The sequence below is a fragment of the Periophthalmus magnuspinnatus genome, chromosome 19 (genome assembly GCF_009829125.3).
Source record: "Periophthalmus magnuspinnatus isolate fPerMag1 chromosome 19, fPerMag1.2.pri, whole genome shotgun sequence".
NCBI lineage: Eukaryota > Metazoa > Chordata > Actinopteri > Gobiiformes > Gobiidae > Periophthalmus > Periophthalmus magnuspinnatus.
In genome coordinates this window covers 3,607,925-3,729,820 of record NC_047144.1, presented here as the reverse complement: position 1 = coordinate 3,729,820, position 121,896 = coordinate 3,607,925, and the positions used below count along the sequence as shown (strand labels likewise).

Below are 121,896 nucleotides of genomic sequence, written 5' to 3'. Positions count from 1 at the left end.
TTTTTATAACTTAAAACTAAATCAACCTATTATTTAGTTTTGAAATGATAAAATAGCAGCACGGTTATTTTCAGGAAGATACTTTGCAGTGGAGTGAATATACATCGCTGAGGAAGAAAAATACACCTTTTATAAGTGAAATGGTTTGATTACTTTGTCTAAATGTAAACAAAAATGTGTTAAAAAAACAAAACAAAAAAACACACAAAAAACGGTAGTATTTGTGATGTAAAAAACATTATATCATAGTTTTATCCAGATTATAACAGTGTTCTCTCATCATTGGATCACTCTCTATAAACTTGCTTCTTCTCCAAAACTTGTGACACATGTAGGGCTTAAAAGTGTTATTCAGTTATTCATTTTCAACAATAAGTAAATGAAAATCTGCTGCTTGCTACAGTGAATGAAGTGAGTGGCCCTATATCTACAAGTTCTTCAAGGTCAATATCGTGGTTTACTATGAACAAAATGTACTTTACTTTACTAGTTACCATAAATACACATGTAAAATACGCATAGAAGCAGAGAAAATAAACCAAACTCCACGTGTTCCTGCTGCAGTGTCATTCTCCCAGTGCGCATCTCTTCCTCCGGTGCTTCTCCTTGAGCACGGGGACCCACACCAGCCCCACCATCACAAACATGAGGCCGACGGACAGACACGCCGAGCCCACCTGGGACACGTGCAGGAGGAGCAGGACGACCCCCGCCGCGGACATCAGGGACCCCATCACCATGGCGATCACCGGTTTGTGCAGGTAAGCGCAGCCGGGAGAGTCTAGATGGAAAATAGTTATGGTTTTATTGCGGTAGACAACACTTAAAGGGGCACTATGGAACTTCTTTTTTTTTTGGACATGTGCTTTTCTCTTTTCTTGATGGATTATATTGATCTGCCTTGACCCTAGAATTTCCCACTGTATTGCATTAAATGTGTCCATCAAACATTTATTCAATTACAGCTGTTTATCATTCAAAAAAAGGGTCCCTTCTCCATAGATCTGACCTGTAAGTTGGCTCCATGGAGACCAGGAGGCGATCCCTACACCAGGAAGTTACATATTGCACCTTTAATAGTAAAATTGTACTGTAGAAATGTCATGACCAGAGTTTAAGACGATTGTAATTGACATAGTTGAAAATATTAAAGCATATATTTTGTTAGTAGCCCTTTTTTTCTTCATGTTGAGCACTTTGAAACTATAATGAGTTATCGTGGTGGTCTATACTTGCCTTTTTTTAACACGTCCATACTAAAAATGTAATGATTTTTCTAATTTCCATGAAAATAAATAACTTTATGCTACTTAATGCTAAACGCTTCATGATCGGTAAGGCAAGGCAAGTTTGTTTGTATGGCTCAATTTGTACACAAGGTAATTGAAAGTGCTTTAAAGAATAAAAAAAGACATTAAAATCACAACGCAACTAATCGAAACATAAATAATCACAAATAATCATCATAAAATTACCATTAAAGGAGAAAAGTGCAGAATAAAACCTTTCAGTCGTATGCACAGCTAAGCAGAACTGTTTTGAGTCTGGATTTAAACATTGTCAAAGTAGAGGCCTGTCTCACATCTTCAGGAAGAAAACTGAAACTCTCATTCTCCATGTTTAGTCCCGACTCTGGCACCAGCAGGAGGCCGGTCCCTGATACTAAAATGTCAAACTCAGGAGGAAGCTTCAGATTTCAATACAGCTTTTGATGCCATAAAATGTAACTTTCAACACAATAAGAGTATGCATTTTTTAATATTTTCTTTTACTAGTTCTGCTCTAGATCAAGACCATTCTAAAACAACTCAGGAAAGGTCATATTTTAACCTCCTGAGACCTGGCGTCCTCATCTGTGGACGACACGTTTTGGGTTGTCTAGGCCACAGTGCAAATTTTTAGAAGAACAACAGCAACAAGAACATGTTCAATTTTGAATATTTCTAAGAGTTTAGAATATTTATTCATTTATTTATTTTTATTTATTTTATTAGTTATTTAATTTTTTTTATTTTATGTATTAATTTATTTTTAATTTTATTAATTTATTTTTAATTTTTATTTATTTATTTTTATTTATTTATTTTTTATTTACTTATTTATATATATATTTTTTTTTTTTTATTTTATTTTACCTGTCAGCAGCACAAATGAGACACATTGTTCCAAGAGGCAAAATTGTTGTTTATTTTGTTTTTTTTACACTGATATGTGAAATAATGTGTGTGTTCAGGCACTTAAGAGTTTTTGCAAATAAAATCATGCAAGAGCTCGGGTCTCAGGAGGTTAATATAGTTTTGTGATTTCTTTTTAATTATTAGTACTAGTCTAAATATCTGGTCCCAATACTAGTTTTAGTCTGAGTTATCGTCTGGATAAACAGTAAATGGTCACATATACGTATAGTGCTTTTACATCTTCAAGTACTAACCACTAACCCATTCACACACACATTCACACACCAGTGCACACAGACACTGGGGGACAGGTGGGGTTACGTGTCTTGCCCAGCGACACAATGACAGTATTCATCTGTGTGAGGTGAAATCGCACTGCCAACCTGATATTTACATTGACAGCGGGATTCGAACACCAACCTTCAGATCGGTGGACACACACTCTACCAACTGAGCCACCGTCGCTCCACGTATCGACCCTTTCGACGACTCTATTGACGAACTAAAGGCAAGCGATAAATCTGTCATGGAGAACGTGTTATAACTTGATTTGGATAGACGAAATACTATATTGTGTTGTGTTGAAATTGATAAAAAAAAATCTCACATTATCACACAGCTGAAATAATCACAATTCACCAAAAGGGTCTACTCGTACCTCCGTAATGATCATCATCTAGGACCAAACTCTGTCTCCCATCTTCAAAAGAATCTCCGATGTCGTCCATGTCCTGAGTTAACTTTCCCCTTTAAAACATGAATAATACAGTGAAGCCGCAGGACACCCCTCACTGTCTGCTAAGTCTATTGTACAATTAGTTATCAGAAATATCCAGTGTGCATTGAGACTGAATACTATCTGCAGTTCTGGTATATATGTATTTGTATAAGCCAGTGTAATTCTGCCTTACCTCAGCGCAGACCCACCCCACCTGCTGATACGACACCTCTCATTGGCTGACCACCTGGACCATATTGCACCTGTGAACCAAATACAGCATAGTAAAGTTATAGTAAAGTTCAAATGCAAAATATGACAGTCAAACAGCTTTGGACTTTTATAGCCTTTAAGGTTTTGTCATATCGATGTGTATAATTTGAATGGGAGCAGCAGCTGCGCTATAACGCCACTGACAATAACAATGGACGTGTCATCTGACCCAGCTGGCAGCCATGCACGGGGAGTTTTGATGGATGGGTTCCCTGTGCGCAAACAAGGTCTCGAGGCTAATGCAGTGGACCTATCGCATGTCCCATAAACTGGCTTTACAATGGCATACAAGAGACTGAAGAGGATGAAGATAGAAGTGTTGGTTTTACACAAGTTATTGCAGCCAGACGATGTAAATCAAGTATTGTATTTAACTGAATTGTGAAAAAGGAATACAATTTAATGTAATATGGATGCCGAATTTTGTGTTATATTTAAAAGTATTATTATTATTATTATTATTATTATTATTATTATTATTATTATTATTATTATTATTATTATTATTATTATTATTATTATCATTATTATTATTTATTTAATTTATTTATTATTTATTTTTATTTTATTTTAATAGTAAATCTAATCCTAGTTCCCCGCCAGATTTTTGGCATTTGTGTGTAATTTTTGCTGATGTGATGCTGAGTTTGTTCAAATCAATTACATTAACTTGAGTAACTTTGCTTCTCAGAGTAGTTTTATACAGGATTGTACAAGTAATGGAAAGTATTAGAAAGCAGAAACAAAATACTCGTTTTCAAGTATCTATACTAAACAAATCTGTATATTTACTGTATCATCAGGGTTTTTTTTTATCAATATCAAGCCACACGTTTTATCTACAGCACTGACCTCTGATAAGATAAGTTTGTTGCTTTTATCTTAAACATTAAACATTAAAGTTGCTCTGTGTAACTTTTCTACTACAGGGTCTGCCGCCATCTTATCTGTGAGGAGATGTCATCACTTTGGATTCAATTTAGACGTGTTTATTACATTTCACGTGCGTTTAAAGACGCGGCAAGTTTATTTGTATAGCACAGTTCGTACGCAGAGTAATTCAAAGTGCTTTACGGAATTAAAAAAAGATATTAAAATCACAATACAACAAGTCAAAACGCAAATAATCACAAATAATTATTATAAAATGGACATTAAAAGAGAAAAGCGCAGAATAATAAAAAACCTTTCAGTCATGTGCACAGCTAAACAGAACCAGTTTAACATAATAAACATATATTCGTTAAGCTGGGTCACCTGTGCACAGATCTGACTTATAAATAATAATAATAATAATAATAATAATAATAAGAAGAAGAAGAATAATAAGAATAAGAATAATAAGAATAAGAATAAGAAGAATAAGAATAAGAAGAATAAGAAGAAGAATAAGAATAAGAATAAGAAGAATAAGAATAAGAAGAATAAGAAGAATAAGAAGAAGAATAAGAATAAGAAGAATAAGAAGAATAAGAAGAATAAGAAGAATAAGAAGAATAAGAAGAATAAGAAGAATAAGAATAAGAAGAATAAGAATAAGAATAAGAAGAAGAATAAGAATAAGAAGAATAAGAAGAAGAATAAGAATAAGAATAAGAAGAATAAGAATAAGAAGAATAAGAAGAATAAGAATAAGAAGAATAAGAATAAGAAGAAGAAGAATAAGAAGAATAAGAAGAAGAAGAAGAATAAGAAGAAGAAGAAGAAGAAGAAGAAATTATTCAGAAATAGTTCACATAATTTGTTTTTACCAAGCTCATTTTTTACTCTCCGATCTTTCTTCTTCTTATTTTTTATTTTTATTTATTTATTTTTTTTGTATAGCCCTTTGAGATGCGACATGTTGTGGGAAAACTGCTGTGTAATTTTATTCTACAGTATTTAAACCTGCCAGAACCTTAATAAAGTTGCAGGTACCACAGACTGGCAGCAGGGGGCGCAAACCTCCCTCATGTTTGGTCTGGTGCACAGCTGTAGAGGGCAGATGGTTCACACAGCTGGCACAGAAAATGGAAAAACACAAAACAGGCTGGACAGTACTGGACTAATCTAATCTATTAAATAACTGAAGTACATTTTTTCATGTGGTACTTTTACGTGGATAACTATTTACCTCTATATCTGTACTTTTACTTTACAAAATAAAGTACTTCATCCACCACTACTGCATACAGGTTTACATAATACAAGCAATAAGTAAAGGTGCACTCTGTAACTTTTTTGGAATGATCCCCGTGTGGACTTGAACACTTTGCTGCCTGCTCGTCTCCATGGAGATGGTATAGCTTTGCCTGGAAGGTTCCAAAGTGTATGGTATTAAACTTTTTTTTTTTTTTTTCATAGAGACAAGCAGCTGAAAGTACAAGGCCAAGTTACAGGTCAGATCTCTGGAGAGGCAATCCTGCTCACAAACAGTACACTGATATTTCAAGGTATTTAGTAATTAAAAAATGAGTAAATACTAGAGAGTTTAGTGCCATACTGTGGAACATTCTGATCAAAGCAATAACGTCTCATACAGTTGACACAGTTATTTCTATTTGCTAAATAGAGAAGGATTTTTTAGACAATTTTTCATCATTTTCTTCAAAGTCATAAGTTACATACATTTCATTAGTACTTGGTATCATTGCTTTTAAACTATATGGCAGTTGGCAGCAATTTTGGCACATTCCTCCTGATGGAACTGGTGTAACTGAGCCAAGTTTGTAGGCCACCTTGTTCACACACGTCTTTTCACGTTTGCATATACATTTACAATAGGACTGAGATCAGCTTTGTGATGGCCTGACTTTGTTATCCTTAAGCCTCTTTGTAACCACTTTGGCAGTATGCTTCAGGTCATTGTCCATTTGGAAGATCCATTTGAGCCCAAGCTTTAATTTTCCGGCTGATGTCTTGAGATGTTTCAGTATTTTCACATAATGTTCTTTCTTCATGATGTCATTTATTTTATGAAGTGCACCATGGACAAACAGTTCAATTTTAGTTTCATTAGATCACAGGACATATCTCCAAACATTAAGGACTGTCCCTGTGTGCATTTACAAACTATAATCTGGCTTTTTTTTAATGTTTCTTTTGGTGTAATGTCTTCTTCCTGCAGAGTGGCCTTTGAGCCCATGTCAGTACAGAACTGGTTTCACTGTGGATAATGACACACTCACATTTTGGACTAAAGAACATTCATCTTTGGGACACAGAACTCATCTCCTTCCTGAGCGATATGATGGATGGACATTTTATACTTATACGCATCTGCACGATTTATATATATAATCTGTAATTGGATTTTACTGCACTGTGATTAGATTTGCGATTTGTTTTAATAATAGGATTCTGAACTGAAAAAAGACTGAAATATTAACTGACAAATTAATACAAGAATCACTTTGTGTACAGATCAAAACTACAGAGTTTACAGTTTATGCAGAATGAGACAGGATATTTTGTTGTTTGTGAAAAAAAATGATGGCACTTCAGAAATTCAGCCTGTGATTTGCTATAACCCTATGACATAATTAATAAAACATGCACACATTTTTGTTTCTCTCTCTCACCAGATAAAAATGCAAAACTGTCTTGTAGTACAGATGTTATTTTTATTACAATAATATAGAGCAGATTATAACAACAGATTTGAATCACTGATGAACTTCCAGAGCTTTCAAACCATTCTAATATAATTATGTATTCAAAGCCTATTATAAAGTTCCTGTTTTGTATAGACATCACTTCACCTTGGGCACTTTCCTCTTCACCGTGGCATCGCTCTTCTTGCCGAGTCTGTTAGCAGTTTTAGTTTTTGGTGCTACAGGAGGCTTGGGGGCCTTCTTCAATGTTTTCTTTTTAACAGTTTTCTGCAAGACAACAATTGATTAGGATGTTTTTGGCTTGAATAAATATAGTCTTAAGTAGCAGCTGTTGAGCACTGACCTCCAGTTTAGGCTTTTTGGTTGGGGTTTCCATGGGAACCAGCTGCGGGATTTCCTCCTCCTCATCTTCCTCCTCTTTGCCGTCGTCTCGAGGCACTGCTTTATTTTTCTCGTTGTTTGGCTCCTCTGTATCAGCTTGTTTATCTTCGGTCTCCTTGTTTTTCTTCGCAGCTTTCTATAAACATTTTTGTTTATAAAAAGTATAGTTATTTTTACTATACTTTGACACATTAAAAAAAACTTTTCTCATGGAGGGTTTTCCACCCATTTGTCTCATGGAGATGTCATTGCTTTGTCAAGAATATTCCACAGTATAACATTAAACTTAACCATCTTTATTGAATTGTAGCTTTTTAAATCCTTTATAATATCTTGAAAATCATGATTTACTGCATATCCCCAGATCTGACCTGTGATCTATGTGTGATCCCTGCTTGTCTCCATAGAAAGTGATACATTTAATGTCAATATGTGGAACATTAAAAGATACACTATGTAACTTTCTGGAGGTGGCATGTCACCTGTATGATTCCATGGAAATAAAAAGTTAAAACCATACATTGGAACATTCTCAACGAAAATGAGGACGTTTTAAGCCATACTGTGGTTTATAGCAAAAGGAATAACATTTCCATGGAAACAAGCACAAATAAGAATCAGATATGTGGAGATGCAATCCCATTTGCACTTGTAAGGATGCATGTTTTTCAGTGCAATAAACACAAAAAAAACCCAAAAAAAAAAAATCTGCCCCTATGCCTTTAATGACCTCTCTATGAAGACAAGTAGCGAACCGTCCACCAGAAAACAGCGCAACTTTATTTTTGCCCACCAAGAAGCAACCAAATAATAAAAAATATCTGGTTAAACCCACCTCTTTTTGTCCTCTCTTAGTCTTTTTTTTCATTTCTTCGATCAAAGTAAGATGACTCAGGTCTGAGGTGTAAATGGGCAGTGCCACAGAATTCTGGCTCTTCAAATGGATGATTTTGATCATTGGTCCTTTCTATAAACACAAATAACACAAATGGCTGTTTTTGTAACGCAATGCATATCACATTTGATATCACATTAAAACACACACATTATAAAGCAATGGTAATTTATAATTTGTTAATTTATCATTAATCGTTAATTTATCATTTATAATATCATAATAATAATAATAATAATAATATAATACTTACTATTCTGATATCGACCAAGACCATATAAAACTACATATGAAAGGTCAAGATGTGTCTTATTCATGTCATTTTGTATGTATCTATACTTGTTCAAATGAGTATCTCGTTTCAGTACTAGTTTCTGGATACACATTTTTTCTTGACAATCCAAAATGGAAAACTAGAATAATGGCTGACAATGTTGTCCATTGCTAAGGCTAAAAACAGTTTTGTTACTTCTCTCTTACTATCCCTTTAGTTTTAATTTAACACAGCATATCCAGTAACACCATCTGCCATAACCTTATTTAGTTAATCAAGCAATGTAGTCTGGCACTAGCCCCTTACCATAAACATGCAAATAATCAAGCCAATTGTGGTCAATACAAACATTTCTGACAAAAACAAAAAAACAAAGCTTTTTAATCTCACCGTTCGCATTTTTTCCATTACTGTTAGGACTGTGGCCTCGATGTTTTCTGTCACCTCATCTGCCGTCATACCGGAGTGTGCCACACGAGCCATGCTGCACAGGGAAAGAGTTTATACATGCTACATGTGCTTTTCGTGAATTATATTTTATTTATTTTGTATCCAACAATATAGGATTTACCAGCAGCTGCCTTTGTTGGTGACTTTCAAAGTTGTTCCTTGGACTAGCCTCTGGACGTCTCTGGCCAGGTTCTTGCTCTGTAAGTCCACACACAAAGGTTCTCTGCAGAAAAACATTTTACATTTACAATTTGCAATGACTTATAGATTTATTTTTAGTTTTATGTTACATAAAATAAATTGAAGTTCTTACTTTTTCCTCTCATAGAAGTGTTTTCCAATGTGGGATGGCAGCAGACGGCGAATGCGGTCGTCAGACAGAAACAGGTCGAAGTTTCCCAGAAGGCGGCGTTTGGCCTCATAAGGCTTGTACTCCTTCTTTAGTGTCTTGAACGGGATGACCTGAACAATACAGGGATATGTTTAATAGGAAATAATGCAAACACAGACTGTTTTGACTGACAGACTGACCAGTGGAAAAAGTTAAGTACCTCAGAGATGCAGGTGACCCCTCTCTGCTCCAGCAGCTTCTTGTAGAACCTCTGGGTCTGGTCTGGGGTCATGTTGGGCTCATCTCGAGTGAAAAGGCACACTTCATCTGTGTCGGACCTCTGCCCGTGGGGCAAGGGGCTGCAAAACAACACATATAAACATTTTGTTTAAAACAGAGCCGGGTGATTGGAAAACACCAGTAATTGACTAATTGCTCCTCACATGCGGATAGTCTGAGCAGTTTTGGGAATCTTCCACAGAGTGAAGAGCAGGCTGATCTGTTGGGTTTCATCCAGTAGCAGGGAATCTTTAGTCGACTTGGTTTTGAGGAAAGCTTGTAACGCCTGAACTGCCTTTTTCACCTGATATACAACGTTATTTTAGAAAGAGAAGCGATCAAACAAAATACAGAGCCTGCATTATAGCTACGAAGCTAATGCTAGCTGCTATATCATCACAAGTTAGACCATTTTAACAATAGGTGTCATGGAACAGAAAGGGGTGAGTGTATTACAATGATTCTCTAAAGCTGTTAAAGCAAAATAAAAACGTACCTGGGCCCGATCTAATACAACGTCTTTATTTTCCATATTTACAGCCATGCTGTCCGCTTCACGTGGAGCTCCCGGTGGCGCATGCGCAATCGCCGTATGCGTACCACGTGACACACAAACTAAACTTTATTGGAGTTTTTTTCAATTATAAATTAAAAAATTAAAAATTTCAATTATTTAACAATTATATACCCTATATATAATTCTAGCAATATAAATTTACTCTAGTAAGATCCTGCTATTTGTTTCAAGAACATTGAATGGACTCGTCGGGACTTAGCAAAGTTTGCTCACTCAAAATTAATATTTTCTAATGTTGGAGTGGAGTGAGCTGAAGGTAAATCTAGAAATACAATTTTAATAAAAATGTATTATTATAAAAAAAACACTTTTTTGCAGCTTGATCATTTATTTTCAGTTCTGATTATGTAACAGCCACGTCTGTTTATCCAAGGGTCATCAGAGTAGTATGTGAGCTCAAACTATTTCCGATAGAGAGAGACCAAACTAAACATTTTGTGTTGCATTCCCGCACTTCTTAAACACAAATCAAACCCCACTCATTCTAAAGGGAGGTGTAGTTGGTGACTATCATTAATATAGGCTAACCCTGCTCTGTTGCAGAATATGAGATCCATGTGTTCTTTTCGATAGCTTTTCTTCCCCTGACTCAGGACCACAGCATCCATCTCCATTCTAAAAACAAATGGCATGGCTAGCCAACAGCGCTGTTAGCTGTGGGAGTACTGAAGGGGGCGCTACATTAGTGGCATAGCTGAGCTCTCAATATGAGAAAGCTGACACACTGGAATTGGTCTCTGCTTTATATTGTTCATAATAAAAACTGATTCAGTCTTGTTTTCTTCATATGACGTGATGCGTTCTCCTCCACACAGGTCTTCTCCTCTCAGCATAGTTGTGTGTGAGGAGAGCAGCAGGTTGGGTGGGCTCCAGCAGCATCTCTCCTCTGATAATGAGTGGAAGATCTCCATGCATGCTGCCACTCGCTTTAGTCCTTTTCTGCCACCAGCTTCAGCACTTTACCAATGGCGATGGTCTTGCCTACACACATAGACAGTAGAAAGGCATTGTTGATATGACTCAGGTTGAATAAATGTACAAACCACCTGTGTTCTTACCCTCGTCTCGCAGTGTGAAGCGTCCCATCTGAGGGAAGTCCTTAAAGGTCTCTAAGCAAATGACTCCTGATGCCCGCAGCCTGGCGATGCACACCTGGTCCTGTTTCACAAAGCGGGGGCGCTGTTTGCTCTTCTCTCCCGTCTTCTTGTCCACCAGACAAATTAAGGCCTGGAAGAAACACAGTATGTTATCAACAAACTCCAGTTCTGCAGTTAAACCAGTGATAGAGGACAAGGCAAGTTTGTGACTTACTGCAATTTGCACTTCTTCAATGCAGGTGTGAATGTGAAGCACTGCATTGTATCCAGGACAAATGATTGACTTGTGCTCAATGATGACGATCTGAGGAAAAAAATATAAATAGTTTAAATCTGTAATTATGATATTTTAATATTATGTACATGCTAGTATATTGTTTTGCTGGTATATTGCATAGTGTGGTCCTCCTTTGAGCAGAGGTAGGTAGTACTAAGTTACATTTATTCATTACCTTTTTAAGGAAATTGTACTTCTCTGAGTACTTTTCTGACACCATACTTTTACTCATACTTGAATAGTATTTTGTTTGATGTAAAAGTACTCTTATTGGTTATTTTTGGTTGCTCTATCCTAGATTTTGTGTATAATTTGTTTTGACCGTCCAATTAAATTCATTTCAAATTATAAATCAGATGTTTCGAACTGTAGTCCTATTCTAGACCTCTTTTGGGTCTAGTTCAGACCTGAAATAGTCCTGTGAGAAATGTTTGAGAGCCACTGATCTAAACTGTTTTCCTGTGTCAGATTGAGCAGCAGATGGCGCTGTGCTGACCTGTGCGTCGAAGGTGCGCCCTGAGTGGCAGAGGTTGTCGGGGCTACAGAGGATGAAGCCCGGCAGGATCTCTTCTTCCTCGATGCCCTTCAGACGCAGTTTCAGGTTCTCTCCTGGAGCCGCGTCATCTGTCTCCACATCATCGCTCAGCAGGCTCAGCACCTCCACTGTGTGCTGAGGGCGATGAGGATACAGTCATGACAAAACAGACGGATTAGTTTAAATGCATATGAACAGCAGCTGTTGTGATTGATCAAAGATTACACACTATGCTTGCTCATAGTTTTTATGAATACTGCAGCATTTACATAAGGATAGCTTTTACAATGAAGGGCTTTTTCATTTCTACTTTTTTCTTTAGTGAAAAAATTGGACATTCAGCAAATTGTTAGAGCTGACACAAAGTCCACCATAACACAACATGACTTGATTGTACTTATTTTAATAGGTTAATATGTGATTTGACCTCATTATAAAAAATATAGTTAGTTATAGTATAGTAAAATTAACTACGTTATATTCAAAGTACATCTTCCAAGTCATCTCGCGACCCCTAGCTCTGTGCCTTGCGACCCTCACTTTGGGAACTACTATTAATGTCAGTACATTCTGAGCACACTCCAAATCTAGACAGTAATACAATCTAGCAAAAGACACAAGGCAAGAGTTCACAGTTATTCATTTTGATATGATTCAGTTATACTTTTATCACTACTCACTACTTGCTGTAGTTGTCAAATTAGCACTGGGTGATTTCAAACATTTACCTCATTATAATTGATTTGTATTGTTATAGTAATGCTATTGTTTATTTTTGTTTTGTGGACGGGTTCAATTGACGTGAAAATAGTTTATTTTTTCATATTTATCTCCACTTTGACAGGTCATTTTTTTTCTTTACCAGTAGAAGTGTAACAAGAGTTATGTGTGTCTTTGGACTAAATCTTCCTCCTTAAAGAAACACGAGCCTTTGCTGAAACACAAACTGGTGAGGTAACAGAATCCTCTTTTTTCCACCTGAGGGGAAGAGCTGGTTTGGTTTGGTCTGTAGGAGCCTTACCCTGTTTGGCATCATGACCAGCTGCTGGGCTTTGCTAATGCATCCTGACTCCAGTTTCCCAAGGACCACTGTGCCCATGTCCTGTAAACACACAAACGCACACAATGTAAAGAGTGTACACACATCTTCTGCTCCAGTAATCTGGGAATGTGTCCTGTATCTAATAGAGGAACCATGTCCAGAAATAAAGAAGGGTTTGTTTTGCATGTGTTACTACAATTAGCATGCAAAAATCTGATATGGACACTGGACTCAAGTCTGTAATGTAAACCCATCGTGTAGAAAGAAGAAATTGTTCATCTAATGGAGTGTTTTGGTGATAAAGACACGATTACATGTTTTTATTGCTTTATATCAAATCCTACTACTACAGATACAAATATACAAAATACATTACTTTTAAGAGGGAGTTACACTTATCAAAACATATTTAGATCACTATGTTACATTTTATTGTTTTGAAAATGCTATATTTGCCAAAAACAACATATTAACCTGTTTAATAAGTTTAATTTCCTTTGCTCCCAGACACTCCCATTTCAGAGCACTATCGCAACACAATCAGCATGTATTTCACAAATGAAACTACTGCACATCATATCAGGTTTGTGAAGTTGTAGTGTATTGTTTTGTATCCTTTTGTATATTTATGGAAAATTTCTTAGTGGGAGCATGGATGACTTGTAGGCATGTGTTTGAAGAGGGAACAAGATTAAATTTTGCATAATACTCCCTCTTTAAGATACACAGCTTGTATCTATATTGGCATGGCGATAATTAAGTAAAGCAATACTGTATGTTCTAAGACAATTGTATATTCACATAAAAAAGATGATCCACTTTCAGGTTTGAGTACGGCTGTGTATAGGTGCTTCTCGTGGATACTATGGATAAAAATTAGCATAGCATCCAGTTAGCCATAATCCTGTTACATCAGGCCAACACCAGTGGGGGCTTCTTAGTCATATAACACTACATAAGGCTCTTATGCAACCGCAAGACATGAGCATATTAAACAAGACCACGAAGGAGACGTTTGACAAAAAGTGAAAGAACCAAAGCAGCTTCGTGGATAACAAAAATAAACTGCATTCAGCTCACCTTATACTTATCTACAATTGGCAGTCTGACAGGCCCATCGCTGGATCTGGTGAAATTTGGCAAACTGTCCAGGTGGGGTATAAATGGCAATCCCCTGATGACAGAACACAATCTAATTATATCTACATTAACAGACGTTGTTACACATTGCATGTTACAGGTTTTCATTTTTATAAAGACGTCATTTGATGGTATAGTACCTAGGGTAAATATTCATCATGTCTGTACACCAGTTAAAGCTACCGCTGTAATGAGATTGGTCGACCCAGCCCTCACAAATCACCACTAGATGCTATCTACGTTACTTTTGTCTGATAGAGCACAGGTGAGCGTCAACAAAGGCCAAGTGAGGGCAGGTGAGAACAAGTTTCACAGCTGCCATCTACAGATAAAAGGAATAAATAAAATAAACGTATAAATGGTAGCTTTAAGTGACAAAAAAGTAATTTAAGAACAAAGATTAGGGAAAAAATTGTTCAAAATAGTGGAAGTTCTGATGGGGAATCCTTCTAGCTATGTCATCAATACACAAAATTCCATCCAAATGCAGAACAATTTGCACACAAGGAAACATTTCTCAAATAGTTTAAACCTTCATTTAACAAAATAGGGATGGTGTAATTTTTTGTTAAATAATAACTACTGTGTAAATTTGGCCCTTGTTTACAGTATGGTTGCTAGGTAACATTTATGGAATTGCTACGACATAAAGCACATCTGCTGCCCATATCCAACCAGGAAGTAAAATTATAGACCTCACCAAAAGTATAAAACTAGGAAAGAAATCTAATCATACTTTAATCATACTGACTACATGTTCAATACTACAGAAGACACAAAATGGCTGACTTTCTGTTGATTTAAAGGCGGACTTACGTGTACCAGGAGCAATCTGGCACTGGGTCTTTGAGGTTGGCACCAGTGAGTCCAGAGCAAGGCATAAAGTGGATGTCTTTCTTGGGATTGAAACCCACTTTTTTCAAAAATGGCACCAGCTTTTCCTTACATTCCTCGTATCTTTAAGGCAGAAAAAGTATTCTTATTATTATTACATTTCTGGAGTTGTCTGATTATTAAAATTAGGGATGCACCAATCTGATACTGGTTTCAGATATTGGTGTCGATACTGAAAAATTTACTGGATCGGATATTGGCTAACAAATATTGGTTCAACCGATATCCTGGTTGGACACATAAATTTATGTAATAAGACAATTTACTGTTTGAATCTGTATTTATACAAAGCTATTGTGTAATTATTTGAGGGATAAATAACAGCTACATAACACATTTGGATCAGTCTTATTTTATTTTTGTTTAAAGGAAATAAATTATGTTTTCTGTCTCTGCACTGGTATTGGTTAATATCAGGTATCGGCAGATACTTAAACTATAGTATCGGAATCGGTATTGGGACTGCAGAAAACTGGATCAGTGCATCTCTAATTAAAGTCATATGTAAACAGTGAAAATCTGATGCGAGTAATCTGCAGTACCATGAACAGAAAGAAATTAGATTACCCGCATCAGATTTTGTGGTAATAATCAAATTTTTGTGTAAACAAAGATAGTCACATCTGATGTAAGCCATCTGATTTCTTTTGACTGTCTTTGACCTGTGCAGATTTTAAGAATAATAATGAAAAATCAAAAGAGAAAATGTAAGACTGAAAGAGCTTTTTAAAGCTCATTGTACTTCATCTTCTAAATACAACAGTTACTCTAAAAATACATTGATTAATTGTCACATGTCACCAGGTGTGTCCAGATTTGTAAAAAACACACTAAGAATCAGATCTAGATTAGGGCATCTGATTAGTTATCTGATTTTTACTGGTCACGACATTGGACCTGTGCTTTCTGTCAACCACCAAAGTTTTTTTCTTTGTATCGTCAGTAAAACTGTTAGTAATACTAGTCTGTGCACCTCTCCAGACTCCAGTTGACAGTGGGGTCATCCATCTTGTTGACGAGGACAATGAGATGTTTGACTCCAGCGGTTTTAGCCAGCATGGCGTGTTCCCGTGTCTGCCCCCCCTTCTCAAAGCCTGTCTCAAACTCGCCCTTTCTGGCTGAGATCACCTGAAAAAATAAATACAAAAAATAAATATTCAAATAGAGCCAAAGGGACATTTCCATGACATCACAGCTTTTCTATGGTAGAAAATGTCTTTAAAATGCAAATGTTTAGTTTATGGTTTATGATTCATAGTTCTTTTTAAGTGGGCCTACTCTCATAAAACAAAAACTGGCATAAAGTTCAATGCATTCTCTGTGAATAATGAACTATGGTAATTATTATGGTGGTATTATTCAAACTTTTTTTCTGATGGAGGGTACATGATCTGTTTGTCTTCATGGAGATGTTATTGGTCTGCCTGGCATGTTCCATAGTACGACATTAAACTCTATCTTCATGGAAAAAAGCAGGTGTAACCAACAGGCCAAGTTACAAATCAGGATAGGTGTGTGCATGATTGGTGGGGGTTGGGGGGGACGATGGCACAAACTGTCAGTCTAAATCAGGGCAGCTATGGCTACAAAAGAATCCACGAATGTGGATGAGAGGCTTTTGACAATCAAGTGTAAGTCACTTTTATTATTAGATAGATATGTTTCATACTGGAACATTCCAGGCAGAGAAAAAACATCCCCATAGAGGCAAGCAAGTGGTAAACACTTGGTCTCAGTCTTGATCCTGTTAGATCGGAGTGCTGCCTTTGACACTGTCAATCCTCTTGCAGAGACTAGAGGACTAGGGGTGGGCATCTCTGGTATGGCACTGAACTGGTTCAAGTCCTGTCTAGAAGATAGGGAGTATACAGATGACACTCAGATCTATGTCTCACTGCAGCAGGTGAATATGGACCAGTGGATTCACTCTGCCACTGCATCCAACAGATCAGTGTGTGGAGGAAAAACAACTTTCTCCAGCTAAACTCAGACAAGACTCAAGTCATCATCTTTGGCCACAGAAACATAGAGAAAGTGTCAGCAGTCACCTCCAGTCTCTCTCTCTAAAATTTTCAAATCAGGCTAGAAATCTAGGGGAAATAATGGACTCAGACTTGAGCTTTAACAGCCACATCAAATCAATAACATCTGCAGCTTTTTACCACCAAAAAAACATTGCAACCTTGCAAAGGTATACTGTCAAAACCAGACTTAGAGAGACTTATCAATGCATTTGTCTCCAGTAGCTTAGTCTACTGTAACGTCCTGCTCACTGGCCTCTCCAAACGAGCCTTAACACAGCTGCAATACATCCAGAACACTGCTGCTCAGCTCCTGACTAGAACTAGGAATTACGAGCACATAAGTCTCTGCTCTGGCTTCCTGTAGCTCAGAAAATAGACTTTAAAGTAGCTCTGTTTTTGTATGAGTCTTTCCATGGACCAGCACCAAAGAACATCTCCCACATGTTAGAGCCACATGAACCATCTCACACTCTGAGGACTTCAGGGACCGGCCTCCTACTGGTCCCAGAGTCAGGACTAAACATGGAGAATCAGTGTTTCAGTTTTCTGCAACTAAAAGCTCGAACGGTCTTCCTGAAGATGTGAGACAGGCCTCTACTCTGACAATATTTAAATCCAGGCTCAAAACTGTTCTGTTTAGCTGTGAATATGGCTGAAAGGTTTTTATTCTGCCTTTTCTCCTTTAATGTTAATTTTATGATGATTATTTATGTGTTGATTTGTTGTATTGTGATTTTAATGACTGTCTTATTCTGTAAAGCGCTTCAAATTAGTTTGTGTACACATTGTGCTATACAAACAAACCTGCCTTGCCTCGCCTAAACACTCTACCAGAAAATTTACATAGTGTACCTTTAAATACCCATCTTCCCTCCATCTGAAATGATCTATCTCTCAATTCTCCCATTCTTGAATGTTGTGAATACACGCTATTAGATGTTGCCATATTTATACCAGCACGGCGAGATCGGCCTGTGACGCCCCTCCGATCATGTTTGGTACGAAGCTCTTGTGTCCGGGTGCATCCAGGATGGTGAAGTGCTTTTTCTCTGTCTCGAAGTAAGCACGTCCCACCTCCACTGTCTTCCCCTTGTCCCTCTCCTCCTGGTTTGTGTCCAGGGCCCACGACAAATACCTGAATAAAAAAAACCAAAACAAAACGTGAGCACTCTAAATAAAAGGGTGCGTGGGCGTGCAGTCTTTTAGAACATGAAGCATATCAGTGGTTATTTACTGTCAAACAAAAGAGAAGCGCGCTCACCAGGTCTCTCTGTTCTTCTCTTTAGCTTCTCTTTCATATTTCTCCAATGTTCGCTTGTCCACCATTCCAGTCAAGTACCTACAGAAGATACAGACTTAACTAATAATGCATAATTTACAAGTGAATTTATAAGTGATCAGGTTTATTTTCTATCACAACTATCCGGTCAAGGTTAAAACTACAATTAGAATCTGAATGAACCAGTTTGTCTGCTAGGTTTGTGCAACAGGTGACTCAATGCTATTACAACTACGTACCTAAATATAGAGTATGAATGTGGCAATAATTGGACAGTGGAACATAGAACTTACATGATCTGTCCTCCAATAGTTGATTTTCCAGCATCTGAAAAAGGGAAACTTGATTAAATACATGATTAACACATATATAAAAAATTAAGTCTTGTCTGTTGAGACTACATTCCTCAAAACCCTACTACATGTTATTTAATGTAATTTAATATTTCTTCATATTTTTCATCAGTGTCAAGGTTTTACTGACTAAACAAAATAATGAGTACAATTACAAAGATTTTGACTAAAATTACTCACTTTGTTTGTTGAAAAATAAAACTAGACATAAATGAATGAAGGAATAAGTGGAGACTAGATCCGAGTACCACTGTTCAACCTCAGAGCCCTAAACCAGAGCATTTACAAACATCCAAGGAACAACTTACCAGATAACTGATCATACTGAAAATAAACTACAAAAAATATTATATATAGTCTGGTTATATGTACTAAAGTATAATATAGTATTATTTAACAAACCTTGACTAAAACTAAAATTATTTTTATCCAAAAGACTAAAACTAAGTTAAAAAATTCAAAATGAACACTAGTAGATTGTTGTTCAAACTCTTCAGATTTTTTTTTTCTATTTAACTTTGTAGAGCAAGAGGTAAGAAAACAGCCATTGTTAGATTTGCAAGGCTTGTTGATACAGGCTCAGAGCTGACGTCCATTTTGAATTCCTTATGCTAATTTAAATGTAGAAGAAAACTTTCTATTATTATAACAAATCCCAACTCTATGTGTACATTACGTTCTAGGGTTGTCAACGGTATCAAAACTCAGATACCATTCGATACTAAAACCTGCTACTCACCTGAGCAGATATTGATACTAAAAAAGTCACGTTGGACCTTTCCTGAATAGTTCCATCTCGAGCTATCAGAACAAGTATAAGACACATAGACTAGTATACAACCATTGTCCACTATGGAACCTACCTGGACGACTGAGGGATTACACAGATATAACATCACATGGTAATATAATAGAAAGTACTATTATTGAAAATCACATTCTTTTGTCTAAATAAAGCGATTTCTATTATCAACGTGGTAGCAAAATTTATATTGAAGATCAAGTCTATTCCTTCAAAATCTGGCATGAAATTGTAGTATTTATAGAGTAGAGCCACATACCGACATGTCCGATGAAGACCACATTGACGTGTTCCTTTTTGGGGGCGTCTGGAGGAGGGGGGGCCACTTTGGGCACGGGCATCTCCTCCTCTTCCTCCTCCATCATCTCCTCATCCTCCTTCCCCGCGGCGCCCCCCTGCCCCCCACCTCCGCCCCCTCCACCGGGCTCCTCCTTCTGCTCCCACGTCTCCTCCTCTGTGGTCATGTCGGCCTCGGTGCCTCCATTCTCCACGGGGGCTACAAACAAATGCAGGAGTCATATCGTGAAAACAGCTACAATTGGGACTTGATGGGAAAGCAAAAAAAAAAAAAAAAAAAATCAGGTGGCCATGTTGTTTAGATGATTGACATGTATTGATTTACCAAAGTAGCTGTTAACTTTTCAGTGTTCTCTCAAAAGGTAAAAGCTCCTCGATGTGCACTGATAAGCGTCTTAAAGAGGGTGTATTTTAGTTCTCTGGAATATTAATTGCTAACACATAACATATTTAGATCACCACGTTACCTTTTATTCTTTTGAAAATGCCACGTGCCAAGTGACTTCCACTTCAAAGCCCTTTCACAACACAACTGGCGTGCATCCCGCTAATGAAATTACTGCGCATCACATCAGGTTTGTGAAGTTGCAGTGTATTGTTTTGTAACATGCTTTTGTATATTTACTGAAAATTGTTGTGTGGGAGTATGGGTGACGTAGGTTTGTGGGCTAAGCATTGGACAGAATCTTACAGATATTTGTAAGGAGGGTTCCAAAAAGGCCCGAGGCATCGCTAAATTACTCAAACATGCATGGATTACATGTAAAACCTCTTCAGGCATGTTTTGATGAAGAAACAACATGGTAGAGAGTTCCAAAAAGTTGATTTTGTAGAAGACCCACTCTTTAATAAAAGCAAATCTAGTTGCAATTGCAAATTTGTCATCTCAGGAAGGCCATGATTCCAAAAAAAACCTAATCTAATACAAATTTTATCAATGTTTATGAATACAGCGTTAAATATAAAGCCGGTATAAAACATTTGCGGCACTGTCAGCTCCGGAGGATAAGATAGCGGTGCTAAGAGGTTGCGCTCATGTTCTAGAATTTGATTAACTCCAGATTGAGGGTGGGGCCTGTTTAACTCTGATGGAGATTCATAGTTTTTGAAAGAAATATCCAATCTCATGAGCCGCAAAACCTTGTCATTATTTGTTTAGAATTGGCTCCACAAACTTGCCATATTAATCTTGCAATCAACAGCTATCACATCTTTGGAGGTGAATAATGGCACCACTCTCTACAGGTATTATGGAAAAAAAAAATCACTTAATAATTGTTCATTTGTGCTCTCAGAGACGACTTTGAACTTAATGCCAGTTTTTGTTTCAAGTAGATAGGTCCAGTAATTACAGAGATATTAAAAATAAACCAGGTCAACAAATCCTCCAGCTCATATTTAAACTAAAGGGTTTTTAGAATGTTGGGATTTCATATTCATGCTTCTCATTTTGATATCCGGCGATGTTTTCATATATATTGTATTGATATGATATTGAGAAATTCACAAATATTTAGCTACAATATTTTTTTCTGAACTGCTGCAGTCTCTGTATATCAATGAGTCATTCTCAGTTAGTCTTCAGTGCATCAGAAGTGTTTTTTTAAACAGACTAGACAGACTTATAAGACAAACCGAATGACTCGATATAGATTCAATTCATTCAGTGTTCTAAAGCAGCTGACATAACTTAGAACAGGCAGTTCCCGACCAACACCACATGCATAAAGAAACTAGTTAATTATGCATTCACGCTAACAAGTACAATGGTGTTTAATGTTCTACATGCATTACTCCTCATTTAAAACTAGGACAGATAACAGCTATCAACTTTGTCTTTTATGGTACTAATTTGTGTGGACCTGTGACAAACCACCACCTCTTTTTTATCTTCGCGTGGCATTGTAAATCATAGACGATTATTAGATGGATGAGACACAATTTCCACAAGACAAGATGAGACATGAGATTGGGTTCACGAGAACGAGACAAACAAGATTTGGATATACTTAATATTAAATAAATGTTAATGCTGCAGTTATGGCAACAATAACATTTTTAAATATTATTTAATATTTTAGTTGTAATTGTAAACCTGTTTTGAAACGACAGTGATGTAACCCTTTTTGTTCAATCTAAATATAAACTAAATGGATAAAAAAAACCTTAAAAGATCATTTTCCTCATGTGTGCACAATCTTGTAGTAATGTTATCTTACGAGATCTTGTCCCATCCCTAATGGTTATCAATAACATGTCATAATGTAACTACTAGCTCTATGGAAGGCAAACATGCCACCAGCTTTATATAACTTTAAGAAGAAGACAGCATTTTTTTCAATGGATGAAATTCGTGAAAGCCACAGCCTACTAAACTGGGAATGCTCCGGAGAAACCAAACCCTCTGGATGTCTTTGGAAACACAGTGGTGTGCATATCTGAGGCAGGACCTTGGAAATGCACTGTGACAGTACACCCGTCTGCCAATGGGAGATCTATTTTGAGCTGTGGAGCAGAGTGGCGGTTGCATCATGTTAAATGAAGGCCCACGAGTGCACATGAGTTTACAAATGCCGGGCTCTGAATATGGTTTAACATGGTTTTTGGTGTTACAAATTATCTCAAGTGCTTCAGATCACGTCCTCTTATGTCTTCCAAAGCTTCACCTGCTCTGTTAAAAGCCCGCGTATGATCAGGCTGCCTTAATGAAAAGCACATGTGAGGAGTGGACGCATACCGGCTGTGTCTGCCACCTCCATGCTGGCCACGGGCTCTGCGTTACCTTTGGAAGAGACACAAAGCACATCAAACTTTCAGCACTATTAATACACAATGATGATGCGGCTTGTCTGACAGTCGTGGCCGATAATGTGTCGTAAATATGTTTATTACACGGTGATAATGCGTCTCTAACAGCCACAGTGACTTGTTGATTAGTGAAAAGGCGATAAAACCATAGACAGGGAGTACTGAACAGCGAGTTGGCACTGAACAGGCTAACTTAGCTTCTTTAGCACAAGCGCTAGCAAGTTAAGCTAACTTCCACCCAGCTGTCGGGTAACGGTATTCACCCACCCTCTGAAGCCGGCATGTCCACGGTACTGGTCTGGAGGAAGCTGGGCACAAACACCGGAGCGTTCACGTTGGGGACAAAGGGCTTGGCGTTGACGTTCAGAGAGGCGAAGGCGGCCGGGAGCTCCGCCGCGGCAGCCGGGGCCTCGGCATCCTCCTCCAGCTCCCACGAATCCGGGGCGTCTGTCGGATCCATCGCTCCTGTTCGAGAGTAGAGTTTTCCCGCAGTAGAAGAGGATAGTGCCCGAGTGAGTCCGGAGAGGTGCGTGTATTTGCTGGTGTGTTGGTTCAGACTCTTAGCAGCACGTTTGAACAAGTTCCCATTGCTTTGTTAAGCCTGGCTTTGGTGAAGCATATGGATCTCGCAGCGGACGAGAAGTGCTCTACAGCCGCTGCGCCCCGCCCCACCGCTAGAGGCCACCACTGTACCGCCACCGGATAAAGAGAGAGGAGGAGTAATACTGGTTTAATAATAATAATAATAATAATAATAATAATAATAATAATGATAATAATAATAACAATAATAAAAATAATAATAATGATAATAATAATAACAATAATAAAAATAATAATAATGATAATAATAATAATAATAATAATAATAAAAATAATAATAATGATAATAATAATAATGACAATAATAATAGCAATAATAAAAATAATAATAATGATAATAATAATGATAATAATAATAACAATAATAAAAAAATAATAATGATAATAATAATAATAATGATGATAATGAAAATAATAATAATGATAATAATAATAGTAATAATAATAATTATAACAATAATAAAAATAATAATAATGATAATAATAATAATGATAATAATAATAACAGCAATAATAATGATAATAATAATAATAATAACAATAATAATAATGATGATAATGAAAATAATAATGATAATAATAATAATGATAATAATAATAGTAATAATAACAACAACAATAATGATAATAATAATAATGATGATAATAATAATAGTAATAATAATGATAATAATAACAATAATAATGATGATGATAATAATAATAATAATAATGATGATGATAATAATAATAATTACTGCACATGGAAAGTAGCAGTAGCTAAATCTGCTTCAAATCATCTCCATTTTCTTTGTAAGATTAATGAATTTGTACATGGCCCCTGAGAAAGAAGGACAGATAGAAAGAAAGAAAAAAAGAACAGTACAGATATTGGACCTCTGTCAATGACACAAAAACTCTAAAGCAGGATCACGATCAGTAAACCCTTTTCTAATTTTACTACATGGTTACAAAGCGTGAATTTAACAGCACAATAAAAGACACAAGAGTCGATAATGACTTACTGACTTATTTGGCCCTCAACCGATCAAATCTTACACTACAAAACTTCAGAAAAAGTTTACCACAAGCGCAAAGTAACAGTACACACAATATGCCCCCAGAAATATGCAGCTTTCATATATTGAACGATTAGCAGATATATTAATTATCATGACAGGCCAACATACAAAGACAGAACACTGATTGAAAATGTATACAATATATTTTATAACAGTTAAACAACATGAACAAATAAAGAGTCAAAAATGACAATAAATAATGTTATAATAAATACACGATAATAGTTTAAAGATATGATAATTTGTTCTTCACTCCTTGGCGTCAGCAACACCTCCGGCAGTGATGGCAAATGTAGCCTCGTTCTCTGGCATGTCAGGGCTACGAGAAATGGGAAAGAAATATTATAACTTTAAATTTCACAGCTACTGGGCTTTTCCAAATGTCCTACATAAGCTCTTTAATTACCTGTCAAATATCTTCGCAATTCTCATTTCGCCTCGACCTTTCCTCAGGCTCAAACGAGTGGTGGAAGCGTGAGCCAAAATGTGTCCTCCAATCGGCTTCTTCGGATCAGCCTGGAATCTGAAAAAAATATATACAGAAATATAAACTAATTTTCCAATAAAATTATAGTTTTTGACCTACTACTATGCATACGTCATTCCAGCTCCAGGATCGGCGGTCATTTGGTTGGTGACAAAGACGGCCACGTTGTACTCTGAAGGGAAATGAGAACAATAAACTCAACAAACACCATATAATTATGATATCGTATGACTCTGCCCTCGTCACAATTACCTTCTGAAATCTTTTGCAGCCTGGAGAGCATCTGAGCTAGTTTTTGCTGCCTCTCTGCGAGTTCTCCTCTGCCAGAGAAGTCCACACGGAACAAGGCCATGATGGAGTCTATTATCTATTACAGAGAAAAGATACTGGAAACAGGGTAGCCAAAAGTTTCAAAAATCACATACTAATCATACTCATTTGAGCAGGTATGGATACAAAAAAGTTACATTCATATTCATATTCTGAATATCTTTAGAATGATCTTGAGCTTTATCAGAACAAGCATAAGACACAACAGCTAGTATACGCACTTGGACCACTGTGAACCTACTGGACACTGAGGGAGTACACAGATATAAGGCCACATGGTAAAATAATATAAAACTATAACTATATATACATAGTGTGGAGCCATATTAATACTATATTTAGTGTTTAGTCCTTCTGCCAGGGTGTGGCAGTTCATGTATTTGTTATTGGCTGCCCTATAAAAGCAGAGGAAAAGCTGCACTCAGGTGTTGCACTGTGGAGGTAACAGTCTTTTGACGGGCTAAAAGGTATGTCAATAAATATTGTGGAACACAGTATTTTCTGGACTCTTATGGAAAACACGCATTCCAGACACCAGACACACTGTAACCAAGTGGACCTGGCTAAAATGTATACCAGTAAATACTGTGAAACACAGCATGCAACATTTTCCATTCAAATGATGTAATATTGAGGCGTATAGATATATTTTGTTTTAAGCTGTTAATCACTAGGTCAACGGTTGTAATTTTTCATCAATCTGAAAACTATGAACCGCATTTGCCACCTTAATTCATTTGTGCTGTTTTTGTTTCATACTTCCACGCCATGACTCGATATTATAGACTCAATTTAAACTACATGGTCCTACTCTATGACACCACATGTACTCATTACTATGAATATTTTACTGTAAAAATGTAACTGTAAAAGCAGTTTCTGTAATATGTATTTATGTATTTACCAGCAACTTGAACACTCCACCCTCCTCATGAAATTTTGCCGCTACAAAGTCCAATAGCTCCATCTGGTGTTCACCTAAAAACAAAACCTGAACTCTAAGTAACTTTATCCCAAATTAAATACATAATAAATGATAAGCTCTGACGCACTTGTATAGGCGCGGGCATACAGTACATTGTCCAGAACTGCATCATGGTCTACATTGAACCTGTCAGCAATATCCCTCAGTCTGTCAGGGCGACTGGACACAGGCTGAGTCAAGGATACAACTATTTGACAAAGCATTATCCCTAAAACCTACTTGTTCATATTTATAATCAGAGGTGGGCAGTACTCAGTTACATTTACTTACATTTACAACTAACCTTTTAATAAAATTGTACTTTTCAGAGTACTTTTCAACAACATACTTTTACCCTTGCATGAGTAAAAGGTTTGGTTACTCTTCCCATTGCGTGGAACTCTACAAGTGACAAAACCTTTATGTTGACCATATGACTATGAGTTTGTGCATTATTTAACATTTTGTCCTTCCAATTACATTTATTTCTTGGACCACTACTTTGTACTTGTACTAGAATAGTATTATTTTGAAGTACTGTTTCTCTTACTTACCGGTAAGTAAAATTTTGGCTACTCTACCCATCTCTGTTCAATAATTGTGAAATATGACTGAATACAAAGTGTTCTCAGTATCAATAAAAATTATTTTCCCGCCTGTATAGCCATCCTCTCCAGGCAGCTGTGCGGTGACTGTAAGACAAAATACCAAAATTATCAACAAATAATAATATTGAATAGTAACATTTATGCAATACCTACGAGGCCTGCTACGCACCGCAAAGTGTGTGAGATAGCTGGGTTTTTCCTGTGCGGAACTCTACAGTAAAAATGTAAAAAATCCAAAAGTATAATACACACAGAGCATTACATAACTTTTCTGGTAGAGATATTATGTTGCTTATCTATGTGTCCATAGATAAGCAGTTGTTTTGTCTGGAATGTTAGACAGTGCAGCATCAAACTCATCTAACTCGCATTTAATAATAAAGTCTTACACTTGTAATGTGCTTTTTCAAAGCCTCTCAAAGCTCTACACAATAGTCATTATTCATTCATGTCCACACTTGGTGATGGTAAGCTACTATTGTAGCCACAGCTGCCCTGGGGCAGACTGATGGAAGCGAGGCTGCCAATCTGCGCCATCGGCCCCTCCGACCACCACCTAACATTCGCGCACACACCACTTTCATACTAGGCAATGTGGGTGAAGTGTCTTGCCGACACGACAGAACTTGGTCTGAGCCGGACTCGATCCTACGACCTTCGGGTTGGGGGACCAACACTCTAACCACTGAGCCACTGTCGCCCCCATTTAATTAACTACCCATGATTTTATTGTTCAACAATATATATATATATTCTCATCAAGGGTGGAGTGGGGCTCTGAAATCTGCCGGAAGCCTTTGCAATGCGACCCATCACACATCAATTCACTAGTCCTCATTTTCAGCGTGGTTGTTTAAAAAAAATACTAATAAAATAGCCTACACCCTAATGTGTAGGGGGGTTAGGGAGTTTGTTCTAAGGAGAATTTTGAAAAAAAAATTAAACAAATTGTCATTTTAAAACCTTTTCACAATAAGGTCCATTCTACAGTTCGTCAGTGCAGAGGGTTTATTTTGAAGGGCCACAGCTAACGGCGCACTGACACAGCAGTATGTGCTGGAGGAACTTTTCTGAGGTTTTGGGCTACATGGGATAAAACAAAGAAATAAATGACGCATGGGAAGGGTTGGCCACATCCCGGTACCGGGAAATCTCACGCGTTTCCATATTGGCACTCCACTTATTCTTACAGTGAGCAGGGTGTCCTCTCCACAGATCTGACCTGTACTTTGATCTGTTAGAGTCATCTGCTTGTCTCTATGGGAATAGATAAGTTTAATGCCATACTCAGGAACATTACAGGCAGAGCAACTACTCCATGGAGGCAAGCAAGAGCATTGGCAGCCCATTCACTAAAAAAGTTACTAGGTGCACCTTTAACATAGGACACTTAAAAAAAAAATGAAATAGCATTTCCTCACCCCCAAATGCCTCTGTAATGGCCATGCTTTCAATTCCTCCACCCAAAAGTTTACTGCAGAAATAAAGAGATGTTAAAACAACTAGTCCACACCATGAGAATAAATATGTAACAGTTGGTGGTTTGCAGATTCTAGACGGGGATGATGTCATACTGATTTCTCTATTGAACATTGTACTTTGACATGACTTTGACCTAGCGACTAGACTGTATTACAATAAAAAAAACTGCATTTGCACAATATTCATTTTTGCCACACCCCATCTGTATTAAATATTATGGCCTGTACAATATTGTGACATCATCATTCACTTGACATTCCCAACAGTCTAGAGCTGGACAACAGGTCAGAATTGTGGTGGAAATTGCAGTTTACCCGTCAGATTGCAGATTTGTTGACTTGGGTTATGGTTAATATCTAATAATTACTGGCCCTATCCTCACGAGACATAACCTGGCGCTAACATTTCTCATAAATCTCTCATAGAGTAACATAGGCCCCTGCGTTCTGTCTGGAATTGTGAACTCCTCCAATTCTAGAAAACAAACACAACCTACAGATTATATGTTAAAAATCTTTACTCAAACTCTTGGCTTCCAGTTGTGATGTGGAACACTTGCTTTCTCTTCGCACTGTACTCAAAAGCAGTCTGGAAACCGACAGTCTAGGTGTAGTAAAGATGGTCAATCATTTCACATATACTACCAGAAGTAAAGTATTAGCCAAATACAATTCAAAATAAATATCTTACCAGCATTTTCCCAGCAGCCTCCTTGATTTTTTCTACCTTTGCCTCAGATAGACCTTTGATATTACACAGAGCTTTTCGTGTGGTCATCTGGATACCTTTGACGGTGCAGATTCCCACTGATTTAAGCTTTTTGATATCAGCCATATTCTGAAAGAAAGAAAGGACAGTATTTTTTTTAGAGCTGGAGAGATTTTAAAATAATATAAACAAAAATTGGAGCAACTTACAATCCCATGTTTTTGTAGCAGATCAATATCTTGGAAAAAGGACTCCTGTTACATGCAGATAGTGTTTTAATGAATTAGCTTTAAAATACATGAATCATGCTAATATATTTTACCCATGGAAGTATAATAAGATCTTGTTATAGATCCATGATTTTACCTCATCATCATTGTAGCCAGAGTCATCTTCAACAACTTGATCTTGATCTGTTGTCTTCATTCTGGTTGGTTCACTAGCCTCCTCTTAGCTCTGAGATGCTAGCGCTTTATTTACTTCAGCTAATGCCCACCTAAAAATTCTAACTTTTTTTTTTTTTTTTTCGAAAAGGCACATCCGCAGCTATCAAATCTCTGATGAATACCTAAACGAGACGAAGGTCAAAATAAAGATGGTACCAGATTATAGAAATAATGTGAAATAAACTTTCGCGGGTCGTTTTACTGGCGGGAGATGTATTTACGGGTAAACTGAAATAATAAATTGTGAAGCAAAAAATTGGCAAAACCGTAAAAGCTAATATCATCGTTTCTCGTTATGTATATATATTCATCAAACGTATTTGTATCATTAAGTTTTTTGTGTTTGTTTGTTTGTTTGTTTTATTTTTATTTATTTTTTAACAGCACTTTTAGTGATTCAACTAAACTATACAAATCACCATCATCTTCGTGTTACCATTGAAAGCCACTAATCACGAATTTGCTCTTACTACACTACAGGCGTGTCAAATTTAATGTTTTATTGGTCCTATGCTGTAGGAATAAAGTTGCCAATTTCAAATAAGCTTTTCTATTCGACCTGATGGGCAGTGTTCTCCTATTTAATTTCCAACCTGACTGATAAAATATTATTTATATCAACTCATCGATATGAACTACCGGTACTAGTTTGTTATGATTATATGTGTTTGATTTGTATTGTGATTTTAATGCCTTTCTTATTCTATAAAGCACTTTGAATTATCTTGTGTACAAATTGTGCTGTACAAATAAACTTGCCTTGCCTTTATGTAAAATTCTTCTATGGATATTACATTTCAAAGTATCTTATTCAAAACTATTCTGTGCAGAAATTCCACTTTTTCTATTCCCGAAGAAAATACCATCATAAACAAACACACAAATTTACAATATTTTTCGAATTGGTGTTTTATTTGACAAATAATTGCAAAATGCACAAAAGACATGGTCCTGTTTCATCAGTAAACCGGAACTCTTGAGGAGAATTGTAATTACCTACAGCAAATAATTTATTTCAAGCACTGGATGATTGGACCAGAATAGTGACATGTTCTATTTGGAAATGCTGTGTTCTGATTTTTAACTTCCAAACATTCAGCATTTTTCTGTTTAACTGTATTCACATTTTATACTTTATCTGATAATGGAGATATTGAACAGCTTTAATAACAGTAGTTTTTTAAGTCCTTGGACAAAAACACAGACACAAAACATCCATACCATATTTTGTCTCATCCATTTGATTTTGCTACTACCTAAACATATTTATGATATTTAAAAAAAAAAAAAAAAAAAAAAAAAAAGACAAAACCGTGAAGCAGTGCTCCTTGAAATCAGTCTCTGCATAATGTTGACTTGAGGAGAGACAGTAAGATACAGAAGAACACGTTCTTTCTCCTTCAGATTAAATTAGAGATTAGCCCAAAGGATTCACTTCATCTTGATCCTGTGTAGTGCAGCTCTTCCGTTCTCCCTGGTCTCCCTGTCTCTCCTTGTGACCAGCTCCGTGGCCCAGAATTAGCAGCAGATCTCAGGTCCATGTAGGGCCCAGGACGCACTTAGATTTTGCTCGGAGCTGCAGGCATCATCCCGGACATTCCTCCAGACATCCCTGTGTTGGGTCCCAGTAAAATCTAAATACAAAATGGTAAAAGTAACACATTTGTTGGTGATTCTGTAAGATAACTAAGTAAAGTGAAATGTTTTTGAAATGACATGTGCACCTGTCTCTGCTGCTGAAGCTGCTGCTGCTCCAGCTGTAGTCGTTCTGTCTCAAACACAACCGGCAGCACCAGGATCATGAAGGACGTGGTGCCCACCCACAGCGCAGCACGGGAAAAACTGGAGGAATTTAATAGATCATTAAAATGCCACAGGATACCAGTTGCACAGATATTTAGACTAGCTGCACTTTCTTGTCCCACATATTGTGACAGGAGAAGGTAATATGGGTCAGGTGTCTTGTTAAAGGACAAAAGAACAGTCCAGTAGCCTCTAATTATTTGGTGAGCAGGACTGTACTACTGTGCCACTGTTGCTTTACTATTGCACATTTAATATTAAGGATATTAAATGGACAAAATGGGATATTAGATGATTGATGGATGAATTATTTCAAGCTTATAACATACGTTATGATATTCACCTTATTTTTAAAAAGCAATACAAAATGTTTACAACTAGTAAAACGAGATAAAGGAGGTTAAATATAATTCTGCAATTTTAGCTCAAAAGGAAGGGAAGACTTTAAAACTCCCACCCCGTCTAATATTAAAGATTACTACATTACAACATAATACTTTTAAGTGAGGATAAAATCATCACAAACATACCTATAAAGCTTCTTGGCCAGTGAGACGGAGCAATGCGCAGACACCTCAGCTGCAGTCCGCACTGTGTCTGGGAACATCTCTGTAAGGCCCCACAACCTCTCTGCCAAAGTCTCATCCAACTGTAAGGACAAACCATTAAGCTTAACAAAAACACTAACCACATGATGAAACCTGGAGAGACTGTATCAATAAACCATCCACTGAAAATGACTTTTCCTCTTAATAATCTATTGGCACTACTGCAAATGTGCCCTGCAATGTCTGAAGGAGCTCCCATTAGCTTGCATACAGTTTTAGCCTAAGCTTAGCCGTCATAAATGAATAGAACACGCAAAAAACAAACAAACAAAAAAACGGCCAAAACGCGTTTTGGGGGAACTACACTCCGTCACTCACGTCTTCATCTTCGTCGTCATCAATCTCGTCCTCCGGGGGCCGAGTAGACACCGGGCCCGCAGCCGGGGACAGCTCCTCGATCCCGGACATGTTCCTACTGTGTGCTCCTCTGCGGTACCCCGTGTGAGCCCGGAAAAACACCGACTACAGTCCGGGAAGAGAGCAACCACAAACGGGATCTTGGTGAATAATATTATTATTTAGGGGGAAATTAAATGAATTCTATGTAAAATCGGAGGTCACAGTGCGAAAACGTGAGGCTCTTCAGGGTCGATGACGAAGAAGGGCAGAGGTCATTCTCTATAGGGATTAGAACAAACAGCGCCACCATGCGGAGCGGCAGAGTAATAGCAGTTTGTAGCAAGTGCATAATATAAAAACTTTTTTTTTTTTTTTTTTTTTTAATTGGTGGCTTTCGATTTTTAGAATTTTTATTATTTTCTCTTGAGATCTCAAAAGGGCCATTTAAAGCCAGTTACTCATGCATAATTATGGGAGATAGTCTTCTTTTTTTTTTAATTAAAGATGAGTTACATTTCAAATAGATAGATAATATGCAATTGATATATAAGAAGCATTTACCTGTACATATGTAGATAAGTTAAAACTGTCATTAGTTACCTAAAAATTACTGTCACTACCTCCACATAGTCTACTGCTACTACATCTGCTGTGAATGCAGAGTGAAAGCAATGTTTTATTTTACACTGCATCACGCCAATCTTTTTGTGAGAGCAGTGAAAGCACAGACAGTGGAAAAGTTGGACCTAGGGAACCCTTGTTTACATCCTCAGAGTACACCGCGGAGGCGGGGTTAGCTCCGCCCTCATTCTTTAGACCTGACGTCATTGTAGCTTGTGTTTTTTATGAATGAAAGAATCCAACCTCAGAAAGCAGCGGAGTAATTCCGGGAAAAGGCGGACTGACATTTTGTCGCCAGCTTCGCTTCGGCTCGGCAGGTAAATATACACGTTATCATTATGATACTATAAACGCTCTATTCTGTAGCTTTGAGGTCGTGATAACGATCGAGCCTCCGGGTGCTTCGGCGCTGACCAAGGACAAATAAGCAGGCAGCTGTTTGCGTTAATCTCCTTAGCAAGTCACAAACCGCCGATGCTAAAGGTGCTAATGTTACTAGCATGTATGGATTCTGCTGGATATATGGCCTCTAAACGCTCACATTTATGCTTAAAATGCTTTCAGACTAATACACAGTTGCCCTCTCCGGTCTGAGTGTTTACTGATATTTAAAGGTTGATTAAAAATGTTATGGCTAGCACATGATGATAGCTGTTTACTACAGCGGAGGCGTTTAGCCCCTGTACTCATCCAGACACAGCGCTGGACACACCGTGGGAACAGCCACGCTAGGGATTACTTGTTTTACCTGAATGTTTTTGTTAAGTACATTCCTTCATTACTCTCGTTTACCAGTACTGTTGTCACTGTTGTCACTTTAAGTGTGCTTTAAGGCGAGCGGTTTCTTATTTTACTGTATTGTAGCGTGATATTTCTGGTAAATGTAAAGGTGGAAGTGGCGTTTAGAGGAATGCCCTCGTCATGGCGGAGGGTGTTTTTCTTGGATCATGGGGCAGACTGGGCTGAGGTTGTTGGAGCATGGCTGAGCGTTTCTTGCTGAATCACCCTGACTTTACGAAACGGGAGGCGGCGGTGTCGGCAGTTTACGGTGGCTGCTGCTGGACAACCTCATCCCACGCGTTTCGGGAAATGCTGTGCAGGGGTCATCAGACTGGAGGGCACAAGGGGCAGGTGTTTGGACTAGGCCTGCACAGTACCTGGGCCTTTAACTCTTATTAGGGAAGGCACGATTCGTACACAAAGTAATTCAAAGTGCTTTACAGAATAAGAAAGACATTAAAATCACACAAATCAAAACATAAATAATCATGATAAAATTGCCATTGAAACAGAAGAGTGCAGAGTAATATCCTTTTATTACATATTATACATAGTACATGTTTCTTATGTCTGAATATGGGTAACCAATAACCTTAATGTAAGAGTCTGTGCAAAACTGAATCTATCTCTCATCTATCTCTAGGATGGAATGTTCAGCTGTTACTATGGTGACACAATCCACATATTGGTAAACGCTGTCAACAAAGATAAGATTGTCTGAAAACTCAAGAAAAAATACTAAATTGATTTAAACAACTAATTTTCAGGAGCCTGCGATCACTACATCACACATGATCCTGTTCAGGTGATTGATTTTTAACAATAAAAGGTGAGAGTGACTAAGAGGAAAAACTGTTGGCCAATGCTAGCTAGCTCATGACTGAAATTTCATGAGAGAGAGAGACTTGTTTAACGGCACGAATCATCTCACCAACTAAACCAGCTCCTTTTGGTCAGACTGTGTTAAAATAAAGCTTAGTTTAAAGTCTAACAAGCCTCAGATAGAGCAGTGCTTACAGTTACTAAAATAAGTATTACATCCATAAACCAGAGGGTAACTGGTTTAAATCTGACATTGTGTCCACAAGCAAGACATTCTGCCCAAATGGCTAATTTCAGAGTATGGCAGAACTGCCACTATTAATCAAATAATCGTGACTAGTGGACTATTAAAATAATTGTTGTCATATTTTGATTCTCATTATCTGGACTATACAGGCTGTAAAACATACACCAAAAAAGCGCTACAAAATAAAATCTAAATTTCAATGAAGAATAACCTCTAAAAGTCTGTTTCTACCTTTTATGTGATTAGGATGTATTTAAAAAAACCTCGGTGTACAATAGAAATGACTAATTGTGACTAGTCGACTAAGCAAAAAATAATTGCTGACTAGTTGAATATTAAAATAATCATCAGCTGCAGACCCAGTGTGTGGCTTAAACGTGTCAAAACAACATAGAACTAATTTATTTTCTACTCCAGTAACATTTTGTCTTCACCGGGTAAACTTTGCACAATAATGATAAAAAACAAGCACATTAAATTGAAAGACCGGTGTTGTCTAACTTTTGCTTTATTTATATATATATTTTTTAAAGGTTTTTTGAAGGTGCACTATGTACATTTTATGGTAGCGGGTCCAGCACATGATTTTTCCATAGGAATGCTGTTGCTTTGCCTGGAATGTTCCACAGTATGGCATTATCTATTCAATTGCAGATGTCTTTATTGCTCAAAAATGTTTCGAAAAACTCAACACATCTGACCTGCTTGTCTGAACGAAGATGGGGAGGTTTAATAAGATATTTTAGAACATTTCAGACAAAGCAACAACATCTTCATGAAGGCAAACTGATGCTTCTTAAGATGGTGATTTTTAAAACTGTAGACAGCAGAAAAATACACAACACCTGCCTTTCAGCCCTTAAATAGTTATTTTTCCCGGCAATTACCAAAATCATAATATATTGTGCCACTATACATCCACCAGAAAGGTTCCGTAGTGTGCCTTTTTAATTAAACCCTACCAAACCTCACATATCCTTTCTCTGAATTACACCAGCTAAGAAAACAGACCCTCTTTGGAAGGCTGCGGTCTGGACATTTACAGAGGGAAAGAGTCTGAAATGATGGGAAACAAAAATAAACCTCTAGACCCGACACTAGACTGCAGTGGAGAAGTGTGGACATATTTGTGTGAAGTTAGCTCATCAAAAGGCCAGCCGTTACCTCAGAGAAGACATGGGACTGTGGGGGACACCAATCATGTTACTCCATTTAACAGCTATGGGTGATTAAATTGTCTATTTGGTCAGTTGAGAAAGTCCAACGTTGCAAAATAAAGAAAGTTGCCACAATAGCTAAGAATAAGTAAGCTGGGAAAGCACCTCTGGTCTGGTGACTGCTGTGTGTGACTAGGGGAAGAAGGTAGTGAATTATGTCTTGTTAAGGCTTTTGTAATAACAACTTGTGTATAATGCTTTAAGTAAACAGGGAGAAAGATGCAGATTTCCCAGATAATATTTGGATTGAATTTTTCCCAGCAAGATTAAAACATTTTCAGTATAATTCTTGGCATTTTTTCATTGGTTTCAGAATGATGAAAAATGAGGGGTGCCATAGTGAATTGAGTGGTAAAAAGTCCCCAAAATGTCACCTATAACAGGAAGCTTCATCTCATGCATAGCAGGTGATATTTTGAGGACTGTTGCCCATTCAAAACATCATTTTTAGTTGTCAGATGATGTTCCACAAAGTTTCTATTTAGTACCCTTTTGGTTTTTCCAAGGTCATTGTTTTTAGACGGGAAATGATCTATAAACAACATGGATTTTTTTAAAAGCTACAATATGTAACCTTTTGGACTAAAATAAAAGCATGTTTTTTCATTGTAGATGGGTTTTATTGGGGAGTCTCCTCCTGCTTGTTTCCATGGAAAAGTTGTTCTTTTGGCTATAATATTCCACAGTATGGCATGAAATCCATCTCCATGGAGAACATTCCAAAGTATGATCTTTTTTTTTTTGATGTAGTTGACTTTCTACCTCCAGAAAGTTACATACTATCACTTTAAATCACAGAATGTATAAAATTATGAATAACAATGAACTGGAACACAATGAAAATTCATGTTAAAATGTGCATTTTTATCAACTCAACTCATGCAATTAGTTTCAAGTTACCCAACCTAATTTCACTTTAGCACACAAGCTTCTCATGTATGTATGTACAGTAACAGTTGAAAACAATCCACCTGGCCCCGTTTTCGTTCTATAAAGCCCTGAACCGTTGGTGTGGTGTCGACAAGAGGAAGTGTGGAGGGGATTGGTTGGGACACCTGCTTTTAAGTAACCAGGGGGCAGACACATGATAACTTCCTCCTCTGTGTTCCAGCGAACGCACAAAAGGCCTGGCTCCTCTTTTCTATCGCATCATGACACAGAGTCTAATGAACAGGCACTTTTTTTTAGAGAAGCATGAATTTACTGTTACTTCTGCTTTTGATGTGTACAATAAGGTGTCTTTACACATGTCTCACACACAACATTCAATGGATTTGATAAAGTTGTGTGAAAATGTTAAAGATGAATTCATTGCAAAATATTCTTCTGTTTTGTGTTTTTTAGAGTGTCTGTTTGTTCGATTTGTGACGTGTGAACCCAAGACTCAAGATCATGACGACAGAAAGAAATAGCAAAGCCCTAAAGGTAACATGGTATTCTCAAATCACCTGTGTTTACTAAAATACATTATGTTATTATTCATAGATTGCATTTACTCCTTTCAATGGACTGTCTATGCAATCTTTTTGTTATGAAATGCATAGTACAGTGACATCAAGTTGATAGTTAACAGTTAATCAATATAATTATTTGATAAAAATGGTCTAGTCAATAACATGTATTTATTAATCAGTCTTGACCTGTAGTCTCACTGCCCGGTCGTAACAGTGCACTACATAACTTTTTTTGGTGGAGGGTCTGCTATCTGCAGCTCCATAGAGGTGTTACTTTGCCTGGAATATTCCACAGCATTAAATGTCTCCATGGGGACAAGCAGGTAGCACCACCAGGCTGGGTTAAAGGTCAACTCTGTGGAGAAATGACCCCCCCTCACAGTCAAATGCATCTTTTTCCAAGTTTTTTTCCCCTTTTGCTATTAAAACAGCTGTAACTGAATAAATAAAAAAATGGACAAGACAATGGCATACAGTGGAACATTCTAGGCAATTTCCTCCATCAGAAAAGTTTCATAAAGCATCTTTAATCATTAGAATGCCTATGTAAGGTTGACTATCTGCATAAATAAATCTGCATTTGTAAAATTGTATTATAAATGGCATATTACACTACAGCTACATTACTGCTCTGATAAACCAAAGTCTCATGTTGTTATTGTTGTGCCCAGGTGAAGCAGGAATGCGGCGAGAACGTGCCCTTTCTGTCGGACAGCGAGCTCATGTCTCTGTCAGTGCGCGATCTCAACATGCACCTGCGAGGCCTGTCCCGCGACGAGATCCAGAAACTCAAGCAGCGCCGCCGAACCCTCAAGAACAGGGGCTATGCGGCCAGCTGCCGGGTCAAGCGCGTGTCCCAGCGTGAGGCGCTGGAGCAGCAGAAGCAGGAGCTGCAGAGAGAGGTGGACCGGCTCGGGGCGGAGAACGCAGGCATGAGGAAGGAGTTAGAGGGCCTGGGGGCACGCCTGGCAGCACTGCAGAGGTTCGCCCGCGGCCTGGAGGCAGGTGGGGGCAACCTGCTAGCCACTGCGCCGCGACTCAACACTGCCTCCGTCATCACCATCGTCAAGAGCCCCAACCAACAGCAGCAGCAGACGCACAGGGAGCACGAGCCATCCTAGGACCGCCTCAGGGAGAGAGGGGGAGGAGGGGAGGGAGACAACCTACAATGCAAACTCAGACATCCTGTTCAGAGATGATGTGATCTATAGACTGTAGTGGGATCTGGAGGCTACAAGAACTGCATGCACATTTTGGACACCTACCAGCACTAGAATACTATTTGGTTACAAAGCCGGTGTTGGCATTACCACCAAAAATGGGTCATTGTTCTTGTTTTTTAAACTCGCAACTAACAAAAAATTGTGTTTATTCAGTTATACAGTAGAAGACATTAGTATTATTTACAGTTTGTCCCTAACTGGATTTAATATGGTCAGTGTTTCTCAAATTGTGGTGCGTGTTCGGCCTCTGGTGATACAGAGTTCTGCAGTTTTGAGTATTTGCTTGATTTTTAGAGACAAATTTATTCAAGTTTTTGTTCCCTTTGGGTAAATTATCACCTAGAAAACCTCTTAGGTCTGATATAGTCCGGGTTTAGATCGTGGTGATACTCGGAGAAACAAATCTTGTCTTAGGTGGTACTTTGTCTGAAAAGTTTGAGAACCACCGGTCTAGCTCTCAAAATGTGCATGCAGAATTTGTAGAAAGCAGACATGGATGTGTTGGAAATCGCATTAGGACAAAAGCTTGCATTACACGTATCTTCAATGTGGAACTATTCTAACTACAAATACAGACGATAAAGATGCATTACTTTGTCCAATGCAATCTCCAATGCTAAACACAATTGGACAGAACAGAATTTAGTTTCAATTTTGTCGACTCTTCAGTTTTTGTGACTGAACTTAGCGATATATGTCGGACTAGAGACTACACGCAATGCACTTCAACTGGTTCATGACAAACGCCTGCAAAAAAAACAACTAAGTTACTGTCCGTGTTCACTGTGATGTCACCGGGCCACAGCATCCTCACGGCTTCTCACAGCGCTGCGTTCAAGTTCCTCAGACATTTTATTATGCCGTGCCTTCAGTCTACGTCAGTGTATGCAAACGTAAGGGGGAGCCGGTTCTCACGGACTCCCCCCTGAACACATCCTTCCATTTTGTTTTGTTTTATTGCGAGTCGGCTCCTCACGCGATGTGCAGTAACCTCGCGGCTGCTTGTTGGTTTTTTCTATGATAATGTTCGTGCGTGTTATAATGGTGGACTTCCAAATGCAGATGTTGGTTGTTTTAGCTCAATGGGTGTGCATCTGGTAGGAATCGCCACAGTAGATGCAAGTGTATGGAAGACAATTTGTTTAATCGGGTTTTGAATTTTAAATGCTGCTAAATTTCTCAAATATTTCTAACGTGTTTGATTATTTTCATTCTGAATTTCATTTGCTGAATTTTTACCTTTTTTCAAGCCCTTGTTTTTTCAAAATTCAGAGGGTAAATTTTGCAGTGAATAAATTCGGAGCAACGATCCACGCTGCCAAGGCATAACCAATTGATTGTGCGTGACTGAGGCCAGAGGCAGACTGTTTCCTACTGGCCTTTTCTCTTCTCTTCTCACAATCTGGAGAGCTTGTAGTTAAGGAAGAGATGAGGGTTTTGATTAGGCTAATTTTGTTCAATCAGATCGGTTCCCTACAGTATTTCCTGGTTGTTACTAAGCGGGATTGACTCAGGATTTCTTGCTTATGCCTTAACGTCTTGGATCTTTGCTGCAAATTTGACAGTTTACATTTTGACTGTTGAATTTGAGGGCTTGAAAATAAGCGCTGAATATGTAAAAGGTTATTTTTTGAAATTTAAACGTGTTGAAATGAATGAATATATACTTAAAATTTCACCAACTGAAATTCAGAATAAAAACAACTCGAGTAAAAAAAAGATTCAAAGCGAGAAATTAAACAGCATTTAATATTGAAAATCTAATGAAACACATTATCTTCCATACAAGTCCTCTACATACATTCCTGTTTTTTGCTCTTATTTGTACTGTTTGTATGTGCCGTTAAGAGACGAAAATGTTCGGTGACATTTATCAGAGATATATTCTATATTTTATTTGTATTTAAAGGTAGATATTGAGAAGACAAGCTAATGAGTGCTGTGACGTTTCCTATGTTCCAAAAGTACTTACCTATATGACTAGTCTGGGGGTATCTCCTCTGTCTAATTAATTATTGTATTGTGAGACGATGATTACAAATGTTAATTATTAGCTAAAACAAAGTAGGAATATATGCTCAAAGCCAATGGCCATAATGCTGTAATATGACTCGTGTGTTTGTAAACGGCTTGTTGTAGTGGATCCTTGGAGGGACATTATTTTTCTATGCTGATTTGTATGTTAAACGTCTGAATTGTCAGGGGAGGACGGAGAGTGAGAGAGGAGGGAGATGAAGAGACTAAAGAAAGTGCGGCAGAGACTTGCGCGTCAGGGTTTTGTTTTGAGGGAGACGGGAAGTAGAAGTTGGATGTAGAAAGAAGGGGGGGGCGGAGCTTTATTCACTTGAACCTCCAGCGGTCGTAGGCCTGTTTATAGACGAACAGCCTTAAATTGGTGGAGTCTAGGCCACTGACAATGCTAGCAATACAATATGATGTGTGTGTATAAGCAGGCATTGTGACAGAACTCCTATAGATATGATGAGGCATATATTTAGCTATATGAATATATGTGTGTCCAAGCATTTATCCTCAATATTGTATGTCTGTCTGATTGTGCTGGATGTTTTGTAATACTTGCAAAACAAAATGGTCTTTGTATTTATTACTTGTATTTTTTCTATTGTGAAAATTTAAGTACATTGTCTATTTTATATATTAATTATAATAAATGTTGTACATATTGTACATACAACGGTGTGATGTGGTTTCCAGTAGAATAGTTTCAGTTTAGGGTTAGTGTTCTTAAAAGAAATATCCAAACTTATGATCCACAAATGTTGACGTTAACATTTGTCACGGGACTACAAGAGAAAAGTGGCCGTTTTTGTCCTTAAATAATTATTTTTTAGGGACTGGCTCCACAAACCCGCTATAATAAACTTATTTTTCTAACACTTTTGTTTATTTAAGACATTGAACTTGTTAAGTTTTTGTTCCATGTTCATAGATTCAGGTCAACAAATCTGCAACAGTTAAAGGTGCAAAACGCAACTTTTCTGGTGGATGTTATTGCTTTGCCTGGCATGTTCCACAGTATGGCATTAAATATTTCTATTTCTATGGAAACAAGGAACACTGACAGGCCAAGTTACAGGTCAGCTCTGTGGAAAGGCGACCCTGCTCAGTGAAAATGCATGTTTTCTGTGGTATTATTGAGCAATAGTAACGCCTATAGCTGAATAAATACAAATTAGATGTGTTTAATGCCATACTTTGGCACATTCAAAGCAATATAATCTCCATAAAGACAAACAGGACAGGCCCTCTACCAGAAAAATTACACAGTACATCTTTAAACTGCAAATTCTACTGTAGAGTACCATACAATTTGAAACTTTTATGCACACAAAATTCAAGTAGTATTGTAGAATGATGTGTGAACGCAATCTAATGTAGCTGAAATTTGAGACAACCATAAGATTGTTGGAAATAATACTTTCCTTTCATTTTCCTATTATCCAAAACTAGGTTAGAAACGCCACACATTGTTCAGTGAATCATTTTGACACGAAATGCATGTGCTATGTTCATTATTGCCCAATTTAGTAACTGTAACAGACGGTGAGATCAGCATTTTTCACAACCCAAGGCTCAGACGAAATACATTTTATTTTTTCTTCTTCGTACAGCGACAAATGGAAATAAAAAAATACAAAACTATTTTCCTGCTTAAACCATTAAACATACATATATTTTTACTATAGCTGTTGTCGTCTGCGTTTATTTACACATCGGGACATTTACAGTATATTGAGCAACAGTGCAAGACAAGATGGAAAAAAAAAACATTGAATTATGTCATTAAAGTGCAGAACAAAATGTACCATGTAATTGTACAGTTATTAAGGCAAATTAAGAAACATGCCTTGAAATGTAACAGGTAAAAGTATGAGCGACTCTGCGTTAAGAGAATATATTAAAAACTAGATTTGGTGGAGTGACGATAAGCATTTGTAAAAAATTGTACACCATATTTTTACCCGGGGCGGTAAGAGAAGTAAGTTAAGAGTCAGGGTCTGTTGAGAATGTAAAGTAAAGCATTAGCATTTGAATAAGACTTGTAATATTGTTCGTGTTACTCTTTGCAGGTACATAAGTCAGGCCAAACTGACAAAACCTCCACACCACAATCATTCACGTCTGTCTGTGTCAAGATAAGACTGTTTAAAAAAAGAAAAGACTATAGAATTACAGTGTTTCTGCTGTCTCTGTAGCGTCCCCTGCTGTCAGTACCGAGCTACAGCACAGAGGAGAAAGTGGCCCCATAAACACGTCAGCACATCGGGCATGAGTCACTCCTGAGTCAGGGACGAGCAATTATTTGAAACCGCAGCAAAACACGGGCTTGCATGAAAATAAAATATTGACTGGAAGGACTTAAAAATGTTCCAAGTCTAATTCTGAATAAACTGGGTCATTGTGTAAAAATGGAAATAAAAAACTAAATGTACCAATCTAAGAATAGAAACACTCATGACCAAACAAAACAAAACCTGGTGTTGAATTTTATAAAAGTAATCCCAATCTTTTATGGTGCTCATATTACTTTTGTGAATCGCATCTTTAAAAAAAATACTAAATAAATAAAATACAATATAGTACAAAAGTTTCTTGGATGTCGCTGGATGATTCTAAATATAACCGTATAACCCATATTCCACTTCTGTTGTCTCTCTATCCTCATAACCTACATTGTGAGCAGCCAGACTGGTGGAGAGCTGGACTTTATAATCCCACTCCGATAACGCCCCATTTACGACCACATAATCCCACTGCCCCTGCGTCCTGCCCCTGCTGGACCAGATGTGGCGGGGCTAATCTATAATCTATCAGGTTTTCATCTCCACTGGCCGTATTGACAACAGCACTGAGCCATGTTAGGCCTAGCTGCTCTGAAATACTACGGCTAAGACAATAGAAAAGCAAATTGGGCTTGGATTTGCGTAGACAAGTCTTGTAAATGTGTAAACAAAACGTGTGAAAGGCTATAGGCCGACACTAGCCCGACCATCTTAATACTTACACCATATATAAGTTAGTTTGGTTGCTATTGGTTACAGTTGGATTTCCAGGCACAAACAAAGCAATTATTGAACTACCGGTACGTCTGAATGCAAGTTAATAAACCTAAAACAATTCTGAATATATGACAAAAGTAACAAAAGTAAAAATTTACTTTGGATTTTTTAAAACCTTTTAACTAATACAGAATGCATAAACGGCAGCTTTAGTGTAGCTAGCATAAAATTAATGAGAGCGAAAATAAAACTCCTATCCCAAAATATAGGTACAAATGGTACAAAACTTATCAAGTCATATTTTTGTTGCCCCTCTTTACATTTTGAGTTGTGTTGCTGCCACAATTGTATATAAACTATTACTTTAATTACAATAAAATACTAAAATGTTATATATTAAAGTAAAATTAGCATCTCTCTGCATTTTGTGGCAGCAGCAGTCCCTTCTCTGCCCAGATGAATCCTATTTATTCTTGATTTGAAGGACTTTGTGAAGACCTTTTCCCATTTAAAAGATATATTTTTCTTTAAAAATTGCTTAACTGCTATGACCAGAGGATGGTTGCCACAGCTGAAGCCCATGAATAGAGAAAAAACTGACGATTCTCTAGTTATTCTCTTTAAAAGTGCTGTACCAAATCTAAAAATGTGAAAAACGTAAACATATTGCAAAGTTAAGTCCAAAGTTATTCTGTACTTCCTAAGGCATTCCTAGCATCTTAATTATTATGAGTTTATAAGCACTTTTCCCAACTTTCAGAGGCCAGTGTTTTGCTGTTGCTGTAATGCTAATGCTAACAACAACTAGCATTCTAACGCAGCATCAGCATTATACCTCCTAGTTTGCAGATGATAAAACTTGTCCTTTTTGTGGGGCAAGACATATTGCTTACATTTAAAAAAAAAACAAAAAAATGGGTATCATATTATATCATTTTAACACCAAAAATTAATTTAGTCTTTAAAATTCATCGTCGGAGCTCAGGAGCAGAGTTTTTTCGGTGTCCCCGCGGGTGCTTAGGCTGTTCAAGGTGCGGGACACGGGTTGGGGGGCACCCTGCTCCAGCGTGGACTGCTGGGTATACTGCTGGTAGGCGGGGGAGAAGTTGTGGATGGCGTCCTGGACCATGTCTCCGGGGCTCATGGTCTCCTTTAGGCTGCTGGAGATGCTCTTCATGGGGGCACAGCGGCCTGCACAGAGGGGGCGGAGAAGTTAAGGATAGAGAGACATGGCGAATGAGAGAACAAAAGAAGAAAACAGAGAAAGAAGGAGAAACAGAAAACAAGAGAGCGTAATGTAGGATGGAGATGAGAAGAATAGAGTGAAATCAAAGACTAAAAGGCAAGAACTACCACTGGGGATTTACAGGTTTAGCTTCACAAATGGGAGGGAGATTTAGAGAGGGCAAAAAAGTAAGGAGCTTACAAAATAAACTGTAAAAAGAAAAAAAAAGGCGGAAAAAGTGAAAAGTTCAATTGCAAAAACAGATATCTCCATTTTGAAAAACAGTATTATCAAGGAAGGATGGAATTATAGTTTGATTGCAGTAAAAAAAAACAAAAAAAACAAAACACTTTTGGCTTTTGAAAACATTGCTAAACAGGGCAAACTGCCGCTGATGACTTTTTAAAATGGCATTCAGTATCTGTTTTTGCAAATGAGTCTTTTGGGTATATTTAAGAAAGACTGTGGTGTTTTGGGGTTTTTTTTCAAAGTTTTTAGGGATTAATTACATCAGCAGTGAACCTACCAAACTCTCCATATGTAAGAGTAGGTCCTTTAGAGCGCAGCAGAAAGAAGACAGAAATGCAGATGGGCAAACAGTAATAGAGACCACAATGTAATGGATTGTAAACACAATAGTGGGACGGGGAATATTAATAATGTTGATATTTGTCAACACTGTCAATGTCAATAAAACAGAAATGGACGATGCAGAAAACCCTACTTTGAAGTTTACAACATCATTTGTCCTCCCTTTTCATTTTTAATCAGCTCTTTTGGCAGCATATTTTAATTATAACTACGCAATTTTGTAATTTTGCATATCTTCCAAACAACATTTACATTATTATCCATATTTCGATAATCTGCCCACCTCTGCTCAACAAAATATGTTCTTGATATGCATAATATCTAGATTTCTATGATTTTATCTAGCAATTAAAAAAAAAAAAAAAGACTAAAAGCTAAACATTGACATAACATTTAAACAAGCCAACATATTTTAGCTCATCTTACCTTGCAGATCTAAACTTTTGTCCATGTAGACCCTGTAGGTGAACGCGTGCCTTAAGGCCAGTGCTGCGAAGAACATCTCTATACAGATGATAAAGTTCTGATAACCGGCAGCAACAGTCCCCTCCCCCACCGACACTTCCACTGAATTTATCTGAGGGATGGCTCCGCACTTCTCCAAGATGGCCAGCAGCATGCCTGACCAGAAATAACAACATCAATATGTGCCAAAATCTTACTTTAAATGTGTAAAACTGTGAATAAATCGGACATACCTTGCCAGAAGGACAGGAAAATGACAGATTTGACCATGAAAAACTTGAGCATGGGGCTGTAGGGGCTAAGCAGTTCTCTCGCGGCGAAATAAAACAGGAACAAAGCGTAGAGAGAGAGGCTGACTGAGATGTTGTTGATGATGGTCACGTACAGGTAACCGCTGGCAACGCTGTAATAAAAGAAAGGAGGACAGGTTAGGTTTCAGGAGGCCGGGGACGCGATGGCGGTTTGGGTGTGATGACGCGATGTCACAGGTCATTGACTAACGAATCCACATTTAGAATTAGGATTAAAATGTGAGCAGTTATGTAAGGTGATGATGAGAGGATAAGCAATTAATAACCAAACTGAAACGAAGAAGCAATTATTTCAAGAATGGGTGTCAACTGTAGACTGTAAATATTTTTAATTATACAAAATCTCTTGTCTACGGAGATAAGCTTTGCCTGGAATGTTTCAAAATATGGCAATACAATTAAATTACAGGTAGAATAACTTGGAAAAACATCTTATTCTGGTGTCATATGCTAACTTTGCTGCGGCAGCCACTCTTTTGGCCATAAAAGTTACATAGTGCACACCTTTAATTTTTGAGCTGCTCCCTTCTCCAGTTTATCATTTTAAAGCGAGATATTCAAAGTACTCTCCGAATATCAGTGTACAATTCTAATATGAAGTAGTGTAATGATGTTTATACGTTGGTCAGGACATATGAGCATGACTGAAGTAAAGTATTTCAGTTTTTGTCAGTAGCCGCAGTCCTAAAACAAACACATATAGATCAGTAGAAGTGCGTACTTGAAGTCCCCGTCTTTGTATTTGCCGTAGGCCTGCAGGACGACAGTGATGATAGCCATAAGGGGTTTGACCACGCAGAACTGTAGAGTGGCTTGTTTGCAGAAGCGCAGGAACCCGATGGAGTAGGCCTTCCCTCGCAGACAGCATGTACCGTACATACAGCTGGACCTGAGAGAAACACCACGACGTCACAGGTGTTAATTTAGAGGAAAGACAAAGAAACTGAACGGGAGATGAAGACTAGAGGACCTACTCGATGGATTTGCCCCTGATCTCTGACATGATGACGCTCTCTCCTCCCAGGTATTCGTAACACAGGCTCAGGAAGTTGTAAATTACAAAAGCTGGAAGAAAAAAAAATGTAGACCTTTATTTACTTCTACTACACTTTTATACTATACTTGAAAACGTGAGTGAGACATCATGCATCAGTAAATGTATTTTATTTTTGTCTCCTCTAACGAACTGTGTAATATTAAGATGTGTCAGTCTTCACTTCACCAACTGAGCTATGAAAAAGATTTGAATTAAAAGAGAACACATATATATAGCTGTCATATTACATTATGATCTTAAGATTTATCAGTGGTATGTGATAAATGCGATTATATGATAGTATGAACTATAATCAAGGCCGTTTTAGAAGCAAAATCATGTCTATGCTATGCAATCTATGCTGAAAAAAACAAACCTACGTGCTCTGAAAAACTGTCCAAAAAAATCCATCTTTCATTATTCTGGCATTTAGCAAATAGAGATAATTTTGTTAATCGTAATTGACCTAAAACAGGAAAATTTGATGTTGTTGTTTCATGTCAGACAGTGAAGAAAATAAAGCATATGTGTCTTCTTCTGATTTCGACTATAGGTGCAAGAATATCCCAACAATATTACGCTGGTTTCATTTTGCCTTAGACAGAAATAGACAATATGACTTTGATGTGTTTAATGTGTGCTGCACTGATGTGGCCGGGGCTTGTAAAACAGGATATTTCCCGTGTGACCTCTCTGGAGCGGTCTCTGGCGCACAGGTGGATTATGGGTTGTCTCTGGTTTGAGCTCATCAAAACAACAGTGGGATAATCCTGTTAGCCTCAGGGGAGCTAGCTAGCCTTGTGTTGGAAGTCCCTGTTTACGTGTAGAGTGAATGAGCTTGTGTAATGGTGAGACTGAGGTAGACTGAGGTGACGACATGTTGTGAGCTGTATTCTGGTGCTGTACAGGTTTTGTGTGTGTCTGTGTGAGTGTGTGTGTCTGTGTGTGTGAGGAGAGAGAGAGAGAAGGGTGCAGACAGCAGGAGAGTGAGTGTGTGTGCCTGTGTGTGTGTGTGTGTGTGTCTGTGTGAAAGGGAGAGGTGCTGGAATCTAAACTCTAGTGTCTTTCAAGCATTTTTAGCTTGTTGCAACTGCACATGTGTCAGCAGGTTTGGCAAATAGTTGTTTTATTGCCAGATATTCTAAGTCTATAAACCGCCTTGGAAATGACTAGAAATAGAAACTAACCAATATGGGTTTTTCCATGTGAGGTGCTGATACAGATATTTTAGAATACAGACTAGCAGATGGTCAATAAACTTTTATTTACCGATAAAACCGTTTGACAAGATCATTTTCTCAAAAATACAAACTCAATTACTGTCTATACCAGACTTTACTAAACTTTTTAGACTTAGGGTAGCCCTTTAGAAGCTTTAAGTTGTTCAAGGGCTATCAGTTCATAAAGTTAACCAAAAGATTCAAAGTGATTCTGTTTAATTGTAGGGCCTTAACCACTATCATGTCACAGATGTGTGATTTTAAAAGAAACAGTGAGTCACGAGAACAGAAACCACTGTGTTTTTAAGAATCTGATATTCTAAAAATAGAAAAGTATTTTTTTTCAAAGTCTTAAAAGCTACTGGGGCAGCCCCAAACTGCACCTGGGTGGCTGCAACACCTAGTCTATACAATGCATTGCTCTAGATAGTAACAGTATGGCAAGGAAAATTATATCAAAAGAATAATTTTTACACATCCACAATCCTGTTGTACTTGCTACTAACACCTAACATGCGCAGAGCCCTCTTCTCACTCAAGCATTAATATAAAGGTACACTCTATATTTTAGGGTGTAAGAAGTCATAGTTTGTTCATTATCTGCACTGATGGGTGTATTTCGCTTCCACAGAGCCTCAGCTGTTTACTGCCTCATCTCTCTAAGGAGCCCCAGTGGCTGCAGCGGTTTCCACGGTGATACAGTAGGCCTACACACAATGAGACCGGAGCTAGTTTGTATCAAGGAGGCCTGAATGATGCCGTTAGTGTCGGAGATGGGCAAGATTTGTGAACGCTGTTGCCATGAGACAAGTTCATGTATGCTAGCTAAGAAAGCACTCGGAAGAAACAAGAATGGAAAAATAACATAACGATTCAAGTTGGGAAAGGGAAGGGAAAGTGACAGGAAGTAAACTCGTAGGAGCAGTCTAAAAGGCATTTGTCTGTGGGTGGGAGTTCCTGCTTCGGGAGCGTCTCTCCATATCAGTCCATATCTGAGGGAGGACCAGTTTATCTGACGCACGCACGCAGGAGTGTCGCCATCATCTATTTCTGTCACAGCGTCACATACAGGACCAGAGGTGGGAGCTCAAAACTGTAGTGTGTCATTGTTAGAGTTTAAAATAGCTTTTCCAAATCGATCTCCAAATACATACTGAGAAAAGCTGAAGAAATCCCAATTTTCAATGGCTGCTCACATTTCCATCATCCACTGATGAGCGTAGCATACTACAAGAATTTATCCTTTTATTTAGATTGTAAGGATTTATATGACAGCAGTAAGGAGCAGTGAGTGGAGGAGTGAGTTAATTGAAGATTTTAATTTTTTTGGTTTTAATATGTAAAACGGCAGATTAAATTCATCATTCACAAATTTAATCTATCTTTACATAAATACATTGTTTCCTATACTTTTTTCTGATTTATTATTATTATTTTTTTGCATGAATTCCTGTGTAGGTGTAGTTTTGTGAGTGCAATTTCAGTCAGATACATAGAGATACATAATAGTTTTGAGAGCTTTTGCCACGCCCACTTTTTAGTCGACTAATCGATCAGCTGGACGTATCTTTAGTCGATTGCAGCACTATGGATAAGTCACATGATCGATCCACAGGTTGGTGTTCTGGTTCTGGCATTAAATTGCCCTTGTATCCTTGAGCACGGTACTTAAAGGAACATACCATATTTTAAGTGTTAAGTGTTACTGGTGGTGGAGTGGTTGTGGCTTCATCTATGAGACTGAGGAGCAAGGCTGCACGATTTCGGGAAAAAAAAGCAATTTGTAATCGCAAAGTATTAAGATTCAGTTTGCAATTTATGTTTAAAAAGTAGGATTCTGGTCATTCTAGTATCGAAATGATTGCAGCCATTGCAATTTGTTTATTGTCCAATGAATGGACTGGGAAGATGTGTCTAAACATTTGCTTGGTAAAAGAAACAGTTTACATTTCCTACACGAAGCAATAAGCCATCACTTTGTATTTCCAAGACGTGAACACCTCTTCAGAAATGTATGACATTTGTAGTAATCTGCGTTATCCAAAATTGCTCACTGATAGATCATTTTCATAACTTCTCACACAAACACATATCTTAAAAAGGACCTCACCCTCGTAGCAGTCGCGCACCGTGCCGAAGTACACATAGTACTGATCGTTGGTGAAGAAGAGGAGGCTGAGCCAGGAGTCAAAGGCATAGATGGGGACGATGAAGAGGATACGCACAATGTGTCTCTGCTCGTGCGGGGAGGTGTAAAAACGTAGGTGCATGTAGATCTGTAACAAAATATATAGTAATGGTCAGTATTTATTATTTGCAATCTAATAACAGTTTTGTGTTCTAAACCAAAAACATTAAGAGGAGAGGTGGGCGATATATTCTGAGAGAACGTCATTTTTGTCAGTATCACCCACCCATATCTGCTGATGGCACTTGACAGATGTAATGGAACGCCACGGTTTCATGCCATTTTGTGGAACATTCCAGCCAAACAACAATATATCCTTGGAAAATGAAAAGCTTAGGATCCTCCAACTAAAAATCTTACATAGTGCCCCTTTTCAATTGTAGGTAGCATCATAGTGACTCAAAATAAACTTGTTCTTATCTTGTTTATCTGACGTAGGTGGGCAAAGTCTGACAGTGTGAGGGTCAGTGACCGTACAATCAATAAGTGACATAATTTTACTGGACTCGGTGAGAAAAATCACACCTTTGCTCTTGTTTATTGCCTGTAGCTTTGTCATTGGTGAGATCAGGTTTCGCCTTTGTGTTTGTGTGTGGGCCAATGGTGCTGCATTAGAGACACCTGGTGAGGGAGGGTTACCAAGCAACCACTGCACCTCCCCAAAAACTTAGCCTAAATGTACGTCATAAGTATTTCTAAATCAGGCTGCCTCAGCTGTGTCCAGCCACCTTTGGGTATATTTATATATTCACATAACTATAGATAGACAATCTTGACTAGCAATTTTCAGATTGATGAATGCACAAAATAGGGACTGTACCAACAAATGAACACTTAGTCAGATACTAATCGATATTCAAGTGATTATTAAAACTAGATACTCATTTGAACAAGTAACAATATTGAAAGAAATCTCATACATAGGTCCAAATGGGAACTCCAGTACTACTATAACACCACACGTACAAAAAGACCTTTATTTGTTTCTAAATTGTTAAATTCATACTATTTATTTGATTTTGATACCACAATGATAATAAAAAACACTTTTTTGACAATTCAACAGAAAGCAACTTATATATAAATAAAGATAGTTTCATACAGCTTACCGTGTGGTTTTGTAGTTCAGGAAACTAGGTATCGGTATCAAGTTTCAAGCCTTTTCCTTAGTAACAAAATCAAGTTTGTAACTGTTGTATAGTGATACACTACTTGCTAACAACATATTGCAGTTTTTAGGTCAGTAATGACAAAACGTATGAGACCTAAAACCTACCAGAGTAATGCCAATTGCCAGCCTCTACTGAACAAAAGGCATAAAGGTAGCTGTTAACCTGAAAATGACCACTTCATGAGATCGCAAGGTGGAAAAGAGCATTTTGATCTTTGAAGACTAATAATCAAGGGTTACTCAAACATGTGTGAAACAAAATACAACTCCAACACAAGTCACAAGAGTAAATTCTGCATATTATAGGGCATATAAGTACCATGAATTTTGTCTGGACAAAATAAAATTGAAAGTATTATAAATATCTAAAAATTACCTGATGGCACGTGAGAATGAGCGCCGTCCAGACAAAAAACCCTGACAAGGCCTGGGCAGCAGGGGTCATGAGGAAGATGGGAGGGTCCTGGCTCAGTAGAGGGGCTTCTGGGAGCCACGAGATGTTGGGGCCAGTGGGGGGAGCTGTGGGGGGAGGTCCAGGGGCCACTTCCATAGGGGCGTCCTCTCCCAGCCGCTCCGCAAAGGGCACATCTTGCGGGAGCAGTGTCAGCATCTGAGCAAAGAGACAATGCGGCTGAGATAAAGACGGCATTCACACGCTGTTCCTGTTTACACAGAACATTCTGGAAATCAAACAGTGACTAATTGACAGCAGCAGTGTATTGATGTCCATTACAAATAATTAACTTAGTATATACAGCAGATATGGTTTGTTATCTGGTTGACGTTTGTATAAGCCAGTAGTTCAAAGTTTGAGTCAGATATAGCATTTTCTTGATTGGAGTAAAATTACAGTAGATATCGGGGAAACGTGTGTTAACTTGTTATGGGCTGTCAACATTAAAGAGGCACTGTGTAACTTTTCTGGTGGAGTATACGGTGCCTATCTCTTTCCATGGAGATGTTATTGCTTTGCTGAGAATCTTCCACAGTATGACATTAAACTTAGCTGTCTCCATGGAGAACAACAGCTGGTACCACCAAGAAGGTTATAGGTCAGAAATGTGTAGAACCACGTTTTTCAATGTATTTTTGAGCAATAAAAACACCCATAAAATAATTAGTCAGCAGCTGGACAAATATGGCATAACATTCCTGGGAAATGAATAGAATCTCCACAGAGACAAGTAGAAAGCATACCCTCCCTAACAGAGGAACTTTTAGTTGATGAGGTCTAGCTGCTACCGCTAACACTGAAGAATATTGCAGTTTAAAAGATAATATAGGGAAAGTAAAATAAAGTAACACAATTTACATTCATGCACCGTTTAATAACATTTAAGATATCAGTTTACTTTATTCTAATTAAATATTCATCCTTTCCTGACTCTGAAGATGCATTAGTAAAAGGCTTTGATAATAAAGTATGCTATTCATACCACTTCAATGATAACTGCACTATTAAACTGGCAAAAAAAAACCAAAAAAAAACAAAAAAAAATAATTGGCAAACCAAATACCGTATAAGCAGATTTTACAGACCAACTACCAATGACAATCCCAATCTTTTATTTCTGTCCCATGACTGAAATTAGAGTCCATGGCCCACAACAGAGACAATGTTGGGCGGATGACAAGATAAGATGACATATTCAGAGCTCTTTACACTGGGAGGCAGCTACTGAGGCAGAACTGAACTCAAAGTGGCCAGGAGGTGTGTTACATAAGGAGCACTGGCCACTGTCTCAGGCTATGTTTGTTCTTTTAACCTGACTGACAGATAGACATCAACCACATGGCTCAGCCTGGGGTGCATGAAAACCTTCATGTTTTATGTCAACAACAATGGAAGGATGTAAAAATAAACAAGACTGGATTAGAATTAGGGCTGCCTTATAAAAAAAAAAAAAGAATCGTTCACAGTAAACGCATCCACGACATTTGGGAAAAGACATTTGGGAAAAGACATTTGGCCTACTATTCCAAAAACAGCTCAAATAAAACATTTTGGAACATGCATGTGGAGGGTGTCACAAGGACTGTGTTTTTAATATAAATGATATTAAAAAATTGCATGGTATTTTGTATGCAAAATAGGGCTGCAACACTTAATTGAAATAATTGTGATTAGACAACTTTTAAACTTAACATAATTGTATTTTTAGAACTGTACATTGTTTACTGGACTATAATACAGGACTATATTATTTTAGTCTTTTTTTGAAAAAAAGTTACAAAAACCAAAAACCAAAAGGTTTTAAAAAATGTATTTTTTAAATCTCAATGTGCAATAAAAATCATCATGACTAGTAAACTAATCAAAACAATAATTGCTGACTAAAATAATGTTGCATTTGTTGGAGCCCTACTGCAAATAAAAACATTCTAATAGTATATTAATAACTATACCCTTGAGATTGTCCTGTTGCACTTTTGATTTCATTGCAATTCAGTTTATGGTCCAAATTAGAATCGGGTATTTTTTTTCTATTTAAAAATCCCATCCTTATCTGATTGCTGTAGTTCTTAGATTATTGCACTGTCACGTAAACAGTTACATCTGATGTGAGTAATCTAATTTCTTTCTGACTGTTCTCACTGCGCAGGTTTTCTTCTAAAAATCTATGTATTAACTGACACGGCATCACCAAGGGTTTTTGATGACACACACCAAAAAACAGATTTAACTATTGGGTTATAAGATTATTCTAGCTATCTGATGTTTACTGGCAAAACATCTGACTGAAAACATACCCAGTGGCAGTTTGTAAAAGCTCCATTAATTCTACTAAAGCAATAACTTACATTTACTTAAACTTGTGTTGAGACAGAATCACAGAGTCTCATTTATATTAGTTTAAAAGCCATCAGCGTATTTAAGGAGGACAAGTGAACGCAGCACGAGGACAGAAAAGCAGACAAACAATGCCGGTGACAGTGAAGTTTACAAAGGACATCTGTGAACTGGCTTCTCTTAAGAGGTCGTGAATAAAGCAGCAGATGGATGGGGCGAGAGAGCAGGCAGGGGTGTTAGTTGATTATTTAAAATGGGTATTATATAGGTATCACATCAAGAGGGATTATTTTATGGGTGAAAGCAACAGCAACAACAACAACAACAACAACAACAACAACAACAAGGGAGGGTCTTATTACCTAGAGGCACTGATCCTGAGTGTGTTGTGAATCTGATTAAATCTAAGAGAAATTTATTGAATGTATTGAACTAAATTACAATAAACAAAAAAAAAATATGAATAACTAGGGCTGCAACTAACTAGTCACACATTTATTCCTATTTCTTACACATTTTTTGACCATCTAAACGTTGAAATACGTGAATGAAGGAGTTGATTATTCTGATAAATCGCTCTTGCCCTAAAAATAACATTATATAAAAACAAAGTGCACAACTCACCTTTTGTGTAGAAGATCAACAACGGTCCTCAGGCGAACTTGAATATCCACTCTGCAGTTTCAACACACTTTTATTAGAGAAAAATATGGCTGTAATGAAAGTAAATTAAAGTTTAAGTGTATTAGAGGGTTTACTCACCGGTGTGATTGCTTTGAGGGCGTTAAAGAACAGGAGATGACCGAAAATAACCCAGAAATGTCCTTAATTCCTGCTCAAAGACGCACCGCTGCTCCCCGAACATCCATGTTTGAAGAATAGCCTTGGGTAATCTTTCTGTCTGTCTCCCCAAAAACTTACCTTAAAAGTTTGCTTCTCATGATTAAGAAGAAATACTATCATCTATTTGTTGTAATATGACACTTTTGAATCGATAGTATTAACGGTAGAGTTGAAAAGATGATAATAATAAAGCTCGGATCTCCACTCGAACCCCTCGCTCCACTCACTCCACAGAGTTAACAGTTGGATCCCCGTCGGATTACTGTAGATCAGACAAACCCCGCCCACTCTGAGCTACGGACCAATCACAGAGGATGAAAACGCCTGAACTCCCGCCTACGTGGAGAAAATAACCAATCACGTGACACCTGAGAGATAACCAGGGAAAAGAAAAGGTGGAGCGTGTGCGCATGCGTAAAGGGGTCTATTCTGGGCTGCAGCAGCGTGAGCAGCGTGAGTGTGGGTGATGTTCTAAACAAGGTTAGCACGACTCCTACTGTGATTTTTGTGTCGTACTTAGCTTCCTGTCCCAAATACGGAGTGAGAGCATAAATACATTTGCTGTTATAGGATTTTATACACGTTTGCATAGAGATTATAAGGCAACTCTACAAATAATTATATAAACTATAGCAAAAGCATACTCTAAATAGATAATAAATGATTAACTTAATTTAATTGACACGTAATTACACCTTAACTGTTTTCACCATTATTATTATTATTATTATTATTATTATTATTATTATTATTATTATTATTATTATTATTATTATTATCATTATTATTATTATTATTATTATTATTATTATTATTGTTATTATTATTATTATTAGGCTTATTCTTATTGAAATACCACTAAATCTGGGTTGGATAAATGCATTTTAGTTTATACTTAAGGAGAGTACTGTACACTCTTGCCACCTGCTTGTGTCAATCGAGATGATATCCACTGACCTAACGTTCCACAGTATGGCATTTAACTTTAACTCTATTTCCGATGTATTCACTTAAGAGGTGTTTTTATTGCTCAAAAATTCCTTGTAGAACATGCATTCTTACTGTGAGTGGAGTCGCCTTTCCACAAAAATGAATGCCATACTCTAGAATATTCAAGAAACCAATAATATCTCTATGAAGACTTGCAAGTAGGCCACCTTCTTCCAGAAAAGTTACCTAGTGCGCATTTAAATAATTACTGTATTTTGAAATCTAAGATGCTTAGCTGTAAACTTCGACTGAACTGTCAGCTTTCATTATTGTGCGCTGATATACATTAAAATACTGAATTAGAATTCCACAGTCAGACCACAGCCAAACCCATGTAAGCTGTGTATATTTTATTGATTGAGAAAATATACACAAATAATTATAGTAATAAAGATGAAGCATGTAGTACAGGACATCAGCGGATCGTCCCTCTTCTTCTGTAGCGACATCCCTCCATCCTGACCCCTCCCACGCCCACCTGTCATTGCCTGCCCCCACACCACCCCCTCCTCGCCGGGCAGACTCCTCGGGTTCATGGCACCACTTCCACGTCTCTCTCTCTCTAGCAGCATCTTCAAGTAACAATCTTTACCAAATGTGTCTATTTACATTGTACATATACAAAATAGCAAAATTAAAAAACAAAAAAATACAAATGGATATTTCCATTACATCTGTCATTACAGCTTTTCTGGCAAATCTGTTCTAAGGCTTTGTCTTTAGGGATGGGTCTGATACCGATATCCGATATTTGTCTTGCTGCTGCGGCTGATAACGGATATTTGTTGATACCAATATTAATATTTTAAAATCACAAATTTAAGCTCTCACATAAACTTACGACTTTTGTAAAAAATAATAAAACGTTCATCTGGGTTATAAAATGATTTGTTGCATGAGTGTGTAATTTACTGGTATTTTTTGCCCAGTCCCACTTTTACTCATTAGTCTGTTCAGAAAGGACAATCTGGGAATGACACAGGAGCAGCTTTAAAATAAAAATATTGGTGCCAAATATCGGCCAAGTTTTCAACATTGGACCTATGAGAATATTTCTTCTCTGTCTCATATTGTTAAAACAAGTGTAACAATTGTTTTAGCAAGAAGTTGTAGCATCTGTGTCCATTCATTAGTACTTCTGCAGCTTATAATTAGCTATTCATGGGTTTCAGCAACATTTTGAGGACTTTTATATAATATTTAGTTTGAAATTGTTAATCGCTATGGCAAACCTCCAAATTTTTCTATCATCTGAAGCCCACGGATAGCAGCCTGCTCTCTCTTTCTCTCTCTGTCCTACCTTTTCCTGAAGCAAAGCTGAAGCCAAAATAACACACGGACAATAACACAGACGGACATTGACGTTTACCGACAAAAAGCAGCCTCACTCGCATCCAAAAATCTCTTCCGCAATCATAACTTTCTACTCGTAGGCTCTCTTGAGTTATAATTTTTTAGTCATCCGTTGGTTGTTAGTTGAAGTTATTGATCTCCACACGCAGAGAATGGACCACAGCAGATCGATGGCATTTTGATCAAGTGTAAACCTCAAAGGTACAAGTCCATTTTGTGCATGTTTTGTCTTCTTCTTTTTTTTTTTTTTTTTGCAAGTTGAGTTTCAGAACTGATGTGCAGGTGAGTAAGATTGAAAAGGGGTGTGATTTGTTTTTGACCCCTTTTGTCGCGTTTGATTAGCGATCGATTCCCAAAAAAAACCTGCTAATTCCAGAGTCTTAAGTCCGACTGGTTTCTACGAGCGTCCATTTTGGCTCCTCCTGAGGTTCACCGAGCCGCGGACAAACACACGGACATTCCCCCAAATAAGGGTCCAGCCTTCCTCGTCATCTCCCCCACTCACGCGTTTAAAGTTCATTCATCCATTTGAAAAGTCTGGGGTGTTTTTTTGAACTCTGATGCTGCTGCAACAATCAAGAATATATAGATTAGACATTACAATGGCAAGACACTACAGACATTTCACATATTGTGCGCTGGGCATTATTCACATGTAATTTGCCACATTCATTCAAACATTTTAAAGTTATATTACTTCCAAAGCTTATTTCTCTTTTTATTATAAAGCGGCACCAACTTTGATTATTTTGTTGTTATATTTTTCATATAGTCTGCTGTATTAGACAACAATACAGATCTTGTTTTGCAGATGTTGCGGTGATATTTTACTATTTTACTTTTAAAATAAGATCCCAAATCAAAATAAAGCTTTGAACCTTGCTCCAGCCTTGATTCAAATGTTGTTTTTTTTAATGAAAGTGTACACAAATGTGCACAGTTATATAAGTTTATGACAATCTAATACATTTTCTCGATCTTACCGTTTCAGTAACCTACACGGGACTTTTCAAATCGATACGTGAACCAAAAAAATCACCAACATTGTCTTATTTTACACTTCTAAGCTACTTGCACAAGCATTAGCCGTCCGTGTGTGCGTTTGCGCGTGTGTGTTTGCACTTTAAAGGCATGTCTGTACCTGCTGTTGACCTGCAGTCCAACAGGAGCGTTTCATTTGGCCAGATGTTCAAAGGGCACACTGACCTAAAGGTAAAGGGAGAGGCTTGAACCAGGACAAAGTCTATGGACACAAACCTGACACACCCGCATTGTGTTTGATGATGGCATTTCTCACTTTTATCTTTTGTCTAATACTGACTGATCTGACCAACTACTGATGAAATTACAGCCTATGGATAGAATTACAGCATGTAGTGCCTGAGCATTTTCTCTAAGCTGGGGCACTGCACACAATAGCCTAAATAAAAGTTTAAATACGACGAAAAAAAATCACCCCCGCTTCAGTTTTTTTTTTTTTTTTGACAAACTGCACCCTGCACATAGGAAAAGACTTTTAATACTATCTGTTTTTGAATGATCCGTCTCCCGCCCTGTACCTGTGATGCGGTGATGCGTGATTGGTCAAGGCGTGCGGTGAGGTCAGACGAGGACACGTTGGCCGGAGCTCCGCGGTGCAGCCTCATGGCCACTTTCCTCTCCCTCTCTGCTCTCTCTGCTCGGCCTGCCTGGGGGGACCGGTTACCTACACACGGACACACACACACACACGGATAACTGCAATTAGCAACACAAGCTAATTAAAGGCTGCAGATGTTGAGGCAAAAAAAAAAAAAATCAGAATTAATAAACTGTTAAAGCAATAAACTGCTCCGAGATTTGAATTATAGGAAGTCAGACACGGCCATATAATTGTTTGGTAGCTACACCTTTACGTTTAGAGATAAGTATAAGTATTCATTGATCGGTAAATACACACTGCCTGGATATATTTAGGGTGATACTGTTTTCGGATGAGCCACTTTGTTTATGATCGTACGTGTTAGTGAGACTGTGGAAGCTGGATAGGCTTTAAATATGAACGGTGCAGACGTAAAGGTTTAGTTAAATATGTCATAAACGTGGCCTATGATTGTCCACAGATATAAAGAAAACATGTAAAAATGTTTATACGTCAATGTTAATTTGACTGATAACAATGCTGATCTATTCACAATAAAAACATTTAAAAAAAACAACAGCAAAAAAAACCCCAAAACAACAAAAAAAAGAAAAAAAAATCAGCTCCTCACTTTGGCTTTCTACTAGATGCTATATCTCTTTCATATTACGTGTCCTCGGTATATGCGTGTGTGTGTTTTTATTAGCAGGAGCACATGTTACACCTTCTTCCTTTAAAGAATAACATAATTAAACATATTGTAAAGCTTAATTATATTTTGGTAACATACGTGGACAGAGCTCATCATACATTTTCAATTCACTCATTGCTGCTCACTACTTCATCTTGGCACTGACCCGACTGCTGGACCCCGCGGCTGGCTGGGTTCGCAGGCGCAGCGTCCCCCTCGTTCCTGGCTCGATTGGCCCCTGAAGGGTTTAGACCAGGAGCCATGGCCCGTCCCCCGCCTCCTCTCTGACCTCCTCCTGCCCGTTCCTCTCCATCTTTCCCTTCTCTCCTCTCCCTTTCTCCGTCCTCTGTCGTCCTACTGGCTCCCTAAAACACACCAAAAGAGATAAGTATTTGACCAGATTTAAATAAGCAGTAAATAAAAGTTGGAGTGGGTTGGGTGTTACGTACAAATTTGAGCATATTCCAGTCAAAGACGTAGTCGTAGGAGAAGCCCTGTCTGTGGAAGAGGTTCCTGAAGAGCTGTCTCAGATACGAGTAGTCAGGCTTGTCGTCAAATCTCAGTGAGCGACAGAAGTTTAGGTATGTGGAGAACTCGGCTGGAAAATAGAATGAAGGTTGAGTTTGTGCAAATACAGATCTCTAAAATATACACGTTTTAATAAATTCTGTAATAGAATCCGGAATAATTAGCAAAAGATTAAAATAAACTGGTAAAAACTCATGAAGCATATTTGTTTAGACCGGAATAAGTGAATATAAGATTTCACATAACTTTGTTTGACAATGGGAGAATGGTATCATAAAAAATGTATCACATTTTCTTCTCGCATTGATCACAATCACAGTTTTCTATTAGATTTTATTTTGTCTTATTCAAATCAATTAAAATGAATTCTATATTAATTTCCTGGACATAAACACTAGAGATCATATAAACAGACAATTCTGATTAATGTAAATTTAGTGACAGAGCAATTGTTTGTTTTTTTTTACATTTCACAGTTTATATTGTTTTTTGTTCTATTTTTGTAAGGGGTAAAAAAAAATACATATAAAACAAAACAAAAAAAGTTATCTTTGAAGTCTGCGCCAAGCAACATCCTTTTACTGACAGAGGATTAGCTTTACACATATTAGCTATGGTTAATGAGTTTGTGATGTGCAGTTATACTGACAGGGGTAGCCTTTGCAGAGCACTTCAATAGGAGTGGACATTTTCTTCTCACTGATACGTTCATACTTCTGCCTCTTGGTGGCAGCCTTGAGTCCTTGCCAGGGCAGAGAGCCCAGGTTGAAGTACATCAAAACATAGCCCAGGGACTCCAGGTCATCCCTCCTCGACTGTTCTGAGGAGACAAGAGGAGAGAAATGTGCTTTGTTTTAAATGTTTTTGTATCAAGGGTCTGGTTCAACAGGTGTTTTGCTGATTGCACTTAAAGGTGGACAGTGTAACCAGCTTTTGTTGCCAATATTGATGCTTTGACTTGAGTATCTGCCAATACCAGTGTAGGAACAGAAAATGGTTAACTTACTACACAAGAGATCCAATTGTGTTATGTAAAGGCCATTTATTCTTCAAATAACTACTGAACTGCTTTGTTAGAATAAAAGTTCAAACATTATGAGAATTCAGCCTGTAAATAATGTTATTACATCCTTCAACTGATACACGATCCAGCAAATGTTTCAGTACCTTGCCGATATTCAATACCAGTATCGGTATCAGTGCAGTACAAGGTAGTGGTCCAAGCATTTACTCAAGTAAAAGTAATTATAATTGTAAGAGAATCTCATTTATAATAAGAAGTTAATGTGAAGGACAAACCATCAGATAATGTACCTGAATTGGCAATGAATATGTGAAGTAAATACAATAAAATTATAAAAACATGGATTATACGTGAAACAAATCTCCATGTGGTCTGTATTATAATGTGGCATTGTAGCATGACGCATTCTGCAACATGTTGGTGTAAAGCTATGAGCCATGCCGGGGTTATTAGAGCACACCCGGGCACCTGCGCTCCAATCTGGGCTCAGTGACAGGGTACGTGTGACAGGGAACAGCTGACAGGGTGCGCGTGACAGGACCGGGTGACAGTGAGATGGGTGACAGGTAGCGGGTAACAGAGATACGTTGAGGTAGTGGGTAAACGGGACCGGGTGACAGGGAGCTGGGTGACAGGGAGCTGGGTGACAGGGAGCTGGGTGACAGGGAGCTGGGTGACACCTACCAATGCCCAGGTGAGTGTTGATGGAGGCGTAGCGAGCGGTGCCAGTCAGGTTCTTGTTCTCACGGTAGGGGATGTGCTGGTGCGTTCGGGCGTCGCGGTACTTTTTAGCCAGGCCAAAGTCGATGATGTAGACCAGGTTGCCCTTCTTGCCCAGCCCCATGAGGAAGTTGTCCGGCTTCACATCACGGTGGATGAAGTTCTTGGAGTGGATGTACTCAATTCGGCTGATCTAGGGAAACAAAAAGTGCGAGTTTATTTAAGTGTTATTGAAAACCACATGCTATTCCTGATGTAGTCAACCCAGCCTAAATCAGGACAAAACTATTGACTCAGATTTCAATAATCCATTTAGCTACAGTCTAAAAATACCACATAAATTTACACAATTTAACTCAATATTATAATCTATCTTAAAGGTGCACTATGTAACTTTTGTGATGAGGAGGTCCACCACTACGACGGAGTATAAGGGTCAATTAAATAAAAAAAAATTATGCAGGCGCTACGAGAAAAAAAGTCGTAATATTACAAGAAAAAAGTCGTAATATTACAAGGAAAAAAAGTTGTAATATTATGAGAATAAAGTCGTATTTTTATGAGAATATAGGCTGCTGTGCGTGCATGAGTGACCGGTGTGTTATGAAGAATTTGGAGCATTTTGTTCAGATATAGCAATTTCTTCTAAATCTGTCTGGTTCCTCTGATTAAAACAAACTCAAATACTTGCAGTGTCCCTTCTAAGTACTTATACTGATGATAGTGTGGTGACGGTGGGCTAAAAGACACAGTATTTCATCGTGCATAAACCCCAGTTGAAAGTTTATCTGAACAAAATGCTCCAAATTCTCCATAACACACAACGCACTGGTCACTCATTCACGCACAGCATAAAAATACGACTTTATTCTCGTAATATTACTTTTTTTTCTCATACCGCCCGCATATATATTTTTTTTTAACCTCCTGAGACCTGGCGTCCTCATCTGTGGACAACAGATTTTGGATTGTTTAGGCCACAGTGCAAATTTTTAGAAGAACAGCAACAAGAACATGTTCAATTTTGAATATTTCTAAGAGTTTAGAATATTAATTTTTTTGTTTATTTTTATTTTATTTTTTTATTTAATTATTTTATTTTTATTTGTTTTTATTATTATTTTTATTGTATTTTTATTGTATTTTTGATTTTTTATTTACTTATTTTTTTATTATTTTATTTGATTAAAGCTCGGGTCTCAGGAGGTTAAAGTGACCCTTATGCTCCGTCGTACACCACTTTGCATGGAGGTGTTATTGGTGGAGACATGCAAGTCAGTTATGGGTCATATCTGTGGAGAGGCAGCCCTACTCACAGTAATTGTTTGAGTAAATGCAGGATATTTAAGTAGCATACTAGCATTCTGTGGAACATTCCTGGCAAAAAGTAACATCAACCAAGCAGGTGACCTTCTAACAGAAAAGTTACATCGTGCTTCTTTAGAACAGTATTGCGATTGTATTTGAAGAGCTACCACACATCTCTAGTCTGTTATATATTGGATTTGCTGGTGAAATAGTTAACTGTGCACTGCAAATCAATCAATGTGCCAATATGCAGAAGACAACTAAAGTTTTTTTAGTTTTGTTTTGTTTTTAATCATTGCTTAACCTGGTTTAGTTTTAGTTCAGCTGTAATTCTGGTCCCCGTCTTAGTACTTTTGGTAATTGTAGCTACTGCAATGCATTTAATTCTGATTGAAAGGTTACTACAGTATAAATATCTCTTTTCTGAAATGTTTTCTTGTGTCTCACCATCTGGTCAGCCAGCAGCAGGACCGTTTTAAGGCTGAACTTCCTGGAGCAGAAGTTGAACAGGTCCTCCAAACTGGGCCCCAGCAACTCCATCACCATCACATTGTAGTCTCCTTCTGCCCCACACCACTTTATGGACGGGATTCCCACTGGGGGCAAAGAAGAAAACAGGTTAGATGAAAAATAAAGTATATTCCAACAAGGTTTTTTTCCCCAATACTACTGAATACATTTAGTGAAAACCAAAGCTTTCTTGTTTATTTAAAATTTTATCGCTATTATTCTGTTTATTTGTGTGTTGTAAGTTATTAGCAGTGTTGGTTGTGCAGAATACTTTGAGAATACTTAGTACCATTAAATGTTTACTAGTTAGTTTCTGAATACTTTGGATACTTTCACATTGAATTGCATTAAATTATAGTGTAGGAACTGTTCTTTGCACCATTATTATATATAAGTAATAAAACTCAACACTGGTGTCTGTTACTATTGCGTGGTTTGAAGACTAAATTGTATGATCAAGTATTGCAATATATTCCTTTATGTTTTAGGAACTTCACTGTATTCAGAACACCACGAAATGAGTAAGTGTGATGGTACTGGAATACACTCGAGATTAGTATTCTGAATATGTACACAGGTTTAGTTTTAAGGTTACAGGTTTAAATGAGTATTGTCTTACTTCAACTGAATTTTAATAAGTTACACCATTAAATCTTTCATAGTATACTACTTTACTAATCTGTTTAAGTATTTATCACTTGCGTTTTACTAATATGACCTCTTCGATGGCCTCTGACAGATGCAGCCCTTTCACGGTGCAGTTTGAATCCCAGTTCTAGCCGCCTCTTTACACGTAAGCGCTATGGACCGGTGACTGACCAATCTTGCTCCATCCCCCCCCCCGTCCTGAGCAGTCCCGGCCAGTTCTTCGCTGTTCTAAACGCCACGGAGCAATAAACCTATTGTAGTCCCGCTCCTCTTACCTCCGCCCTGCATCATCTTGTAGAACTTGCTCTCGATGTGGAGCTGCGGGTGCTTTGTCTTGACACATTCCAGTTTAATGGCCACTTCCTCCCCAGTCGCAATGTTTGAGCCTGTCGTGGTTAAAGCGATAGAGAGGGTAGAGGAAGTTAACTCTGCACAAGACGTCATGCGGTTATTGTTATGGCAATATTTGCGAGGTAAGAACAGAATTATTCAGCAATAGCACTTAGATTTTCCTCCTGTATAAATGTACCATCAGTTATAGGGATATCAAGAAGATTATTTTGTTAATTGATTATTTTACTATTCAGATCACAATATAATCATAAAAAATGCAAAATAAATACTGTGAGAAGCTACTAACTAACTACTACTACTACTACTACTAATAATAATGATATATACACTAAAAATGTAAACCTAAATGTCGAGTGCTTTTTGTCTGTTTATGTCTAACTTAAAGGAACTCAAACATAGAACATGATGCCCCATTTATTTATGTAATAATTTGGGAGTTTTGTTGAGGCTGTTTGTTTGAGGCCTGTCCATATACTGAGACTGAGGAAAATGTATGTGTACAAAAGTATTCAAGAATATAAGGTATTTTTCTAAGCCTCGAGGGGAAATTCTTTTCAGTTACAGACATGCAGTTACCTGACCAAGAAAAGAAAGCGTAAACATGAAAATATTACAAATATGTCTAATATAAAATCGAAATTCCACCAGGTTTCTATTTAACATGTAGATAAAAAAAAGTCTGACAATAAAAAGGTACAAGGTATGATCATTATTTTGCATTATTTCTTATACTGTCAAAAAAAAAAAAGAAAAAAAGTTCAGTTTTGTACGAGATAAGTCGCCGTCCTTACCCAAATAGATATCTCCGAATGAGCCGCTGCCAATCTTCCTCCCGAGACGGTACTTATTTCCCACTCGCAGCTCCATGGCGTCCAGAGCTCTTCAACTTCACTGAGGAGTAAACACAAGCAACAGACGTGCACGGGCTGACATCAATCACAGCTGATCAATAGGGTAGGAAAGGACAGTGTGGTGCAAGGCTGCTGCAGAGAACTACTGAACCTGTGGGTGAGCTCCAATACAGAACTGAATTAACTCCATTAAAAGGTAGTAAATAAGAAGGGGTTAATGTAGTATGCCTGATTTGGTGCGCTGTATTTACAAATTGGAGTGGCTGCAAGTCAGGCAGTTGTGGTGGTTGTTGAATTGTTGTTTGGCGCGTTTCCTCTGATGAGTCTTACGTAGTTTAAAGGAACCATATGTAGCCTGTGTCTTACAATTTTAAAGGACACATACGAGTTTTTCTCATTCTCAGTACATGGACTTGAAGCACTTGGATTGTTGTAAAAGCTACAGCTGATTTGAGCATGTTTACCTCATACCTGGAGATACAGATAGGTCAGGTTTATTCGATTTTAAATCTAAATCTTACACACCGTTACTTTAAGTAGAGGTTATTTTATTAGTTTTCTGTTGAACCTTCTTGATTTTCTGCTGGTTAATCTTCCATTATCAAGAAAGAGTAAGCAAATTCCTGACTTTTTAATGATGGAAACCTACATGTGAACTTAAAAAAAATGACTTAAAAGGCACAGAATTTTGAAGTTGGTGACCATTTATCAATAAAACGAAATGCATTTAACATCTTTGCAGTCGTTCTACCTTCTAATGCATCTATGTTGGTTAAATTGGGACAACTGGCACGTGCGTTGTTACTCATAGTTCATTGCTCAACACTTATTTTATTCATATTTCTGGTAGCTCCCTATGCAGGCACGTCTGGATAACGTGCAATGAGAAAGTTGTATAACATAATTTATTCAGAGCAGTGCAAGAGGGGTGGATCAGCATCTTGCACACCCACAACACATCAAAACCTTCTTCCAAAACTAATTTACATCAACTCCCACTTCAAGATTCCTCACAAAAAAAACGCGTACGAGCCACGTTTTCCTGAAGAACCAAAACACCTGGCTCATTGCAGGTTCCACGTTTGACATTGCCCTGAATGCTGACTGCTGGGTTCATCTGGGCTGCATTGACTGCACACCTCGTCTTGCTAACCCATTTACACGGGGGAAAACGTGAACGAGCGTGTAGCATAGTGCACGTTGGCCCTTACCTCACGTTGCATCCATTGCTCCCACAACCTACAATGCTTTAAAAGACGTGCGCGCAAGGCTGCATTACAAAACACGCGAATAGTGCTGGAAATATAAAGCAAAAAAAAAAAAAAACACTGCTCCGGGTCGTGCCCTAGATACCACGACCGAAGAGGAAACGGAGAAATGTGGAGAGCGCAAAGTACAACCCGCGTTCGTCCCTGACAGACCAGAAAATGTGGTAATAGTCCAACGTAGCCGCGCCCTCTGAACTGGATCACCAATGCGCATAGCCAGAACGCACCAAATACGCACGGAATATTAAACGCTGTGTTTATAAGAAAACATATTTACTCAAAACATACATCCCCCCCCCCCCCCCCCCCGACCTACCTCCTCCTTCTCAGCAGCCGTGTCTCACTCAGGACCCTGGACAGCTACGCACCGAAGCGGCTCCGGGCGGCTCATAACCTCTGGAGATGTGCGCACCGATCCGACAACTCCCGAAACGACCAAAAAAAAAAAAAAATCTAGCACGGTGCAGTAAAGAAGAAGAAGAAGGTATCGGGCTTTAAAAAAGAAACCAGACACTAATAACGAGCTCCTTCTCCAGTCCGAGCTTCACACAAACGCACACACACACACCCCCACCCGCCCGGGCCAGTCTCAGCTTACACCATTGACAGTATCACGATGATGTCATCCGCAGGCTCGTATGCGCAGGGGCCCGTGCAGTGGAGCGTGCAGCCTCTTGACGTGGGTGCAGACATGAATGAAACAGGGTCTACAAAGGACACTTCATCTGCTGACCAATAAGGGGTGAGCTTAAGTATCCAACGTTATATTCGCACAAATGGATACATAGGGTGTTTTTTGTCAACACTGATGGGCCTATAGGAGTGATTTTCCCAACAATATTGCCTATTTTAATATTCTATTGAGCTGCACTTGTGTAAAAAAAGAACTTAACCATGTCATAACAGTGTTGCACCCCCAGTTTTGTTTATTAATGTGTTGTTTTGATTCGTGCAATTTGAGTAGTCCTGCATTATCCTGCATTTGAAACTGGAATCCTCACAGATAAAGTAAAATAAATATTCATATCCGTCAACTGGACAAAAACGTTGCAGCTGCTCATCTAAGCCACTTCTTCAAGTCTGATCAGATTGCTGGTGGACACTGCCTTATATCTATCAGAAGGGAGTTGACCAGTTGACCAGATTTTTTTCTTTTTTACAATGGATCACACCTGAACGACACAATTTCTGTTTTCACCTACCCCCTAACCCCGCCCACGGCTCTGTATGTAGTTGGGATTATTCATGAAAATACATGTAGGGTTCAGAACTGTCACATCGCAAAATTTCAACAATAAACAGATGGGAAATAACATCTGCTGCTTGTTGCGGTAAAATGCCACTACGAAGGGACGGGACGTATCAGTTTTCAGTTTTAAAATACAAATTCAAAGAGCCGTTTTCTATTATCAAGCCGTTACAGATCAATATTGCAGTTTACACCCAAAATATTAAACTATACCATACATGAATAATTAATAGGCTAATAAATACTCCTCGAAAGGCATATTTCTCCTTTAAGTTGGCAAGTAAGATATTATTAGTCAATCAGTATAAGAGGGTAAAACAGCATGTATTTCAGATGAAATTATAATGGACTGATCAGGTATTAATGACCCAAATCAAATCCATAATATACTAAGCATTGATTATCCAGTACCTAATTTGACATCTCCAAATGAGTAGCCTAATTGTGAAGATGAAAACAGCACAGGCTATACTGAACACTGAGCGAACAAATAAAACCCAGCACGCCCCAGATTTCAATTCAACCTTTATTACCTTGTTCTTTTTCTGCATTAAATTAATTTCCTCTCCTTTGCAACATTTGAAATAAATGAAAACATCCTAAACAGGAGTGATAATAAAGACTGACTTAATTTAAATTGATACATAATAACAAAAACAAACAGTAAAACATAACAGTAATGTCTTTAACGTGTGTAAAACACTGTTCCAGCTCAGCTTGGTATGGTAGGATTTGGCATTTGAGCAGAAAATGCCTTCAGTTGGTTGCTTCGTCTTAAAAACAAAATATTCTCTTATTGCATTTAACAGTAAATAATACAAACAGAAACAAAATGCTGCTAAAAAAACAAACTTAAAAGACGTATGCAATAGTGCCATTGTTTTTGAACTTTTAAGCTGTCAATATGTCCAGTCTACTCTCACATACACATACACTCTTTCCTTACACAACCTGTCAGTTTTTTTCACTTCCCTGACTGTGGCCTATACATATTCAAAAGGCAAGCACACACAGAAGCACGCCACAATTTTATCATGAATCTCTCGTGGACAAGATCAAGAAAAAAACAAAAAAAAGGACATTCAACATGGTAGCAATAATACACACTCGATATCTTCATCTCGACATTGTCCTCCGTCCAGTCACACTGACAACGGTCCTTTCATGCACACTTAGGCAGGCAGGAGGGCACCTGGTACAGCGAGTAAATAAGTCGTCATCATCATCATCATCGACATCCTGACAATAGATAATAACTAATGTGATTCGAGTAAGAAAAAAAAATACAATAGCGAGGTCAGTGTTTTTTGAAGGGCGAAAAAAAGGAGGACATCTCTTGGATTTTCACAAAGTTTCACACAATTATTTTTTTGTCTCTCTTTTAAAATAACGAAAGCTAAACAACCGACATACATCAAAGAGAATACAATTTCGCTTGTCAAATATAAGCAGTGTGTAACTGATGAAAAAAGTGTTGGTGCTGAAAGGTTTGCTGGGGTGGCCATGATGAAGCCAAGGCCACTGCTGTTGTAACATTATGTCGTCCGGTTAAGGGCTTTAGTAGCTGTTTTGTAGCTCAGTCTCGGAAACAATGGACAGTTAAAAGTGGAGGATGCGTCACCATACAACGACCCAGAGGCGTTTAGTGCAAGTTTGGCTAATGTTGATTTTTGTTTCAATTCCCGTTTCCAACCTTGGGTCCCACACTGATGGCAGATTTCCACAGAAGGCAGATTTTTCAGTACCAACTTAAGTCTCTGGATTCAAATCTCAATCGTCCGTTCGTTTCAGTAGTGTAGCGTCGCCTCTGATCTCTTTCTTTTAGAGAACTCTGTACGACAGCTGGGTCTATGGGGGCTCAGTCCGCAAGTCTGATTTTTGAGACTCAACTTTTAAATACTAATACAAAACAAAAAGAAGATCATGATTGTGGCACACTTAGAACAGCAATAGCTAAACCTGTTAACATGTACGACTCTGGCTGAGCTTGTCTACAGTGCATGCCTGAGTGATTGGATCTTTGAATGCATAAAATGGGACTTGGAATAAAACCAAAGAGCAGTCCTCCTCATGAGTCTTAAAGAGTTGAATAAGTTCCACCTTCTCCTCCAGTTCAAGTTTTACGGTCATCTTCATTTAAAGTTGAGTGGGTTAACATGAAAGAATGAAAGAAATGGAGATAAAGGTACTGCATGTGACCTGTAATATGGTCTTTTTGTTGAGTGACCAGTGTAGCTTAGTTCTACATAGTCTCTGAGTACATAAATACAGAGCCTAATGTGTTTTATACGAGTGTAAAATGAGCATGAATATAATAACCCTCAGATGGAGTCAGCCCCTCCACCCAGCAGGTCCCCTGGCAGCAGGGAGGCGGGGCTGCCCATCTGATGGCGATCCTCCAGTGCAGGAGAGCCCCAGAGGCTGTTGCTGTGGTAACCTGCTCCACTCATGCCCCCCATGCCCCCCCATAGAGCTTGCCTCCCTGCCTCCACACCTCCAGCCTGTCCGGCTCCGTTGCTGCTCCATTGGGCAAAGACTCCCAGCCCGGGCCCATGGGTGGCGGTCTGGTCTGATGAGCTGCCTGTGCTGTCCAAACTCCATCCTGAGCTGTTGGGCCCAGCTCCTGCTGTGGAAGCTGCTTCTACCCCCACTGCCCCCGCACTGCCCCCTGCTGCTCTATCACCCGCACTACCATTAGCCCCCAGTGCAGGGGCAGCAGCAGGCCCAGAGCCGGCAGAACCTGCCTGAGTTCCTCCACTTCCTGCTCCTCCTGCCTGGGAATGTGCGATGTACCGAGCCACATCCTCCTCACTCACAAACTCTGCCAAGATGGTTGTGTTTCCTAAAACACACCTGAACACACAAATAGGAACTATGCGTTAGCTATATGCTCACCACAAATGCAGCTCCTAGTGCTAACCTATGACATAACATACAAAACAATCGGCATGATCTTACATGTGAAGTGCACTCTGGGCTTTAGCAGCTTCTTGTTTGGAGCTGTAGCGTATGAGGGCTGATCCCTGGGTCAGGCCGAGGTGAAAAGTCAACAGAGGGCCGTGCTGCATGCAGATGGTCCTCAAGGTCGAGCCATCGATCTGTAGGAGGAGGAAACATACATGTGACTTTGGACCTGTGTCTTTTCCCATTTTATTAGTTCTGTCATTGTAACATCTGGCATTGGTTTGTGTACCTGAGGGGTGAGATTGCTTAGCACCAACCAACAACTTTCTCGAGGGCTTCCATCGCTCCAGGTTGTGCCTGTAAAAAAACAATAAATAAAGATATTGTCAAATTTGTGGAGAGACAAGCTCACTCCACACCCAACATCACATCAAATCTGTGTGAAAGACTTGTGATTTTTAGTGAATCAAAGTTAGCTGAAAATTTTACAAATTTTAACAAAAATGTATAAAGCTGAATATGCACAAGAAAACAATGCTGAATATAAAACTCCATCGGAGCATTACCGGCTGTGCCTGATCCACTGCCCCAGGCCCTGCCAGCCAATCTTGGGGCTCCACCTGACCATGGGGTGGGAGAAGATTGCTTCTGACTGGCCAGCCCCGGAGGAGGACGGGAAAGTTGGCTCTGGCTGCCCCCACGATTAGCTTTCCACGATTTGTGTCCGATGGGTTCTGGAGGCCAGCTGGTCTTGAAGTCAGTGTACTTTGCTAAGAAAGAAGAAAACTAAGTGTATCATCCAATCTGTTGTAATCACTGTTTAACTGCAACATAGAATTTTTTTTTATTAGTAATAACATGCCAGGGTTATGGTTACCCGAGTTGTGTGCGTTGGAGAGAGGGCTGTCTGAGGCACTGAAAGGCCAGGCACCAGGTGAAGGCAGCAAGGTGTTGAGGGGAGGAGTGGAATCTGCAATACATGCCACAGACAACAGGGTTAACAATGTCAACATGTAGTTCAAATCAATGAACAAACAGATGCTCACCAGTGTTGTCTAATAACTGGTGCTCGCTGTCATTGAGCCCTGGAGACACTGCATTTCCCATCATCGCTGGCGTTATGTAGGGATCTGTATCAGGGTCTACGCGATCTATTCCTTTCCAGGGCACACCAGGTTGGAATTCTGTCCAAAGAAACACATATGTAGTGGTTTAGAATGCAATAAAGAGCAACAGATCAAAATGTCTTCAAACCTGGAGGCCAGCTGGGTGCAGTAGTAGCCTTGGCTCCCATTTTATTCCCAGGTGTGCGGTGCCAGTTATCACCAAGGCCATCTCCAACCATCATGTCGTATTGTGAATAGGGCGAGCCCCCTGGCATTTTCATGGGAGCGACGGGGCCTGAGAGATGAAATGATAGATGTTACATCACACAATGCCAGATGGATCCATAAATCATCACCAAATACTTCACATCAGTTTCTATGATAGACAAATATGTTTCTCTCACCATTTTTATGGAATGCATTCTCAGCATGAGAGGAGTCTGGTGATGACTGGCCTTCCATCATCCATTTGAAGCGTGATTGCTGACCCCCAAAGTCCTTCATGGTCCCTGGCCCCCCAATAACAGAGCTGCCCAGGTCCAGACCTGAGAGGTTCACTCCAGAACCAAAACCTAAAATTTTTAAAGCAAAAATCACATATCATCATTAACCTCCTAAGATCCAAGCTCTAGCATGGCATGCTTTATTAATTTCTTTCTTATTTGGGCTGATTGGGACCTGATGAGTGTAAAAACAAAGAAATATCTTTTTACATCATGTAGTTTCTGAAAAAAAGTGATGCAAAGAGACAACTGTTGTTGTGATTTTGGGCGTTACAAAAATAAAATGAATTGAATTAAAACGAATGTCTTCATGTGTGGACATTTTAATCATTTTGATAAAACATTTGAATAATGATGCAAAAACTATTATGTGCCTGAACACAGCAATCTTTGTCCTGAATGTAAAAACTAAGTTAGAAACAACGACTGTGACAACCCAAAATGTGTTGTCCACATACGTGGACGCCAGATCCCAGGAGGTTAAGATAACCATAAACGTTAGTCCAAGCAGACTTATACTGACCAGAGTAGGGCCCATGTGTTTTCTGTTGCAGGTCAGCCACAGATGCAGCCAGGCCTGAGTGAGACAGGGGATCAGCCCCAGGCATCTTAGGACCCATTCCACCTGCAGTGTGGTGGGAGGGGGACAATTTGGAGCCTCCTCCCAGTCCCCCCACCTGCTGCTGCTGTCTTTGCTGCTGAAGCACAGCCATAATTCTGGCAAGCTAAATGTATAGATCAATGTTAAAATAAGTAAAAGTCCAAACACAAGAGAAACACAGTCTAAAAAGAGTGAGTTTGTACCTGCTGAGGATCTGTCTGCTGTCGCACATTGGGTGTGAATTTCCTCTGGTTCTGCAGAAGCTGCTGTTGCTGTTGTTGCTGTTGTGGCTGCTGAAGGAGGAGCTGACAGGCCTGAACAAACAAGACCCAACAGAACAGAAACATGAGGAAAATGTGGCCCTGTGTCTCTATGCAGGTTGTTAGCAGCATATGGAAGAGAAAGACAGTTTAAAGTGTGTTGCTTCTCACCAGCTGAAACTGGATGTGAGGGGGGTAGATGCCGAGCATGGCGATGTGCTGTGGGGACAATTGTGGAGGGAACACACCTCCCCCAACTCCTGCCACTCCTCCCACAGCACCAACACCCCCCACGCTCCCGCTGGGAGGGGGCATCTGCTTCAGCACGGAGCCTGGCACCTGAGACACAACAGCATGAACACCTTTTACCACGGAAGCACTCAGATGCAGTGTCTACTACACAAACAACAAATTTTACTGTCCTTACAGCTGATGTGGTAATATTTCACATGCTTTCACTTTAAGCAAAAACACAACATCAAATACCTGAGGTGACAGGAACTGATGAGGCACTTGTGCTCGGATCCCTGGGGACTGGTTCATGGGTGGGACACTTGGTTGGTGCCTTGATTGGGGGATCCCGCCAACATTGCCAAAGATACCATGGCTACCCTGATAAAATAAACAACACAATAAAGTTCAGACGAATAATTGCATTTGAAATGTTGAAAAGAAGCACAAAGTAAAATTTCACACAAAGGGCAAAGTACAGTATACATTTTGGTAAACCAACTTAAAGATGATAGGACAGAAACAGCAGGAGCAGGTATCTTACTTGTCTAAGAGGGAATGTGTGGTTGAAGAGGGAATGGGGCTTGTAGAAAGTGGGTGATGTATTCACAGAACCCTCTTCCCCAGGAAACCCATCTTGATTGGTCAAAGGCAAGGTCTGTCAAATTGACAGCCAATGGAAGACCAATGTGTTTGTGGGGAAGGAAGAGGGAATAGACAACAGGGAGGATAAAGAGGAAACACAGAAGAGTGACAGACACTGAAGTGCTTCCTTATAACAGTAAATAATGAAAGGATGTAGTACCTTATCATAGAAGGACCCAGCATCACCAGGTGCAGAGTCTTTGGTGCCAGACGATCGGTAACCCATTCCTACTCCTCCTCTTCCTGCTTTTCTCATATCTCCATTGTAATCACTCATTCCCATGCCTCTTTTATCAGCATCCATCTTTTTGTCCTGCAGGGAATTTGTGCCCAAATCCATAGTTGAACCACCAGGATCATCATTCTGTCCAGAAAGAAAAGCAACCAGTTTGTGGTGGTCAATTAGAGAAATAAAATTAAAATAACAAACATTATACACTGAGCCTGTATACTGAGGTTATCTTACCAAAAGTCCAATATTTGAAAACTGTCTATTGAGGGGGCCCATCCATGAGTCTCCAGATTTCAATGGACCCTGCAAATGCAGATCACATTTTGAAATAACACCGCAATATAGATTCATTCTTTGTTAATTGTCTATTTGTTATTTACTTTATTATTGGGCTTCTTCCCAGTGTGGGTCTGTCCCCAGCCTCCATTACTTCCCTGACCCCAAGAGGAGCCACTCCCCTGGGAGCCAGCACTGTTCCACAGGCCGCCCCCTTCCTCTTCCTCCTCCCAGCTGGAGTGACGTGAGGCTGCCACAGAGCCCTCTTTGTCTCCCCAGCCATCTTGCATAGACTTTGACCCTGTCAGTTTAAAGAATTGAAAATGTTGCATTAATGGCACACAGAATAACGACCATATACAACTACTGTTATTTGTAAAATGCACATTTGGTTTACCAGATTTAATAGGGTTAGGGGAGGGACTGCCCCATCCTGTTGACTTTCCTCCTTCATCTGGATCACCCCAACCAGTGGGAGCATCAGTAGGCTTTCCCCAAGCTGCTGTGCCATTGTCAACTGTTGGGCTAGTAGGAGAAGTACTTCCCCAACCTGAAGGACCTAAACAACAAAGGACAAGGCAGACAAACATTCATAAACACAAAACATAAAACGCCAAGTGTGGTAAGGAAAAAGGTCCTGATTCCCCAGGACGTTTTAATCCCTTTGAAATCATTATATCCTGTGTGATACCTACATCTCTAAAGGTACTGACCTAAAGCAGGTGCTTTTCCTGGCCCATGGGCAGTACTGAAGTTGGCCCCAAGTGTGGGGGGCGGTCTGTTTGACGGCTGCTGGCCTGTTGGTCCTTGCGGCTGATGGGGAGTCTGACCCTGACTTTGGGACTGTGGGCCATTGGGAGGATTGTTCTTGTCCCAGAGGTTGACCGGCTTATAATTGTAATTAGTTGGATCTCCCCAAGCTGAGGTTCCATCATCAATGTCACCCTTCCTACTGATAGACTGTGGTGATGGTTCATCCCAACCACTAGGTTCAGGACCACTTCCTGCTGGACCAGTAGGAATGGGACCTGAAGTCCAGCCTGAGCTTTGGTTGTGGGCTGGAGGCATGGGTTTGCGCCCCATGGCCCCTTGCATAACCCCTTGGTCTGATGTTTGCTGTGGGTGCTGATTGCGGGGCTGTGATTGTTGCTGTTGCAGTTGTGCCTGTGGGCCTGGGACTGGACCCGACTGGCTGTTTGGCATTTGATGCATTTTGTTTCCTCCACCCCAACCTTGGTGAGATTTGGAACCAATAACCCCCATCCCACCTCCAGCACTACCCCCACCCCCCGTACCACCCGCACCCCAGGTTCTTCTGGGGCCACTTTCATCCCAACTTCCCCAGCCACCCACACCTGAATCCCCACCTGAGTTTCCTGGCCCATTTTTCCTCTCGTCTTCCCATCCACCTCCATTTGATTTACGCTCTTGCTCACCCCAGTCTCTACCTGTCCTCACTTTTTGCCCAGATCCCCACCCACTTCCACGTGCATCCCCTCCCAGTTCTTTCCATCCACCTGTCCCTTTTTCCTCCTGACCTTCTCCCCAGCCACCCCCCAGCGGCTCACCCTGCTGACCAGGATCACCCCAACCTCCTCCATTTCCTGGTCTGGCATCTCTCCTCTCTTCATTTCCCCACCCTTTGGCTTCCTGGCTCTCCCCTGTCCCTGCTCTGCCCCAGCCTGTAGCGGTTCCCTGCTGGGTTGGTCCTGACACGACCCCAGGGCCTACACCAGGCCCTGATGAAGACACTGGCCCAGACTGTGACATGTTGACATTTCTTATGCTGGGGCCTGATGTGGGTGGGCCTCTCCCTGAGATAGAGGCTCCACTACTGCTACTGTTGCTGCTGCTCTCCCAGCCCTCTCCAGAGGAACCAGCAGATGAAACCATAGATTCACTGATCGACCTGGAGCCAGGAAACTGAGAAGAGCCACCACCAGACAAGGAGGGCTTTGATCCAAGTTTATTTTGTCCATGATCTTCAACATCCCAGGTTGTGTTTTGTCTGATTTGCGTCTGTCCCCAGCCTGTGTTTGATAGGACCCTGGGGTCTAGATCTGAACGATTGAGAAGATTCTGTAAGGCAGCTTCAGCATTTGGTGCCTGTCGGCGAGAACGACTATGACTGCTGTTAGGCGCACTCCCAGCTCTGGAGTTTCCACCGCTGGAAGAAGATCCCCCCTGTGCACCCTGTCCCCCCACCCACTCCCCTGATTCACCCTCTCCCTTCTGATTGTCCCAAGCTCTGCTCATTGTTGCAGACAGAGATGAGGGAGCAGAGGTGGGTGGGTTGCCAGCGGCACCGACTCCACTGTTGCTACTGGCAGCTCCACCCTTCACCTCTCCCCCTCCCCAGTCACTACTAGGTGCTCCTCTGTCTGACCCCCACCCTCCCTGAGATACCCCAGAGGTCTGACTCGTGTTTCCCCCAACATTCCCCCAGGCATTAACCCCACTTGTTGAACCTGGGTAACCCCAACCCGAGGTTCCATTATCCCCTTCAGCAGCTACGAACACCCCTGTGCCACCACCAGTGTCCCAGCTATCAGTCCTTGAGGCACCCGTTTTGGAGTTTGATGCAGGAAAAGAAGGCTGGCCTCTCCAAGAAGAAACAAGGCTATGGTCTCCTCCTACGCCACTGCGGTCCATGACCCCACCAGGTCCTTCTCCTCCTGCTGTATTTGGTCCCACTGATTCACTATCCCACTTTCCGTCTCTAGATTGCATTTGGTGAAGTTGATGCTGATGGGCGCTTGATTGATTCACAGATAAAGGTGACTGACCCCCCAGCATCCCGAGGGCCCCGGCTCCAAGGCCCAGAGAAGCAGAGTTGTTGGCAGACAAGGGCCCCCCCGGGCCCTGGTGATGGAAGGAAGACGGGCCTCCTTCTCCTGAAGCAGCAGGCCCGTCCTGCTGCACCAGGGCAGGCCAGGCTGAAGGGTTGGCATTTGGATTTAAATTGGCACCTGGAATTCCACTACTGCCCTCCGCGGGGCCACTGGCGTCGTGGCTCCCTGGCACAGTGGAAGCTTTGGAAAGAGAGGAGGGCCCAGACACAGCAACTGCGCTCCCTCCTCCAAGATGACCCTGGGAGGCAGCCGTCCCCCATGCCGCACCACTGGACGACTGCATACATTCATTGGGCAAAGAGAAAGAGGAAGTGGGTGAGGGCTGATTGCCAGAGGCACTAGTGCTGTTCACAGACGTCCCGTTGTTGCTGCCACCGCTACCACCTCCTTCACTGCCTGCGATGCTAGGCCACTCCTCCAGATCGTTCCCATCAACAATGACCTTCTCCCTGCCCTGAGAGGAGGCCTGGCTGCCTGAGCTCACTCCCCACATGGAATTTGCATAATTAGAAGAAGTAGTAGAAGCAGCAACTGATGATGAGGTGAGAGCTAATGAGGAGGCAGCTGCACCAGAATCTAAAAATTAAAGAAATGACATGCATCAAACATCTACATAGGGAAAAGGGAAAAAAGGTTTGCCACTATAAACATTATATTATTTTAAGACAACTACCTGAAACAGCCAAGTTTGCATTAGGGCTATCCCCTCCACCACCTCCCAGCAGCATAGAGGACAGTGGCGGCTGACCCCTCTTCAGTAGCACTTTATGGTCCTGCTGGCAGCGGAATCGCGGCGGCACTTCTCTCGGCATGTAGCGTGGTTGTTGCTGAGGCGTTTGGGCACCACCTCCGCTACTCGAGGTGCCGTTTCCTGTGGCACTGGGGCCACCTGTGGTGGAGGAAGAACTGGAGGTGGAGGCGGGCTGTCCGTTGGCCACCAGCAGGCGTTTGGCATTGTTGCCACCCTGTGAGGGGGCAGCACTACCAGAGCCCGGGGTGCCCAGCGAAGGTGAAGCAGAGGGGGTGGGTCCAGGGCTAGGCGAGGCAGAGCTGCTCTGAGCGGCAGGAGACTGAGCAGACGTGGGCTTGGTCAGGTCTGGCACTGGATAACAAACAGTTAAGGGGTTACAGCAAAATCCAGAGCTGGATACCAGATAGTTAACATTATTATGAGGAAGAAATAGCCCAAATTCTCACCTTTGTTTTTTTGTTCTATAACCTGAAAAAGAGAATTGTAAAGTTATAAGCAAGTTTAAAAGACTTAAATCAAAATTAAAGTAGCTTGTTTGATAGTACCTTCTGAGAGGCTTCCCTTTTCCTTTTGTCGTCTTTTTTCCTTTTCTTGTCGTCCATGAACTACTGCTCCAGTCCCAATATTCCTTTCTTCTGAAGGGTATGCAAAAAATAAATAACAAGACACATTAAAGAAATAAGTGGAAACAATGCAGAAGCTATGCAGCAAGTCTTACAATACAATCACTGTATTGAGGAGCACTTGGAGGATTGAGTCGTGTAAGAACCAAGAATATTGGTGGACGATGACCATACACTAAATGTTTTTGACATAGACACAGGCTTCTGTGAGCAGTGTACGCCATGATTGAATAGCAGAATTTAAAAAAAAAACGTGATGAAGATGGTGCCATGTTGGACATTGGATATTCACCTCTGCAACATCAGTGCCCCGCTCACTCTAACACGGAGCACCAACCAAAACCAAAAGGTGTGCGCGGTACCTGGAGACCAGTACTACTTTAGTAACTTTGTTTACAGTTTCTAGGTCACCTATCTTAGTAGTGAAAAAAAAATCCCTTATTTTTTATGAAAAAAAAATCCTAAAAACCCCAGAAAGTGTTAATCCTGAAAACCAAAAGGTGTGCGTGATACCTGGGATCTAGGACTACTTTAATAACAAGCAACCAACAGGTCATCTGGTATGGAAGCTATTGAAAAATACATTGATTCATTTACATAAAAAAACAAACATTAAAATACAATAAAAGATCAAATGTATTGTGCAGTTATATTTTTAAAACATTTAATTTTTTTTTTTTTTTTGTATAAAGTGATTTTTTCCGTGCAAGAGCGAGCCCCGCACCGTGCAAGAGCGAGCCCCGCACCGTGCAAGAGCGAGCCCCGCAGCGAGCGGGGCAGTCAGTGAAGCTTCCGCAGCTGATACGGAGGCGAATATTCAACCTCCACCGTGAAACCAACTTCACCGCGGGTTTAAAATCATGTAACATTCGTAGCAGATCGAGTGGCTGTTCCTTTAGCCCACGTTTCCACACGGAGCTCGCAGCGCTCAGAGTCACAGCTGTTTATTTAACTCCCAGCTCCAGTTCAACTGTACTATCTGGGTGAGTTCGGTTTCGTTTTTGCTCTACCTGTGCCCTCTCTCCATTGAGGTGCCAGGAGGTGGTCTAGGAAAATATGTTCATCACCTTTCGACTTATTAGAGGTTTATTTGATCATACTGTATAGTTAGTGAAGCCCTGCATATATCACACACCAATGTGTTTCGACAGATTCAAAAGCACTAAACACTTACACAATAACTCTACTTTCACATTCTAGCGATTTGTATATAACGTACAACCTAGGTCTGGAGGCTATATTAAACATAAATCAATGTAGATGTGCATACCATGTATGTGGAAGCACAGATTTCACATAATCATGGAAAGGTTAGCGCAATTATCTAATGCTATCAAGTGTTAGCAAGGGTGGCTAAGTTTCTGACAGCAGGGAAAAGCTAAGGCTAATGCTAAGTGTTTAGCTCGATCTACAAACACCACTGGTGTCAATCATGCATTGAATGTTAAAATATTTAATGAATGTATAAGACAGAATCAACAGACGTGCAGGTACTCACCTCGAGAATCACATATGAAGAGGAGCTAGCGTGTTAGCTAGCTTAGCTAAAGTGCTTCAGTGCGATTTATATAGCTTTTTGAGGCATTCGTCGAGGCTACAAGAGCAGCGAAGCCTGAGCGAAAGTCAAGTGTCAGACGACGAAAAGATACGCGCATCCAGCTACAGGTTTGTAAATAAGTACTAACGTTGTAATAGTGTAAACCGTAATGTGCAGAAAAAATGGAAAAATTCAAAGCGCTGTGGAGTCAGTCTTTTGACGCGCGGCCATTTTGCTGCTCATGATGATGCTGTCTCCAATGGCCCGGCTGAGCACGCCTGTGCACGCATGTGTGTGCGGGGCTGTGTGTGCGGCTGTGTGTGCGGCTGGACGGCTGTGCAGATGCGTGTGAGCCCCATGGAGCCCGCTGACTGGCTCCTGCTGCCGGGAGGGAGACATAAAACACAGATCTGACTTTCACTAGCTCCGTCAACTTATGCGTAACAGCGGTGGTGGAGGAGGAGACACAGAAACGCCATAGTGGATCTATGCTGTAACAGCTCACTGGGTGCATAATCTTGTTTCAAAACAGAGTGCCATCATGGCCCCTAAGAAGAGAGAGACACGGAAAAGGAAAGCCGAAGATCCCAAAAAAGATGGAGACACAATGGAAAAGGAGCCCAGAAGTGAAGAAGTTAGAAAGAGAGATATCAGTGGCTGTTCAAAATACATTGGGGCTCATGTTGGCATTCAAGGTAAGCCTACCAGAGATGGAACGATTAATTGGAATAATCGTGACCAGTCGACTAATAAAATAATCGTAATTATATTTTGAAAATTGCAAGATAGCTGGATTATACAGATTATGTAAAACACATGCCAAAAAAGCAATAACAGCAAAGACTGCTGCATTACTAAATCAACTAAAGCTGCATTTCTAAATCAAAATTCCAAAATGGAATAAACAATATAATCTTAATACACTTTGTAATTATTCTCTAACAAAAAAGCCTTCTGTTGCATTATTTCAACCTCTATTTTGTTAAATAAATGTATCTCACTGTGCAACACGACCAAAAGTGTGACAGGCAGGGAGAGGCGGGTGACATGCCAAAAAATAGAACACTACTTTTTTAGATTGTAGATTGCGATTTCAATTTTATCACAATTTATGCACTTAGTATCTTTTTATATCCCATTAAAGGGTAACATGCTGCTTCTGAGAGTTCACACTTCACTGTGATTGGTTAAATTCCCCCGTCATTCACTTAAAACATGACCATAACATTGCCCAACCCTACTCTCAATTAAAGTTAAAACTGTTCTCTTGTTTTCAGGTGGGATATGGAAGGCTGTAGATTCCTGTGTGGCCATGGGGGGCAGTAGTTTTGCCCTGTTTTTGGGCTCGCAGAGGTCCTGGACTAGACCTGCCCTGGACTCTTCTGCAGCAGACAAGTTTCTGGAGCAATGTTCTCTTCATAAATTTGACCCTGCCCATATCCTGCCCCATGGATCCTATCTGATGAACTGTGGATCACCTAAAGAGGGTTTGTCGTTGATGTTTTGTTTACCGTTTTGCAGAGGTGGAATTACTAGTTGCAAGTTGAGTAGATTTTTAAACATGAACTTCTACTAGTAACTGAGCATAATTCTAGCCATGTAATTGTACTTCATTACATTTAGTTACATAGTACAGTACAAGTCTCAGTCTTCCCAATCCATTGCTGTGTCTTCACTTTATCTGTTTTTCTCTATACCAACAAACAAAAATTGAGGTTTAAAACAACTTAATTTAGCTTTTAACTTTATGGTTTAATTCATCAAAATTTGTATAAAAGACTGATCTAAAATGCTACTAAATTTGCGTAAAAGTAACATGGAAAATTATCTCTTGAGATTTTTTTGTCAAAAAAAAGTCAAAATAAAATGTATCCAAAATCATGGGGCCAAAATTGTGTATTGAACCAATTTATTTATTAAATTATGTTAGAATCTTGTCTTATCGTACCTCATCTCACCTCGTCTCCTCTCGTCCCATCCGAACGTTTAACTTGGCTTTTATATGAGTTCCGTTTAGTGCTCTTTCCACCACTACCTATTTGTCATTGTGTTCTACTTTCTCTCCTGACCTTGCTCATTCTCTTGTTGACTCAGACGTGTTTCAGAAGAGCCAAGCCCTGTTGGTGGATGAGCTGAGCCGCTGCAGCCGCCTGGGCTTGACCCTGTATAATTTCCATCCAGGCTCCTCCCTGGGCACCATCACCACAGAGGAGTGTATGGATAAAATAGCTTCAGCTATTAACCACGCTCATCAGCAAACTCCCACTGTGGTCACAGGTAGGCCAGTCACAATATTACATTTTGAAGTGCAATATATTGAAGTAAATATAGACAATAGACGATAATATTGAAACCTAACCACTGCAATGAATAAATAATGAAATGCAACATTTAAGTAGTTAATTTTCATCTATAATGAGATATAGAAGTTTGTAATTAAACCTTCTACAGCTCAAGTACAGAAAATGAACCAAATATTCCCCACTAGTGCAAAGAAAAAGTACCTATGATAAAAAAAAATTTGTTTTATGACTTTTAATGGGGTCAATATCGACATTTTTTAAAGAATTCTGGATAGGCCTATCACAATCCTCATCTTGATACAATGTTATGAAGATTTACATCCCCTAAAAACATATCATTTCAACCAGGCATGGAAAATGCAATATACAAATATATACATTAAGCTAATTCACTCATTCATAAGTAAATAACTTATGAATGTAACATTACTTCATGTTGTATTCATACTGTAGTGCTGGAGAATATGAGTGGCCAGGGTAGTACTGTGGGTGGTAAGTTTTCTGAGCTGAAGACCATCATCGATAAAGTGAGAGACCAGAGCCGAATGGGAGTGTGTCTGGACACCTGCCACGCTTTTGCAGCAGGTGAGAAATATTTTTATCATTGAAATGTAGTTAAAATATGGTCCTTTTTTGTGTCTTGTTTTTCATGCACTGACACTTTTCTTGATAGGATATGACCTGACTGCAGAAGGAGGGGTGAGAGCCATGTTAGATGAGTTTGATCAACAAGTAGGGCTTAAATACCTTAAAGCGATTCACCTCAATGACTCCAAAGGTAAAACCACACCACATCAATGGATAATAAACAGTTTTATACTGATTTGGTTGTATTTTTGCACAGGTAAACTTGGCTGCAACCTCGATCGTCATGAAGATATTGGCAAAGGTCACATTGGGATCTCTGCTTTCCGGGACATTGTTAATGAACCCAGATTGGATAACATTCCCTTAATTCTGGAGACTCCTGGACGGTAAGTTAACTGCCAATAACTTAAGTACTTATTATGTACATATGGACGAACCAACTTGGCTCATTTTGGATTTTTTTGTTCCCACAGGCCTGGATTTGAGTATGCTGAGCAGATTGAGCTGTTATATTCTTTATGTAACAAGTAAAAAAAATATAGTCAGAGGCACTTGTTTAAGACACTTTTCTAATATTATATTTCTATGATAAGGACCAAATTTATATTTACTGTTTAAAACGTTCAACATTTAATATTGTTAAGTAAATATGCATTTTGTTAGCAATTTGACAGGAGTGTGATGTGTTGTCTTTTCTAAAGGTAGCCACTAGGGGTCAGAAGAGTTATACTTATGCTTACCTTTAGCAGAGAGTGATCAGAGTACTTGGAAGAACACCCCAAACAGAGGCATAAGAATTTATCAAATCACTTTGTTGGCCCATATACTTATGTGTTCCCATTACAAATAAATGATTAATTATACAATTGACTATTAAACTACTCTACTCTTGACATAAGTGATTAGGCAAAGAAATAACATGTATACTGAACTAACTAGAATGCTATTAAGTATGACATTAAATACATCTGTTTCCATGGAGACCAGAAGGTGACACTACCAGGCTAGTTATAGGTCACATCTGTGGAGAGGCAACCCCACTCCTCACAATATGTAATGCCTGTTTTTCCATTTTTTAGCAATAAAAAAACTCCTGTAATAAAATAAATGCTAGACATCTTCATGAAGACGGGCAGGTAAGTTACGTAATGCACCATTTTAAATCTTAAGTTGAGTATATGTATATGTATATGTATATGTATATGTATATGTATATGTATATGTATATGTATATGTATATGTATATGTATGCAATGAGTACTGAACTAAAGACTTGGCGCATTCTTGCATGTTGGATTTTGCCAGCATGCCAGCTGTTTTTGAAACTCATCTTGCTTGTGGCTTGAACTAACCACAAAAAGTGAATAGAATATAGAGGAACCCATGCTGCATCAAAGCTTGAACTTCTGAGTAAATACTTCAACAGTAATCATCCACCACCCTTGTCATACCATTACAACATGGTCCTTTTCGTTATCAAAACCTCTGACCTCAGCCGCTTGGTCTTGCTTACATGCATCCCTCTAGATTCCATCTTTAACCCGAGAGTCCGCATCAATTCTACAAGTGAAAAGTAGTAAGGCGGTAACAGGACATGGAGGTGCCTGGCCAAGAATGTCTCCTCTCTGTAGCTCCGCCCCTCCCTCCAGGAAATGCCTATCCTGACTGTTTGGAAGACTTACTTACACAGGGTAGAATGGAGTTTGACTAATGTGGAAGGGTGCTGCTGCTACTTGTGTCAACCCGTTTAGATAAGTGCAAGTTTGAGGGATTTGGTGGGGTCAGGGGGTTATGGTGAAGACTAAACAAAAGAAGTCGACTAAGATGGAGGATTTTTGGGATAACTAAAAATGCCTTTGGAATTTACTGACTTTCCATATTATAATTATCTTGCGGTATTAGCTGTTTTTGGTATAAAGTGTCCCTGTTTTTACTTAATCTCTATCATTACATTTTGCAGTGAATGTTTTTCACTGCAGCCCCAAGCCACTCATCTAGTCATACAACTTTGTAAATACTTCCAGATATCTTTGACCAAATCAGTGTATTTCCGAACTTGTCCAACTGAAGAGTTTTCACCAGCCCAAACATATGATATAGGAGGATATCGGAGGTCAGGCTTTAAAGATGCATGAATAAATTAAATAAAAAATGCTACTGTAAATGAACAATAATTAAATAACAATAAAGATTGTATTATAGCTTAAACTCAATTTTGACACCAAAGAACATTTCTGGTGCCAACCTGATACCATAGTGATGATTAAAAATACAAAATAAAAGTAGATTATTTAATATCACAATCCGGTCTTATATTTGCTCTGATATGCAGAAGATCAAATTAATTGTAAAACTGTTCATTAAATACGCATTTTTGTCCTATTGTGTGATTTTAGGTTAGGTTGTCTATGTGTCATCCCTGCATGCCTCTTTCTCCATCTAAATTTCACCATTTCAATTTTTTTTCCTACTTTTTACAGAAGAATTACAGTTTTTCCTGATAATTATGTTTTGACTGTTGTTTAGATAAAATCACATATATGAAGCCGCTAAGAGCACCTGGTAAAATCATGTTTACACAACCATGTTTACACAAATCAAAATCACCTACACTGCCTTGCCAAAAAAAAAGTCGCACCTGTTCCGCCTTTAGCTTTGATTACGGAACACATTCGCTGTGGCATTGTTCGGATAAACTTCTGCAATGTCATATGATTTATTTCCATTCAGTGTTGCATTAATTTTTCACCAAGATGTCGCATTGATGATGGTCGAGTCTGACGCTGCACAAAGCTTCTCCAGCACATTCCATAGATTCTCAATGGGGTTAAGGTCTGGACTCTGTGGTGGACAATCCATGTGTGAAAATGACGTCTCATGCTCCTGAACCAACTCTGTCACTATGTGAGTTCGATCAATCCCGGCATTGTCATCTTGGAATATGCCCCGTGTCATCAGGGAAGAACAAATCCACTGATGGAATAACCTGGTCATTCAGTATATTCAGGTGTCAGCTGACCTCATTCTTTGAGCACAGACTGTTGCTGAACCTAGACCTGACCAACTGCAGCAACACCAACATATTTGCTTAGTTAAATCCAGGTGGCGACTTTTTATTTTTTTGCCAGTCAGTGTGCATGATGCAGTTGGAAGCACTTGGTAAAATCATGTTCAGTCAGTGGAAACTCCAGCTCCATGCAGACACTTGGCTCTGTTAAATAATAATAGAGCATTATGGAGGAGTGATGCTCTCCTAAACCTCACTGAGACAGTTTACTGGCAGCCTTCAGGTCGTAAATGCACCTCCGTGATCCCGCGGCTGCTGCCTGTACATATACAACTGTTTAAGGAGATGTATAACCCACGTCTAAACGGCCCCTGTCCAAATCTGCTCAGAACTCAATAAATTGCAGTCATTTGATAAAAGTAAACAGATGCTAGATGACTGCAGACGTACTTTTGGTTTGACAAAGCCTAAAGAATACATGAAAAACAGATGAGATAAACATGAGATTTGGTGAGGAAGTGAGGATTTCCAATTTTTTACTGTGTTAAAAATGACATAAACCGAACTAGTTCATTTTTAAACAGCCCAAAATGATTCCTTACTAGCATCTTAATAATTCACAGCAATGAGTTTATACGTACTTTTTACCACTTACAGAGGCCAAAGTGGATTTTCCCGGCCCTAAGCTTTGGAATGCTCTGACCCTCCATGTCCAAAGAACTAGCATGCTAACAATAAATCAACCTTACCTGTTTTGTGAATGATAAAAACCCTTTATAATTAGATGTAGATAGCACACAGCTGTCTTATTTTGACTCTAAGAGGTGCGTTTAGTATAAATCTGTACTGGAGCAAGACGACATTTACCTCGAGTATAGACCCTTAATGTTGGGGAAATAGACAATGCATTCATATTAGACTCCATAAGTTGGTTAGTTTATACTTCCTGTAGGCGATGGTAATGGTAATACATTAATACATACATACAGAGATGCACCTTGAACAGAAAATAAAATAAAATGTATATACTTGAATGGGTGGAGAGGGAGAGGTGGTTAATGAAGTAAGGATATGGCTAAAATGGTGGGAAAGGAGAGAACGTGGAGAGCTGAACGTGGCTAGTAGTGATACATTTCAAATCTTTCCTGTTTGCATTTTTTTTTTATATTTTATTCTTGTATTAAAATTCTGTGTCTGTGTCATAGTTTAATCCAAAAGGAATGACTAGAAAGTGAGCTGAGTGCGTGGCTTTTCTGTTCCCTGAGTGGCTTGCATCGCTGCAGCCTTAGTCAAAAGTTTATCCTTCTTCATATACCCGCAGTCTGCTCCATCTGCCAACGGTTACAAGCCCAGATGCCCCACACACACACACACACACACACACACACACAGAGAGACACACACTCACACACTCTGGGTTTCCATGCTTACTGGGAACATTACATTGACTTGCATTCATTTCCTGGAGACCGATCCCAACCTTAACCATAGAAATGATTTGCCTTACCTTAACCCAAACCCTAACCTTAAAGGTGTACTATGTAACATTTCTAGTGAAGGACTTTATTGCTTTGCTTTGAATGTTCCACAGTGTGACATTACATTTATTGCTCCCGCGTTCATTCAGTTGCAGGTGTTTTATTTGCTAAAAAAAACAAAAAAAACGTGCATTCTTACTGTGAGTGTGGTCGCCTCTCCACAGATCTAACATGTAACTGGGCTTGGTGGCATCACTTGCGTCACCTCCATGAAGTTTAACGCTATATTGTGGAACATCTCGGTGGAGACAAGCTGGCAGCGGACAAAGATACACAGAACCCCTTTAATCTATTTTGTCCTGCATCTTAACTTAATACCATGTTGTTGATGTAATAAGAAAAGATTTACCCCAATAAGGACCTAATTTTTGAGAGTGTGTACAGATTATATCCCCACAATGTGACCAGTGCCTGCCCACTTAGCTTTGTGTATATTCTGTACACACAAGCTCAAACAGGCCTCCAAATCTGACACAGAAATGAAATTTAAGGTGGAATTTAAGGTGGTATGATAAAGCGACTTGGTTTTTGAAAGTGTATTTTAGCAAACTGTGTAGGCATCTTAGGGTTAAAGCAACTATAAACAAGCTTAAAAAGATTTCTACAACATTGTCAAAAAGCTGGTGAACTGAAGCGATTATAGATTTCACTTTCTCGATTTTATTTTCATTTATCCAGTTCTAACCCCGTTGGCTTGGATTTCGGAATGCTGTACCAATGGTGGCTGGGAATATTGCCATGAGGAGAAAGGCAAAGCAGGGAAGGATGAGAAGAATGGAAAGCAGAGAAAAGCTATTAAAAAGTAATAATGGAACTTTAGGGTTTAGTCAAAAGTAATTGGATAAACTAAAAAATGCAGAAACACACTAGCAGTAAATACGTGGTTATGCAAGTATACTGCGTGTGACTGGATTTCTACCATCATCACGCATCAATCTTTGTATTTCTTGTGTATTTGCCTAGACTTCTCCAAACCATTCTAATTCATTTTAGCAAGATATTCCAATGTGTCCTAGATTAGCCTCAAGAATGACTTCTTGTTTTGAGGCATATTTGGAAATTTGAAGTAATTTTGCAGTTTTGGTTATAAAACTTGAGATGCTTCAAAGCTGGCAGGTTGTTCGTCTAGTTACCTAGTTTGCTCAGTAAACGCTCTGATGGGATTGTTAACTGACCATGTGGTGAGTAAAGTTACGGTTTAACATCTTGTTTGCCTTTGAATGTCTAATATACGCGCTGTTTAAATGTGCTGTAACCAATTATTGTCTTGTAAAATTTGTTTTGCACCAATACAGATAGACTTATAGTAAAGGCAGCTCTTGGGATATAAAAAAAAGCAACAAAACTAAAGATTTTTTATCATTTTTTATCATCTGCAAATTAGAAAGTAATACTGGTCCACTGTTAGCATGCTAATTGACAGCAAAACTCCAATGTAGCCTCTGAATGTTGTGAAACGTGCTTAGAAACTCATCACTGTGAATACTTTGGACACTAGAAATGCATTAACAAAGCGCTCAATAAGTCTGGACCACTGCAAAAAAACAAAAAAAAACAAACTGAAATGCGTCATCAACATGTGTGCCAGTCCCACTGACGGAGAACAATGAATACTCCCACATGTTTGATTCTTGAAGGGAAAAAAAAAATCCACATTTAAACATGCCCCAAGCCTGGATTAAAAAAAGAGAACGCTGAACGCAATGAAAAATGTGTTGACGCTTGACCTTGTTTGCTTTATAATATTAATGAGTGAACACAGGTCCCACAGCTGCATTCCGCTCGGCTCTGTCACTCCTCTATCGATGCGTTTGAATGGACGGACCGAGCAAACAAACCCTGCCTCTATGTAAGCGCTGTAATCTCACCTCGACCATTCGCATACCTCTACCTCTGTAAATGGCCGTTTCTTTTCTGTAGCTTCTGACGGCCTGTGTGGGTCCATCCATCGATCACGTGGACTGGCCGCCCTGACCCGAGATGTGACACCACTGGGGTTAGGAATGCTCGGTGTCAAGGTCGAGATGGACATTTAAAGAAACTCAACTCTATGGGGAATGTGTGTTTCGGTAGCGAAGCCTTTCTCGCTCTGCTTATTTTTCCATGTCCGTACTATAGACTGTGTGGAATAGATGGCGATCAGTAATGGCCACCAGTGTAGGCGTCGACGTGTGGTTGGCGGACGATGCTGGGCTCGTTCCTGCGAAGTAAATGAAACACGTTTAAGGAGAGTTTATTTTTCTTGAAGCAGATATGTATTCAGGGTCTTCGTAAAATATGTGTTCTTAAGCTAAAATATAGGAATGAGAGAACAGTACACAAATGCACGATGGCAAAAACATATGGTTAGAGAAAAGTTATTTTAGGTGTAACGTTGGCTAGTACACACACACACACCTCAGCCCACTACTTTTCAGATTGACTACGTCCAAAAGCTGATACCTTTTCCTACCTACCAAGTTTTTCTTTCATAGTTGTGGAAAAATCTTTCACTAAATGCTAATATAGGAAAACCTGGATGATGATGAAGCTGATGAATATCTACGACTTCTTGTTTAATGTTTCTACAGACGCACAGACAAGACAAACTAATCTCTACTGTGATAATGTACCAGGAAGACAAGGTAGGGCTTTTTTTAGTTCAGGTAGAGCTTTTTTTTTAAGTCCTTAACACTGGTCAATCGTAGGTAAAAGGTTAAGGTTGGTTTAACGTTAGTGAAGCATTATTAAAGTCGATCAGTCCACAATACACTGACTCACAGTTTGGCTGTTCAATCCCAGCTCCCTCTGGTAAAAACTGTGCCCCAGTGTCTGTGCGCACTTGTGTATGAATGTGCATGTGAATGGGTGAGTGGTTAAAACTTCAGTGAACAATTACGCTATAATTTATGAAAAATTCTGACTGGGATTTTAAGGCACTGTTTCCTGCATCTTAACTCACAGGCGTCCTCCAATCAAATTTCAACCGATGTCACACTAGACAGATCATTACAAATTGTCTGGGCTTTGGTCTGATACAAAAATGCGCTGGTTTGCTACGCTATATGTTGTACTTTGTGACCTTTCTTGTCATTATAGCTAGTCACTTTTTAGAGCTTTCCGACCAGTGTAACATCTTCCTTTAAGATCTATGAGTGGACTTGAGCTGGCCAGAGTGTCTAGGCATGTGTCCGTCGTAATGCCTTTTCCTGTTTGAGCTTTGCCTGAACATAAAGTGTGGCCTAACAATAGCCCATTGTCCTGTCTCCCCTCCACGCTTCCTGCCGGGTCAGAATTCACGGAAACATGGACACAGTGCAAACAAACAGCGACGGCTAAAAGTCTCCACCCCCAGCTACTCAAAACTACAGAACTCAACGTTCCCGCCAGGAAGCTAATCAACGTCGCACCCCAGTTCTATCGATGCCAAAAAGCTCTAATGACTGCAAATGGGATAAAAAAAAAAAAAAAAAAAGGTAGGCGTAGAACGAATAGAGTAGAGTAGTCAAACACTGTATGAGTAAAAATATAGTTCAGTATATTACTACTTAATTTGAAGGAAACTACTCAAGGAAAAGCAGTTGTAAGAGTAACAGGACATACATCTGATTAAGTTAATGCTATAAAAAAAACAAGCAAAAAAACATTATATCATGCACAAAAAGAGTGGTGCAAGAAATACAAATGTTCAAATCATTTCATATTGTCAATTGTAGACTTACTCACAACAGGAAGAGTCACCACAACTTTTACTCAAGTAGGAGTACTCTTACACTGTCAAATATATTACTCAAGTAGTAGGAGTAGTAGCGTAAAAGTAGGGTGTCGGGGAAAATACTCAAATCTATTCAAGTACATGTGACTGAGAACCTGAGAACACAATGATCGAAGTTTCAATAACAAAGCTACAAATTATGGGGATTTCCGAAAAGATTTTTTAGCATTTCAAATCCCAAAGTGTCATGTTTTTTTTCTTGAAACAACAGAGTAGCCAAATTTGTAGATTTATGTTTTTCGAGCAGGATCTCATGAGGTCACAAATTGGGTTTTGTTTGGGTAAAATTAATGTGCCGTAAATCACTGTAATTCTGGTCTAAGAACTGAGAAACCCGATGTGTGTGGTTGGAGATGGGTGGGTCCCATTTTGTGAGAATCAAAATCCTGGAAGCCATAACATAAACCCAGGACTTGACTGGGGTTTGGCAGACTGGTGGGTATTGTAAGTCAATGTAATGTGTCCACCACCGGGACAACGGGGGGATAGATGTGCGGGTTTGGAATCTGTAGTTTCTTCCCATTCGATGTCAGCAGATTTTATTTTGTAGTTTTAAATATGCGACGAAGCGTATCTTAAAATGCGTCAGTATTTTGGTGTCTTATATAGGTCATATGTAAGTAGCATTCCGTGATTATCCGCTATGCACAATTTTATCTGTTTATTTATTATCAGTATGCAACTCGTGACCCGGAAACATGAACCCTCACCAAGACAATGTGACTTTACTGTCCATTCAAGTCCAGTCTGGTTATACGTTCACTGTGGGGAGTATGCATGTTTTACAAGGTCTTTTTAAGTAATAAACCATCATAATTGAAATAATACAAGATGGGCATGTGCAATCTAAGTAAAGCAATTATATCTTTTACTAAACATCAAAATAGACAAAAAAAAATCTGTTTCAAATTAATCAGGCGCTACATTACAAACCAGGGAGCCCTTCTGTACACGTACGCTATGATCTTCTCTCACGTGTCATACCGGCAGCACACAAGTCCAGACAGTTCCTTCATTTTACGATCAAGAAATAAAGATCTTTGACAAAAAAAACAAAACAAAACAAAACAAAACAGTCTGTTATCGCTACTGGGATATCCTGAAGAAATATAGTTTATTACATGTTGAAAGCTTTAATAACATATTTTCTCTTAAACTAATATTCAAATGTATAAAAAGATTTAGCACCAGAGCCAATAAGTACATTTATTCAGAGAAAAAGTAGCAACAGTGTCACCAGAAGCACTTCCAAAAAAATAAAAAATAACTGTAAAATCACATCGTATAACCACATTTGAACAGTCAGCTTTTTAAATCAATATTGCAAACTATGGCAATCACTACTGTACCCATCTGTAAACACTGTATTGTATTGTGTGTGTGTGTGTGTGTGTGTGTTGTAAATATGTGTTTAAAGATTGTGCTTTGAAACAGTTTTGAACAGTTTTGTGTTGGAAAAGCCCAAACAGCGACAGGAGCACTCACTATACACTGTGACTATGTACAACTTCACTGTCATTGTCAAATAAATTCATTTTAAAAACTTCATGGGCTAGAAAAGCTACACAGTACACCTTTATGACACAAATCCTTAGATATTTTGTCTCAATGTAAAAAAAAAGAAGTTAAATTTAATGACTATTTACACATTTGAGAGACACTACTGTAATTATATTTTGACTACTGCAAAACGTCCTTCACGACAACAGTGGATGACATATTTACAGTACACATTCATATTTTCACAGTAACCATGGTGACTAATCAGTGCGATCAGAGGATTACCTGGCAGACATGCACGCACTCACGCTAAACATTCCACCAGAGCACGTGTTGGCCGCTAACACCTACACGGGACACCGGCGTCCAATTAGGAAGCAGCCCAGAGGAAAACAAGACATTTGGGATTTCACTTTTCCAGTCGCATAATTCAAGCCAGTATAAGACAGCACCTGTAGATTTTCTGAACATTTTTTTTTCTCATTAGGCCCAGTCTCCTGAAAAACACAGTAGCTGCTGTTATTTTAGGAGTCAAATTATCACCGAGGCCACAGAGGTCTAATTTGAACCAGTCTGGTGGCACCAAATGGGACTTCTACAAACTTGCTGCACGTGCAAGTCTCGCTGTGAGCATGAAAAACATACTTTGCCTGATAATTTAAAGTTAATAAAGGCTACATTTTGTGTTAAAGTGAAAATTTGTACTGTATTGGCAGGCACGCCGTCTGACTTCAGGTCCAAGACTAACAGCGTAACCGTATGGAATACTTTTAAGTGAATGTAAAAAGATTTATAGATGGAATTATATAGGCTATTTTAACAGGTTTTGTAATGTATTAATCTGTGTGTTTATTAGGTTAAGTAGTGGCACAAGTCTCTTAAAAGTAATGCGATTTTTGGAAAGCTATTAAGTGTAATTTTCTCGAGCCTGTAGTTGATTAGCTGTAAATGTGTAGGCTGCTGAGTGAGTTCGCAGCTGGTGGATTCGGTGGAGGCCATTTTGATAATTTGGTGGAGAACACTCTAGGAAATAGTTTCACTGGCTCTGTGTGAAAGACATTTCCTGTAAAGATGTAACCATAGCGACCGTGTAAATGAAATATTCATCTGGTTAGTTTTTCCTCACCTCTTAGGAAGTTTTCTGCTGTTTAGTTTCAGTTGTAAATATTTCTGTAGTTGCAAGTTTGTTAAATATGTTATGTTGAGTAGCTTCGTAAAAATGACCGGCAATACGCATTCTCATCGCTCAAAGAGTCACTTATTTATTTTATACTGAATGGAGAGCAGAGGCAAGCTTGCAATAGTCCCTGTTTTGAAAAAGAGCGCTCTGTTTCAGCACTGCACTAATGTGTCAATACAGATCTGATCAGTCAGTCCCTTCGACATGCAGTTCAAATCTAAAAAGGGTCTGGAACAAGACCACAGAGCATGAAAAACCTCCTTCTAACTTGGGACAGTCCAATCACAGCTGCTAATTTGTATCACGTGTCACTCAAGTGCGGGAGACTTCTCTGTTATTTCTTTTACCTGAGATAAATAACAGTTTGGTGCGTCGATTGATTGATTCTGCAAAAATCCGCTCTGTTTTTTCATCCTCTACTTTGTTTTGGGTTTTTTTTGGCCTTTTTTACGTGTAAATAGCCATGTTTGTTCACGATCTGAGCCTGACCTTAAGAAAATCACTGCATATGGCTTGGAACGGGCGCAGATACTTTAAACCACATGTGTCAAACTCAAGGCCCATGGGCCAAATGCGGCCTGCCGCACCATTTTATGTGGCCCGCGACAAGGTAAATTAAAAGGCATGACTGTCTTAAAATATCAGTTTATCAGGACATACACAGTTACATAGCCATTTTTTCATATCTATGCAAATCTATATGCAATATTTGTAACTTGAATAAGTAATAAATATAGAAACGCTTAATTACCAAGATTAAAAAGTAGTTTATTTATTTTACATTACATTTGGTTACACTTAGTTACATTTATACGGTCTTACAGTTACATCTGGCCCTTTGAGAGCGACCATTTTGTTGACGTGGCCCTTTGTGAAAATGAGTTTGACACCCCTGATTTAAACGGATGTGTTTTTACTCTATATTTGGGGCAGATCCGTAATATGTTGACGCGCCTTGTCCCGTAAGCCGTGTAGAGCCCTTGGACTCTTGGATTTTCTAAAGTGTGTTTTTACCGCGTACTTTTACTGTTTACTGTTTTACGCTGACAAATTTTTGACCTTAATCAGATGCCATATGTAAAAGAAGCAGCAGTCCATCCCAAACCGAAGCCTGTGTAAATGAAAGGCACTGTATACATAATCAAAGTGGACACAAAAGCAAAGAGAACTATGACTTTTGCAGATGCCACATTGGACACCGTATTTATGTAACGTTCCAGTTAACCCTATAACCTCGACATTTGCTGAGTACACGACTTCCAAATTGAGAGTACAGCTGACAGCCGCTCTTCAAACAAACCAGGGACAAATTGTTAAGGAGCTGGCTATTGAGAAAGTAAATCATCGTGAGTGGTTAACAAGCAGGGTGCATGTCGCTCATCACTGCACACCTATTTATGAGGCCCAGGTCAAACTGAAGCCTTCTGCTACACAAGAGCTCAGACGTGACCAACAGCAAAGGACCGTCCAAACTCTTTAAATGGACATCTTTCTATAGATCAGCAAAATCCTTATATTTATGTTTTTACTCGACCGATACTTAAAGACAAATTATACTTTTTGTGACGCTCAGGTACAATTAAAGGCGTTTTTACTCTTAAAAACTCGAAAAACAGAGCTGTTTATGAGCTTACGTGCCTGTAACGACTTTCAGAGGCCAGAGCGGTAAAGCGAAAAACGTACATCTAACAGCTCACTTCTTGGTTATCGAACAACAAAACGCTTTATAATTAGATGCAGACACACACAGCAGTCTCATTTTGAACCCAGGAGACACTTTAAGGCTGCAAAATATGTACTGGCACTTTAAGGCTGCAAAATAGTTGACATTTCTATAGTGGAAATGCAGAAGTGCTGTTTAATTTGTGTTTTAAAGGCTTAAAATCATTAGAAAAAAATGTTTAGTAAATAATATAGCTATTTATAGTAGTCTAAACCTGTTCAGTAATTCTTTATTTGCAGCTCTGACTTTATTTTAGAACCACAAAGCTTATGATTTAATACACTGCAAGACTGTAATCTGTGAAACTTTTGATATCGCAACAGCCTCCACATAACGTTAAAGAACCCTGGAATGATTTGTGGTGTTGACGTGTAAATCTGACTTTATGTTTTGTGAGGATTTTTTTTGGGACGTGTATGAAGAGAAGCAGATCTCGCAGACAACATATGGCGTGGTACAGACGTATACAGCCACATCTGGTACGCTGTTACACCAAATGAACCTGCCCGGGTCGCAGCCTGCTTAGAATGTATTTAAAAGGAACCAGGGGTGATTGGGTACAATGAGCAGGAAGGAATATTAACAAAGACGCAGATCTGGAAAATGTTTTACACTCAGTCAATACAGGAGGCAAGGTGAGGGAGGAGTATTACACGAGGACAAAATGGTTGTTTTTTCTTTAGCGGGAGCAAGAAGTGAACATTCAACATTTTTGTCTAGTAGTAATATTACACTCAACAACTGTTACATTCACATATCATTACATTTTCTTAATTTTAAACAGCAAAAAAATGATCTAAAATGGCTCAGTAATAGAAATGCAAGCACCGACTTCCAGTTCAAAATGGAGAAGTTACATTTTACCATAAGCAGAACGTTTTTATTGTCATATTTTAATTGAAAAGTGGCTTTATAACCCTATAATTGGGCAAGTATAGGGGGCAGTTTTCTGAGCATAATTAATAAACTAACACAAATAACCTTTGCATAACACGTTTCCTTGAAGTTTGTGATGAATTTAACTTGCCAGATCGTTTGAACCTTTGAACAGAATTAGACAACTAAATATTTACACATTTGTTTATCGTGAAATACATATCGATAGCCACCCCCTACTAACTAATTATCTTTTTTTAAATCACTGAGTTTGTTATTGTCAATTCTCTAGCAGGACCAAAAAGAGTCAGGAGGATCTCATATTGAGGAATGTGTTGATACTTTATACTTGTGCTTCTGAAATGCTAATATTGCTCGTGGTTTGTGGAGACTTGGAGAGTGGGGTTTGCTAATGGGTTTGGTTGGGCTGAAATATGCCTTATGTCAATAAAGTGTCCCAGATGAAATAAGTGCACTTTTATTTTCTGTGTATCAAGTTAAATAACTCAAATATGACTGAATATATTTACATTTAACATAATTTCCTTTATCTTCTTTATTTATTATTATTATTATTATTATTATTATTATTATTATTATTATTATTATTATTATTATTATTATTATTTATTTTTATTAATTTAATTTTTTTTTTTTTTTTTTAACAATGAGTGTATTAGGGTTGTCAAAATAAAATAAAATAAAAAGTATTGAAAAAGTATCAATATTGAAAAATAATGCAACTTAGGACACATGTTAATATTAAAGCCACAGTATGTTTTTTTTTTTTTTTTTGCCAAACGATAAAATAAATATCTTTTCATTTTGCTTGTGTTTATTGCACTGAAAAATATATATAAAAAAACAAAAAAAAACAAACAAAACATCCTTACTCTGAACAGGCTTGCATCTCCACAAACCTGACTCATATTTGTGTTGTGGCATTGGGCCCCCCTCCTCCTGCTTGTCTCTATGGAAACGTTGTTCCTTTGGCTGTAATCTTCTATAGTATAACACAAAACTTTTCTCCAAGCAGAATATTCCGAGGTGTGGGTTTAACATTCTGTTTCCGTGTTGACGTGCCACCTCCAGAAAGTTCCGTACTGCACCTTTTGACGATGACAGTTACTTTCTATAATCTAAAATTGCTAGTGTAGACATTTTTTTGGTTGTTTTTTGTGACAATTAGACAGCGGAACAGTCACTTCACTTATTTGTTGTCAAGTTTTATGAACCAACAACAATCCTGCCTGTGATAAACGCAGCTTTTTTTGCTTTTTTTTTTTTTTTTTTTTTTTAGCAATCTGCAAAAAGAAAATAATCCAGATCGATGCATTTTGGAGCATGCCTATAGTTTTTTCCCCTCATTTACCATAATGAGTACACTGTGACATGTATACAACTAACATGCATCACTGTTATCAGAGCTCTGTCTACTACTTTGGGTCATTGCTCCAAAATAGACTTTTCCAAACAAATACGCGATAAGTAAAGGCCAAACTGGGAATGTTTTGGAATGCCTTTTTTTTGTTTTTCTCTTGGGGGCTTAAGAGTTATGAGAATGGTGTTGGGTTCACTCCTGGTGTGTTAATAGACAGGAAATATCAACATTTAATCAGCATGCGGGGAATTTACAGACTCGTATTGTGGAATAGTCGGGAGCGTAAGGTCAAATGTAAAGGTGTCAAGGTGAGAAAACTCACAACTGTGGGAAATTTGGGCCCAAACCGACTCAAGAGATATGTGCAGCGCGTGAGAGACTTGGCAGGGGCAAAAGGAGCAGTTTAAGCCGCGAAGAATGAAAAACAGAAGGAAAAGATTGTGAAAAAGCTCAAAATTTGTAATCTAGACTCCCTTAAAGAGACTCTGAGCAGCATTCAAAAGGGTGTGGTTCGTTTTGGAATAGAGTGAAGTAGTATAAAGTAAATAGTTGAGCACAATAAGGGGAGTAAGATTAGCAAAAATATAAAAAATCAGATACTAATTGATACCAAAACTAGTATCGAAACTACACAATCATTTAAGAAAGCATCTTTACTAAAAAAAAGTCACATTCACAGAACAGAAATGAACCTTTCCAGAATATCTTTAGAATGATCTTGAGCTGTATCAGAACAAGTATAAGACACATAGACTAGTTTACACTAAAAACTTGAAAAACAGAACTAGTTCATTTTAAATGGTTTCTAGTGATCCAGAGTTATTCCTCACTTACCTTATGCATTCCGATCATCCTAATTATTCACAGTGATGAGTTTATAAGCATGTTTCACAACTTTCAGAGGCCAGAACAAAGTTTTGTTGTCAGTAACAACTGTCTTGTGGCAATACCAGCTTTGTGGCCACACTGTCAGAGGCTAAGCAAAGCCGGACTTGGATAGTACTTGGATGGGTGACCGCTGGGAATATCATGTCCCACAGTGGGACGCCAGTGGCAAAAACTAATGTCCACAATTGTCCTAGTATAAAGGTGGTGTGTGTGTGTGAAAGCTCGTGGTGATTAGAAGGGCCGATGGCACAGATTGGCAGCCTCACTTCTGTCAGTCTGCTCCAGGGCACAGAGTGTGGACTGAATGAATCCTGCGCTGTAAAGCATCACTGAACATCCAAAAAGGTGCTATATAAGTCAATGATTGTTATTATAGCATGATAACAGTGCACTTCCAGATTACCAGACAATAAAATACTTTATAATTAGATGAAGAGTGTACACAGCAGACTCAAGAGTGGCTTATACGATTCATTTGCACTTAAAAAAGACAAATTGTGCTCAAAGACATGTGGAAAAACCCCGTACAGGGCCTTTAATGACTGAGGAGGCTGCAGGAGACAGGAGTGCTGAAGTGCTGGATAACATATCAGGTGTTAGATAGTGGCAGCACTGGCACAAAGGAATCTGGTAACGTGTGAACAGCTGCCCCAGTAAAACTACAGTGTGGCTACATTTACATGGACACAAAATATCTGATCTTTATCTGCTTTGTCACATTATTGAATTTGCATGTGAAAAATGAAATCTAGTGTGAGTAATCTGATTCCATTCTAACCTTTCTCACCTGTATAAATATTTACAAAGGCAAACACATAGCACTAAGAAACATGAAAAGCAAAATATATAGTAGCCTTTAAAGCCACAGTATGTAACTTTTAGCCAAATGATAGGCTAACATAAAAGTAGTATGTTTGCTTGTTTTTACTACTTGCTTAGATTGTTTTTGTTTGTTTTTTTAAATTGGAATATTATTCTTTCTCTCTTTGTTATTAGGATTACTTCATTGCCTGGAGGGATATATGGAGAGAACATGCAAACTCCGTAGATACATCGAACCAGACAACAAACCAGGGAACCAAACCAGGACCTAAAGTTTTAAGCGAAAGTGACAATATTCCAAACAGCATCGATCAATAGTTTAGGTAGCATTGGAGCTTTGCCTGGTAAAAGCCTTCCAGACGCACGAACCCTGACAAATGCGTTAAACAAAAGAGTTAGTGCTGCAGAATTAACCACAAGGAGACACAGCACAGACCAAATACTGGCTTAATGTCCGACGCAAAAGAGACCGAGATGGAATGCACAAACAGTCTAATCCTCAGATGCCCTCTCCAATGCAAACTGTGTACACAACCGCATCTGTAGAGAGGACATTTCATCTCAGAATACATAACACAACATTCATCAGCTGTGGCGCCAAAAAAAAAGACTTGTAATGTCAAAACAAAGGACAAATACAGATAGGGAATGTTGCCAGATACAAACACAATACTTTCACTTCAAAATCTGAACAAATACGTAGGGCTGGGGACTCTTTAAAAGTACCAATACAAGACTGAATTAAAAAGGTCAGGTATTACCGGTGCTAAAAAACAAAGAATACTGTTTTTTAATTTAATAATTCATGTCAAGCTCATTCAGGGAGAGCATTGTAGACGGTTGAAAGGCAGTAGTAGCAGTAGTAGTTCTGTTCTCTAGGTGATATTTCCAGGTGGGCGATAGTGTGAAGCTCGACACAAATAAGTGAGGTGTCACATGATGTCACGCCGGCAAAGCGAAGAAGCATCTTGACTCTGATACCCCCGTGTGAACATGTGCTAGCGCTCAGAGTATGTCAGTCAAGGAAGGGCGTGTTTGGGTGCACTTCCTCCGCCTGCCTACGTGCTTCTCTCTCTCTTTATACATGGGGTTGCTACGGGACAGATGACAGGGCGCGAACGCACTCCTGGTATCACCGTGGCAGCCATTTTGGAACTGTATGACGACCCAAACGTGCAAGCTAACACAGGCACGTTTCAAACCTTTGAGCAGGGGGGTGAGGATGTTAGTCTTCCTGTTGATAAGGTCCTGCGCTTCCTGTCGGGACGGTCAACGTGGGACTGACCGCTTTACTTCACGGGTTACACCTCAATCGCATCTCCCGGTTTTGTTGTTTTGGGAGGGCAGGGTAGGTGGAGGTTTAGACGTAAGCGGCGATGGAACAGTTAATCCCAAACAGTCAAACGAGTCTGGAATATTTGGATAAGTGGTGTTTTGCGTTTAAGGCCCGATAAAAGAAATGCTGCCTCAGTTGAAACAAATGTTCTTGTTTAATAGCTAGATTTTGGCATTAAGATAGTAAAGCATAAAAAGTAAGCTAATTTCATAATCAGCTGATGGAGACTAGTTAGCTTATACTTTTTTTTTTAATAGATCTGGTTGTGTTGACACAGCCCAGCACACGGCCCGTTTTTGCTCACATAAAGGTCAATAACATCTGCTTCACGGGAGTGTCCTACTAGGGGACAAAGATTTATCGAAGAATTGATAATAATTCAGTTGTTTTTTTTCTTCTGGAGAGGGCGTCTGGATCGGCTCGTTGGTGAGCTTCATGTGACTGGAGCCGAACGCTGTGGGCGACGTCACAATCAGTAAACGTCTTTATACAGTCTGTGGACCTAGGGCTGTAGATCACTAAAGGAGGACTACACCAGGACTAAACCAGGACTAAACCAGGACTAAAGGAGGACTAAACCAGGACTAAACCAGGACTAAAGGAGGACTAAAGGAGGACTAAACCAGGACTAAAGGAGGACTAAAGGAGGACTAAACCAGGACTAAAGGAGGACTAAACCAGGACTAAACCAGGACTAAAGGAGGACTAAACCAGGACTAAACCAGGACTAAAGGAGGACTAAACCAGGACTAAACCAGGACTAAAGGAGGACTAAACCAGGACTAAACCAGGACTAAAGGAGGACTAAACCAGGACTAAACCAGGACTAAACCAGGACTAAACCAGGACTAAACCAGGACTAAAGGAGGACTAAACCAGGACTAAACCAGGACTAAAGGAGGACTAAACCAGGACTAAACCAGGACTAAAGGAGGACTAAACCAGGACTAAACCAGGACTAAACCAGGACTAAAGGAGGACTAAACCAGGACTAAACCAGGACTAAAGGAGGACTAAACCAGGACTAAACCAGGACTAAAGGAGGACTAAACCAGGACTAAACCAGGACTAAAGGAGGACTAAACCAGGACTAAACCAGGACTAAACCAGGACTAAACCAGGAGTAAACCAGGACTAAAGGAGGACTAAACCAGGACTAAACCAGGACTAAAGGAGGACTACACCAGGACTAAACCAGGACTAAACCAGGACTAAACCAGGACTAAACCAGGACTAAAGGAGGACTAAACCAGGACTAAAGGAGGACTAAACCAGGACTAAACCAGGACTAAAGGAGGACTAAACCAGGACTAAACCAGGACTAAAGGAGGACTAAACCAGGACTAAACCAGGACTAAAGGAGGACTAAACCAGGACTAAACCAGGACTAAAGGAGGACTAAACCAGGACTAAACCAGGACTAAACCAGGACTAAAGGAGGACTAAACCAGGACTAAACCAGGACTAAAGGAGGACTAAACCAGGACTAAACCAGGACTAAAGGAGGACTAAACCAGGACTAAACCAGGACTAAAGGAGGACTAAACCAGGACTAAACCAGGACTAAACCAGGACTAAACCAGGAGTAAACCAGGACTAAAGGAGGACTAAACCAGGACTAAACCAGGACTAAAGGAGGACTACACCAGGACTAAACCAGGACTAAACCAGGACTAAACCAGGACTAAACCAGGACTAAAGGAGGACTAAACCAGGACTAAAGGAGGACTAAACCAGGACTAAACCAGGACTAAAGGAGGACTAAACCAGGACTAAACCAGGACTAAAGGAGGACTACACCAGGACTAAACCAGGACTAAACCAGGACTAAACCAGGACTAAAGGAGGACTAAACCAGGACTAAAGGAGGACTAAACCAGGACTAAAGGAGGACTAAACCAGGACTAAACCAGGACTAAAGGAGGACTACACCAGGACTAAACCAGGACTAAACCAGGACTAAACCAGGACTAAACCAGGACTAAAGGAGGACTAAACCAGGACTAAAGGAGGACTAAACCAGGACTAAAGGAAGACTAAACCAGGACTAAACCAGGACTAAAGGAGGACTAAACCAGGACTAAAGGAGGACTAAATCAGGACTAAAGGAGAACTAAACCAGGACTAAAGGAGGACTAAACCAGGACTAAACCAGGACTAAAGGAGGACTAAACCAGGACTAAAGGAGGACTAAACCAGGACTAAAGGAGAACTAAACCAGGACTAAAGGAGGACTAAACCAGGACTAAACCAGGACTAAAGGAGGACTAAACCAGGACTAAAGGAGGACTAAATCAGGACTAAACCAGGACTAAAGGAGGACTAAACCAGGACTAAACCAGGACTAAAGGAGGACTAAACCAGGACTAAAGGAGGACTTAACCAGGACTAAAGGAGGACTAAAGGAGGACTAAAGGAGGACTAAAAGAGGACTAAAGGAGGACTAAACTATGACAAAACTATGACAAAACTAGAACTAGAGGAGGACTAGACCAGGACTAGACCAGAACTAAACCAGGACTAAACTAGGACTAAACCTGAACCATATACTATGGACTTAATCTATCTGAAATGACTCAAATTATAAAGAAACCGCAAAAAATCTAGCCTTGGTTTAAATGACTTGAAATAGGAAAATGAATCTAAAATTAAAAAAAATAAATATTTCCGTGCTTGTGTGTGAGTCGTAGTGATTTGTGTAAATTCACTATGTTAATCCTGCAGTGTTCTGGTGTGAGGAAACAATACACTGTTTATATAAATGGACATAACTATCCTGCTGCCGACACGTTCCAAACAGGAAGTGATCATGGGCTGCACATCCGGCGACTCTGGCTCCAATTCACTTTACATTGAAAAACCGTGTCTCCTCTCTCTGTAACTGCTGCTGTCAGACTCATCATTTTGGTGGTGATATGTTCGTGTGGACCCGTTCTACGTGATCCTGGTGTTTTTATTTCACAATTGTGTTTGAGATATGAACATTAATAAGTTACAAATCCTCCGCAGTGACCAGCAACTGGAAGTGGAACCTGCATGGCAACACATACAAATAACAACGACACATAAACAAACAAAAGGTGTGGACCCTGCGCTAAAAAAACCAACACATCAGATCATTACAATACATCGAATAAACGCATTTTTATTTTTAATCATCTCGTTTTTGTAGATTACTTCGATCACTGGGTTTCAGAATGAATGCAAACGTTTGACTGTTTCCATAGCGATTCAATATTTTAAAACAAAATGAATCTTTGTATGTTCATCTGACTCTTGGGAGAATGACATCGTCGCGTTCTAGAATCTGAAAACATAATAATGAAGAAAAAAAACCCCAAAAGATAAAAGTTGCATCTGAGTTTAAGTTGCACCAGCCAAAAAATACATACTAATGAAAAAAAAACAAAAAAAACGAAGATATATTTCACATATAAATTGCATCTGAGTATAAGTCGCACCCTCGGCCAAACTGAAACAAAGGTGCGACTTATTGTCCAGAAAATATGGCACTTTTACTACTATTAAAATCCATTAAAACTGCAATTAATCTTGTAGCCTTATTTGGAGCAAAACCAACACAAAGGACATTTTAAGTTCTTGTAACACCTGAGAATATTGTGTTTTCTCTCCGTCTATTCATTCAAACACACCTATTCAGCACAGAGGCCGTCGTTCATCCCTCGGTCAACGCAGACGCAGTAAAAGTGACATTATTTCCACATCGATCGCGCTTTAAACAACATTATACCAGCTTAAGTTAGACTAGATGTTTTTTTTATATAAAGACATGGTCGGGTTTGATACAGAGAGAGGCCAGTTTAAATATAAAGTCATACTGCACTTTCTCTTTATCAGTGCTGGTTCTACTTTATACTTTTTATTTCCTAACCATTGATCTATTCTTGTTCTTACCATTGTTGCTATGTTTTTATTTCTGTTGCAATTTGGAAATACAGTGCCTTATAGTAACACTGCACATCTAAATTATTGTCAGTCACCTTTTGCTGCATTTATTGTCATGAATTGAATGAGTCTATGTGTATGTGTGTGTATATATTTTCTTTTTTTCAACTAAACAGGAAGCTTAAACTAAACATTTAACTCATGTCTTAATGGAAGACAGGGATGGGATTTAATACGTTTTCTTCTTTCCACTCCTTTTTCGAGCTTAAATAAGAACAAATCTGTGAAATGTTGCATGAAGTGTACTTGATACACGTGCTCAAAATAAATAAATAAATGAGAAAAAAAATAAACAAACTTCTATATGATATTAAATAAAAGTGTGGGTCGTTGTACAGATTTTAACAGCACAATAATAGACTTTTTTTTTTTTTTTTTTTTTTTTTTTTGACAGTAATTAATCCATGTGGTCTTATAATGCTCACAAAATCATTCAAAAACGATCAAAACAGTGCAATTTTTATATTTTTTCAATACTTACAAGATCAAAAATTGTCAAAGTGCTTTTTTTCCCCCAATACTAGTTTCAATACTAGATCAATTACTATCTGAATATAATTTTTTAATAATCCAAATATTATTGCAGCTGATCCCAATGCTTCTGACAAACATTGGTATTAGATTTGCAATTTATGTTCACATTTTAAACATGCCCAGAAGAATTGACGACGAAAACAGGAAGATGAACTGACAAACAGACAGAGTTAGCAGTTTTTTTTTATGCAGAATAAGACAGAATGTTTTGTTGTTTATAAAGGAAATGAGGATACTTAAAAAATTGCACAGTTTACCGTATTTTCTGGAGTAATTAAATAAAAGTGTGCTATTTCAATTTGGGTAGCAACATGCCAAAATGTCATACAATAAGCAATGGGCTGTGTATGTGAATGTGGCTACGTCATCTGAGTTTCTGCTGTGGCCAACACAAATGATGGAGTAGGTGGTCACATGTTGGTGGGTTTTACAAGCACAAAATATTTGACTGCAAGTGCTGCATAGTCTGCCCTTTTACAAGCTCTTTAAATGTGTTATTTGTATTATTTTTCTATTATCTACACTAGGCAAGAGCACTGTCCAATAATGTGACATTGATAAATAATATACACTGCATCAAAAATTTGCACTTGGAGCTACATGTGATGTTTCTGATATGGCCCATTCTGTTCATGCATTCATAGGTCAAAATTACCCCAGTTCACAGTAGCTTAGGTCCATGTTTATTTATCTTATCAAACAAGAGTGCAGAAAGTTGATTGGCAGATTTGTGACCTGCGCAATGACCAGAGCGCCCCCTGCCTCGTGCGTAAAAACATGATATCGCTGTCCTCTTTCCGCGTTGTCGGTCCATATTGATTTAAATGGAGTTAATGAGCCAATTGGCGGCTTGTTGAGACTTCAGAGCCTGCAGATTGGACACATGGAGCAGCGCTTTGCAGTGTGGGAGCCCCCCCCTCCTCCGCTTGTTCCACTGGAGCGCGGTCGCGGTCCTCTGCTCCTCCACGCCCCGCCCCTTTCCCCCCGCGCTCCTCACCGCTCTGCACACACACACACACAGGGGCACACAGCAGTCACACAACACTCGCACAACAGTCACACAGCACTCACACACAGTCCCGGCTGCACCTCTGCCTGCTTCGGACCGGAGATACCCAAAAAACCAGACCCAAACTCATTTCTTCTTGGAGTGATTATCAGAATGGAGTGATATAGTTGCATTTCACGTTGTCCTGCGTAATCCAAGGTGAGTTTTTGCAGAAGTTTCTTAACACATTTTGGCTGTGTTGACGTTATTGTTAATTGGCACTACACAAATGGAGTGGAGGCTATAGCAACTTAGCAAATTTGATTTATTTTAGATTTTTTTCCAACACTTTTTTTTTTGTATTGCTGTTCTGTCCAAGTAATGTCCTTTGTCTAAATCAAATTAAATTATTTTTCATGTTTGGTCTTATAAAAACCTTACACAATTCTTAAATACTTAAATACTTACTTTTGCAAGACTTTTTTATATCCTTATCTTTATCTTTATCCTTATCCTTCCAGCTTTTATGACTATCCACCAGCCAATTAGTTTGCAATTAGCTGGACACTTTCTATTGAACTTGAAAAGGGTTAATGTTTAATAGAATACATTAATAGACTTCCTGCTATTCATCCAATGGACAAATATTTGGTTTATTTAGCGATAAGCCCATGCCATTATGACTTGTAAAAAGATATGGACTAAAAAGTGACTTGTTACCGCTGTGGCCGTATGGTTATCACAGGCAGTGTTTATGGATACAGCTGTGGGAGTCATTGAGTGAGGACAAATGTTGATAGAAGCTTTTCCCCAAATCTCCGACATGAAATTCCACCGCCTCGACAACAAATTTAGATCCTTCTAACAGCCCTGGTGATATATGATTACACATGCTCATAAGGCCGAGCAAACTCCAGCTTTGATTTGTCTCGCCCTTGCCTTGTAATTACAGCTATTTCCACACATAGTAAAAAAAACAAAACATGGACACTGACATTTTGGGTGAAATATGTGTAGAGACATACCCACTCGCTGTATCGAAATATCAGTATATCGTGATATTAAATTTGGCAATACAGTATTGATATCATGGGCTCAATATAACATCAATATAGCATAAGTATTTTTTTTTTGGGCATATTTTACGAAATTATTGGGTGAGTAATACAATATTTGTTGCTTGTTTTGACAGAAAAAAACTTAAACTTGATTTTTACTGTCTTAAAAATACAAAAAATAGTTAATTTTAAATGGTTTTCAGTGGTCCAAAGTTATTCCTCACTTACCTTATGCATCCAGAACACCCTGATTATTCACCGCAAAGAGTTTATAAGCTGACAGTAGCATACGCAGCTGACTTGCAATACAATACATCTGACACATTCATCGTTTTTATGATTAAGTGGCTGTGTTCCAAATGAAGTTTTAGCAGGTAAATAATGCAGTTATATTGATCACGGCATGTATCAGAAAACTGTGAGATCATCGTATCCTGAGCTATTTATCATACTGAATCCTGAGGGACCCTGTGATTCCCAGCCCTAGTTGGCATAGCGGACAAGTTGTTGGCCTTGCAAGTGTTTTAATTAGAGCTACAAGTGACCAACAAAATGTCCAGGGGGGTGTGACCTCTGACCCTCCCCTGCGGTCCACTAAGGAGGCCACCATATGAAATGCCACACACACACACACACACACACGCTGCTGTAGGAGACCGTTGGCCCGGACAAATAAACACACAAACGGAAACATTGGAGATCGATAAGAGCACAGAATCCAGTAGGCTAATTCAGGGGGTCAAAAACATTTCCCGCCCGAATACAACTCCAGATAATGTTTGGCTTTTTAAACATCCATGACTAAGCAAACTGACAACAATGAAGCAGAACTATCCAAAGTACAAACAAACATAAATCTAAATTATATCTTTAGCGTCATCATCATCACTGGACTTAAAAATTGTTCTTTATTTTGTGGCACCTGTATATTTCACACTGTAAATGTCTGACGCCCTCTGCTGGCAAACAGTGAGGAGTGATGCATGTTGAAATGGCAAAGTAGCAGCGTGGCTATTCTCAACGTTAGCTGTTCAGATACATGCTTTGTAGTACCTTTACGTCTTTCTTAATCTAGATTACATTAGTAAATATATATCAGTGCAGCCGAACACTACTCCAGACATAATAATTAAATTCTCTGTGCTATATAAGAAACTTGCGTATCACCAGCAGCACCTGTACTGCAGATTGAGAACCCATGGGCTAACATAATGATTAAACTTTGATGAAAAGAATGCCATTGAGAATTTCCTGTTTCCTCTTTCATGCTCGCGTTGGTAATGTGCTCGCCAGATGATCAGCACATGTCTATACGAATCTATCACATTACAATGACGCCTTCTCTCCTCATACCTACTCTTACTCGGGCTCTACATTCCTGACGGGACCTATGGCGGTGACCTCTAGGTGTCATTGACGTAGCCAAATGTGGAGAGGGGTCAGTTGCGTCCAGCTGCTGTCTTTGCTTTCACATTGCAGACGTTTCAATTGAAATATGGTGAAGATGCTTTGTCACTGTCAGAAAAAAATCAAAACACGAATCCTTAATTTGAGATGGTCCGATATGGATTTTGTTTTCCTCGACCGCTATCTGATTTTTCTCTTTCCATCTGATATTTCTCTTGCTGTTTGCGTGTTATTTGCCAATGCCCTTATTTTAAAGTCAATTGGAAGGCCCTAAAATTTGTTCATTTTATTTATTTATTTTATTTATCAGAATTAGACAAGTGTACCAAGGCCACTCACTGCCGTTTGTTATCTTGGCCTATGTCATAAGAGGTATAATACTCCCTACAACGGAAGCATGGCTCGACTAGACTGGAATGAACAGCACTATCATATATCACAATGTCTTGAGGGTTAATGTGTCCAGCCTCATGCTCCTTTTTTTTTTTTTTTTACAACTCCTGGACTACTTCAGTTTATTCCACAACAGATATGTCCCTAAACCTTATATAACATCTTTGCTTGTTCTTTTTTGGCTGGATATATTAAGAAGAGGGATGTTTGATGATAAGGATATCATAAATCTTAGGAGGTATCTTTGGTTAATCTAAAATCCTTTCTTCTGCCTAAAGGATCCAGGTTAACACAGGAAATCTGACTTCATGGGAACTTGGCAATGACGACTGTAAAGTGTTCCCAGCTTTGGCACCGCTCCACCTCCCCCGTCTTCCTGAGGCCTTCCAGTTTATGATATTTGGCACCAACATGGCAAATCGCAGACAGAACAATATAGGAACGCAAAGGGAGACAATGACAGCTGCTAATCATTACTTTGGGACATAAGCATGGGCGCAGATGGATATTTTTAGAGTTAGTAAGAGAATAGACAGTGCCAGACCCTCCTCTTGCAGCTTTCCCCTCTTTGTTCTCGGAAGACGTTATACATAAAGACAGACGGTTCTAAATAAACACATTTATGGAGACAGGGCTTCAAAAGAGAAAGTAATTACTCAAGTCAAGTGCAATAAGGAAAAAGCAATTAGTAACTTCCTGTCACAAAGTTGTTGTGTTGGATTGTATGGCAAGTGTTTGTTCCTGTGTTAATGTGAAGGTTCATAAGGAAAATTGATATATCATATTTGTGGCAGTTCTTTCTACTAGTAGTGGCATCTTTTTCTTGTCTCGTCGCATAGATACAGTGAGCGGGTATGCCTCTACACAGATCTGGCCTGTTAGTTGGCATTTTTCACGGAGACAAGCAGGTGGTGGACCCTCTACCCCACAAGCTAAGTTTACTACTGCATGTTTTGAGGTTAGATGTTCAAATCTGCAAATATTTTTTTTAGTTAGAGGTGTTAGGATGCTAGTTGTTGTTAGCAAAACTCATAAACACATCACGTTGAATAGTTAGGACGCTAGAAGTGAAAAATAGTAGACGGAAAGAACTACGCTTGAGACATAATTTGCAAGGTTCTCCCACAATTTTCTTTCTAGCATGTTAAAACCCCCAAGTGGCCTATAATACCGTAAGATTATTACATAAAAGCTGTCATCATAATTACACTGCGTGTGGTGGTCTCCCTTTTCTAATATTAATGTTTTGGCAAAGCAGAGCCATGAACAATAAAAAACGATTTCACCAGGACCTAATTACGCCCTCATTATACCTCATTATATCCCTCCGCCCCCTTATAATGACCTCTATAACTCCAGTCCGCCTCTGTTTGTGTTTGAACCAAGGAAGGAACGCTCGCACAAAGGAGCAAAAACACAACCAAAAAGCCAACCTAGAGCGAACTGCCAATTTCAACAGATGCTCGAATACGCTAAAGATATCTGTGGAGGCTTAAAGTTGTTTTGTTGGAGAGGGAGGAAGTGCAGCGATGTTTAGCTTGGATCCGGTCAGAGCACGGATGGCGAAAATAGGGCCGTAATTGAAAGTCCGAGGGAGAGCCTGAAATATGTGGCCTTATCTTTTGTGTATTTGTTCACCTGGTTAGCGGGTTAGTTAGTAAAGGACACGAGATGAAAGAGTTGCGACAGCAAGCAAAGGGCATAATTGATTTAGCGTTTAGGAACGTCAACCCTTTTGAGCCTAAGCAATAGAGGTTTTGTGTAGTTGGCGTTGGATAAGGGAAGTGAGGTAAAGGTTGAGTAGGGAAACGTGAGGGGAAATGAATTCTGTAAAGTCGTGCATGGAAACTACATCTGTAATATCTGTGCTATGAAATATTACACTAATGTTTTATATGTCAAATTGTTAGAGCATGGTGAGATCTGAAATTGATTATATAAACTCTTTAATTACCATTGCATTAATATAACTCAATGTTACCACAGTTAGGGATGTCACACTATCAAATTTTAGTGTTATAATTATTGTGTACAGAAACACAAACACTATCATTTTACAATTATTCATGATTATTGACAACTTAATCAAATGAAATACAGCATTCACGTTTATTTTTTTATTTTTTTTAATTTTAAACCAGATTTTAACAGGCAGTGTACCTGAGTTTTACTTTCCTGGCAAACAAAACTAGTTCATTTTAAACAATTGCAGTGGTTGTGTTATTCCTCACACACCTTATGAATTCATATTATACTAATTATACACAGCGATGAGTTTACTGTCACTTGTCACAACTTTCAGAGACCAGAGCGGAGCTTCGCCAGCGCAGTAACACTAACAACAAATAGCATGCTAACCACACCCTGCATGAATCTTGGACAATAAAACGCTTTAAAATCGGATGCAGACAGTACGTACCAGACTTACTTTGACCTCAAGAGCTGCTTATAGACTACAACATATCTGTACTGGGACGATAAATGTTTTGTTCAAATACAAGGGATAGGCCCTTTAAGATTTAAATATATGAAATAACTGGACTAGTTAGTAGTACCATTATAGTAGAATCCCCTACTGCAATTCAATTCTGAACACTCTGTCTGTATCAGTAAAAAAGCAATGCCTTATTCGTAGTTTTTAGATGGTTTATTCATATAAAGTTTCTGTTTTGTTCTTATTGCCTTTCTTTCACGTCAACATAACTCTTTCTCCTTGTATTGTATTGGTTTCTATTATGGAAAGTACCTGAACAATCGCTCCATCATTGAGACTACTGAAATATTACAGATCATAACGTATTATTCACAAACTTTAACACATGTTTTCCTGATATTGTGCAGGCTTAAGCAATAGATTTAAGGAAGAACAATGGCATATTCATAGTAGCATGTTTCCAATCCTCCCTGAGCAGCAGACAGTGCATGCGCTGCCTTCTGTTCTGACGGATGCTCCTCTGGCTCTCATTAAAGTGTGGTTCCCCTGGTTTAGGGCCAGTTCAATGCTTTACGTCGTGACATGGACATATTTTATGGAGTCTGTCTGTGAAGTTCCACACAACTGCAAAACCTTGGACTGCGGAGCTGATAGAAAATAATATTGTGTTGTTGAAGAAAGTATTAGATTGTAACACTCGAGAGTACTGGCTTTATGAAGTTGGAGCAGAAACAGGGTCATAATTTAGACAGCAGTGTTGGTTATATTTGGATCAGCGATGAGTGGATGTTCTTGGCTACTTACGACAAGAATGTTTGAATGTTCTTTGTCCTTTCAATTTTCAGTTTCATTGCAATCATTTGATACTCACAGGTTATTCAGAGCAACCTGTCAAACGAGACATTTCTCAATACTTGTATATGACGCATTTGTACAGAATATGTTTTATAACTTAAAGGTGCACTACGTGACTTTTCTGGTGAGACGTCCACCACCTGCTTGTCCCCACGGAGACGTTATTGCTCTGAGATGTTCCACAGTATGGTGTATTCAATTATAGGTGTCTTTATTGCCCACGTTACTTATATGTAAATGGTCATAATCATGCTTTAATGAAACGAAATGAAATACTTGTTGTTAAACTAAATACTTCTTGTTGTATTTTTGAGATAGTGTTAAAAGCTTAAAGTGATAGGATGCAATGTAACGTTCTAAAGGTGGAAAGTCAACTGCATGGTTCTACGGAAATGGAAAGTTAAAACCAGAACATTCTCCATGGAGATAGAAATGTTTTATGCCATACTATGGAAGATTATATCCATAGCAATAACATTTCCATAGAGACAAGCAGGAAGAGGCCCAACTCCAGGCCAAATAAGAGTCAGGTTTGTGGAGATGCAAGTCTGCTCAGAGTAAAATTTTATATTTTTCAGTACAATAAACACACCAATAGTGAAAAAACAGGCTTTTACACTAAAATGGTGCTTTAAAAATATTTTGTGTAACAAGTCTTCCTTAAGGATCCACAGTCTGTACAATTTACTCTTTATAAACCTTTCTTACTTCCTATTCTTACTTCTGACTCCTATATTTTACAGAAATCATTTGGACTGTCTGGAGTGGCATCAGACTGGTTTTAGAAGACCCAAGCCCCCTACCAAGACTGTAACCTAATCCAAGGTATGCTCGAGCCCCCCTACTGTTTTTAGATGACAACGATGTTACAACCAGGGAGTTAATAGTATTTTTGTAAAACTTTTTGTATATCTATTTTTATATATGTGTCATTCTAGATCGACTCAAACCAGTGCTCATTTGGGCAGCGCATGTGTAGGTCGTATGAGCTTTGCCCTTTATGTCCCACAACACAGGTCCAAAAGGGGGCGACCCTGTCTGTGCTGTGGTCAGAGGAATTAACCGGATTAAAGGGAAACACAAAACACCAGCCTGTATAAACACAATAATGAATGGCCTCCTCCAGCGAGTCTGCTTAATGCTGTTATCAATTACACTGTCTTGTTTAAACATGATGCACAGACAACTGTTTTTCCTTATTGGAAGAAACAAATTATTGTCTTAATGACGTGTGCAGATGGTGAAAATTGGAGCTGGTTCGATATAGATTTTCAGGCAGTGTTTGTTTTGCTTATTTGACCATATGAAGGCCCACATATCCCAGTGTAGCTGTAGATAATGGTACAGTATGAAACCTCTTCGGTGGAGGGTCTGCAGCCTGCTTGTCACCATTGATTTGCTTAGAATGTTCCACAGTTAGGCATTAAAAACCTTTATCTCCCTGGGGACAAGCAGATGATGTAACCAGGCCAAGTTACAGGTCATATCTGTGGAGCTTACAGTAAGAATGCATGCTTTTTGATGTATTTTTGAGCAATAAAACCCCCAATAAATGAATATGTCTGAGATACTGTTATCACGATACTAAAATTTCAAACTTGATTTTGATAGTAAAGAATAAACTTGATTCTCAATACTGATTTTGATACCGAAGTTAAGCTTTTTTAGACGATAACTCTAAATAATAGTGTTTGTTTATTATTCAGTGTAGGCTTGTAAGATTTAACTGTTCAGAAAAAGTCAAATTTGATCCAGTTATATATATTTTTTATTATTATTATTATTTTTTTTCAGTACCGATAGTTGCTTAAATGAGTATCTAGTTCTGTTTTGTCATTTTCGATACTCTTTGACAGCTCAAATTATAGTCTCACGTTCAACCTCCGTGTGAGTTTCGCGCTGGTGGCGGGGAGGAGAGGGCGCCCCAGACTGCGTGTCGTGAACTGTAGCAGCTCATTAATGCAGCCAGATGGGTAGAGTGCATGTGTGGGGGCGGCAGTACAGGGGCTTATAAAGAGAAACAGAGGACCTTGTCAGAGCTGCTTTATACTATCAAAATATTTAAGGATTGGATATCCATTACTCCGCTGGCAAAGAACAACACTGGGAGGAAGGCTTTTTTTTCCCCCTGCTCTAATACACACAAGGAAGTCATAGCTCAGCTTCTCTTATCAGATATTTTAAGTCTGTTTTCCCCACCTAACATATTTTCACTGAAAGTCTATATATGCAAAATTGAGTCTTGTGAGTTTTAAGCCATGTTACAACGTTGTTACCTTTTTCACACTAACGCACTTCCACAATACCTGGAGTTGTATTTTGTTTCATTCATACATATTTGAGTAATCCTGCATTATTGGGCTGTCTGCATCTCCAAAACTCAATATGCTCGTTTCTAGTTGGATACCAGTTAACGTAATTTGCTATTTAAAGGTGCACTGTGTAACTTTTCCTAGCGCTTTGACTAGAATGTTCCAAAAAATATGGCATTAAATTTTACTCTGTCATCACGGAGACACCCCTAGGCCAAGTTACAGGTCTGTGGAGAGGCGACTCTTCCCTGCTCAGTTAAGGTGTTTAAACGTGTTACTGAATGAAGGCATATGCAAGTTTATTGTTATACGGTGAAAAACATTCCAGATAAAGCTATAACATCCAAGGGGACAAGCAGGAGGGAGATCTTTCTACTGGAAAAGATGTAATACAAAACATATCTTGTGTCATAATTGTGTAAAATATGATATTATAATGAGACGATAGTAAGCTAGTTTGATTGAGAGCTATACCACGAGCTACAAGCCATCAAGCCACAAGATTGTTTTTAGAGGATGACTGTTCTAAAACGGGCACATTCTTATTTGGACTGATGTTGATCTCATATCCTGTTTTTACTACACTACTAAAAGCTGTGCTGTTAGAGTGGCGTGTACTGTGTAGGTTTATAGACTGGTTTCTGCTGCTCTAACTCAATCCTTTCAGAGAGAATAAACTCCTCTTTTCTGTGACAAAGCAGGTCAGACTGACTCCAGGAATCCCCTAAAAGTCTGTCTCTCCTCTGCAGCGGCAAAGTAGACTGTGTCTAAATTTAGTCAGTTCCAGACCAGTGGACCTTTGGAACGCAGAATCCTAAAAAAAAAAAAACTCTTGTCTGGGATCAGTTGAATGTTGTGCATAATAGACAGAGGTGGGTAGAGTAGGTAATTTTACTTAAGTAAGAGTAATGTTACTTCAAAACAATATTACCCAGGTACAAGTATTGAAAATCAGATACCAATTGATAAAGAAACTAGTATCGAAAACTAGGCAAGGCAAGTTTATTTGTATAGCACAATCTGTACACAAAGTAATTCAAAGTGATTTACAGAATAAGAAAGATGTTAAAATCACACAAATTAAAACATAAATAATCACAAATAATCATCATAAAATTAACATTAAAGGAGAAAAGTTCAGAATAAATCTGTTCAGTCACATGCAGCTAAACAGAACTCTTTTGATCCTGGATTTAAACATTGTCAAAGTAGAGGCCTGTCTCACATCTTCAGGAGATTGTTCCAGGTTTTAGCTGCAGAAAACTGAAACTCTGATTCTCCATGTTTAGTCCTGACTCTGGGCTCAGCAGGAGGTCGGTCCCTGAAGTCCTCAGAGTGTGAGATGGTTCATGTGGCTCTAACATGTGGGAGATGTTCTTTGGTGCTGGTCCATGGAGAGACTTGTACACAAGCAGAGCTAGATATTCATTTGAGCAAGTTTTGATACTAAAATAGTCACATTCACACTACAGAAGTTACCCTTTCCTGAATATCTTTAGAATGATCTTGAGCTGTATCAAAACAAGTATAAGACTCATAGACTAGTACACACCCATGGACCACCATGAACCTACTGGACACTGAGGGATCACACAGATATAAGGCCACATGGGAATATAAAAAAATACTATTATTTAATGTTAAAAATCCCATTCTATTGTCTAAATAAAGAGGGAAAAGACAAAACATAATGCACAAAATCTGGTATTTTCAAAGGACAGACACAAACATTTAATCATTTCTGAAAGAGCGATGCAAGAAACATAAATGGTCAAAACATTTCATATTGTCAACATAAACCTTTTGTCACTTGTAGACTTTCAGTGGGAAGAGTAACCAAAACCTTTACTCGAGTAAAGGTATTCCTGGAGTTGTGTTTTGTTTCATTCACACATGCTTAACGCACAAACCCTGTATATTTAGTTCTCTCAAACTGAAAACACGCTGTTACACCTTGTCACATGTAAACACAAAATGCAGTTTTAGGTACTGATTTTATTAAGTGAACAAAATCCATCTGAACCTACATGGCCCATGTGAAAAAGTAATTGCCCCCTAAACCTAATAACTGGTTGAACCGCCCTTAGCAGCAACAACTGCAGTCAAGGTTTGTGAGAACTGGCAATGAGTCTTTCACGTCACTGTGGAGGAATTTTGGCCCACTCTTCTTTGCAGAATTGTTTTAAGTCAGCCACACTGGAGGGTTTCTGAGCATGAACCGCTTTCTTAAGGTCATGCCACAGCATTTCTATTGGGTTCAGGTCTGGACTTTGACTAGGTCGCCCAAAAACCCTCATTTTGTTTTGTAAACCACTCAGAAGTGGACTTGCTGGTGTGCTTTGGATCATTGTCCTGCTGAAGAACCCAAGTGCACTTCAGCTTGAGGTCATAAACTGAAGGCCGGGTGTTCTCCTTCAGGATTTGTTGGTAGAGAGCAGAGTTCATGGTTCCTTCAGTTACAGCAAGTCGTCCAGGTCCTGAAGCAGCAACGCCCCAAACCATGACACTAGCGCCACCATGTTTCACTGTTGGCATGATGTTCTTTTTATCAAATGCTCTGTTCATTTTACACCAAATGTGACGGGATGCACCCCTTCCAAAAAGTTCAACTTTAGTTTCATCAGCCCACAGAATATTTTCCCAAAAGCTTTGGGATCATCATCATGTTTTGTGGCAAAAGTGAGATGAGCCTTTATGTTGTTTTTTGTCAGCTGTGGCTTTTGCCCTGAACTCTGCCATGCATGCCATTTTTAGCTAGTGTCTTTCTTAGGGTTGAGTCATGAACACTGACCTTTACTGAGGCAAGTGAGGCCTGCCATTGTTTAGATGTTGTTCTGGGTTCCTTTGTGACCTCTTGGATCAGTCGTCACTGTGCTCTTGGGGTCATTTTTGTAGGCCGGCCACTCCTGTGAAGGTTCACCACTGTACCATGCTTTCTCCATTTGTGAAGTCCCAAAGATTTAGAAATGGCTTTATAACCTTTTCCAGACTGAGACATGTCGATTACTTTTCTTCTTATCTGCTCCTGAATTTCTTTGGATCATGGCCGACTTCACCTTGTGAGACATGTTCTATTTAAGTGATCTCTTGATTTTGAAAGGTCTGGCAGCATCAGGCCTGGGTGTGGCTATGAAATTAAACTCGGCTTTCCACAGTAAAATTATTAATCACCGTTACCTTATCATTTAACAAGGGGCCATTACTTTTTCACATAGGATCATGTAGGTTTGTATTTTTTATGTTTACTTGGGTTATCTTTGTTTTAATATTTAAATTTGTTTGATGATCTGAAACAGTTAAGTGTGACACACATGCAAAAAGTAAGAACTCAGGAAGGGACCAAATACTTTTTCACAGCACTGTAGGACCTTAAAAGTGTCACGTAAATGTAACTGAGTACTACCCACCTCTGACAATAGAATAGCATTGGTTTCACTCATCTCTACTCAACCGCTCCTATATAAACCACCCTATGTCATTCTTTTCAAACCCATACATCTTTGCCCATTTTTTAAACATAGATGTTCTGTCTGTTTTTGTTCCCCCGTAGATGTTTCCACCGCGCCACCGCACAAACGCTAGCAGCTGGACCAGAGACCTATTTCTGAGCTGATGCGGATTGGAGAGCCAGCCGAGGGAAACCAGGCGACCTCACTACATTCCAAAAGGCCCGGCCGCGTCCAACTACACAACTGCATAGTGTTCTAAGCAATTTATGCGCGTTTAATTCGGCCAGCTATGCAGAACGGCAAGCTACAAAGACCAGGGCAGAGCTTGGCTTGCACATGATAGACATAGATGTTAAATTGTCAGGTATTTGGGAGTGCTGGAGAAGTTACACGCTTTTTGGGATGCTGGAATAAGTCTTGACAGCAGATTTTTGTCGACATAAAATAAGACCGCAAGACTATTCAGAATTGGAATTTGAATAGACGCCATTAGCAAATCGCAAAGTACCATAATTTCCTTCATAAACAACAAAATATCTTGTCTCATATTCCATAAAACTGCTAACCTTGTAGTTTAGATCTGTCCAAACATGTTCTGAAATGTGATTCTTGTATTAGTTTGTCAGTTCATATTTCAGTCTTTTTGTCAATTCTTCTGGAAGTGTTTAAAATGTGAATTTGGAACAGAATCCTATTATTAAACCATAAATAAATCTAAACCATTCAGACCTAGCATAAAATATTGTAGATTAAAGTTGTCGACAATCTGGAATTATATTTTGGATTTTTTAATAAGTGTGAAAAACTGGTCAAAATGAATCTTCAAGAAAAATTATCGGGACTAAAAGGTCTGGTAACACACTCCCACAGCAAGAGACGCTTTAAAGGGGACCTAACCACAGATATGATCAGCCCCCCGCTTGGTGACTTCCGCCACACCATGCATGTCGGCCGTGGTGGAGACGTTTTCGGCGACACCTCCTTCCTCAGTAATCACGGGGGCACGGCCAATGGGAATGGCGGTGAAACGGACTCGATCACCAGCCCGGATAACAAGATAGGAGCCTTCTTCTCCAGGACCCTGCGCCAGATCAGGAGGGGCTCGGACAACCGGCCCCGAGAGGAGGCCAAGGAGCTGTCGCCGCCGCCCCCGGCTGTGTCGCCCATCATCAAGAACGCTATCTCCCTACCCCGGTTGGATGTGGACCTACCCAATGGGACCCCCACCCGAGTGCTCTTCCCCAGCAGCCAGAGCACGCCGGAGAACAAGACGACCACATATGGTGAGTATGAGAATGTTATGGAAGTGGCGAGCTGAAAGGCGCACTATGGAACTTTTCTAGTGGAGATTCTGAGGTCTACTTGTCTCCGTGGAGATGTTTTTGCATTGACTGGAAGGTTTTCTTAGTAGGAATGCACGTTTTTGAAGGTATTGATTAACAATAAGATACACCTGTAATTAAATAAATGCAGGATAGAGAGGTTTAATGCCATACTGTGGAGCATTCCAGGCGAAGTAACATTTCCAAAGAGACCTATCAATTTACCCACACAAATATTTGAGTAAGTAAACATCAGGTTTAGTCAATTTAAAAAAGATGATTGAGGACAATGGAAAAGACAGTTACAACATCAGATAAGGTAAAGTAGTAGTGGTATTATTTTTCTTGGGGCCCCCTAGTGGCAATGGGGAACCAGTGTTTGTGCCCAGTTTGTATATTGTTAGAAACGGCCTTGGACAGATTTGCAGCAGTGAAAAAGAAGTAATCAAATTGCAGTTAGTTGACCATGCCACGTGTTATGAGAGATTTTCAGTTAAATTCTTGTCTGTAAATGCTCTATTTGTAAAGATCTGACATAATTCCACAAACCCCATTCATCTTGACTGGAAATTTCTGAACATGATGTCATCTATTTGCACTCATTCATTTTGGAATTTACAGAAAGAACAACCACTAATCTTGAAATTGGCCTTTATACCAGAGACCGCTCTCCTTTGGTGTTAAATTACATTGACGCTAAACAAAGTCAAACACCGCATAGTTGCCAGGTCAGATGAACTGGAGACATTTTGCGCTGTAACTTAAACAGATTTGCCCCAGATGTCCTCCATGAATCACCTCTTAGGCCCTGTAATCATTGGCACTGATAACACAAGTATCCAGACTAAGCTATGCCTGTTTGAATGCGTCACATGACATGGTACAATCTGTCTGACCTCCTCCGCTTTTCGGGCTGTCTGCAGGGGGTCGATAATGGGAACGCAAAACACATTTTTTTTGGATGCTGTAATGTCAGACTTTATTAACCTGTGTTTGAATGACTCACCGTTAAACTAGGAAATGGGTTTGTTCACCTTCTGGGCAAACGTGAGAGAGGTTTAGACTCATGGAGAATGCTATTAATATATTACCATGGTGCAGATTAGAGCGGTGCCAGCATCATGTGGGGTTAGCTAGCATGTCTGTCTAAAACCAGTTAATAGCTGTAACATCTCATATAAGAAAAATAAGTCATACATTTCTTTTTTTATACCAATTATTTATTTACTGGTCCTGCTAATATCCAATCTAGTGCATGTTATCTTATGCAATTGGAATATTTTGAAACAATATATACTGCCCTCTGTTGGAAAGACATTTCTTCTTCTACTTTCCCATTTATTTGATCAGAAGTCAAAATGATATTATTGATAATATTAAAGGTGCACTGTAGGTTTTCTGGTGGAGGGTACGCTGCATGCTTGTCTCTATGGAGATGTTATTGTTGTGCCTATAATATTCCCCATTAAAGACATCCAAATGGCC

At 39.1% G+C, this 121,896-nt stretch overlaps 10 protein-coding genes across 16 annotated transcripts in view; 3 read left to right on the top strand and 7 right to left on the bottom strand.

The window, feature by feature from the left end:
- Nucleotides 1-6,752: 6,752 nt before the first annotated feature.
- Nucleotides 6,753-9,963, bottom strand: rsl1d1 (ribosomal L1 domain containing 1). Its single transcript, XM_033984222.2, has 9 exons — nucleotides 9,868-9,963; nucleotides 9,536-9,675; nucleotides 9,313-9,451; nucleotides 9,075-9,223; nucleotides 8,883-8,984; nucleotides 8,702-8,795; nucleotides 7,978-8,109; nucleotides 7,105-7,278; nucleotides 6,753-7,028 (listed from the first exon to the last, which is right to left on the bottom strand). Exons 1-9 carry the CDS (start codon nucleotides 9,913-9,915, stop codon nucleotides 6,900-6,902), a joined length of 1,107 nt encoding a protein of 368 aa, XP_033840113.1. The 5' UTR covers nucleotides 9,916-9,963; the 3' UTR covers nucleotides 6,753-6,899.
- Nucleotides 9,964-10,256: 293 nt separating this feature from the next.
- Nucleotides 10,257-23,163, bottom strand: gspt1 (G1 to S phase transition 1). Its single transcript, XM_033984221.2, has 14 exons — nucleotides 22,764-23,163; nucleotides 22,426-22,470; nucleotides 19,651-19,887; nucleotides 18,530-18,563; nucleotides 18,219-18,296; nucleotides 17,912-18,092; nucleotides 15,907-16,061; nucleotides 14,856-14,996; nucleotides 13,980-14,073; nucleotides 12,879-12,959; nucleotides 11,819-11,992; nucleotides 11,260-11,349; nucleotides 11,007-11,175; nucleotides 10,257-10,929 (listed from the first exon to the last, which is right to left on the bottom strand). The coding sequence occupies exons 1-14, from the start codon at nucleotides 22,954-22,956 to the stop codon at nucleotides 10,877-10,879; spliced, it is 1,725 nt and encodes a 574-aa protein (XP_033840112.1). The 5' UTR covers nucleotides 22,957-23,163; the 3' UTR covers nucleotides 10,257-10,876.
- A 1,123-nt stretch (nucleotides 23,164-24,286) lies between these two features.
- On the bottom strand, nucleotides 24,287-29,181 carry dmc1 (DNA meiotic recombinase 1). The gene is made up of 13 exons (XM_033984847.2): nucleotides 29,106-29,181; nucleotides 28,949-28,993; nucleotides 28,722-28,868; nucleotides 28,552-28,634; nucleotides 27,971-28,023; nucleotides 26,719-26,760; nucleotides 26,561-26,633; nucleotides 26,030-26,121; nucleotides 25,882-25,955; nucleotides 24,900-25,014; nucleotides 24,759-24,819; nucleotides 24,567-24,683; nucleotides 24,287-24,479 (listed from the first exon to the last, which is right to left on the bottom strand). Exons 1-13 carry the CDS (start codon nucleotides 29,163-29,165, stop codon nucleotides 24,410-24,412), a joined length of 1,032 nt encoding a protein of 343 aa, XP_033840738.1. The 5' UTR covers nucleotides 29,166-29,181; the 3' UTR covers nucleotides 24,287-24,409.
- A 1,284-nt stretch (nucleotides 29,182-30,465) lies between these two features.
- tomm22 (translocase of outer mitochondrial membrane 22 homolog (yeast)) lies at nucleotides 30,466-32,206 on the bottom strand. Its single transcript, XM_033984691.2, has 4 exons — nucleotides 31,915-32,206; nucleotides 31,519-31,637; nucleotides 30,910-31,027; nucleotides 30,466-30,819 (listed from the first exon to the last, which is right to left on the bottom strand). The coding sequence occupies exons 1-4, from the start codon at nucleotides 32,002-32,004 to the stop codon at nucleotides 30,745-30,747; spliced, it is 402 nt and encodes a 133-aa protein (XP_033840582.1). The 5' UTR covers nucleotides 32,005-32,206; the 3' UTR covers nucleotides 30,466-30,744.
- Nucleotides 32,207-32,782: 576 nt separating this feature from the next.
- Nucleotides 32,783-40,999, top strand: maff (v-maf avian musculoaponeurotic fibrosarcoma oncogene homolog F). The gene is made up of 3 exons (XM_033984453.2): nucleotides 32,783-32,873; nucleotides 36,967-37,047; nucleotides 37,748-40,999. Exons 2-3 carry the CDS (start codon nucleotides 37,015-37,017, stop codon nucleotides 38,195-38,197), a joined length of 483 nt encoding a protein of 160 aa, XP_033840344.1. The 5' UTR covers nucleotides 32,783-32,873; nucleotides 36,967-37,014; the 3' UTR covers nucleotides 38,198-40,999.
- Nucleotides 41,000-41,677: 678 nt separating this feature from the next.
- Nucleotides 41,678-55,452, bottom strand: tmem184ba (transmembrane protein 184ba). The gene is made up of 9 exons (XM_033984452.2): nucleotides 55,081-55,452; nucleotides 54,943-54,993; nucleotides 51,904-52,137; nucleotides 50,279-50,444; nucleotides 46,887-46,977; nucleotides 46,634-46,801; nucleotides 45,835-46,004; nucleotides 45,563-45,757; nucleotides 41,678-44,511 (listed from the first exon to the last, which is right to left on the bottom strand). The coding sequence occupies exons 3-9, from the start codon at nucleotides 52,135-52,137 to the stop codon at nucleotides 44,282-44,284; spliced, it is 1,254 nt and encodes a 417-aa protein (XP_033840343.1). The 5' UTR covers nucleotides 54,943-54,993; nucleotides 55,081-55,452; the 3' UTR covers nucleotides 41,678-44,281.
- Nucleotides 55,453-56,453: 1,001 nt separating this feature from the next.
- On the bottom strand, nucleotides 56,454-67,599 carry csnk1e (casein kinase 1, epsilon). Of its 4 annotated transcripts, none has more exons than XM_055229468.1 (11): nucleotides 67,344-67,599; nucleotides 65,700-65,799; nucleotides 64,830-64,940; nucleotides 63,844-63,992; nucleotides 62,053-62,281; nucleotides 60,994-61,164; nucleotides 60,266-60,414; nucleotides 59,983-60,181; nucleotides 59,064-59,209; nucleotides 58,646-58,710; nucleotides 56,454-58,070 (listed from the first exon to the last, which is right to left on the bottom strand). In XM_055229468.1, the coding sequence occupies exons 2-10, from the start codon at nucleotides 65,773-65,775 to the stop codon at nucleotides 58,678-58,680; spliced, it is 1,263 nt and encodes a 420-aa protein (XP_055085443.1). In that variant the 5' UTR covers nucleotides 65,776-65,799; nucleotides 67,344-67,599; the 3' UTR covers nucleotides 56,454-58,070; nucleotides 58,646-58,677. The 4 variants fall into 4 exon arrangements, with proteins under 4 accessions (XP_055085443.1, XP_033840340.1, XP_055085444.1 ...); XM_033984449.2 differs by lacking the exon at nucleotides 67,344-67,599 and adding an exon at nucleotides 66,971-67,219 and having other exon boundaries at nucleotides 56,459-58,070; XM_055229469.1 differs by lacking the exon at nucleotides 67,344-67,599 and adding an exon at nucleotides 66,971-67,130 and having other exon boundaries at nucleotides 56,489-58,067.
- A 1,189-nt stretch (nucleotides 67,600-68,788) lies between these two features.
- tnrc6ba (trinucleotide repeat containing adaptor 6Ba) lies at nucleotides 68,789-80,896 on the bottom strand. 3 transcript variants are annotated; one of them, XM_055229465.1, is made up of 22 exons: nucleotides 80,759-80,896; nucleotides 79,183-79,269; nucleotides 79,084-79,105; nucleotides 78,560-78,988; nucleotides 75,748-78,462; nucleotides 75,432-75,593; nucleotides 75,139-75,335; nucleotides 74,993-75,061; nucleotides 74,687-74,890; nucleotides 74,426-74,539; nucleotides 74,137-74,262; nucleotides 73,822-73,989; nucleotides 73,594-73,704; nucleotides 73,313-73,514; nucleotides 72,691-72,858; nucleotides 72,435-72,581; nucleotides 72,227-72,364; nucleotides 72,058-72,150; nucleotides 71,747-71,950; nucleotides 71,470-71,537; nucleotides 71,235-71,374; nucleotides 68,789-71,129 (listed from the first exon to the last, which is right to left on the bottom strand). In XM_055229465.1, the coding sequence occupies exons 2-22, from the start codon at nucleotides 79,237-79,239 to the stop codon at nucleotides 70,598-70,600; spliced, it is 6,066 nt and encodes a 2,021-aa protein (XP_055085440.1). In that variant the 5' UTR covers nucleotides 79,240-79,269; nucleotides 80,759-80,896; the 3' UTR covers nucleotides 68,789-70,597. The 3 variants fall into 3 exon arrangements, with proteins under 3 accessions (XP_055085440.1, XP_033840339.1, XP_055085441.1); XM_033984448.2 differs by having other exon boundaries at nucleotides 79,183-79,272; nucleotides 80,759-80,894; XM_055229466.1 differs by lacking the exon at nucleotides 74,426-74,539 and having other exon boundaries at nucleotides 79,183-79,272; nucleotides 80,759-80,894.
- Nucleotides 79,976-84,357, top strand: si:ch211-141o9.10 (probable endonuclease 4). 2 transcript variants are annotated; one of them, XM_055229470.1, is made up of 8 exons: nucleotides 79,976-80,243; nucleotides 81,330-81,492; nucleotides 82,075-82,284; nucleotides 82,892-83,074; nucleotides 83,554-83,685; nucleotides 83,774-83,878; nucleotides 83,945-84,074; nucleotides 84,162-84,357. In XM_055229470.1, the coding sequence occupies exons 2-8, from the start codon at nucleotides 81,339-81,341 to the stop codon at nucleotides 84,217-84,219; spliced, it is 972 nt and encodes a 323-aa protein (XP_055085445.1). In that variant the 5' UTR covers nucleotides 79,976-80,243; nucleotides 81,330-81,338; the 3' UTR covers nucleotides 84,220-84,357. The 2 variants fall into 2 exon arrangements, with proteins under 2 accessions (XP_055085445.1, XP_033840710.1); XM_033984819.2 differs by lacking the exon at nucleotides 79,976-80,243 and adding an exon at nucleotides 80,804-80,925.
- A 22,853-nt stretch (nucleotides 84,358-107,210) lies between these two features.
- cdc42ep1a (CDC42 effector protein (Rho GTPase binding) 1a) overlaps nucleotides 107,211-121,896 on the top strand; it is a 17,035-nt gene continuing 2,349 nt past the window's right edge. The window contains exons 1-3 of the mRNA XM_055229287.1: nucleotides 107,211-107,400; nucleotides 114,072-114,153; nucleotides 119,191-120,372. Coding sequence (XP_055085262.1) covers nucleotides 119,904-120,372 — 469 coding nt within the window. The 5' untranslated portion in view covers nucleotides 107,211-107,400; nucleotides 114,072-114,153; nucleotides 119,191-119,903. The remainder of the gene's footprint in view (nucleotides 107,401-114,071; nucleotides 114,154-119,190; nucleotides 120,373-121,896) is intronic.

Bases quoted from the DNA above. Each gene is read 5' to 3' on its own strand.
- tnrc6ba (XM_055229465.1), bottom strand. From the start codon at position 79,239: ATGGACGACAAGAAAAGGAAAAAAGACGACAAAAGGAAAAGGGAAGCC. The intron at 78,463-78,559 runs GTAGTTGTCTTA...TTTAATTTTTAG, and splicing joins TGCAAACTTGGCTGTTTCAG to ATTCTGGTGCAGCTGCCTCC. The intron at 73,990-74,136 runs GTATTTGATGTT...GTTGTGTCTCAG, and splicing joins ATCAGTTCCTGTCACCTCAG to GTGCCAGGCTCCGTGCTGAA.
- tmem184ba (XM_033984452.2), bottom strand. From the start codon at position 52,137: ATGCTGACACTGCTCCCGCAAGATGTGCCCTTTGCGGAGCGGCTGGGA. The intron at 46,978-50,278 runs GTGAGGTCCTTT...TTTTTCTTCCAG, and splicing joins GGTGCGCGACTGCTACGAGG to CTTTTGTAATTTACAACTTC. The intron at 46,005-46,633 runs GTACGCACTTCT...CTTTTATTACAG, and splicing joins TACAAAGACGGGGACTTCAA to CGTTGCCAGCGGTTACCTGT.
- si:ch211-141o9.10 (XM_055229470.1), top strand. From the start codon at position 81,339: ATGGCCCCTAAGAAGAGAGAGACACGGAAAAGGAAAGCCGAAGATCCC. The intron at 82,285-82,891 runs GTTTGTCGTTGA...TTGTTGACTCAG, and splicing joins CTGTGGATCACCTAAAGAGG to ACGTGTTTCAGAAGAGCCAA. The intron at 83,686-83,773 runs GTGAGAAATATT...TTTTCTTGATAG, and splicing joins CTGCCACGCTTTTGCAGCAG to GATATGACCTGACTGCAGAA.
- tomm22 (XM_033984691.2), bottom strand. From the start codon at position 32,004: ATGTCCGGGATCGAGGAGCTGTCCCCGGCTGCGGGCCCGGTGTCTACT. The intron at 31,028-31,518 runs GTATGTTTGTGA...AAATTCCTCCAG, and splicing joins CTGGCCAAGAAGCTTTATAG to TTTTTCCCGTGCTGCGCTGT. The intron at 30,820-30,909 runs GTGCACATGTCA...TTTTGTATTTAG, and splicing joins AGCTTCAGCAGCAGAGACAG to ATTTTACTGGGACCCAACAC.
- gspt1 (XM_033984221.2), bottom strand. From the start codon at position 22,956: ATGGATCCGACAGACGCCCCGGATTCGTGGGAGCTGGAGGAGGATGCC. The intron at 18,297-18,529 runs GTAAGTTCTATG...TATCTTCTGTAG, and splicing joins ACTATTGGAGGACAGATCAT to GTACTTGACTGGAATGGTGG. The intron at 12,960-13,979 runs GTGAGCTGAATG...GTGTGTTTACAG, and splicing joins CAATTGTAGATAAGTATAAG to GACATGGGCACAGTGGTCCT.
- dmc1 (XM_033984847.2), bottom strand. From the start codon at position 29,165: ATGAAGACAACAGATCAAGATCAAGTTGTTGAAGATGACTCTGGCTAC. The intron at 26,761-27,970 runs GTGAGGAAATGC...TTTTTACTGTAG, and splicing joins CATTACAGAGGCATTTGGGG to AGTTCCGCACAGGAAAAACC. The intron at 26,634-26,718 runs GTGCGTAGCAGG...TTTGTCTTACAG, and splicing joins GCTATCTCACACACTTTGCG to TCACCGCACAGCTGCCTGGA.
- rsl1d1 (XM_033984222.2), bottom strand. From the start codon at position 9,915: ATGGCTGTAAATATGGAAAATAAAGACGTTGTATTAGATCGGGCCCAG. The intron at 9,676-9,867 runs GTACGTTTTTAT...GTTGTATATCAG, and splicing joins TTGTATTAGATCGGGCCCAG to GTGAAAAAGGCAGTTCAGGC. The intron at 9,452-9,535 runs GTGAGGAGCAAT...GTTGTTTTGCAG, and splicing joins ACTGCTCAGACTATCCGCAT to CCCCTTGCCCCACGGGCAGA.
- maff (XM_033984453.2), top strand. From the start codon at position 37,015: ATGACGACAGAAAGAAATAGCAAAGCCCTAAAG. The intron at 37,048-37,747 runs GTAACATGGTAT...TGTTGTGCCCAG, and splicing joins GAAATAGCAAAGCCCTAAAG to GTGAAGCAGGAATGCGGCGA.
- csnk1e (XM_055229468.1), bottom strand. From the start codon at position 65,775: ATGGAGCTGCGAGTGGGAAATAAGTACCGTCTCGGGAGGAAGATTGGC. The intron at 60,415-60,993 runs GTCAGTATAACT...TCTATTTTCCAG, and splicing joins GCTCTGCAAAGGCTACCCCT to CCGAGTTCTCCACATACCTA. The intron at 59,210-59,982 runs GTCAGTGCCAAG...GTCCGTGTGTAG, and splicing joins CCGCGGGGTCCAGCAGTCGG to GTAACCGGTCCCCCCAGGCA.